This window comes from Rhodamnia argentea, chromosome 2 (assembly GCF_020921035.1).
Source record: "Rhodamnia argentea isolate NSW1041297 chromosome 2, ASM2092103v1, whole genome shotgun sequence".
Taxonomy (NCBI): Eukaryota; Viridiplantae; Streptophyta; class Magnoliopsida; order Myrtales; family Myrtaceae; genus Rhodamnia; species Rhodamnia argentea.
In genome coordinates, this window is record NC_063151.1 from 4,547,028 (window position 1) to 4,669,441 (window position 122,414).

General features: G+C 40.7%; 11 protein-coding genes, 1 long non-coding RNA gene and 2 pseudogenes across 21 annotated transcripts; 4 read left to right on the plus strand and 10 right to left on the minus strand.

The window, feature by feature from the left end:
* Positions 1 to 12,571: 12,571 nt before the first annotated feature.
* LOC115750025 (V-type proton ATPase subunit e1) lies at positions 12,572 to 15,577 on the plus strand. Its single transcript, XM_030687153.2, has 4 exons — positions 12,572 to 12,721; positions 12,844 to 12,994; positions 14,585 to 14,632; positions 15,335 to 15,577. The coding sequence occupies exons 2-4, from the start codon at positions 12,897 to 12,899 to the stop codon at positions 15,399 to 15,401; spliced, it is 213 nt and encodes a 70-aa protein (XP_030543013.1). The 5' UTR covers positions 12,572 to 12,721; positions 12,844 to 12,896; the 3' UTR covers positions 15,402 to 15,577.
* A 1,548-nt stretch (positions 15,578 to 17,125) lies between these two features.
* On the minus strand, positions 17,126 to 22,567 carry LOC115749974 (transcription initiation factor TFIID subunit 6-like). 4 transcript variants are annotated; one of them, XM_048274324.1, is made up of 13 exons: positions 22,120 to 22,565; positions 21,572 to 21,658; positions 21,105 to 21,206; positions 20,919 to 21,027; positions 20,674 to 20,726; positions 20,623 to 20,637; positions 20,383 to 20,520; positions 20,191 to 20,286; positions 19,629 to 19,753; positions 19,112 to 19,244; positions 18,711 to 18,836; positions 18,522 to 18,633; positions 17,126 to 17,580 (listed from the first exon to the last, which is right to left on the minus strand). In XM_048274324.1, exons 1-13 carry the CDS (start codon positions 22,243 to 22,245, stop codon positions 17,234 to 17,236), a joined length of 1,569 nt encoding a protein of 522 aa, XP_048130281.1. In that variant the 5' UTR covers positions 22,246 to 22,565; the 3' UTR covers positions 17,126 to 17,233. The 4 variants fall into 4 exon arrangements, with proteins under 4 accessions (XP_048130281.1, XP_048130280.1, XP_030542892.1 ...); XM_048274323.1 differs by having other exon boundaries at positions 20,623 to 20,708; positions 22,120 to 22,566; XM_030687032.2 differs by having other exon boundaries at positions 20,623 to 20,726.
* Positions 22,568 to 24,068: 1,501 nt separating this feature from the next.
* On the minus strand, positions 24,069 to 28,868 carry LOC115749978 (syntaxin-51-like). Its single transcript, XM_030687040.2, has 6 exons — positions 28,575 to 28,868; positions 27,082 to 27,300; positions 26,075 to 26,280; positions 25,821 to 25,921; positions 25,653 to 25,697; positions 24,069 to 24,422 (listed from the first exon to the last, which is right to left on the minus strand). The coding sequence occupies exons 2-6, from the start codon at positions 27,294 to 27,296 to the stop codon at positions 24,291 to 24,293; spliced, it is 699 nt and encodes a 232-aa protein (XP_030542900.1). The 5' UTR covers positions 27,297 to 27,300; positions 28,575 to 28,868; the 3' UTR covers positions 24,069 to 24,290.
* A 901-nt stretch (positions 28,869 to 29,769) lies between these two features.
* On the plus strand, positions 29,770 to 34,136 carry LOC115749975 (putative BPI/LBP family protein At1g04970). Its single transcript, XM_030687035.2, has 6 exons — positions 29,770 to 30,708; positions 31,414 to 31,553; positions 32,075 to 32,426; positions 32,586 to 32,834; positions 33,245 to 33,370; positions 33,813 to 34,136. The coding sequence occupies exons 1-6, from the start codon at positions 30,277 to 30,279 to the stop codon at positions 33,990 to 33,992; spliced, it is 1,479 nt and encodes a 492-aa protein (XP_030542895.1). The 5' UTR covers positions 29,770 to 30,276; the 3' UTR covers positions 33,993 to 34,136.
* Positions 34,137 to 36,006: 1,870 nt separating this feature from the next.
* Positions 36,007 to 52,146, minus strand: LOC125313826. Its single transcript, XR_007197489.1, has 3 exons — positions 51,732 to 52,146; positions 43,804 to 43,807; positions 36,007 to 36,017 (listed from the first exon to the last, which is right to left on the minus strand). It is a non-coding gene; the product is annotated as an uncharacterized LOC125313826 (long non-coding RNA).
* LOC115749976 (indole-3-acetate O-methyltransferase 1) lies at positions 41,906 to 45,328 on the plus strand. The gene is made up of 4 exons (XM_030687036.2): positions 41,906 to 42,101; positions 42,507 to 42,920; positions 43,832 to 44,107; positions 44,736 to 45,328. The coding sequence occupies exons 1-4, from the start codon at positions 41,991 to 41,993 to the stop codon at positions 45,087 to 45,089; spliced, it is 1,155 nt and encodes a 384-aa protein (XP_030542896.1). The 5' UTR covers positions 41,906 to 41,990; the 3' UTR covers positions 45,090 to 45,328.
* On the minus strand, positions 47,071 to 52,322 carry LOC115749973 (65-kDa microtubule-associated protein 1-like). The gene is made up of 10 exons (XM_048274314.1): positions 52,153 to 52,322; positions 51,451 to 51,544; positions 51,139 to 51,342; positions 50,732 to 50,983; positions 50,408 to 50,623; positions 49,787 to 49,942; positions 49,384 to 49,695; positions 48,842 to 48,929; positions 47,887 to 48,035; positions 47,071 to 47,667 (listed from the first exon to the last, which is right to left on the minus strand). Exons 2-10 carry the CDS (start codon positions 51,520 to 51,522, stop codon positions 47,371 to 47,373), a joined length of 1,746 nt encoding a protein of 581 aa, XP_048130271.1. The 5' UTR covers positions 51,523 to 51,544; positions 52,153 to 52,322; the 3' UTR covers positions 47,071 to 47,370.
* Positions 52,323 to 57,449: 5,127 nt separating this feature from the next.
* On the plus strand, positions 57,450 to 59,855 carry LOC115749979. The gene is made up of 3 exons (XM_030687041.2): positions 57,450 to 57,840; positions 58,677 to 58,832; positions 59,477 to 59,855. The coding sequence occupies exons 1-3, from the start codon at positions 57,544 to 57,546 to the stop codon at positions 59,603 to 59,605; spliced, it is 582 nt and encodes a 193-aa protein (XP_030542901.1). The 5' UTR covers positions 57,450 to 57,543; the 3' UTR covers positions 59,606 to 59,855.
* A 641-nt stretch (positions 59,856 to 60,496) lies between these two features.
* Positions 60,497 to 66,877, minus strand: LOC115749977 (grpE protein homolog 2, mitochondrial-like). Of its 2 annotated transcripts, none has more exons than XM_048274348.1 (5): positions 66,631 to 66,877; positions 65,522 to 65,974; positions 65,266 to 65,430; positions 62,012 to 62,140; positions 60,497 to 60,886 (listed from the first exon to the last, which is right to left on the minus strand). In XM_048274348.1, the coding sequence occupies exons 1-5, from the start codon at positions 66,769 to 66,771 to the stop codon at positions 60,779 to 60,781; spliced, it is 996 nt and encodes a 331-aa protein (XP_048130305.1). In that variant the 5' UTR covers positions 66,772 to 66,877; the 3' UTR covers positions 60,497 to 60,778. The 2 variants fall into 2 exon arrangements, with proteins under 2 accessions (XP_048130305.1, XP_030542898.1); XM_030687038.2 differs by having other exon boundaries at positions 65,522 to 65,992.
* Positions 60,497 to 98,197, minus strand: LOC115749948 (annotated as a pseudogene).
* LOC115749982 lies at positions 67,889 to 70,583 on the minus strand (annotated as a pseudogene).
* On the minus strand, positions 91,814 to 101,399 carry LOC115749981 (upstream activation factor subunit UAF30). Of its 6 annotated transcripts, none has more exons than XM_048274394.1 (3): positions 101,098 to 101,399; positions 100,341 to 100,478; positions 91,814 to 91,827 (listed from the first exon to the last, which is right to left on the minus strand). In XM_048274394.1, exons 1-2 carry the CDS (start codon positions 101,269 to 101,271, stop codon positions 100,350 to 100,352), a joined length of 303 nt encoding a protein of 100 aa, XP_048130351.1. In that variant the 5' UTR covers positions 101,272 to 101,399; the 3' UTR covers positions 91,814 to 91,827; positions 100,341 to 100,349. The 6 variants fall into 6 exon arrangements, with proteins under 6 accessions (XP_048130351.1, XP_048130350.1, XP_048130349.1 ...); XM_048274393.1 differs by lacking the exon at positions 91,814 to 91,827 and adding an exon at positions 99,298 to 99,512; XM_048274392.1 differs by lacking the exon at positions 91,814 to 91,827 and adding an exon at positions 99,298 to 99,517.
* A 1,787-nt stretch (positions 101,400 to 103,186) lies between these two features.
* Positions 103,187 to 107,175, minus strand: LOC115750004. Its single transcript, XM_030687087.2, has 4 exons — positions 106,547 to 107,175; positions 104,553 to 105,002; positions 104,016 to 104,325; positions 103,187 to 103,585 (listed from the first exon to the last, which is right to left on the minus strand). Exons 1-4 carry the CDS (start codon positions 107,090 to 107,092, stop codon positions 103,449 to 103,451), a joined length of 1,443 nt encoding a protein of 480 aa, XP_030542947.1. The 5' UTR covers positions 107,093 to 107,175; the 3' UTR covers positions 103,187 to 103,448.
* A 4,859-nt stretch (positions 107,176 to 112,034) lies between these two features.
* LOC115750011 (ethylene-responsive transcription factor 7-like) lies at positions 112,035 to 113,159 on the minus strand. The gene has a single exon (XM_030687098.2). The coding sequence runs from the start codon at positions 112,955 to 112,957 to the stop codon at positions 112,268 to 112,270; it is 690 nt and encodes a 229-aa protein (XP_030542958.1). The 5' UTR covers positions 112,958 to 113,159; the 3' UTR covers positions 112,035 to 112,267.
* Positions 113,160 to 122,414: the final 9,255 nt, after the last annotated feature.

A 122,414-nucleotide genomic window follows, 5' to 3' on the forward strand; every position in this document is an offset into this window, starting at 1 on the left:
AAAGGGGAGGAGATTCGAGAGAAAAAAAAAAGGAAAAAAGGAGAACACAAGAGAGAAAGAGGGAGAGGGAGAGAACGAGAAAGGAGGATCTTCAACAAACGAGCAGGGGGGGCTCGCTAGAAGTGCTCGTCCGCCATTGAAGCCCGGGCAGCCGAAAAGCTTCAAGCTCGGTTCCCCGATCAGCGCAGCGACGCCACGCCGCAGACACCAGCGTCGTTGGCCTCGTCTCACTCCTACGAACGCGTCGGATACTCTCGCAATCGTCGACGCTCCCGAAACAGGTGAGTATCGTCGCCGCACCCTATCCCGGGTTTCAATGGCAACTCTTCAATCCGATCATTTTTCTTCAATTTTTCTGGTTGATTCGAGTCTTTAGCAAGCCCTAAGCTCGCATCCATGTCTTTTTTGCATGGAATCTACTCGAAACCTCACGATTGAACCACGAGAATCCGTGACCTCTCATGAACTCGTAAGCTTGACGAATGCGAAACCGATCCTCGATGATGAACAGGTAAGCTTCTTCGACTTATATTGATGTTATTTGATCAACCGTTTTGAGGTTTAAACGTTGAATATGCGAGATTGAGCTTGCCGCCGGAAATGTGACTGTGGAGGTCTGTTTAGTTTAGTTCTAAGTGGGTTAGGCCTCCGAATCTCATGTATGTTGATCGGGATTTGCGAGGATTCGATTCGTGCAAAAATGGTGAGAAAACAGAAGTGTTTTCACGTCGGAATAAAGCTTCCGACGAGGCGCCGGCGAGATCGCCGGCGCCGATCGTCTTCCCCGATCGGACGTTGACCGGTCAACTCGAGTTGACTCGGTCAAGTCTACGTGGCGATGACGTGGCAGCCACGTGGCGGCCACGTCGGCGCGGTTTGTTATAACCGAATAACGGAAAAAAAAAAAACAACCTTGATCCGACGGCCCAAAATAGGCCACGTGTCGAGATCTCGGATTTTTTGAAAATAAAAATCATTTTTTAAAAATATTCCATTTTTGAAAAATAAAAAAAAAATGTTTTGTGATCGGGTGGCCCGGGTTTGGCCACGCGTCACGTTTCCGATCGTAGGATCAAAAAATCTTTTTTTTTTAAAAAATAAATAAATAAATCAATTTTCGAATAAAAAATAATACTCTTGATCGACGGTCGTGGACTAGCCACGTTGTCAAATCCCCACCGCAGATCCGATCGAAGGATCAAACGGCCGTGGATTAGCCACGTGTCTTTATCCCGACCGTAGATTCGATCTCCGATCAAAGAGCCATAATTTCGCCACGTGGCGAACCCCGAGCCATCGATCTTAATGTCCGATCTGAGCGTCCGGAGAGCGCCACGTGGCGTAATCTGAGACACATATTTTTTTAGGCGGGAATTTCCAAAATTTCGAGCGCGAACGTTAGACGACGCCGTTTTTGGAGGGGTCCCGGTCCGGGCGTGTGTTCGGACCGGGCTGATCGGTCCGTGGACCGGGCTGACCCGGTCCGTTGACCGGGTTGACTCGGTCCGATAAATAATAAAAAATAATAAAAAATCGAAAAAAATGATTTTTAAAATCCAAAAAAATTGGAAAAATCATAGAAAATCCAAAAAAAATTAGGAAAATTTGTAGAAAATTCCCAAAAATTCCAAAAATTCTCAAAAATTGAGGAATGGCCACAATCAACTGGCCAATCCTATTTTTGAGATTTCTTTCCCCATCTTTCCAAAAATGACAATTTTACCCTTTAGGGGTAATTTGTCTCCAAAAATTCCTGCGGACTTCCAAAAAATGTTGGAAATTAGGAAATGGGTCGGTTTAGGTGGCCAATCCTATTTTCAACATTTCTCATTCCGAATCTCTTCCGAAATGACGATTTTGCCCTTTTTGGCAAATCGTCCCCAAATTTTCTCAAAATTACGATTTTGCCCCTCATGGGCGAATCGCTTCCAAATCACTCCCGATCCCCTCCTATGCTTTGGATGTCCCTTCTCTAAGCCAATAGGGCTATACTAGGAATGCCACGCTGATTTGATGCGATTTATCCGCATGTTATGGATTCCTTGATTTGCGCATTTACTTTAACTGGTTGTGATTGCTAGGATAGTTACTCTCATCCGCATGAACTCCTAGATTAGGATTCGTACCCCCACTCGTCTGCATGAAATCCAAGATTAGAAAATTCAATCAACTTAGGTACCGAAAGGGCGTCAACTCTGATAGTTGGCGTAACTAAGTCCCCGAACCCACTTCTCTGGTTCTCGCAGAATCGAATAGAAACTCCCGACTATTCGATAGGGTTTCCAATCGTACCTTCCACGAAACGATTGGTGGCGACTCCTTGGCATGCACACGTAGCACATGCCACTAGACCGCACCGAAGGTCGATCACGTTATCCTCCGTTGCGATTTGGGTAATGGGCCTTGGGAGGGGCCCGCGTCCGAAGGTCCACACGCAACCGGGCCGGAAGGGCGACCCATTAACCCTCTTCCTCGCTTCTCCGATCGAGGAGGGTCGCGACAATGGTGTGTAAATCTATAGTTGAGATTATATTGTTCCCGACACTACTATCAAAGAAGCATTTCCCTATAAAAAAAAAAAAAAAAAAACTCCCAATGGTGTAAGATTGAGAGAGAACGGTACTCTAAAGCTCATTACTTAAAAATTTCAATGTTCTTTTTTTGAAGTAATTTTTCCCTCAAGTTTTTTTTTTTTTTTTTTTTGTGGTCGGAATTTTTTCCCTCAAGTTCACAATGAACGTTTATGTGTATAAACTTATGATGTAGTATTTTGAGAACCAAGATCGAAAATTAGGATTTCTTTTTTATCATCATTCAAAGGTAGATATTTCGATGCATTGAGAAGGGGAACGGTCCTACCATCACATCGTAGATAAATTATCAGAAAAATCATAAACCTATTGTAATTTATGCTAATTTAGTTATTTTTTTTTTTTTGCCAATTGAGTCCTGACCCTTTTTTTATTTGTGTCAATTCAATTATTCTAACCAAAATTGATTGAAAATTGATGACATGGTCGTCAATCGTCTATCAACCATCTCACGTGACATGATGGCGCCGACATGAAACTTTTCTTATCTATAAAAATACAAAAATTTTATGTTAGAGTCAATAGTATCACGTAGGAAGGCTGATAGACGGATATCCATGTCAATAATTTTTAATCAAATTTGGTCGAAGTGATTGAATTGGTATAAATGCAAAAATATTTATGATTGAATTCATACAATTGTAATAGATTTATTTTTTATTTTTTTGGTAATTTCTCCATCACATCACACACACCTGTTGATTTTGAATGTATAAGGGCCCCTATCATGTCTACGTGCACTTCCGGTTTGAATATAGCCAAAATTATCACTTCCATTTGGTCTTACTGTTAGCTCAATCATGGATTTAGATATCGTTCGCAATCAGTGCAATCCATTTATTTCACGAGTCCCATCGATAACAATTCCCATGGAAAGTTATATCAAAATTTACTTACTATTCAAAGCAATGATAATAGGCGTTGATTTTACTGTAAGCAAAATTATCAAAAAAGTCCCAAATATATTGTAATCGTGTCAATTTAATGCTAAACTTTTTTTAATCGATTCAGTCCTAAATCTTTTATAATTATGTCAATTCATTCCATCCGTCGAATTTTGACCGGTCTGTATCGATGTGTATATCGGCCATCGGACCGGCAATCGAATATTTTAGTATCCATTCAGTAGTTACACATCTTTTGGGATAACTTAAACCCCATTCGCCTTTACTTTTGAGTCAGGTTGGTCGTAGATCAGGATGCTCTAAATCGCGTACTATTTCTTTTGAATGTTTTGAATTTTTTTTTTATTTTCTTGTCTCTTTTTTATTTTCTTTTTTTCTCCCCCTTCCCTCTTCTTCCACTTTTGCAATTTAGGTGTTCTTATTACCATAATTGCAAAGGGAGTCACTTGTAGTGTCCTTATTACTAAAAAAGTCATAAACCTATTACAATTGTCGTATCTTCCGTACTACGCTCACATGATTGTCATGACTGTTTTTTTAAATCATTTGAGCGCAACATTCATTAAAAATCATTCGCTTAAGCGTTGTCGGCAACACTTCTTGCTGAAAAATTTGATATGGGAACAATTTATTATATATTGCCTGATGTGTCTTGCCGGCAAAATGAATCAGCACACGAGTGGGCAAAACAACTTCGTATTGCCATATGTTTGCCCCAAATTAACAAATTCGAGCAAAATTACTATTTCTTAAAAAGGAAACCCTAACCCAAATCCTCAAATTGGGACAAAGTCATCTCCTGAAGCTTGCACGAGTCATAATTTCCGGATCAGCTTCAAACTCTCGTGCTTGTTTGTTCAGTTGTTCGTCCAAACTCTTCATGGGGGTGAGAAGTGTTGAAGTTTGTTTGTAAAATAAATTAAAAGTTACATTTTCTAATCCCACAAAGGATAGAAAGAAGAGTGTAAGTCTCTTTATTAGTTAGAATGCTACTATGATATTTCAAAATAAAGAAATGGACAAATGGACTAGATTTCATTATACATGCATGTGGATGCGCGATTTTAATGCTATTATTAGACGCACTTACCACTTATATTTGGCACTATTCAGTAATTATTTTTTTTTCGAAATCATAATAATAATCAACTGTTAAACCGTACCGAAATAGTACAATTGTTTATGTAGGAGTTAAATTTAATTTTTATTTTATTTTTAGTATTATTTAATTTCGAATTTTATACATTGAAGAGTTACAATTTTTCACATGCGATAGTTTTCATACAATGAAAGGTTGCGTTCGTCCGAATTAGCAATTTTGAACATGAATAGGTGTGTCCGAATGGTGGTTTTCACACACGAATAGTCATGTCCTAATTATGATTTTTCGAACATGAATAGTTGTCTCCGCTTGACGATTTTCACACACAAATAGTCATGTTTGAATTGCGATTTTTCGGACATGAATGGGTGTGTTCGTATGGGCAGTTCGGCACAAAGAGGTGTGTTGTATTAGTATTATATAATAGACAGTTCTGTTCATTTTCGGTAGTTACTTTTCATTTTTTTATTTTCCTTCAAAAGAGAAACATCAATCTTTCCATTGTTTCACTGAGAGTTTTAGGAGATTTACTAGAATTACTATCCAGTATTTTTACCTTGACTTTATTGTATCATGAAGGGAATTTGCCAGAAACCTATAGCAACTCCGTAGGGCAAATTGATCTTAAAAGAAAGTGATTACACGCCTCAAAGTCCGATTACATTATTACTCCAGTATCTTCGATTATTTTTCAACAATAAGTTCATCGGCGGCGGTTACAGACAGTCAATTCTTCATACTACTTTTAGAATCTATGTCTCAACCTTAGAAAAATTGCCAAAAAAAAAGGTCATAAATCTATTTCAATTGTGCTAATTCAATCCTAATTTTTTTAATCTATTTAGTCGTAAACCTTTTGCAATTGTGTTAATTCATCCATTTGTCCAAAATTGGTTGGCACTAACCAATCGACACCGACCATCCGACGACCTAATATTTTTTTAAATTCTTCCTTTCTTTTTTTTCGCTTTCCTCTTCTTCTACCTTTGGCTAGTCGCTGGCCAGAGGCAATGCCAGTGATCAGGCAAAGCTCATGGCAAGCCTCAGTGGCCTAGATCTGGTGAGGTCTTGACCGGTCTTGCTTGGCGACGGTGAGGTCGAGACTCGGCCTAGCACAGCCACAGCGAGGCCGGCCTTGGCCAGCAACGACGAGGTTCCCCCACAGACCTGAAGTCCGATGAAGTCCTCCGCCAACCACCGCGGCTTCAAAGATCTGTTCGCCACTACTATTGGTTTCTCAACTCAGTGTTCTTCTATAAGTTGATGCAGATCCGTGATGGCCTTTTTGAACCAGTACCGCTATGATTGGTCATAAGGCACTGGTTTCTCAATTTAGTGTTCTTCTATTCACATCGGTTGAACACCGGGTGCCATTGGGTTGCCCAGCGACAGAGAAAGGAGGAAAAGGTAACAAAAAGAAAAGAGAGAAAAAAAAATAAATCATAAAAATTAAAATATTATGTTGCCGAAATTTTGGTTGGATGGATGGAAATGACACAATTGCAAAAGATCTATGACTAAATAGACAAAAAAAAATTAAGACTAAATTGATATAATTGAAATATGTTGTTTTGGTAATTTCCCCTTCTAATCTCTGAATCTTGTTTTCTAATTCGTGCGTATTTCCAATGTTTAATTTGGGTTAGGTTTTCTTTTATATTCCAACATTTGAATCTGGTTCATCAAAATTGCTTTCTGAGTCGGACTTAATATTTAATTTAAAAAGCAATAGGGGATGAATGGTTGGAACTTGGAATAAACACTCAAATGAATTATTTTTTTCGACACTCAACTTATAAAAAAAAAAAAGTAATGACACTAGCGCCGTACGAAAATTATGACATTTACTGTGTCCTTATCCCTTTGACTTTGTTTAGGTCTTCAAAATCCATCGCCTTCATGAGTTTCAGATTGGTTTTCTATTTTCAAGTCCATTTTCTTAGCAGTTTAAGCATGGATTTTTTGTTTTGCACTTGAAATTTCGCGACGGTTAGCTCAGGACTTTCTTGGGTTTTTAAGATTTTTTTTTTTTTGGGGGTCGAATGGTTTTTGAGATATTTGTTCGTCATGCTTAAGGAGGGAATACTGTTATTACAGAAGAAATAAAATATGATTAGAGACTTTATTTAATTTTAAGCTTGCGTTCATGAGGGCGCGTGCTTCGAGCGTGTTGCGTGCGAATGATTCGAGTCGTGATATGATCTCCGCTATGCCACTAACTTACAGGAAACTTAGCTGTGACGGGAACTTCATACATGGATTGGAGGCTAGATTCTCTAGAGCTGTTCCCAAAAGGTGGAGTCCCCATTTATTTAACGATAGGCAAGAGCTTTAAGCTTGTTAGGATTTGCAGGATGCATTACATTCCAACATAAAGTAGCGTAACATAGGGGAGGATCAACGAGAATCCATGCACCATCTAATTCTTGACATCTTCAGTTTCTTCCGGAGGGTGACCGCCACGGCCACCACCGCCGCGACGGCCACCACCGCCACGGCCACGGCCGCCACCTCCACCGCCGCCGCCGCCTCCGCCGCCTCCACCTCCGCCGCCGCCGCCACCACCACCACCACGGCCTCCACCACCGCCGCCGCCACCGCCGCCGCCGCCACCGCCACGGCCTCCACCACCGCCACGGCCTCCGCCACCGCCGCGGCCGCCACCACCACCACCAGAGCTGCCATGACCTCCTCCGTGGCCAAAGCCACCTCCATATCCGTGACGGTAGTTCGCCTCCTCCACGCTCTCCTCTACAATTAAATGGAAAACCATTAGCATGCTAATACATCTTGGTTTTCATCGGATGAAATAAAAAAGGATCGCCATTTCTTCCGTAGCTCGCCAAAAAAAAAAGAAAAAAGAACACAATTGGTCCTTCGCGCGTTGCTCTGCACATGCATATTGGAATCTTGAAGTTTTGTCACTTTTGGACACATTTAACTACTTAGGAAGTTGATGCCAGCCCTAAGGAATGCAGTTTTTAGATTGACCTAGATTAGTTCGCCGAAACCTAAACTTTACACGATCAAAATTCGAACGAAATAATGTTCGAATAATGTAATTCCGGCGTTTAATTAGTAAGAATCGGACACTCACGAGACAGAGCCTTCTGGGTGAGCTCTCGTGCCGAGACCTCGGAGGAGATGAGGAGAACAATGGCCAAGAGGAGGCCTAAGAGCAGAATAGTCTTCGAGGACGCCATTTCGATTCAACGCAGTGAATTTTGCAAGTGATGATTGTGTAGTGACCTCGCCGTGGTGCGCGTCCATATTTATAGGAGGAGAAGCAAGAAGAAGGTGACTCTTGGGCCGGGACCAGATGGTCTTTGGACGGTTGTGGTGGTGGATGGATAAGTGTCCAAGTGTTCAACCCCTAATAGTCCAATCATAAGTACTATTTTAGTATTTTTTTGGATATTTATTTTTATTTATTTTTTTATCTTTTCCATTCTTTATCTTTTTTATTTTTCTTCTTCCTCCTGGCCTCCAAGTCTAGCAATCGGCCAAAGGTGAGGGCCGGCGAAGTTTGCCCCCTCAGGCCCATAGCAAGGCGCAACCTTGCCCAGCGACGGCGAGGTCGAGCCTCGCATAGCCATGGCGAGGTCGAGCCTCGCATAGCCATGGCAAGGTCGCGCCAAGGTCGGCCCTCACCTCTAGCCGGTCACTCGATTGGAAGAAGAAGAAGTTAAAAAATAAAAATAAAATAATTAAAAAATATTAAAATATTATTAAAAATCGGCCATATCGGGACTAGCCGTGCCACACTAGCAATTTTTGATCAAAGTTGGCCGAAAGGATTGAATTGGCACTAATGCAAAAGAATTATGACTGAATTAATAAAAAAAAGTTTCAGGCCCTCACCTCTAGCTGGTCACCCAACTAGAGAGAGAGAGAGAGAGAGTAAATAAAAATAAATAAATCGAGAAATATTAAAATATTAGTAAAATTTGACCACGTCAAAGTTGGCTATGCCACACTAGTAATTTTCAGTCAAAGTTGGTCATAATGACTGAATTGGCACGAATGCAAACGATTTAGGACTAAATTGGTAATAAAAGAAATTGGATTTTTCCTATACATCCATTTGAGAAAGCGGGTAACTGCCGTGTAAATTTTTTTTTGTGGGTAGTAAAAATATATGTTCTATTTTCCCTCTATTTGTTCATGTCTTCGGCCATAGTTCTTGGAGATTGATTTCTATAAACCTACATGTCATGTGGTCATTGGAATAATTTATTCTGGTGTTAAGTTCTGTGAACTTCCTTAATTTAACAGGATAAATGTTGTGATAAGATGATGTTAAATTGCTAGTTATTGATTGATAAAGTCGACGGTAACGGGATAATCCAAAATCCCCGAATTATTTTTCCCTATTGGTTGCCGACATCCATATACAACCATTAGATGATAGTCAGAGTGGATAACTCAAGGATGCGACGAATCGGTTTGTCATTTGCCGTGGACCATCAAGTGATGCAGCTTTTTCCTTAGAATGAAAATCTGATTGTAAAATCATGAAACTCTCCAATCTCTACATAGAGCGATTATGAAAGCGGAAATAATTAGACAAATATGTGAGGACAATAAATAAATGTACAAGTAATAGAGATTATGAACGCAGGCTTTAAGCTCGAGCTACAACTTAAAGTTGGGTATTATTGACATGACATGCGATTTATATTTGGCACCTAATATTTAGACCATCAACTTCCAATCCCATACGGAACTTGAGAATGATAATCATTCATACCACAATAGGACCGTATTCGTTTGACTTGTTCAATCCAAAGAAATATAGGACGCGGCGTGTGCCTGAAATGTGCACGCATTGGGGGCAAGCCGATGTTGCACTCGGCCAAATTTCATTCTCGCGACCATTGATCCTTCGACCCTCCGCTCAAGAAGTCAGCTCTGTTTGCGATGACATTGGATCTCTTCTTAGGCCTAGATGCGTACTCGATGATGGATTTATCAGAAGTTCGATTCACTCTTCTTCTCCAAACTCTGCCATGGACCGCAAGCACTCTTGGCGGCCTCTCGGTATGCCATTCACGGGAAAAGTAACTATGCTTCCAAACAATAATTGGTCGAAGTACGGAGGTCCCCTCTTCGGGTTGAATCTGGGTGCAAGCTGTGCCCTCCATTAATGGTGGTACCGACTTTTAGTCAGCAACCTAAGAAATGCCAAAGTCACACGTCCCTCCTTACGTCACATGTTCGACAAGAGCCTGTCCTCAAGGAGATGATAATGCGTGCCCCCACACGACTAACTTTCGACGCCGTCTGCTCCTGGCAGAGGCAACCGGTAACCTGCAAGATCCTGTCTGAGAGTGAGAGTCCCACACGATTGACTTTCGACGCAATCTGCTCTTGGCGGAGGCAACCTGTAACCTGCAAGATCCTGTCTGAGTCTCTCTCTCTCTCTCTTATCAGTTGTGTCGTTTTCTTAGAATGGTTACGTTCCGTCTGGCGTCACTTCCATGTCCTCGTCCCCGTGCGTCTCTGTCCCCAACGGTGCGTCGCACCCCGAGCCATGCGAACTAGGGTTCACAAGGATGTGAGAACGCGGTCCACATCGTGAACTAAATGCATGGGAGAGCTCTTGAGGGATCTGAAGAGCGCACAAAGAGTCCCACTTGATCCGAAACTCTAGATGCATAGATCTATCCCGAATTCAACGCATGGGATACTTTTGACGTGCTCCTTTGGCCGGTGTCCGCATTAAATATGGGATAGGAAGGGAATAATTAAATAAATTATATCTTATCAATAAGTATTGAGACGAGGTTCATATTTTTCATCAATAAGAAAATACGGAAATCCTATTGAGTGAGCACGAGTCCAGGAGAGCCACCTTGGTGGGGGGTCACAAGGGGCAATGCTTTAGAGACGCGAGAGGATTTTTATAATTTTAGCGTGTAATTTATTAGTCACGGGGGGCAGCGCTCCTATGTCTAGCTACTAAGTGGATATATATTCTCATTCTCTTATAATTAAGAGTTGCAACAAAGAGATGAAATGTGCTAATTGTAGTGAAATCCTCTATTGGATGTCACCCTAGTTTAAGGATGAATTAGGATAAATCTTGTATCTCGATTTTTTTTTTCTCGTTTTTACTCTCCATTTCGTTGTGTTCCTAATCCTTACCATAAGTATTTCTTTTTTGATCTTTTATAAGAATTGAATAAGTGTTGATACGTAGGTGGTAGCCATACTTTGTAATTCATCAATGGTGGACATTATGGGGAAAGCCAATTTCTCTCTTTGCCCACGAAACTTTCTTGGTAAGTCACAGCTATTCACTTATATGGTCAGTGAGGAATAAGAAGCGTCAGAGTACTCGTTTAATTTTTAGATATACATACCGCCTTTAGACACGGTGTTCACGAAACATGTATGAGATTGTATTCTTGTCGATATGTCAAGGCTAAAGTTCCAGAATTATGTCATGGCAATTGTAAAGTAATTTAGTATAACGACTTGGTCCGATAAGGGCGGGGAGTGATCGTCGAAATAAGACGGGTGGAAGCACTCTTAGGATAGGTGACCTTTTGGAAAAGTGCCCACTTGTACGTCAAAGGGAAAAACCGTGAGGTTTGATATGAGATGGGCCAATGCATACAATATCTCAATGAGTTAATCTATAATGTCACGATTAGGCTATAAAACTTATTATCGCGGTACTTTTTTTATACTCTTTTTTGTAGGTTTCATACTGATAATATAAAATTGCGAAGTAAAGTTTCTGCAATATCCCAAAAAAATAAACAAAAGCTTTAGATAAACCGCGTCTACAAAGGGATGAGCTGCATTATTGCAAGTTCCGAGACCCCAATTTGAAAAAGAGCAGGAATGGATTGGGAGTATGGGAAACAAGACGGGATATTCCAAACAATTATTCCGATCCATCCATGAAGGGTTTTTTTGGTGAATTCACTCAGTTTTTTTATGACCACTAAAGTCATTGATCTTAATTTAATTAGTGGGTCCATTGCATGTGCTATACCTCCACTAGTCCACAAAGGCGGGATAATTAAAAAAAAATCATAAACATATTATAATTGTGTCAATTCAGTTCTAAATTTTATGCATTTATGTCAATTATTTCCATCCGAACAATTTTAATCGGCCGGTAGTGATGTGACTTTTAATAATTTTTTTAAAATTTTTATAAATCTTTTTTCTTTTCTTTTGTTCTTTCCCCCAACATTTGGGGCCAGCAAGGGCATCACGGCCATCGCTCAATTTAGGCAAGCAAGGCCATCATCCAAACTAGGCGAGGGCCACTACGCCCTCGTTTAGAGCTTGCAAGGGCCGGGACACCCTTGCCCCGTGCCGGCGAGGGTGTCGTAGCCCTCGCAAACCCTCGCATCCATAATTTTTTTTTTTAAATATTCAAATTAGTGCTGGTAGTGCCATGTAATGCCAGTCGGGTTTTGACTAAAAATAAAAATCCAACTAGGCAAAATTGGCCGGACATATTGAATTGATACAATTGAAATATGTTTAGGATTTTTTTTTGTAATTATCCTTACAAAAGACTCTACAAAAGAATTTGGTTTGTCTTTATTTTTTTTTTAAGATTAAAGCTCCATTTGCTTCACAAAAAATGAATGATTTGAAAAATATTTTTTTGAAAAATGATCGCTTATATCGTTTGAAATAATTAATCAATGACAATTTTTTTCATCACCGATGAGAATTTAGCTCTAACCATTTCGTCAACAGTGAAAATATTTTGCATTCTTTAATTTTCGTAAACGATACAAGCAATCGTTTTGTATCATTGTTTGAAAAAATATTTTTGAAATGATCCACTATTCATGGGCCTGTAGAGATTTGAACAGAGAAGTGGCCCTCAGTTTTACACTTCGACAGCTCAAAACGGGAGCCCAAGTAAAGCACTTCTCGTTCAGCTGTCGTGGGCTTCCATAATGAACCCGAATCGGGCCTAAATCGGTTTGACCCGACTCGTCCGGTTAAATCGAACGAGGCAGGTCCACGATCACCAGTCACGACTCACAAGCCACGACAACCGATTTTAAGTTCGCTACGGGAGCTTCACGAGCGATCGATCCTCTCCTTCGTGAGCACCGAGCGGGAGCGATCGGAAGATCCCGAAGGTGTGACTTCGGTTTCATTTCGTTGTTGTAGTTGTTGATCGTGATTTTGGCTAGCTGGAACATGCGTGTTGATCCGCGATTTGGTGTCTTGGCATGATCTGAAACCCTAGTTGTGGCTTCAGATTCCGAATTCGATCGCCGGACTGTGCGTTCTTGGCTGTAGATACGGTGATCGATGGGGTTTATGGTGACGACCCTAATCTTCATCGTGATTGGGATCATTGCGTCTCTCTGCACCAGAATCTGCTGCAACCGAGGGCCTTCGACAAACTTGTATGCTCTCTGCTCTGACGTTTTTGTCCTTTCCTTCTTCCTGCACTGGTTCGATAGTGTGGTTTCAGATAGAACAATACCAAATTGCAAGTAATCGGTTGTTTTCCGTTTAAGGAATTATGACATTTTAAGTGTTTCTGTTGATTTCTCTGTCTGTAATATCATCTGTATGCCGCAATGCAAGCCTTGTGAAGTGTGCTGGTCATTAGCTAAGTTTGCTTTTGCTTGTACTTGGTCGCTATCTAAGTAGATTCTCAATTTTAGTGCAGTTTGGGGCTTCTGTTATATTGTTTTAGGAATGTCGATGGTTAATTCATTTCCAAATGGCCCATTAGATTAGATGTTTTCCGCCAAATCTCTTCTGTGAATGTCGATGGCATAGTAGGAGACTTGATGGTGGAAGTAGGATTGGCCTTACGGTTTGCATCTGTGAAGAAGGAAACTGTCGCTAACTGGTTGTGGTGGCCTATATTTAATAAGCTGTCGCCTTAGTTTATTTGATGAAAAATTGTAGTCTGTTTGTAGACACGAACAGGTCTGAAGGTAGGAAAAGATATGAGGAAACTAAAATGAAGAAAAGAATCCTGACAATGTGGTCAAATAATGAATCTGTTAACATTTGATAAAAGTCTTTTGTCTCATCCCATTTTATTATGCTTGTTTTGTTGCAAATGAAAGAGCTATGGTATCTTAAAAGTCGAATTCCATTGTTCGTGGATTGTCTGTTTCCTGCTAGCCAGCAACCATGAATTTGTCCAAGTGGCTCTGAATGTGAATGATGCATAACATATCTGATTCATTTGAACAAAGAAAAGAATCCTGACAACATGATCAAATAATGAATCTGTTAAAATTTGATAAAAATTTTTTCTCTCATCCAATTTTGTTGTGCTTGTTCCGTTGCAAATGAAAGAGCTATGATATCTTAAAAGTTCAATCCGATTGTTTTCGGGGATTGTGTCTGTTTCCTGCTGGCTGGCAACCATGAATTTGTCTAAGTGGCTCTGAATGTGAATGATGCATAATGTATCTGATTCATTTGAACTTCAAAATGCCAAGTCCGACTGTTATATCTGGATTGTGCATAAGTTTCTATTTAAGGACTGCTGTTTGAAATATATATATTCATTTGTACATTCTTTGATTTTGCATGTTCAAATATCATCTGCTGATACTTTGATGGTTTGATCTCTTGAACTGGCTGCATTTGTTTGGGCAGCTCATCTATTGTTGGATATTTCTCGGTTTATGCCTTGTAATGCTTAATAGTCATTCCTATTTATAAAATCTCTTTGTGTTCCCATGAAAAGAGTTAAATTTTACTTTTGAGTTGCTGATGTTAAATGTTTATATAGAGTGTCTGCTCATTGTAAGACATATATCAGAACTCTGCAGCAACTCTCTCTTAGCGGAAATGAATAACATCTAACCATGGTGGTTCCTGTAGAACATTTTGGTTGTTTCTCTCTTATCACATGCTTAAGAATATTTGTGCCTTCCTGACATTTGTTTCTTGTTCATTTTTTCTTAAATTTAAAAGTACCGTGTAGATTTCTTGCCATGCTGAATGAACATGTTCTTGCAATGCAGGTTCTATCTAACGTTGATCATTACTGCAACAGTATGTTGTTGGATGATGTGAGTACTTTTATCATAATTTATCTGCTTAAGTTTTTGTGAGCATTTAGTTCTGTGTGACTGCTTTCTTGCTACTCAAGCTATTTCAGTATCTCATTTTTTTTTTTTATGGTATTTTGAATTGTGAGGATGTCATATTAGTTTAGCGACAATAACTGTTGCATGAATATTTTCTAAATCTGACTCTCATAAAAATGGATGTATTGAGATGTACTAATTGTTGGTCACATGAATTGAAGCTACAATATTGTCCTTTTAAGCTTGTCAGGGTGGTGAATATTAGAAAAACAGATCAATAAGGTTTTTAATAGTTACATGGATTACAAATCCTTCCAATAAGAGTGGAATCTTATAGGCATGCTTACGATTGCATAAGAGATAAGATCGAGAAGGGCTTTCTTTTTACTTTAAAGGAAGATGAGTGAACTTATAATTTACTTGTTCGATGATCATATATGCTATTCACTTTTGGCTCTGCAGTATGTGGATTCTGTCACTGCCAATTGTATGATTAATAATATGGAAATCAATATAGATTAAGGCATGCAGTGGATAACGCTTGGACTGTTGTTATAATGAGGTCTGATTGTACTTTTAGAAATTGGAACTTTGTTACAATGAGCTCTGATTGTTCTTTTAGAAATTGAAACTTGACTGCGAATTGCTCCTGGAGATGAGTTTAGTTCATTTCGTTCTCTTCAGGTGGGCAATTGTCTATCTTGCTCAAATGAAACCACTGATTGTCCCCATTCTGAGTGAGGGAGAATAAAGCTCTTCAAGTATATATGCCATCGTTGGTGGACCCAGGATTTGATGAGAAGTATCGGATTCCTGGTCGACAGGACCATTTGATTATTTTTTGCAGTATTTGTGTGTGAGCGAGTCTTTTCCTCCTTTCTTAGTCCCCATTGATGTATCAGCTTCTTAATTAATCTTTGCCAGTCTGTCTCTGTCGTCTTAAAAATATTTTGCTTTAAACGGGACCCCAGATGGGTTCAATTAAAATCCAAAATTAAAATCACACGTGCTTTAGTGGCCTTCATTAGGGCACTAATGGTCCAATTAAGACCACGAATGAAGGCCATAAAGTCCACTGGAAATGGGCCTCATTATACACGACATAAGCGTCAAAAGGAGGCCTGTTGCCGGTAATGGGCGAAACAATGGGACTACATGGCCCTTTTGAGAGCCCAAAGGGCCCAACATCGGGACACGCGGTCCACTTGAGGCGTCAAAGTGGGCCTTAGTTAATGGGCCCCTCCAATTCAAAAAGGCCAAGCATTGGGCCACTTGGCCCAATTTAGGTCCCAAAGGGAGCGGCCCTTATGGTGGGCATCGCTACAGTTAGAAAGATGGATGCAATATGGGCCTTGTTAATGGGCAGGTCCACCTAAAGAGGACCTACGTTGGGCCAAGTGAGGCAGCCCAACAATGGACATTTAGCCCGTTTGAAGTGCTACAGTGGGCCATGTTAATGGGCCCATCACAACTCGAAGGGGCCCAACATTGGGCCAGCTGGCCCATTTTAGGCGCTATGGGAGTGGCCCTTACGAAAATATTAGACGGAAACATGGGCCTACTTAATGGGCCGTTCCACCAAAAAAGAACCCACGGGCTACGTGACGTATTTGAGGCCCATAATTGGGGTTCGAAGTGGGGTTTCACGTGTTGTTCTACGGTGTAGCCGTATACAGCAAGTGGGCCACACATGTAAACATGGGCTGTATTCATGGGCCGGTCCACAGATAAAGGACATTTGGGCGGCGTCACGCGGCCCAACATTGGATACTGGCCCATTTTAGGCTCCAAAAGTGGGCCTTCCTAATGGGCCCGAGAATGCAAATGGGCCCAACTTTGGGCCAATCGGCCCTCTTTAGTGTCTATAGGGAGCGGCCCTTATGATGCGTATCGGTAAACTAAGACCATAAGAAAACATGGGCCTAGTTAATCGGCCGGTCCACCGAAAAATGATCCAAGTTGGCCCACGTGACGACTACGAGACCCAAAGTTGGGCATCATAGTGGGCCTGCAAGTGGGCAGCTATAATATGGCGGTTTACTGCAATTGGGCCCATCATTAGACCATGTAGCCCACTTAAGGTCAAAAGAAGACCTCGAGAATGGGCATTAAATGTTCGTCCGTACAGTAAAATGTCACCGAATGGGCATTCGACTTCTAAAGGCCCAGAAAAAAGTTTCACCTATTAGGCCTACGTGGGGGCATCAATTGGGCGTGAATGACCCTTTATGGCCCTTTGCTTAAAGGCCCACTTTGGGGCTTGAGGCCAGTTAAGGCTTAAGGAACCCACTCGCGAATTTCACCCACAAACTATAGCTCATGGGCCAGCTCCGGCCTAATCACGGCCCCGCCACAGTGATGGGGAAAATGAACGATCGTAATTCCCTTCAGTCCAATTTGGCAGAACAGCATAGCACATCTTCCGGCTTCAAAGGGACGGGCCAGCGCAATGGCTCTTACATTACCCTTTCCACAGATTACTAGAAGAATAATTAAAACGGTTCAATTATACAGGTGCAACTTAAATTTTCCACAAAACATGGCCCTGGATAAGATAAAACAAGGTACACACAGCTTAAATAATCACAAAAAGATGGACAACTCGGGCTTCGGAGTGAAACAGAACATGCTTTCGCCGAAATATTCGAACAGCGACGCGAGCAAGTGTCCAGCATTCACATCCTCTTTCCAAGCCTGGGCTAAGGTGTTTGATGTCTTTAAAGCTGAACTACCACCGGCACCAATTCCTGAGGTGCCTTCATTGGGCAAGTGACGCAATACAGCAACACCAGGACCCCCCACTGCCCCTGAGAATCCGCTCGCTACTCCTTGCATGGGATTGGCAGGCATGCCACCAATCATTCCCTCTGTGGCTACCCTTTTCAGTGGAGGTTGCTGCATTAAGTTGTCTGAACTCGCTCTTCGTTTATCTGAGTGCCCATGTGAAAGTACATCACATATAAGAATGTCTAAGTTAACAACAAATTGATTTTAAGGAAAGTAACTGATTGAAAAGAATTGCAGCAAGATTATCATAGGCTTTACTAAGATTGGAGGGAAGGAAAACTGAACATGACGAGAGCAAAATCCAAAAGTCCTCACATATAAAAACAGAACTAACAACATAACCGGACAACATGAGTTGAATTTGGTTCTTTCACAAAGCTTTATATCAGCCATCATCACTTTAGCTTAGTGGGAACCATCAGCATGACAAGATCTCCATTAACAAGCAAGTTTTAGTACCGCTATAGTAAGACCACGTACACCATGAGCCCATCTAGTGAGAGAAAATAACGCTGCCATGAACTATCTGGAAGAAAACACCACACAGGAACAAAAAACCATTCCATTCTCAGCAGGCACTGCTGGGACTAGACATGGCCAAATGGAACCGTGGGCCAGGAACCGGCCCGTTGACCGGGCCCACGGTTCCAACCCCTTTTTTTATTAAAAAAAAAAAGGGGGAGGCCCAGGAGGAAAGAGCCGTTGGGCTCGGGAACTGGTGGTTCCGAATTGGAACCGGCCCGGAACCGCCGGTTCCTGAACCGGAACCGGCCGTTCGGCCAAACCGGCCATGTCTAGCTGGGACCATTAGCAGTTGAATCCTACGGTACTATCAAGTAAAATTATAAAATAAGACAGGCAAATAGTCACATCATTCCTATAAAAGGACATTTAATTTGCAGAGGCCTCTAGGGCTCACAACAAGCAGATGGCCAACGATGCAAAGCACATTTAACATTCCAATCATGTGCAGAACTTCTCTACACGCAATTATTACAAGTACAAAATCAGCGCTAATTATCAAACAATGCTAGTGGGACAATCAATTGATAATATGCAACTGCTATAGGGTTTGAGCTCATACTTGGCATCACCATCACGACCTTCCTGTTGGTCTTCCAAACAGCACGAGTTGGGGGTGAGAGCAAATTAGGGAGCATCTTTAGCCGGTTGTACATACAAAGGCCAGCAGCATTCTGGAAGCAACAAATTTCACACAATTAGACTAATCTGTATACCCATATTCTCGAGAGAGGCAAGACAACAAACTAACCAGCAGTGCTCCATAAACACGCCATGCTTCAAGCCTCTTTATCTCATTTCTTTGATTCTCAGGCAACAATTCTGACGAAAGAAGTTGCAGATAAGGCTCAAGATTTGGTATTATCAGCAGCCGAACCTATGTTGACAAAGATTGCAAATTGTTAAAAACCGACAGTAACAAATTATTGCAAATGAACAAGACCAAAAGGAAACATAAACATCTCAAACAAGAGCATAAAGTAAAATTCAATGCAGTTCATATTTTTCAAATGGAAATCACAAATAATGAAATTACAAGGATTAGAGAAGTTCTAAAGTGAGTGAACTTCGGTTGCTTAAAAGTTTTAGCCGAAGCTATTCTTATATTTTAAAGCATATGGGCACTACAATCTTTACCAGTGCTGAACATACCACACTAGGTCCAAGCGCTGCTAATCCTTTAATTGCACCATAATGCTGAGGCAATGACTTCTTTGGATCTAGGAAAGCATGAACAAGAGTCCGTATGACACGCGGCTGCAGATTATGATAAACATGCCCGTATCTGCAACAAATACCTCAGGTAATGTGATTCGCTGATTCTCATAAAACAGAAAAGCAGCTATAGCACATGCACATGCCTGCATGCAGGTCTGAGCCATGAGTGGACTTTATTCCTCTTCCAACTGAGCAGCTAAAATCTTAAATGAAGAGTGCATAAAGTATTATCACCACAGGTGAGGTAGATTATCTAAATAGCCAGAACTTACTGAAGAATATTCCTCCTCTCATCCTTGATGCTTGCACAAGGACAAATGCCAAGGTACAAGATTGGAGGCAGCATGAAAGCTCTCAGCATCATGAAATGCGCGTAAAGTAAAAATATCTCCAGTTTCTCAACATCTTTAAAACTCACTCAAAAACAAAAAAGAAGGAAGAACATGACTACCTTTTACATATTGATGCAACCAGACTCGCTGACATGTTTCTGAGCTCCCAGTGATTGTCAGTTAACCGATTACCCAATCTTTTGGTAACAAGACAAGTAACAACAGATGGCATCAATTGGTGCAGCTGGAGAAAGGAGATTTAGAAAGTAGAAGATCAATCAATGACAATGTAAAACTTTACTTCAAACAACTGAACAGTGAATGATTATAGGGTGCAAGTAAACTGAAACTGCCTCCCACAAACTCAATAAATTATTGTAAATAAGGCCTCTAGTTAGTCCAGGGGTAAAAGGCAAACATATAGAGGAAAGCAAAATAGAGATATGCATATAATATTCATGCTGTTATTTGATCCTGCAAGCTCATGACTACATGGTATAGCTGTCCACTTTACAGGATTACATGTGTAGTTCGATACACAAACGGATCAAGGAAAAAGTACATAGATTTTGGCATGGATCATTGGGTACTCATTTCTTTTGTCCATTTAACATCATAATAACACTTGAATGTAAGTCTAATCAAAATTAAATTTGAAAAACAGCTGATGTTGCAACTTACATAGGGTTCAATATGAACATGTGGATTTCGAAGAAGGCTTCCCACAATGCGCACTAGGGCAAAAAGCAAAGAGATCTTGCTCAAATTTCGTGTAACCTAGATAATCAGACAAAAGGAACTAAACTAAGAGTAGGCAGTACATGTTAATTGTAGTGAAAAGACGACATATAATACAAGAAGAATAAGTAGTACCTCATCTGTGATAAACTGCGTAAAATGGGGAATCAAAGGATGAAGACCCGAGTCAGTGGCCAAGCTTACAAGTGCTTGGTTAAAGAGGACAGAGTCCGACTTGCTAACAGTAAGTTCTCTAATTTTGTCAAAGTATAGCTGCACAGCAGAATGAAAGGAAAGTATTAGCAGATGATCTTTCTGTTAGGGTCAGGGAAACTAGGAAAAGAATAACTGCATCAAAAAATCACGATACTTTACCTGAAGCTCCCTAGATAATACACACTTAATGGGTAATTTGATGTCAATAGAAATTCCGTCTTCCCTGTTTTCGAACCTTTTGCCATCCGATGCCAGTGTAAGCGCTACAAATGAAAAAGTAGAATCACAATAGTTAACAGACAATCTAGAGTTATTCATCCAACATATTCCACATAATAAGGATCTACAGAGGAACAAATCCCTTAAAAATCAGAAAGCAAACACCTATTTTTGTTTTATTATGAGGTTAATTAAGAAAGTATAGCTCCAGCATATGCCAAATTTCACCAGGATACCTTCAAAAGGAGGGTTTTCTGGAATTGCAGGCTGAACCCCTTCAATCGCTAACCAATGAGCAGAAACTGTTGTATCAAGCGGAGCTCTCGGCAAAGGGGCATCAATGATCTTCAAGCTAGAGCTCATTAGAAAATCCACACAAACTTAAGATGGAAGAATCTATAGAAAAATCAAATATGTCTTACATCTTTGAATTCCACGTCCTTTTCATCTACGTAAAACAGGTCATTATGTCCAGCAGCTCTTTTGAATCGCAGTGCATCACTGGAGGCGAATCCATATATTGGCTACAACAAGGAAATGGCACACAAGAATGAAGAGAACTACATTGCAGAGAGAATGCCCGTATAAAACGTGACCGCTGTCACTTGGCAGGTACATGAAGGGGAAAGTTATAAAGAAAGGTTTCACATGAGAGTCATTCCATTGTCCATCCAAAAGAACAGTAACAAAAAGAAATTAGAAAGGGACGTTGGAGGTCTTATAAGTGCCATATTTAGATGGAATTATCAATGATGGTTGTATTCACCTATATTTGCAATAATTCCTTGTTCCACAGCAGGATTAACCGCAAATGGAAATCTCCTAACCTGCTATGTTCTCATCCAAACAGACAATACTTCAAGTAATAGCAGTAGCATATGACAATCACCTCCACATTTCTCAATTTAAGAGCGCTGTCCACATGATCAACAGTCAGTGTCGTTCGCTTCGAGTGGCGCATGCATTTGATTGCCTCCTGCAACACCCAAACAGAAAAACCCCTAATTAACAAAACATCAAGACTGCAACTGGTATTCCAACAACAACACTTCTACAGCAATGATTCGTGGACGGGAAAAATAGCTTCACCCTACAACACCATAACAAAAGCCCCTCATAACCTAGGTAATTGCATCCCCGTCTCCGAAGCAAAGTTCTTCTTTCTACTAGCGCACCAGAAACACCAGCCTAGCAACATGTCATCGTCATTTCTCACAGCAATCGACCACCATCAACACTAGGTTTAGCTCCAATTAGGGAAACCAATTCACTCAAGCGGGAAATAGGAGAGCGGCATTTCGTGCGTACGAGTGAAAATTGGGGATCTACCCAAAAGCGAAGGCAGCTCAACAGTCACCGACTCATGCCGTGTCATACAGAAGACATCGCAGTACGATAATAGACTCGAAGAACAGGCAATCGATTCGGCGACCGTACCTGCATGACTTCTCGAAGGTGGTACTCGACATCAGGAGCGAGAGCGCCGGCAACATCGGGGGACAAATTTGAAACGCCAATGGTCTGCGCGAGAACCTCGATAGACTCCTTCGGCACAATGCTCATCTCTCTCTCTCTCTCTCTCTCTCTCGCTCTCTCTCTCTCTCTATTTGAGCGGCTAACAAAACTGCATCATTCGAGGCCGCCTACGAGCTTTCTCTCCACGCCGCGATCACCGAAGCCACGGAGGACACAAAGCTTGATTCGGAACAAGGAAGAAACCACGAACAACACATCAAATTGAAGAAAAGCTACGCAAATCGATTGAGCTGTGCCTTCAATTTCTCGAATTCAGGGGTTGAAAAAAAATCTTCGACTCTAGGGTTTATACTGCGAGACGAATCGACAGTTAACTCCGACCCAGGAAGGGAAGAAGGTTTTATTAAAGAAAATGGAAAATAACATAAATGATGCCTCAACTTTGATCAACTTTTCATTTATTTAACGTTTTGACCCGCAAAAGAAGAAGTTGCGCTTACTATGCAATATGTTGCATAAACTATTAATTTATTCAATATAATCTTAGACTTTTGACATATTTATTTAAATTCGTGAATTATACTTAATATTGTTCCCGAACTTGAACTAATGATAGAACAATATTGAACATTTTCATATAATTCGGAGACTAAATTAAACATGTACAAAAAATTCATATGCCACATTAAATAAATTAAAATTCTATGGATCACATTACACAGTGAGTTGAAAGTCACGAATCACATTGAATAAATTCAAATCCCATGAACTTTTAGTTTGTTTAATTTGACCTCTAGATTTTTGGCACATGTTAATTTTAGTCGATGAACTAAAATACTCAATATTATCCCCGAACTTAAACTAATGGAGAGACAATATTGAACATTTTCATTTAATATAGAAACCAAGTTAAACATGTATAAAAAAAATTCATAAATTACATTGAACAAATTAAAAGTTAATGAACCACATTACATATTGAATTAAAATTCAAGAATTATATTGAATAAATTAAATTTTAAAAGTCGTATGCACATTGAGTCAAATTTCAAAGACTTTCTCATTATCCCTGAACAAAACTTGCGTTGGCAATGCACAATCTTCGATTCGTCATGTGGGCCCAAACCGGAAATGGAATTACTCCTTACGGGCTGAACCAGAAGGTGACCAACCTATCGCTTAGGCCTCCAAATGAAGAGCCCAAGAAAGGAGCATGACCATGCGTCCATCAACTAGATCGAATTCTTATTGCTTCGGAGCTACGAGCGCCTTGAGTCAAGCAACGTACACCGTATTAAGACTTTCGGTAGCTGCATCCAATTCATTCGGCCACATTATTTACTCGATTACGCATGTTAGTACTGCTCAAAGAGTTATCCTCTCTGCCAAGGAAAGGTTTCGAGATCATCCCATTTTCTCCGGTGTCCTCAACCATGTATCTATTTTAATCAAAACTTGAAAGCAGGCAATCGAAAGAGGCGAAAGGGGGGTTTCCAACAGGCGGCGCGACATCCGGCTTCGCCACCTTTAATTCCCTCGTCTTCGCATGCTAAAAGGCATCAAAGGTCAACGATCAAATACGAAAAAACCAAAAACCTATCAAGCATGACAAAACCATGCATTCCTGCAGTGTGCCGGGGTTTGTAAACGAAAATCTTCCCCTTCACATATTGACAGCTTCCTTTGTGTGAGAACGAAGAGCTACTCCCATAGGAGTATTTTCTCGCCTGGGCCTAGGATCAAAAAGGACACGCGACCTAGGCGTCATCCTCTGGGCATGAAATCCACAACGCACATTGGTCAATGAACGGTATAGCTCGACCTTCAAGTATACTTTGAGCATCGAGCAATTTCAATGCCATAAACGGGGCTCTCTGTGGTTGAAAAAAAAAAAAGACATTCATCCGAAGTGAAAAAGGTTCAGAACTCTGAACTGCCTCGTTTGCTGAACAGAGAAGGTTGGATTCACAATCAGCCATATGGAGCCGCCCACACTTTACACAACAGATTCAATTCGCAGGACAAAGACAACAAACAGTGGAACACACCCAGACAGAAGAAAAAAAGAATGTCCACCATGGCCAGATTCAAACCACGCTCAGGCGAAATTAGTCGCTTCTCAGTTGTTCAATTTACAGGTATTTGATCAACAAATATATAGCCACGACCAAAATCACGATCCCGATAACAGACAAAATCATGCACATGCAGGTGCAGCCTCCCTTGGTGCGCTTGTTCAAAATTGCCAGGTTCTTCTGCACTCTCTGTTCTCGTAATAGATCAATCAACAAAACCAATATCCTTCAATTTTTTTTTTTTAACGAATGAAATGTGCAACACATAAACAGACATTCCTAAAAGAGACAGCATGCTCTCTGAGTTCCGTCGGACCAAAAAAAATCTCAACTAGCGTGCATAAAGCATACTTAAAGTATTGAGTATTAATATTATAACATCCATGGTACTGTGTTTGACAACATTTTGTCAAAGCCCTTTGTGGCTTTAAAAGCCCTTGGGGAAATGCAAGGACTGTTTGACAATTTTCGTTAAGAAAGATGCAATTGCATTTCCAAAGCCATCTAAAGGCCTTTAGCCCAAGGCCCAAGGCTCCCATTTGGGCTTTGAACATTTCCAAAATGCTAATACATTTTCTCCCCCAAATCTGCTCTCAGTAAAATTTCGAAATTCCGAAAATTCCGTCATCATGCCGACGAGGCCACTATGACCGCCAGCAAGCTAGATCTGGCACCAACGAGGCCAGATCTCAGGCTAGGTCGCACGACCTCAAGCTAGGATCATCGATGCCAGATCTAGCTCATTGATGAAGGATTGGGGTTTTTTCTTTACTTTTATTTTAAAAATAGCAAAAGTGTATTTTTCTCCAAACGGCATTTGAAGCAAAGTTGCTTCCCAATGCACTTTAAAATTACACTTTACTAAACACTATTTGCATTTAGAAAGAAAAAAAAAAAAAAGCCTCTTTCACCCAATTACTTTGCATTTTCCCAAAACTTTCCCCAAAAACCTCACGAAATGCAGCCTAAGTATGTTCAAAATAGTTATCTAAATATCTTTAGTATTTTTTAATCATGAACTATATCCTTTAAAGCATATAGAAAAGGACCTCATGTAACCTTGAAAATCTACCTCATTACAATTTGGATAAGAAATATAGGGAAATATAGGGAAATATATTAGTGCAAGCTCTCCAAGGCCAGAACAACCTAGAAAGTATAGAACCTCTGGTCTCATCGTTCAACCATGTTTCAGAACCCATATAAGACCTTTTTATTTTTTATTTATTTATTTTTTTTGTGAAAGTTCCACATGAATATGACAAATTCTAAGTTTATTGAGATTCAACCCGCTTCATTCAAAATTCTTGCACACAGTATACTAGAGCTCGGAGAAAGGCCACTTATCCCGAGTACTAACCAACTAACTTCACTGAAATTCAAGCTTGTAAAAGTAATATGTATTTGCAAGGAAAATACCCGAAGACGAGAATCCGTAACATCCACATGTTGATCCAAGTTATCCTGCAGATCATAAGAGGCAACTGAATAAACTTCCAACTGGAAAATTCAGTCCCGACAATCTATAGATGAGATAGTAAAGGGTAAAAAAAATGCAGCATACAATAGACAACACACGTCACATACAATTAGTCTAGTATGCAAGTCGAGTTCCTCGTTCACTGCCAATGCAATATGTTTTGTGCTTACTACTGTCTCCTCCAGTTTCTCAAGACCTTCGTCTTGTTCTGTCAAAGGCACACACAGACAAAGACTTAATTTTCTCACCAGTGCATAAATGATAGATCACCAAGAGGAGAAAACTCTATATCCAGGCCTTCCCATACGCCAAATTCCAATGGTAGGATGGCAAGTGAAAGAGTCCTAGATAAGAAACTTGCCTCTCATAATTTGTCGCTGAAGAACCACGATTCCTTGATTGTCCAACCCCACAGTCCTGCTCATGGCGTCCGCCGGCTTTATCTCTGGCCCAAGCAAGCTATCCCTGTTAGCAGCCTGTGACATTTTCAAGGTGGAATCCATCTGGTTCACTCTTGTTCTCAAATTTGAAAGCAAGTCCTTGCGACGATTAATCTCTTTCTCTGATCTGTGAAAGAAAAGAGGAAGCATTGCCAGAAAATCAGAAAATAACTGAACTCACAAAAGTAGCAGAAACTACTCTGACTAACACAAGCATTTTGTTATCTCCAGCAGTTTTATTGACCAGAACAACAATTCATGAGTTTAATTACGTTTCAATAGTTCAAAAGGCTCGCAGCTCTCCGCTTCTTTGTCAAACCACACAAAGAAGACTTGACTGTTGTTAGAATGTACTCCACTTTCACACATTGTGACAAAAATTCAATCACCATGCTGGGTCCAAAAACTCCATCCAAGTTAATAAGAAACTTATCTAAAAAAAGTTAGAATACTTAAAAGGAACATAATAACAATAGAAGAAGCTTAGACATTATTGTAAAGATCTAGTGTGAAATGAAAAGGAGATCTTATGAGAAACATTAAGACTGCACGCAGATCGATCAAAGTAAAGTTCCATACATATACTTGTACAAATTTATGCTGAAAATTGGCTCCTTGTAACTCTACACGTAAATCTATGAAAAAACAATTATATGCTGAAGCTCATTTTAGCCAGTAGCACTTCCAGAAAAATATTAGTCCATTTGCTGCTTGGTTATCATGCCAGAAAGAAAGATCAACATACAGGAAGATCACCAGAGCAATAGCATCAACAAACAACTTTTCAATCGGCAAATTCAGCAAACAATTCATGGAAGGATAGAATCATCAATATACACCATACAATCGCCAGAAGATTCTTTGATAGAGGCCCAAGAGTTCATAATTTCCGCAGAACCATCAAAGCAATGGCCTGAAATGGACTTACATGGGCCTGCTGAATGGCTTCGTCAAAATGTTCTGTAAGCTGTCGAGTCTAGTGTTCAATATGGTAATTTTTCTCCGTACAGCAGATGCATGACGCATGCTTTCAGGTCCTGATGTGGGCAATGTATTGCGTTCAGCAACCATGCTACTGATCTCATCAACCAGTTTTACTGCATCATTATATTCTTTCATCCACGAATCTCCGGAAGAGGCCATCCTCCTAAAGGAAAAACGAATGGTAAGTTGCAGTTGAGTACAGCAACAAATAATAACCTTCTACGACACCATACAAGGGAGTACAACTTCTGTGAAGTCCCCACCACTATAAATGAATAATGAAAATGATAGAAGGCACATGAAAGACACGGACATGACAGTAAAGTAAAGATGGGAGGCAAATCTATAACAGTGCTTATGAAAATTTACTAGTAAACATTGTCAATCCATAGTTTTTGTTAAAATCCAGTCTTCACACCATCAATTGTTGCTAAAACTGTAAAAAAAAGAGTATAGGCATTAGCACAACAGATCCCCAGAGAACCAACTTAGATGCTCTTTCAAGCTAACGGCTGAATGGTGGGGAAAACCCAGATACTCTTTCAACCATACCGAAGAACACACATCATTTCACCTGAAAGCCAACAAATCAGCACACTAAGCAGCATAGCTCACAAAGCTGGTCGCTTGTTATGCCTCCTTTTCAATGGGCACAAGAGTCAAAATTAAAATAGAACATCTAAAAGACAACTGCTATTATTGAATAGTAGAACCGACCAAACGTGATTGCCTACCATGAATCAGACCAGAGGATGACTCACAAATTGCTACCGGAAAAAATAACTACACAATAATCAACAGATATGAATGGAAAATGATCAAGTGGGCAAGCAACAGAGCATAAGGTATGATGTCCCCGAATCATATCAAAGTTAGTATGTATTCTGGCATTGAAGCATGACAATCCACATTCTTGCTTCAAGCATGAAAATCCACCAGTAGGTCTCAAGAACAAGCTCAAATCTATAGAATGAACGCCCTCAGCACATATATGTACGTCACAGACGTTACATGCATGCGCAAGAACAGTCGTGAGGTCTTGGATCATCTACTGATCCACTACAATGTGGCCACATTCATATGTTCCCCGATATTTGAAAAGGCTACCGTACCCTGGAGAATGCCACTAGACATAAAGTACCGCCTTAATATTCACACTATGACACGAGTCTCAACTTGCGCATTCAGTTCTTTACCCTAGCGATGCACCATGACCTTTAGCATAAATCGATCCTTGTCCCCGCTCAAATATCAGACTAACAACTCCCAACAATGTACTATCGTCCAACAAAAACTTCTATTTCACGGGACGACCGACAAGAAGAGGTATAATTGAGCCACAGTATCTTCCATTCGAACAAAAAGAGGGAAAAAGAAAAAAAGAGTCAAAGAATGCCTTCCAGTACCAGAATCGAATCGAAGAAGTGAAAAAAATACCTTTTGAAGTCTCTCGATCTCGCCGGCGACGGAGAAGGTGAGGAATCGGAGGACGCGACTTGAAGACGCGATTCCTGGTGATCCTAATGGAGGCACCAACTGCAGCGATGGCGATCGTTGCCCTAGTTGAGTGGACAGAGGGAGAATGATTATCGTGGAACTGGAGAAGGGGAAGATGATGGAGAAGATGAAGAATTCCTTTCTATGGAGAAATCGAAGGGCGACCCAGGCTCGGAGAGAGAGAGAGAGAGAGGGATTCCGACGTTTATCCTTCTTCTTTTTCTTTAAACCGTGCCTCATCATAGATTAAACAAATTCACTTTATTAGAAATATTTGATGGGAATGAATCATTACATGATAAAAAGAAGTTATATGCACATCGAATCGGAAAAACATTTTTAGATTTGATAATTTTTTTAAAAATTGTCTCAAAATTACAAAAATGAAACATGTGAGCCATAAAAAAAAAAAAAAAGAGTACTAATTTACACATTTCAACAAGATTTAGATCGTCTAATATTAAGATTTCCGTGACATGCGTGATATTATTTAAATCAATCCGCTCAAAATGAAAATGAACGGCGTGATTTGAACCACGTCATGTATTGAAAAGGAGGGAAAAAATATGAGTAGGAATTTTTTTGGGATTTGAAAAATTTTGAATCTCAAACGTGGCTCAAATCGGGTCGTCCATTTTTATTTGGACGGCTTGATTTGAGTAACGTCACGCATGTCACGAAAATTTCAATGTTAGACGATTCGGATCCCATTTAAGCATGGGTACAATACATACAAAATAAGTAGTTGAGCGATACTTGGAAAAGAAAAAAAAATGATGAGATTTTTTTTAAAAATAATATAGAATTGAAAAAATCACGACAATAACATTAAATTATGATTCTTAATAATAACAGAAAAGGTAGGAATGCAATAATTTATCGGTATGATGTCACGGATCACCGACAACATTTGATCGGCCACGTCGTCCGAATAACGACGATATGGAAATTAATAAATGATTGGGTCGATTCGATTTTTTTTTTTTTTTGTCAAAATATTAAGAAGATATCTAAAAATTTTCTGGTCAGAATTAAGAAGGTATATTTTTTTTGTCGGATAATTGAGGAGGTATTTAGTAGGTGAAAAAGAGACCCTTTTTAAGGAGTAGAAGCATCAAGAGATATTCCAAATTCCACTAGAGTTAGGTATGTTCTCGCAGGTAAGAATTCCTTCATTCTCCGAGCCCGCCATAAAACCTGGAAAACGGAAGAAGAACGTGGGGAGATTCGATCCCGGTAGATGCGAATCTCGAGCTTCCGTCTCATCTTATCGCTCTCCACATTTGCCATCTTCATTTCCACGCCCTGTACACGCAGCCTCATCTCGCGTTCGCTGTCAATCCTTATAATATCTGAGAGACTCATCCCGATTGTTGTTCACTTTAATGAACAAGCTTCCAAGAAACTTCAACCCTTCTCTTGCAACTTGTATGGATGCGAATTACGTTTCTCTGAATCGACAAGCACAAATTGCTTTCTTGCTCTCTCTCTTTCTTGTTGCTAGTTTCGATAGACAGACCCATCAGTTGCTTTGAAGCTTCTTTGCCCATGTCCCAGATGAACACGATATCAATTACCCAAGTGCTAAAAACTCCTCTTTCTCAATCCATGGCATCTCTTCGAGCTTGATTTTATCACAAACATGTGTTGTTCATCACAGCTCAAGGTCACAACCTTCTTCTTCTTCGTTGTTCTTCCACTTCTTTTGAGTCCTGCGAGTGCCCAGGTCCGTGCTAACGAAGAAGGCTTCATTTCTATACTCGTGTCCGACAAGGGTCTTGATTTTGCTAAAGACTTGCTCGTGCACAGAGCGGTGTACTCGATCATCCCGCTTCAGCTGCCACAAATTGAGAAATATCTGAAAATCCCAGTTGTGGGCAGCGTTCATGTTGTTCTTTCGAACATCAGTGTCGATGGGGTTGAGGTAGATTATTCATATGTCAAGACTGGTGAGGAGGGTATTGTGCTAATAGCTTCTGGGGCTACTGCGAATTTGAGCATGAATTGGCAGTATTCTTATAGTACGTGGCTGGTCCCTTTACCGATATCTGATGAAGGTAGTGCTTCTGTGCAGGTACCGTGAAGATCTCTTATTGAATATGTTCTCACGATTTTCTTGTTGAATTAGTGAAGTATGAGCTTGAAGTTTATTGGTTCTAGTATGTCTTCTTAGAGAAGTAGCTGGTTAAATAGTAACAGTTTTGACAGTCTAACGCGAGTATTTGCTTATTGAGAAGAAAGTTTTCACTTTGAACTTAATCTGATTCCAAAGCATGGGTTGATCTAGGTGCGGTTGCTTTTCCAACATAGTTGTCAAAAGGAAACCTGGCATTGTGAATATATGCGATTGAGTCGGTGATAGCTGCTTGGATGATGGGTGAGCTAAGCTTTTATATGGCAGGAAGTGCTGATGTTCATCTGGAACTTTGATGATTCTATGTGGTTAGGACTAACTGATGCTTACTGAGTTTCTTCAGTTCTCCTTCAATTTTCCTGCTCTCTCTTTCCTAATCTCTTTGAAAGCTTGTCGAAAAGATGTCATTACACTTCTGTGTCTTTTATCTCATAAAAGTTTAAAAGATTTGTCAATCTTGTGAAAGGAGATGATATTGCTACTCCTATGAGCGTGATGCTTCATTCTCATTAGTACACTCAGTCATTTGCAGCACAACTTTTAAAGTTTCATGTTATTGTTTCTCTGATTCTTAGGCATTTTTTTTATCACGCATATGCTGTAAACAGTGTAAAGAATAGTGTTGAGAAGTGCTGCAAATGACAGATTGAAGATATGGAAGTGGGACTTACCTTGGACTTGAAGGATCTAGGTGGTTTTCTTAAGCTATCTGTCCCTGAATGTGGATGCTATGTGAAAGCCATCTCGATCAAAATTGATGGTGGCTCATCTTGGCTATATCAAGGGTACGCAATCGTGTTGAATTAGTGTTTTTTCTCTGAATTTTCAATATCTTATAATCTATCCACTATTACTGGGGTCACTAACTGATCTTTTTGAGTTTCTCATGGAAAAGTTTTAGTGTGTGTCTCCCATTGATTTCTCTCCCGGTAGAACAAGTACATAGTTGACATATCATGAATACTTAAGCGTGGTGGTAAATGAACTGAAAGTTGTCAAAAGCATCGGTTAATGACTATAGAGACACCCACACGTACTTATATTTTGCTGAAAAGGTTGGGTTTCTCCAAGTCAGTCCTGTTTTGCAGTAATTTGGCAGATGATTGAACAGTTATTTGCCTTTGCCAACACTCTGAATTTTTTGATTACATATCTAGAGATATACTACTGCTTCTGTAAATTACCTGTAAAAGCTTTGCTTTGGCATTGCTTTGATGCCTCTCATAAGGGCCATGGACCTGCCCTTTTTCTGGTTGCTGCACGAAACCTGCTACTTACAGTGTTTGCTTCGCTTCTCTAATCTCAGGGTAGTGGGTGCTTTCCAAGGGAAAATAGTGTCGGCAGTCGAGGAAGCTATTCCCAGGAAGATTAGAGAAGAAATACTGAAGCTAGATGCCTTACTGCAAGATCTTCCAAACAAAATTCCAGTTGGCAATGTTGCTTCTCTGAATGTTACTGTCGTGAGCGATCCACTGTTGAGTAATTCTTCCATTGACTTCGAGATCAATGGGCTATTCACAGCAGAAGACAAGATCATTGCATCCAACTATCCTCACAGACAACAAACCACTTCAGTTACCTGCACTGGTGCCAATGAAATGATTGAGATTTCCTTACATGAAAATGTACTTAAATCAGCATCTTTTGTCTACTTCAATGTAAGTTCTTGTTCTGTTTCCTGTTTTTCCAGTAATGAAACTGATTAAAAGCTTTGATGTGGTTGTCTTTGTATGTTTAGGCTTTTATGAAAGGCTGATCGGTGCCGTCGGCTTACCGGATATTGTTTTCTTTATTTTATTTTATTTTGTTTTGGTCAGGTAGATTATATGCACTGGCTTGTGGACAAGACACCAGATCAAGCCCTACTGAACACGGCTGGATGGAAATACATTGTGCCTCAATTGTACAAGCAGTATCCAGATGACGACATGGACCTCAACATATCCGTATCTTCTCCACCTCTTATAAAAGTTACTAAACAGGGAATTGGTGCTACCATCTACACAGATGTTATAGTTGATGTTCTGGATGCCGGTGAAGTCATACCAGTTGCCTGCATTTCACTGGTGTGTTTGTTCTACAACTCTTGAGATCTGTAACAATCTTGCGTCGATTTGTCCCGGTGGTTGTGCTTATATGGACTTTGCTATTATTTAGCTAAAGTCCATCTCCCTTTTTCTAAGTTATGAAACACCTAAAGTAAACTGGTGCTAGAGATTAAGCTTGTATAGGGTATGAAAGAAGAAGAGCTTGTAAGATGCTAACAGCCGTCATCCCACTGACCTGAATTAGACGCTGGCTATAATTCAAAATCCTGGTTATTATAAAACCCAGAAATTGATAAGCTTCTGATTTATTTTGGAGGAATTGACCTTTTCTGTCACTCTTTCTCTCCCTTTCTTTTTGGCTCAAGTGGTTTGTTGGAAATGATAGACATTTTGTAATAATGATGATAGAAACGTTCCTGTTGCATCAGGTGATAGATTCTTCAGGTTCGGCGCATATACTGCAGAATAATTTGGCTGGAAGCATTAGAGTGGAGCACCTAACTGCCTCTTTGAAGTGGAGCAATATTGGTAATCTGCACATGCTAATGGTTCAGGTATATTATCTAAAACTCCTAGATTACAAACTGAACTGACAGAGGGATATTACTGTGCGCCTGTTAACAATTACAGAAGCCTAAAGCCTAATTAGCACGAGGGTGAAAGTCATGGTGCTTGTGCAGCAATCAAGATTCTCCTCTTTGTAATTTGTTCTGTGGTTTGAATCGCTTAGCTGCTATTGGGGTCCGATACTTCAAGTTGCCGTGTAGGCTTGTCTGGTCTCACCTTAGGACTGACATGGCATCCTGCATAGAAACTGAGACTTTCTTTTCGAATTTGCCCATTTTAATGCCGCGGTAAGTACGTCATGACAGGATCTAGGAGTGCCACAATGAATACCGATGTTTTCTGATGTTTCCCTTTATCTGTTGTTCATTTCTTCAACTGGTCCAGTGGAGAACTCGTCCTTGAAATCACCTGCTACTATATTCTGTGCAGACGGTTTTGTCAACAGTCATCAAGACCGTGGTTGTTCCTTACGTGAACCTACACCTTATGAGGGGATTCCCACTGCCACTCCCTCACGGATTTGCACTTGAGAATGCAAGAGTCTGGTACGCTGATTCGGGCATCCTGGTCTGCAGCAACGTGAGCTACAAGACATCTGTTTCGATTTAGTTGTGGTGGTTCTTTCACTACTTGAAGTGTGCAATTTGTCATGTACAGTTTGGAAAAATGTATGTAGGAGATTGGTAAAGCCTTGCACAGTAGAAAAAGCCCAAAATTTCTTGCACAATAAGTCACTTGGTACTTATATTTCCTGAATCTCTTGTCCTTGTATCATGATACATTTTTTGTCTGGAATTCCTCAGATGCTGTAACTTTAAGTTGCTTATATTATGGGATGTGAATCAAAATACACAAAATCTCTCTCTCTCTCTCTCTCTCTCTCTCGCGTTGTCACCAGTCGGCACAGTTGAACTTGTTTATCCGAGAACTTCGAGCAAGCCAGACAGAGAGACCCATACATTGCGCAAAATTAATACGCTCGACAAATAATTAAAGAGAATACTTGAACAAAAATTGACAAATTATATGGATTATAGTTCAGAAAGTTCAGTAACTTGGATTCTTTATTCTCTTAAACAAACCATACTCCTAGATGGAACATTATGTTAAAACAACTACAAAATCAGATAGAATGCATGTCTCAACAACAATTTTCTTATTAATAGCTTTCATTGAACCTCGAAGACGGTTGATAAAAACAAAAGAGTTGAAAAAGAAAAATTTTAAAAAGAAGAAGAAGAAGAAGAAGAAAAATATCAATAAATGCGAACTTAAATTAAATTAAACCACGAAGAGAAATCCATTGAAATTTGCATTATTGCTTAAACGCGGGGAAAATACCTATAGATTTGAAAAAATATATAGTGGAGTATATCATAAAAGGCAAATAAAAAGATAATACCAATTAAATTTAATTCGAAAATGTGGATTGTGGATATAATGGGAGAATGGAAAGTAAAATTAATACTAAACGTCGCAGTTAAGCAAATTATTAATTCTGCTGAGATGGTTTCTAGGTGACGGCGACTTTCATGTAAACGCATAACGATCTTTTTCCTTTTTATTTTTATTTTTATTTTCAACAACCAAAGGGTCATTTTAACAATATACAATCTATGGTGGCTTACTTAGAGAAAACACTTAAAAGGAGACTCTATTGTAATTGTAATTATAGAGTATATAGCTTCCACTCATAGAGTCTCCTTTAAGCGAGCCAGGTCTTTATAACTAATTACAATTTTAGGTGCCACACTTAACAAAAATAAAAACTTCTTCGAGTACCAAAAAAAAAAAAAATCCAACATCTTCGGTGATACTAAACAATCTTAAGTGAATCAGTCATCCTACTTTCGCCAAATACCAAGCTTGTCGCGGACTAGAGCACTCTTAGGAGCTATTTTGAGCTGAGAAAGTTGTCCAAAAAGTCTTAAACTTATTGTACAACGGCTAATTTAGTCTTAAAATTTTCAATTATGCTTGATTAGTTGTAAACCTTTTGATTGCTAATTTAGTCATAAACCTTTTAGTCTTAAATCTTTTGATGATTTGCCAATTTAGTCCCAAATCTTTTACCGAATTGCCAATGGAGTCTTTTTGAACAATTATCCAAATAATAGGTTTATGATTAAATCAACACGATTGAAATGTTTGGGACTAAATTGGCATAATGGAATAATTACCAAAAAAAGTCATAAACTTATTGTACTTGTGCCAATTCGGTCCTAAACATTTCAACTGTATCAATTTAATCATAAATATTTTGATGATTCACCAATTTAGAGTCCTAAACCTTCTAATCGTGTTATTTTAGTCCTAAATCTTTTGAAATTTTGTCAATTTAGTCTTATATCTTTTGAAGTTTTGCTATTTTAGTCCTAAACCTATTATTTGAGTAATTGGCCGAAAGAACTAAATTGATAATTCGTTAAAAGGTTTAAGACTAGTTTGGCAATTTGTTAAAAGGTTTAGAACTAAATTGGTATTATTGAGAGGTTTAGAACTGAATTAGCAAATTGTTAAAAGGTTTAGGATTGAATTGACATAATTAAAAGGTTTATGACTAAATTGGCACAAGTGTAATAGGTTTAAGACTTTTTCGACAATTTTCGCTAGGGATAATTGAAAGATGTATGACTAAATTGGTCACCGTAAAATAGATTTAGAACTTTTTGAACAATTATTTCATTTTGAGCTCTATACGACAATATTCAACATCAAACATCGCCTCATATTCAAGCATAGTATTGAGGGTGACAACGTTTGGCAACGCAATTCAACAGATGGGGGCCTGGTCATCGCGGCTTCAATGAGTTCTTGCACAAGTCCCACGCTTCTCTTGGTATTAGAAACATAACATGAATAACGATATACGCCAAGAGGCTAATTAGGCTATAATCCTGGCAATCAAAACCTAACTTTTAGTTTTCCCTAGTTTCTTTAGCTATAACCTAGAGATTAAAGTTGTCTTTGCCTTCAACCGCAGGAGCGATCTCTTTGCTCGATCTTGCCCACGAATCTAGAACCAAACATTATTGAATTGTAAGTGGAAAAGCTGCTCAATGTGCGCTTGGAATGAGGTAATGTCTAGGGCAATAAATACGATGTACCTATAAGTATGGACAACCTCAAGAAGTTATGGATCTACTGTAGTGAATCCACCGAGCAAGGGCACACCGGACGATCCCCGTGTCATTCAAAAGCCTTCCAGTATTTCTGGGCTTCACTTAGATGCTTCTCTTCTCGTTTTTGGTTCCCCAATAATTGAGAAGCTAATGTATATTCAAGCAAGGAGTTACATGAAGGTCAAAATGTCGTCTGCCAACTACATTTTACTAGGACGACCAAGTGGATTGCGATAGCTAAATCTATCCGAATTGTCGATTGTGCGAACATTGGCTCATTGCATCTTGCATAGGTCAATATGATTGATCATTGTCATATGTTCTTCATATAGGTCGGAACAAAGAGATTGATGTGATAAACGCATATCGAGCTTCTACACCAAAAACTCTCCCGTAAGAATCGGTATATATGCAATCTCATGAGTTATAGATATGTAGGGCTGCCACAATCTACTAAATCTTGATTTAGTCGTTTCTTGGTAAATAATTCTACCAAAAGTTTCATTAAATTTGGATTTCACGAAGTTTGATGTTGCTATCCTGCAGTATAGTTGCTTGGGGTGGTTATTCAGTTCTAAAAAAAAAAGCATGCAAGACTATATGTTCATACTCACTCAATACAACATGAAACATTCAACCTTAAGATTCACTTGTCGGCATGACTGCTCCTGAGGGTTTAGGCCAAGACAAGGGCTAAAAGTAAAACCGAACAACCTCGCCGTTGTTCCTCCAATGAAACAACAAGTTAGTGCCTTTTTCCCCCTTCTTGTTTCGGGGCAATTGACCCTCCCAAGTCCAAACATTTGGCCTTTTCCCAGTCGACAAAGGACGAGGATATGATTAGCACCTTCTTTGACCATTCCACCAGATTCTCTCTCTATCTCTCCCCTCTTTTTCTCTACCTTTCTTCCAACTCTCGGCAAATTCAAAGACGACCCTTCATCGGTCGAAATCAAACAGTTCCTCGCAATGTCAAGGGCCGTAATCATTTCAAAAGAAAAATAACACAACACGAAACACCACGATAACCGAAAGAGTCTGTACGTTCTGACTTGACTCGACTCGTAAAACTCTCTCTTCTTTAACCTTTCTGCATGGCTAGGGTTAGCAGTAACAAAGCAACATAACAAAACAAAAGCAAAAGCATGCTATGGTGGTCTTTATAGGGGTAGTTGGTCGTTAAAGGGGCGAAACAGTCCGCCCTAGATTCACGTGAACCGGCGACTATCACGGCGCTGTGAGGACTTTCATGGAGAAAAAAAAGGAGGTTTCTTCAAACGAAAGAACAGTAGAGAACATGATTCCGGGTCTTTCGAGCGAGTTAAAAGATGATTTCGAAATTTTTTTTTATCATCGTTCTCTCTCCGGTCTCTAGATTTTGTTCTTCCTCCGCTCCGCGTCCCTCCTCCTCGCATGTGATGCAATCACTTCCTTTTCAATCTAGTGGTAGGATAACATGATTATGTGTACGAAATCTCTTCTTCTTTCTTGTTCTTTTTCGGTATTTTGCGGGAAACGACATGTGAGGGCGAAGTAGATCTCGATTGACCCAAAGGCCGCGTCCACTCGATGCGTCATTCAAGATTAATCGAGCCAAAGTCTTCAGATATTTTGCGGTAAGAAGAAGAAGAAGAAGCAAAAGCAGAAACTCGGGATTGCTCGAGCAATCTAAGATAATACGCTTGTGCCAATTGATACCGATGCAATCCATAAATGGAATTTCTTTACAAGATACACTAGATAAGTTCGACACAAAAAGGCATTCAAATTAAAATGCTAGATTACTGTGATTAACACTAATGATGAATCTCAAAAGAAACTCATTTTTTTGGACATAGTAATGGTTGTCATGTGATTGGATAGTGGATACAAGTGTGCCACACGGGCTAAACTTGTTCGAGGGATAGGTGGCTTTTAACACAAATCATCAATCCAACAAAGACTAGGAGTCTAATCACTACTTAAAAGGGGGTTAGGTTTACAAACTTAACTTGATTTCTGGGATATGACTTGAATCAAGCAGTTTTATAATCATCCTCGTTCGTCTTGGATTATGGTCTCTTTCCCTTCCCATTATCTCATTATGTCCTCGCATAGGGACGATCGTTTTCTCCTTTAAAAAAGGAGTATAATGATGCTAGGAAAAGCTTGCTTCCTGTTTGGTTCAAAGCCGTAATAATCGAAACTTTTTAATCATTTCTTAAACGTAATTTAGGTTCAGGTTCAACTTGTGAACTCCATTATTAGTGACATAAAGTAGAGGTTAGAAGTTGAAGGAGCAGACACATTCTTGTGTGTCTTAAAAAGTCCATCTCCTCAATTTTCTTCTTTCTTCTCCATTGCACCGTGATTTACTTTGACAATGATACCATACTCATTCTTCTTTTGACCTCATTTTCCTAGCAAAGAAATGGGGTATGCTTATATCGCCTTTACCATTATCAAATTGAGTTGACTCAAGTATGGCTTTTTATTACATCTATCTCGAAATTGATATCCGATAATCCGACGGTTTATCTGGTAGGTAAAGGAAGTTGCATCATACATTGCACTCGATATTCAATAAGATACTTCTGGCACTTAGTCAATTAACTTAAGTTGATCGCATATGCTAAGAAACAAGGGATGAGGATCATCTGCCCTCGTTGATTTCCCCATCATCTTTCCCATTCACGAAGGGTGCATTTGTTTCACATAAAACTCCATGAAAAAGGAAAATAATTTCGGGGAAATCATTTTTTGATAATATATGACCAAAAATGTTTGCTCGTATTTGGTTCTCATTTGAAAAATGATTTCAATCTCATAACTTTATTTTAGGCTAAAAAATAAATTCAAAATTTTAAATTTTGTTATTTTAATTTTTTATTATTTTTTCTTTCTTATTCTTTTATTCTACCTTGTCGGTCCCCGAGAGAGCTCGAGGCCAAGATTCGTTAGGCCTCGAGCTATCCAGATCTAGCGAGGCTCGGCCTCGCTCCAGGTCGAGCCTCACCGGCCCATGCTTATGGCTGGTCATTAAGCGTAGCCGAGGCCAGGCGATCGGTCGAGGGAAAGAAAAAAAATATAATGAAATATTAAAATGTCAAAATAAAGTATTAAAAAATTCTAGAGGAGTAATTCTGAGAAAGTGTTTTCATCTTTTCAGATTGGGGAATTCACTTTCATGATCTTATGCATAAATATTTTCATTGACGGGCAAGTTTTTTCGGTTAACTTGTCATTTTCGGAGAACTAAACCGATAAAAGTTCGGAAAATGAATTCCCGAAAAACACTTTCACTCAAACAAACACACCCTAAATCCCAAAACATATCCATTTCAAGATGACAAAACAAGTTCGAGAATAAGTTGATTTCTCTCGTGCGGTTTTATCTCTGAATCCTCAGTTGTCCTCCTCGTCCCTGCTGTTGGCTGCGGTCTATTTAACATCGCTCCATCGTACAAAAGGAAAAGACCCAGCAACATTATGGGAAACTAATCATTTGGCGCTGGTTTTCATTGGTCTGGTTGCTGGTTGCTTGTTGGCTCGTCTCCGCTTCAGAAGACAGCTTGTGTACATGGATGACATATGTCCACAATGAAGCCAAGCCCTACTGTTATATGCTTCTGGTTTCTTTTTAAACTTAAAGGTCTTCTTTCGGGACAAAACTTTGAAACTTAAACGATAATCGGCCGGCAAAAGTTTTCATTCAAAACACCTCTTGATGAAATAATCGTAACCAGACAAAACAAAGGACATACATAGTCCCCTATGTGGTAGTGATTGTCCCTGTAGTAAGATACAAGAAAACCCAGCATACTTTATTGCTTACTAAGTGCCTCGCTCTGACAAAAAGACAAGAAAGAATGAAAAACATATAGGCGGCATATTGTTTGATTTAGACTGAACGATTCGTCCTGTAGGAATGACTGGTCATAGTACAGTAAATAGTGAATACTATTTGCAATTCTTCAAGATATTAAAAAGCTATTAATGTTCAAAATTTATGATATCCCGATACGCCGAATAATAATAACATTTAAGGATACTAAAATCGATATGTAAAATTGAAATACTGAGTGACATAGCTGCAGATTATAAATAGAATCATAGTAGACACTCGAATCCTTTATGTTATTGAATTTCTCTTAAAATTTTAGTCACGCCAAAATAATATTTTCAAGTTATTTGTGGCTTGTTGAGCACAGCCTCAAAGTCTTACTGAATTATAGATAACACCAAATAAAAGAGGAAAAGCCTCTTTGGTTTAATTTCCATACCCTTTCTTTTTCTTTTAGCGCTTTAAACTTGAGCTTGAATTTATAAAGAAAATTTTCCAAAATGCATGTGTTTTTCTTAATAGCCCTGCTTCTCTCTGTCTCTCTCTCTCTGTCTCTCTCTCTCTCTCTCTCTGCGGACAAACATCATTGCTAGAGTAGAGACAGTGTCTCGAGATGGATATCAGGCGTCAATCTTGGGCCAGCCTTGTCGCTGCATGTGATCGCCATGTCTGTGAGATTTCGCGTATACCATGACACTGCAACGAAAGGTACTTGCAAAAATAAAAAAAGCCCTGTAACGTAAAGTGTCGTCCATAATTGCAAGCCACTTTTTCTCTCGCCACTAGTTGCCTCATAGGTAAAAAGGAGAACATAGTTACCTCATCTTTTGGGTGCTAATTATTTTCTCTTGTGAGGATAGTCGCAATTGCAAAAATAAACGAAGAATAATATCCACTCATGTACATTTAACCGATGACATATTTATCACAAGAAAATACAATACGTAAAAGAAAATGCAAATGAACAAATCGGTTTTAATAAACAAAAAAAAAACAATTAATTTTTCATAATATTGTAACTGAGATCAACTTTAAAGTTGTCGTTGATCTTGTTATCCAGAGCTTATGATTGATAGTGCTGACCCTATTTTGCTTGAAGATATCATATGACTGTTCCGCTCTCACTTTGAGTTTAAAGTGCAACATAACTTGTGAGAAGGAAATTGCTCTACTAATTGGCTTGCTAATCTTGGAATGCATAATCGCTTGGATACTAGTTTCTTTTCATGACCTCTACTTGATGTTTTATTAGGTGATAAAATAGAGATAGTAGATCTACGACCTTAAATTTTTCGTATTCGGCTCTAGCCCTTTTTCATTCCAAAGGGAAAACCTAAATATGGTATAATATCCGAACGAGCCTATTCACTATGTAGACGAATTAAGCTAAATTTGGCGTACCAACGGATCTATGCTTCCGATTATATACACTAATTAGCATTTTTGTGTTGTAGTGGTCCAAATGCAACTATTTATGCTCCTGTCTAATTACTCGACAAGACTTCCTGCCCTATTGGCCTTACCCTAGGAGCTCACCTTCTTCATTCTCTATATATATATTCAACCTCACTAGCCTCTTCTTCCAACTCCTGTCTCTTCTCTTCTCACTCCAGCAAGCAATACGTTAACGAAGAGCCACCTTCTTCATCACGCTCTCTAGCCATGGATTTTAAGGGAGACAACGTTGTCATTTCGAACATCAAGCTCGAGAAGTTGCTCTGCATGAAAGGTGGCAAAGGAGAGAACAGCTATGCTAATAACTCCCAAGCTCAGGTTTGATTTGCTTCGCTCATCTCAGTTGTCTCCATCTCGTTCTCTCCCGATCATCTAAGCCATCGCGTAACTCCACCATGTGCGCGAACCGGATCTCTCTCTATGATTAGAGAAAGCAAGATTGATCTAGCTCTCTTCTCTCCATGAAAAAGTTGGAGCTTTTAGCATCCGAGTTTCATTTGGTCCGAGAGCTGGACCGGTTTCCTTGTATATAATGTTCGTCAGGCTTCATTTTTTTTTTTCTTGTAATTTTCTATGATCCATATGCCTGATATCTATTCATCAAATTCCGGCTAATGCTTAAAAGTACTCATTTAACCTTCAAAAGGAACCATTGTTTTTGATTTCCTGAAAGTTTTCGAGAGAAGAATGAACTCTGAACAAAGGTTTATTTTTTTCATGCAGGCCATACATGCTCGCTCCATGCTTCACCTCCTCGAAGAAAACCTAGACAGGGTCCAACTCATGACCTCCCCGGAAGTCCCCTTCGTGGTGGTCGACTTGGGTTGCTCCAGCGGCAACAATACCATCTACGTCATCGACGTCATCATCAAGCACATCACCAAGCGATTCGAAGCCCTCGGGATTGAGCTGCCTGAGTTCTCAGCGTTCTTCTCCGACCTCCCGAGCAACGACTTCAACACTCTCTTCCAGCTCCTCCCACCCTTAGCTGTGGGCAGCATGGAGGAGTGCCTCGCCGCCGACCACCACCGATCCTACTTCGCAGCCGGTGTGCCCGGGTCGTTCTACCGCCGGCTATTCCCGGCTAGATCGGTCGACGTGTTCCATTCAGCGTTTTCCTTGCATTGGCTCTCGCAGGTGAAGATCTTGTACATATTCCAACTAAATTCAATTCTGGGTGCGTATGTGCATTAATTGCTATCATTTGTGCTGCGTCAGTGTACATAACTAGACTAGCATGAAGAACAAGCTAGGACAATAAAATCACGATAGGATCCAACGAATTGTTAGTCTTAAGCACAAGATTGTTGGGAAATCGACATAGGAGTGGATGTTGTAAGCATTGTCATTAAAGGTTGGCTCTACTTGGGGACCAAAGTTAGTTTTTTTTTTTTTTTTTCCTTTACAGTAATGTGAAAAAGGACAAATTTGCAAAATTAATAACATATTCACATATCAACGCATTCAATGAGAATCACAATGTTTTGCTGCGACATGGAATGATACGAACTTAGACACATGAATGTAAATTTATGTACTCTTGGTTCTATGTAGCTGATCATCTCGTTTTCTAAATGGCAAGGCCAAATACACAAGAGTTGTGACTTTTTCTGGTTTAAAACTAGACTGGAATAATAAATTGGAAAATTGGATGGCCATCAAAATAATCAGTTTCATCGCGAAAGATGGTTGGGTGAATGATAAAGGGGCTGGAAGGGCCATGATGAGAGCTTGGAAGTCGTCGACTTTCGAAAAGGATTACCTCATGGGTTGGACCAAACTGCTACCGACAGGGGCGGGCCGACATTGGAAAGCTGTTTTGGACTTTCAGGCTCAAACTCTGAAGCTCAACAGTTGAAAATTTCGAACCGTTTCGGAGAATTATGTGATGTGTTGACCAAGTTTTATGGATGATGTTCCGGATGAAATGCGTTCTGTTTGTTTTCTGCAAGCAACAAAACAAGATAAACCCTTATTTCTCATTGCCATAAAGATTGTGAAGAAATGACTTGATCGTCACGAAACTTCGAAAATGTTTCGATGCACAGGTGCCAGAGGCGGTGGTGGACAAGAGATCGCCGGCGTACAACAAAGGGAGAGTGTTCATCCACGGTGCGAGTGAGATCACAGCAAATGCATACAAGAAGCGGTTCCAGGCCGATTTGGCGAGCTTCTTGAGATCAAGATCGCAAGAGATGAAGCGGACCGGATCGATGTTCCTTGTCTGTCTGGGCCGGACCTCCGTGGACCCCGCCGACCAGGGCGGGGCCGGCCTCCTCTTCGGGACCCACTTCCAAGACGCTTGGGACGATCTCGTCCAAGAGGTAAATTGAAAACATCGCGTCGATATCCAATCTCGTGCTTCGTCTTGGGCTTGCGTCTGAACTGTTACCATCTCTTTTTGGACCCCATTGCCATGCGGGAGTGCCAATGTGCATCAAGTACTTTGACTGCAAGAGGGCTATGGTTATTGATTAGTTGTTGCTATGGCGTCTTGAGACCGTATGATGAAATGGCAGCCACCATGATTTAGCCCCCGTGAATTGTAGGCCATCTGATCTTTTGATCCGATTGGGGCTCTGCTGATCAGATGGCCTGCAATATCTTATCCGAAATGCCAGTTAGGTGGGCCACACCACACCATTGACCACCTATTGGATACGATTTTTACGGAGCAAGGGAAAGGATAAACCTTCAGCCAAAGGACAATGCGATCATGTGCTGGAACTAGACAAGAAAGTTCCCTTTAGATAAAAATTGAGTGCAAGGAAGCATTGAGTATGATCCTTTTCCGGTCCCTCCCGAAAAAAAAAAAAAAACTTTTGTTGATAAAGCTACATTTTTTAAGCTCATAACTAGTGTTCATGTGATGAAAAGTTTGAAGCAAGTCTTGAGCATGTAATTGTTTTGCATATCTCTACTTTGAACTAACTAGCATGGATATGATTACAGGGCCTCATTAGCAGCGAGAAGCGCGACAGCTTCAACATTCCTGTGTACGCGCCGAGCCTCCAGGACTTCAAGGAAGTAGTCGAGGCCGACGGCTCCTTCGCGGTAGACAAGCTCGAGGTGTTCAAAGGGGGAAGCCCTCTAGTGGTGAGCAAGCCGGACGACGCGGCCGAGGTGGGCCGGGCACTAGCCACCAGCTGCCGGAGCGTGGCCGGGGTCTTAGTTGATGCTCACATTGGCGATCACCTCAGCGAGAAGCTGTTTCTACAAGTCGAGCGTCGAGCCGCAGGCCACGCCAAGGAGCTACTAGAGCAGCTACAGTTCTTTCACATCGTTGCTTCCCTATCCTTTGCTTAGAGGAACCAACAGGGCTTTTGAAAATAGGGGGAATTTGGGATTTCCTAGTACTCTTGTCTCTTTTTGCACTTTTCTGTGCCTCTCTTTTGGGTTAAGTTTCTTACATTTTGCATAGTTAAAGCAAAGAGAGAAGAAAGCACCTTCTTTCCTTCATCAAACTGTCTCTGCTTTTTGTCTGATATTGATTCATACTGTAGTTATCTTATCTTCAACAAATAATATGGGCGTGTTAGTGTCTCTGTCTTCCCTCTACTTCTAAGCCTAGTGAATAATTAGACACTCGTCTTATTTTGGCTTCTTATGTGAATAATTTGTCGGGCCTTTGGTTGTTACGAACATAGTCTTGGTCGAAAACGCACAGCACTGTTGTTTCATTCTCTTTGTGTTATCGCACAAGTCTACAGAAAGTGCTCATTGCAGAGTACTGCACATCTAGAGTGGGTGCCTCTTGAGGCAGTCATTACATGGACTGGAAAATTCAAATTCTGTGACCGAGTGATGTTGCAGCTTCAAGCACTTGCATCGTGTCCCTCCGCTTCTGGTGGAGAATAGATGATGATTTCCTCCTTCTCCGGCAATCTGAAGCTGACCCTCTTCTTCGTCTTCTTGCTTTGGCCCCGGCTTAAGGAAGAACGAGGAATCATTTGCGACCCGTCCGCTGATCCACCATCGAATTCCTTGAGTAACTTGTCCTCTGAGAAACTTGAACGCCAATTCGAAGACGATTTGGTATGGTCGAGCAATGCCGGGTGGACCCTGTTGGAGAAGTGCTTGAACGAGTGTGTTTCGCTATTTGCCGAGCTCTTCTCCGAGACCGGGGATGACAAGAGCCGTTCTTCAAGGGTAGTGTACCACCCATTGGCATTGTGATCACCTGTAATGATTTCTCGCTCATTTTGCTTCTTGTGTGGATGGAAGTTCCTGCTGCTCCTTTTCCTACTCAATAAGCACTTGTCCTTCATCCAAGTAACGACTGAAGTTGCTACAACCCCGTCTTTTTCTTCCTTAACATAATCACTTGCCTTGCGTAGTCTCTTAGGGCTTGATGGCATCCCCAAGCAAGATTGCCCAATTCCCATCTCTCGATCACAAAATAGAGAGCAATGTGAGTTTCAGAGCAAGTGATTATCATCTATTGGAGACATTATATAATGCGCTTAGACGGGTTCATCAAGAAAGGAGGATTGAGAAGCATTGGCCCAGTTCTCATCGGTGGGATTCGTGGGAAAACGTGACTTTAGAGTGAATCGCGACAAACAAAAAGCTTCCACCTTGGGTTTGTTTTATCTTTGATTTCATTAGTAAGCATCGATTCTGTGATCTCTTATGGAGTTTGTCAGGTACGGGCATTGTCAGCACTTCAGCTAAGTCATCCAAAGATACTTCAAATTGTTGGGGAAGAGGACAAAAGACACTTGGGCTCATCAACATTCTCGTCGGAGAAGATCTGCATCGCAGTTTATGGTGACAAACTCCAAGGTCGACTGAGCATACAAAGCTAATTCCATACAGTCCATTTTTGTTGACATTGAAGACGAAGGACCGAGCCTTGAGTTCCACTTACATGAGGACAAGTTGAAGATGAGGCCTGAGCTGTCTACTGTCCCAGTAGCGAACCAGCAATTTCGGCCTATTCGATATGACAACTACTACTATTTCAAAATCTCAAATTACTCCAGGACAGGATTCCAGAGAACGAATATCACGCTAAAAGATGGGAGTCCTACATCATGGAATGCTCTTGCTAAAACCACCACTGCACGGCCGGCAGTCAAAAATTTTGAAATAAAGTTAGAAGGCCCGTGTCCTAACAGAAAGAACTGATAGAATGCTGAATTCGAGCTGTAAAGGAAATGCTAATTTCTATCCTGGCTTACATTCTTGGAAATTCGGTGCATCAGAAAAATAAGATGACCAAGCATCAATAACAGTTAAAACATGCGCTCCAAAGAGAGTCGGGGACAAAGTATAAGCTCAGGCATAAGCAAATTGCTACTAGTACCTGCAACCACATATTGATGTTTACATGCGTAGATAAGCTCACAACAGCCCAATTTGTTGGCGGTGCCAACTGAAACGGGGTCTAGTGACCTGTTATGACTAGAATGTATCCTGCAAAATGTGACACAGACGAATAAATTTAAGATGCCATCATACCATTCGCAGCTCTACAACAGAGTCCTCTCAAAGTCACTCGCTAATATTACACATATCCTATGACTAGGGAGAAATTTGGCTCAACGATAGTAAAAATGGTGAACGAGTTTACGAATCTCTATGACTAGGGAGATGGTGGAACCGGTTCAGTGCCAGAAACATGTGAAGCAGCATCTTCCTTCGTCATGGCAACATAGTTAGCAGGGGCAGATAGCCTGGCATCCCTTTTCGCATCCTTCGAATTCGACTTGCTACCATTTTGCGGATTCAGAGATAATCGTCTGGAAGGAGTTCCGTTGGCACCTCCATTTGCACGAGGGCCTACAACCTTCTTCGTCCCGACTGGTCTTGCAGGGCTTGGTCTTGAACCAAAAATCGCCTCTTGTTCTGTGCTCTGCTGCTCATGGAACTTTTTGTGGTCCTATCAATGTGCAGATTAAGAGAAGAAGATTCAGAATGGAACCAAACATAGCAAACAAGAGCAGATGAGCAAATACAGAGCTTGTTTTTTATTGAATAGTGAAGCCACACGTAATGTTCTTTTTTTCCTTTTCTTTTTTTGGTCTGGAAGCCATGTGTAATGGTTAATCAGTTAGAAGTATGTGCATGATCAAGCCATCTTATTTAAGGTGTAACTTACTCTCATACGCCGCTTCTCCTCCTCTCTTTCATGCCTCAGCATGGTATATTCATCAAGCATGGCGAGGAGAGGAACCCCGTCATATGTAAATGACATGCCATGATCTTCCTCCCATGCTCTAGTTTTTGCCACCAAGGATTCAACCAATGCTGCACATGGACAATAATCTCAGTATCTGGTTTAAGGGCCTAAGTTTTTATTGTTCGTGGGCTGACAGGCATCACTCTTAGTTCCCCACTTATGACAAATTCAAGTCCAGAGGAACCATTCTATTAACTACATCTAGAAACCCCCCGGTGAAATTTGTCACGATCAACCGCATTGCTACTCAATTCACAATGATTAAGGAACAAGAGGAGCAACCCCCATCCTTAATGGGGCAGAGCCAGGGGATTCAGCAAATCGGTTCAGCGGAATAATTATATAGTGTATTCTCAATGAGTTGGAAGCTTCATAAATTTTGACTACATAATTTGTATGTAATAGTGCCATACAACAAGAAAGATGTTGTAAGCATGTAAATATTACCGGTAAAGTAACTGTATATCAAACATAATTAAGTATTATTGCATTGGTAGTGTTCTCTTGTATGAGTAAATCAGAAAGAATGGAGTTCTTTGTTACAGGAATCAGGGTTAAATGGGTCATCTCTTCAAAAACTTTGAGGTGATATCTTTTTCGCTTGGAGAAAAACTGAACAGAGTTAAAGAATCCATGAATTCAGTGGAGTCCATTCCCCACCAGATGAGCACGACCCACCAACCCAAACATCCTAGATCCTCCTTGATTTCGGTAAAAGAGAAAAAGCAGAGATCCAAGAATCAGCAAGAAAGTCTTGACTAGACTTAATCTAACATGCATACTTTAACATGTAGACATGCACATTAGAAGAAATCAGAATATCCCCGTGATTGTTGTCAAAACTAGTCACCATGCTGCTTTAAATAAATAGTACCGGGAATTTTGTTGACAAGGATCCGGGCTTTTTCAGCACGCTTGAGATTTAAGTGTGCACCTCTGCTAGCATTGTACCTGTTATCATCCTGCTCACAAGGGCAATTTTCATGAATGGAGGAATCAAGTAATGAAACCATGGTGCAAATATCTGGAATGGCGCTCTCAGCCAATATTCCCAATCTCAAGTGCTGCTCTTTGTTATAACTTATGACAGAAGGGAATATCAAATCCACCCAGGACACCAATGAAATACAATGAGATTCACTCTCAAAGAAATATAAACTCCTACACTACGGTGCATCCCACAGACAATACAGAGTTTTGAATAGCTAAGAGAAACATTACAAAGTTAGGCAATCAGATGTCATGACAGTCTAAATGATTCAGTTAAATAGCTTTTGTTAATGGCAACGCAAATAAATGACTTCTCATACAATGAGTTTGGCCACTGACTTATCCTAGCAACAACTGGAGATTCTAGAAGGGTATCTTATCACTGGAAAACTCAAGCAACATGCTCTGGATAGGTAGAGAGAGTACCCGGTTATAGTCTTCGAGCCAACTCTCCTCTTCACAGGCTGACATCCATTTCTCAACCTTGTCCAATATTTCTTTCCTGCTGAGAGCTTCGTCCCGTGCTTTTACAATTTGATTGTCCAAATCTGTTATTAATTCAGACGGCTCAACATTCCCAGACTCTATGAGCGCCATAATTTTTTCTCTAGCAGCCTCAGGATCTATTTCTATGTGTGCACGAGCAAATATTTCTTCAAGCTCAGCTTGTTTCTTAAATGCAATTTCCTTCATCCTGCTAGCTTTAAGCTGATCGAGCCTTTCGACTTCCACCTCAGCCTTAGTCACAGGAATGAGGAATATTAGTATGAGAAAGCTAAGACCCATCAATTACTCTAAAGTAGAGATTATAAATAGATATTCCGTATACCTGCTCAATCAGATCCATAGCAAGAGCACCAGGGGCGGTCACTTCATCAACAGAAGCTGAGATGTTGCAGGTCACATGGTCAAACAGTTGACGCTCTTCTTCAGAAGTATCCATCAGATTCCACAGATCTATTAGCTGGGTGGCCAATTCTTGAAGCTGCACAGAGCAAGGCACGTTACAAAATCATTAAGAAACATCCAACACGCATGCATTCATTCTATAGAAGATTGATGTAGCGACATCCTAGATGATAGAATGTGTCAAGAAATAATACTTGAGTTAGAGATGCTATAGACTTTTCATTGATAATGGGTACACATTAACATCTCAGGCGACCCATACAAATTTACTTTCTGCAAACAAATTTTAACTTCCTTTTGCAGCTTTTCCACAAGCATCAGAGGTATCAGAAGTCTACCTGTAAACTGACTCAATATGTCGTAAGTTTGTCCAGCACAACATGATATTGAGGCAAAGTTTCTTCTTTTAATTTTATCACCAAAAGTTCAATTTTCCTAACGGACTGGCTGCATACTGTCAAATGACAATGCTCGATAGTCCAACAATCAAACATGAAGAGAAGTTTAAAAATACTGCCTTGAAAGAAAGGTACATAGTTACCTTATGCAGCCTCTGCTTCTTATCTTCTTTAAGAGCTACTACTGTCTTAGCCAGCCTAGATAGTGTCTCGTTGCTAATGCTTTTGGATTGTGGACTGGTGGAGTCATTTAAGCTTGGGTGAACTTCTGTAATTGAACTGAAGAAATCCATCCCCAGGACCGAGCATAGATCATGCACAGTGCTCACAAATTCAAGTACTTTGTGCAACCTATCACTCTGCATCATTTAACAGATAAAACCCATCAACTTGATGCGACAAGGGGAAAGAGGAACTACGGTTAAGTGATATCTATATTGACTACCTCGCTGGAACAGAGCTTTTACCTTCTCCTTTTGAAGTTCTTGGAGTTGGGCTTGATACTCATTTAGCTTCTTCAGTGAGAGATCGGCCTCATCAACTTCAGGAGCTTGCTCGGTGAGGCTCAAGTTTCCAGCAATTTCACCACATATCCTCTGAATCTGAGACTGCACATCAGAGAATTCCTTAAGCCTTTCCTCTTTCTGTTTCCAAAGCTGTTCCAGTGCTGGTGCAATTGATGCAAGTTGTTCATTGATTGTTCCTGAAGCTTTATCAGGCTGCAATACCAAACAAACAACGTAAATGATTTCACAACTGCACGTAACACCACCAAATAATCACGTGAATCAACCAGAAATAACAGCATCTTAGAGCTTTAGTGTTACTGCTTTTCTTAACCAGCTTAAGAAAGATATTAAGCCATGCTACTCACAATTCCGACCACGCTTTTCTCTCCAAGAGCTGATAGAAGACTGGAGAGTTCAAGTTTGGCATCTGAAAGAGTCTGAAGAAGTTGGGCCCTCGACTTGTCAGCCTGGTCAACATTTCTCTTGTACACATCTAAACATTCCTGCTCTATTTGAAGAAGCAACTTATCCCGCTCCTCATCGCTTTCACCAACTTCATCCCATATTTCCTAAAGCAATTCATCATGTGAGTCTGAGCTTCTTCTTACTAAAAAACAGAAACTCGATGAGCAGTGAGGAATCAAAACCAAAAAGGCGCATCTGCGAAAGTAGAGTACCTGCAGTTTCTGCAACAATGAACCGCAAGTAATTTCCCCGAGAAGAGGGTCCCGACCACTCGCCACAGCCATTCCCGTCACTCCCACAATCTAGCTGTGCCACATAGATGGTTAACAAATCTCAGCTTTAAAGAAACACGGATTCCCCTTTCCAGGGAAAAATATTCATCAGAAAGACATAGGCAATCTCCACTAAAGACATGATATGAGAACCATAACAACCACTACTCGAGCAAGAGTCACATTCTTATTTCCTTTTAATCAAACCCATCTCCTTCTACTAAAACCCATCTCCTCCTCCAAATTTTATCAGCAAAACACAGACGATCTGCGCCGCACTTCATTCACTCACATTCACCTAGTAATCCGCGCGGCTATCAAACTATACCATCAAAATCAATCTCTCTCTCTCTCTCTCTCTCTCTCTCTCAACATCAACTTCTACTCCAATAGTAACTAAGCCCTCACTTACTTCGACCAGCTAGGAACGACCAAAGCAATCGGAAACCACTACCACCACATTTCAGTCGACAAAGCAAAGTGAACGACATCGAGTCACTTAGATCTCGACAGTCGATGAGAATCAGCACAAAACACAAACTAGACATGGTTATGAGCACGATGAGAGAGAGAGAGAGAGAGAGAGCTGCATTTGCAAAGTCTGCGTAGAAAAAGAGAGGATTTAGCAGAGGAAATGCCTACCCAGATCGTCCTCGGAGCTGCGAAATCTATGAGCTTCGCGGCTTCAGATCTAAAGCGCTTCCCCTCTCAGCGTCACTGTGAGAGTCCAGAGAGAGAGAGAGAGAGAAGGTCACTGTTGATGGAGAGAGAGTGAAGGAAGCAAACAAAGGACAGAGAAAGAGAATCAGAGAGAGAGAGAGAGAGAGTGTGTGTGTGTGTGTGTGGGGCCCTTGTATATAAATTGGTCTTGTTTTCTCTGTTTCTCATCGCTTTATCATCAACAGCTCTCTCTTTCGTCATGAATATAAATAAGGAAAAGCCACAAAAGTCCGACCCAAAAATAAAGCCACAAATTATTTTAAATTATATCGATTATGACATATTTATTTTAATTTTTTTCAAATCTATAGATATATTTACTTTCCGTCCAAATTACCTCGGTGTGTACGCTAAAAATTTACCTATATGGACGATGAAAGGTAAATGATGTGGACATAATGGCTCCCATGTGTCTTAAGTGAATTTAAAACCACATCATTTTCACTAGAAAATCATCCGACATAACATTATCGGTAGATAAACATATCATGCGATTACAAATACGAAAATATTTAGGTTAAATATGCTGCGGTAGGTAAAATTTTAAAAATTTTATTTTAAATGTGTAACAGAAGACATATTTTGATTTTTTTTTAGTGGCTTTTTTTTTCCATATTAATATAAACAAGGGCCAAACTGGTATTCTAATTAACAAGGCCGCGTTTCCCGGGTTTAATTACAGAGATTTGACACCGCCGAGCGGGGGTGGGGAGAGTGAATTGACCGACCGGTCTGGTCTGTCCATCCGCATTGACCGGGAGCGTCGATGGTTTGACTGGGCGGGTCCCCCCCGCTCCTCCTCTCAACAAGCAGCTTACCATTCCTTCGCTTTTCTCCCCCTCCTTTTCGTCGCCTCGTCTCATTTTTCCCCTTTTTTTTCTTTTTCATTTTCTTTTTCTTTTCCCATATAGTGAAACATTTATAAGTGGTCCGCATTCTTTGAAGCATGAACAACAACGATTCTTTAATAATCAGAAGAAGTGCAATTCTCTAATGGGACTGCATCAATGTCATGCCACGTCTTCCATCCATCCAACTTAGAGATTTAAGCGTGTCTATCGTCAAGGAAAAAAATCATCAAAAACCAAAAAAATATGCCCACAATAATATGCTACCCAAACTTCTTTTCGCAACACCGACATTCAAAAAAAAAATTATTTATGTGTCACATTTACCCTCTGTTAAAATCCCATGAACATGAACGTCATGTCCACGCGGCTTAAGTGAAATAAAAATTACGTCCTTTTTCTTTGGAAATTCTTATGCGGAAGCTTGACGCATGCAGGTACAAATTTGGGATTTTTTTATGTTATAAGAAAAAGTCTAGAGTAAGTGTGCCACTGATTTTTAATTTTCAATGTGATAAGAAAAAAATTTAAGATAAATATATCGTAGTAAGCATAATTTAGACATTTTTGTGGCTTTTTTCTTTGCCATTGTTGTGCTTAACATGGAAGGAAGCATTTGAATAGTACGTGTGATACCTAAATTCATTTGGTTTAGTGCTGAAATAGAAAATGCTGCATGAATACATGACGTTTGCCTTGGCTAACTCTTTAAAATTAGAATAGGCGAACGAGATGAATAATAAGTCGTGTCCGTAAAATCAGTAACAATGGAGCTATTGTCATTTCAATTAAATCGAGTTGTGTCATTCCAATTTCCAAGCTTCTAAAGAAATTCCTTAAAAATAGAAGCAATTACAAGTGTATTTAGTTTGATTTGTGACATTTTCTCGGAGACATTGTTTCAGTCCCGAAGAGCTTTTACAATCTGATGAATAATTACAGCTCGAAGAGCTGACAATCATCTAATAGGATATAAAGATGAATCCCATCCGTTTGTCACAAAACCTATCGCGTTTAACGCATTTACAAAGGAGTTGACGTGTTAATGTCACGAATAAAAACAATACCTAATTCCATTTTTTCGAAAGTTGACAACCCGACCAAAACAAAAAAAAAACAAAAAACAAGAAAGATTGATGGGACGGAGGGCAATTACGTACTTTTGGCTCGCGGAGGAGTTCACGTGCACGTCGACTTCGGAGTGTGCGGAACGAGGAATGGATCGTCTTTTCTTCCATGATGCTACTGGGAAAAGGTCGTGATCATTTCTAAGGGGGTTATCATGATCCACATGGGTCTCCCCATCTTTTAAATTCGTTCGAACGCTAAACTATGTTCTGAAATTCGAGACGATTCAAAATTCTCCTTTTGAAAAATCAAGAACCCACCATGGCCCACGTGGCCCCGCTGCAAATGATTGGCTACAATCCTTTGCGTTCTTAGCTTTTGTGATTCGAAATTCCTTGTCCCAGGGGTCGACACTGGCTCTAAGAAAACATGTAAATTCCAGGACAAAAAAAAAAAAAAGATGGAGGGTATTGATTTTAAGACACTGGTTGGTTGGTGGGTCATATGTTGTTGTCGCCTAAGCGCTGTTGAGACATGCTACGAAGCTACGCAATCATTTGATAAAACCTGTGCACGTATCTTAGTTACGTCAAGGGAGATATCTTGATGACTTGTTTAGTATATATTTGCATTATGAACCCTACCTTTCAAGAGTAGGCCATGCTTGGGTTGGAGTCGAGTCTCGAAATAAAGATCGAAAACGACAAGCGAGATGTGCGATAGAATAATCTGGTGAGATTTCTGATTCGGAATTTAACCGCGGTAATTCTCGATATTGGAACATCCGATGCTTGAGTCGAACACAAGGGAGGACAAAAGTCGAGTGAAGTGAGGAGTCGACCAAACAATGTTGACCATATCACGGTAGGATTGTTGAGGTATGGTTCATACTCCCATACGATAGGAAAACACGTGAGTCTCACTCCACGCTAAGCGTGCGAGGGTCTTAAGGGAGTAGCGCCCCCTGAATACCAAAAAGCTTTTACAATTTAAGCCGATAATTTTAATTAGTAATTTAAGCTTGGATTCATAAATAGTTACTAATATATACTCTTTTTGACTTGCAAAGTTTATAAAATGAATTATGTAACAAGAGGTGCGATGTGTTATTTATAGTGAAATGCTCTCTTGGACGTAATTCTAGTTTAAGAGTGAATCGGAATAAAATCTCGTATCTCTATTTTTTATTTCTCAATCGTTTTACTTATTTGTGATTGTGCACCGATTCTAACAAGAATTGTATAACTATTATCGTTCCATATTTACCGGCTCGGCAAAGGGAAATTTTGTTATTAAGTATGACCCATGGACACCCAATACTTATGAAATGAGGAACACCCAGCCATCACAACGAGTTTCAAATATCGGATGAAATCTATTAAGATGCGATTAATCGAACCGATCACGATGTAAACGTGTGGGTCTGATGCATGCCTCGTCATTTCTTAAGATGCTATTGGCTTCACCTAATTAATTTTCAAGTCTTGACAAACACTAATTAGCTCCTAATTGCGCGGTTGAATCGAATCTCGCTCCCAGTCCCAGCTGGTCGATTTGTTCTTGTTCCCTCGATATTGGGGAGATAACGAAGGGCCAAGCCCACAACGAATCAGAACCACGATGCCCATCTACTAAACCATGGGCCAAATTAGTGTTGTTCATTACATGTCTCGAACCCAAATCACACGAGTCAAAACCCAAACCATCACATTTCCCCTCTGTTTCGTCAGCAGTAGATTCCACAAAGAAATACATTTCAAATTTTCATGAGAGGAGAAAGGTCCTGTGGTGATTCTCAACAGAATAAGTCACTTGAGCATAAGGAAATCGACAGATGTACTTTAATGGAATTTAATCGACATCAAAGTAAATAACACTTTACCACAATTTAATTGACGACAAAGTAAGATGATAGAGAGATACGACATTGTAATCGAATCGACCACGACGATCTAAAAGCTACTACTAAGATGCACGTCGGAATTTAATGGATAACGAGATATTTGGAAACTATAGTTATAGTAGAGGAATTGAAAGATAACAGACGACAATAACAACAACAACAACAACAAAAATAATTTAAATTTTGTTTGTTTGTTCGAACCAGGATAAGTTGTGCTCCATTATTTTATCCGCTAACGGTTTCAAATTCGAATGCCACTATGCTTGAACCCCGCACTCCACTTTACTCACAAGATAGTTAGTTTTAAGATGATTTCTTATCTAATTGTCAATCATGCTTTTCAATTGATATCTTTGCCTTTTAACATTTGGTCAAATTTAATGCGATTGATCTTTAAACAGCCATTATAGAATATAAATAATCGATCATCATCGATAAATATGACATTCGATGAATACGCTTGTGATTAGTATAGCCATTGATAAGAGCTCCTATGGTCAATATCTCTTCGATAACCTCAGTTGGTGTCTGAGTCATATGGTTGCTTCAATAGTCGAAGATGGTCCCGCATCATCGTACAAGAATGAACAAAAACTTTATCAATTGCAGGCCATGGAATTCGCACCTGACAACTCTATGGCTCTGCTTCCTGTGGATTTCTACATAAATTCAACTAAAATCTTAAAGAAAAAAGTGCTGGAGTAAGTTTGTCAAGTATTATCATAAACATGGTCAATTGTAGTATTGCATACAAAAATAAATGGATAAAATATATTTTCATTGCCAACAAAAACTTATAGATATAAATCATTATCGGTAACGAAGATATTTTTTATTGATTAATTATCTAAAAGCGATATAGAAAATATCGCTTGAAATATTTCAAATTATTCATTTGTCACCAAATAAATGAATGATTTGAAAAATATTTTCTTAAAAATGAATGATGATGTCACTTGCAAGAATTAGTCAGTAAAAATGTTTACATATCGATAATCTTCGTAGACTAGCTCCATTTGTTTACAAAAAACAAATAATTAAAAAAATAAAATTAATCTAAACTCCGTTTGTTTTGCGAAAAAATGAGTAATCTGGAAAACATTAAAAAAAAACGATAGCTTATATCGCTTATAAAAATGAATGAACGAAAAATATTTTTATCATTTACGCAAATATTTTGACTTAAATTGTTATAGATAATAAAAAATATTTTTAAATTATTTATTTTTCACAAAATAAACGGATCCTAAAATATATTTAATAAGGATTTCGGAAGCACTGATTAATAAGAGACGCTAGTTATGATAGGGAGGCGGATTAATTACCCGTCATTAAACTAACTACGCTTTATAGTCATAACTTCTTTCACTGTTGAGAAGCTATCGATCGCTCGCTCGCTCGCTGCTGGTTATAGAGCGAGCAACGACAACCATCCCCGGCACAGCAGAGAAATTCTCTCTCTTATATCCGTTTCCGCATTCGGGGCGCCCGAAAATGGAAGGAGCCGGGTCGAGACTAAGCCGGGCCTCGTCCCGGTACGGCCCGACGGCCACCGTCTTCAACGGCCCCGTCCGGAAGTGGAAGAAGAGGTGGGTCCACGTGTCGCCGCCGCCGCCGTCGGCCACCCACACCAACCACCACAAGCCCCACTTCCGGCCCAACAACCCCTCGTCCGCTCTCTTCCTCTGCCGCTGGACCCCCGTCTCCTCCGGCGCCTCCGCCGCGTCCGACGGCGACGACGGCTCGGGCTCGGCGGAGGAGACCCCCAGGCGCAAGTATCGCTACACTCCGGTGCGTTTTTCCCCTCTCTCTCTCTCTCTGCGTCTTTCTTTTGTACATGTTTGTGTATGTATGGAGCTGGGGTTTTAGTGTTCTCACTTGCGGAAATTTGACCCTTTCTTCAGGAAAATGAAAGAAAGTGAGGTTTTGATTTTCCTTTTGATGGGTTGTGGTTGACTTCGTAGGGTTTATCTTGTTTGAGAACTAGGGTTTAAGTCGTGCTTCATGTGAGCTCAACTCCTGCTTTCGGTCATGGCTTCGTAGCAACCATAGCTTAAGTCATGCGTTATCCCAGCACCAGCTCTGTCGTCTTCAAATTACTCAGCAGCCATAATTTTGGACTCTGTTGAAAGCTTCGAGCTTGTTACTACTCGCCCTGCTTTCAGTTAGGGCTTTGTTAGATTTTAGTAAATTTCAGAGGGAAATTTGGAAGATAGTTTGAATTTGATTTGTGAAGATTTGGGTGTTAAATTGATTGAACACGAGCTCTGCTCTGACCCTGTTTTAGTTTATACTCGGGCTATGAATTTTTAGGTTTACATTTGTGTATTAAGGAGTGGTTTCACAGTCTTATCTGTGGAATGGAAGTTCAGTTTTCTTTCAAAAGGTCTCGTTGGCTTCTTGTTTATGATTTAAACTAGTCGCATTGTGGATATTTGATCTTATTGTGCTTGTATAGGCTTGGAGTTTTCTTATACAGATCAGTTGAGGTCAGAGTATAGAGGCGTCCATTTTGATAATGGGCATCACTTATTATGTCAATGTTTAGATTCACCCATTTACCCTTCTTAACGAAGGTGAGTTCTCATGCATGTCTGTAGTTTGCTTAATTTTTCTTTCCTGTATAGATTGCTGCGCTTGAAGATCATACTAAAACAGCTGCAAGAAAAGCAGATGAAGGCAAAATAAGTGAAAACTACCCAAGCACTGGTGGGCCAATGGTCGAGAACGACGATATATATGGGAAAATTGATCATAGCGATGACGAGGACAAAGAAGTTCAGGTGATGCCCATTAATGAATGTACAGTAAACTGTTGTTTTAGTTGGCCCTCTGTTCCCTTTGTTGCCATAATTTTCATTGCCTTGGGTTAAGAATTCGTGGCATTTTGAGTGTTGCTCTGTGGATGTTAAGTATGTTGAAACATTGAAGTGCTGTGAGGATATCCTCTTGTTTAGGGAGAAAAAAGTGGTGTGACAAGTGAATCATATCTCAATCACATTGAACTAGGCTCACGTGCCAACAATGATCAGTCACATAAGTTTGGGAGTTAAAATTATTTAAGCAACTCCATTCCCATTTTACCAAAAAAATGAATTGAAGTTATTTCCAGTGAATGAAGGGTAAGAAGGGAAGACTACCAGTAACTTGAAAAATGTAAAAATGATATACAAGTAACACATTGTGTTCCTGCTAACTCGTGCATGTTGAAGTTTTAGCTTTATATGTAGAACAATACTTCTTTAAAGAGTTGATGCCTTATTTAAAGTCGAAAATCCAGCTATATTTTCTTAACCAGAGCCAGGAACTGCTTGCCAACATCCACCATAGAAGATAGGATTAGCAGAACTTTGCTCTTGCCTCCAAACAGTGACATTCTTAAAGTTGCGAGGTTGTTAATATGAATATCAATGGATCTTCTCTGCAGAATTCGAGCAAGGGGGGTTTAGATTTGGGCGTGTCTCTGGATGAAACTGAGAATGGTCACGATGACGATGAAGACAAGAGCACAACCATGTTGAAAACAACCGCAAGCGGCTTCTGGTCAATGGGTTGAGGCCACTCGATGGGAGACGGAAAACAGCAACTGAGAATTTCTGCTGTGTTTTATTGGGGTAAGATTTGGCAACTGATTTCCTGTCTAGGTAATAACTCCAGTTTGACATTTAGGGCGTCATGTATCTAGTAGGTGTAGGTGTAGCATAGGCAGTCTGTATAAATCCACCGAGGCGATACTCAAGTTGCTCCTGTAAATATTTTGCTGTGCAAATATGTGGCGCTCTCTCTCGGTGCGCTCTCTCTCTCTCTCTCTCTCTCTCGATCTCGATCTCGATCTCGACCTCAATCTGTTGATCGAAGTGTGATATATGTCTTGAGTTGGTATCAATGACCTACATGTTATGCTTCTATGCTCTGATTATCTTCACCGGAAGAATTAATCTAGGCGACGTGTAGGCAGAATTGAGAACATGCTTTGGGTATGCGATGGGTATTTTGGTGCTAGCGAAGCTAGTGGCATAACGAGTACTATGCTGTCTGTTGGCCCAAACACTTAATTTTCTCTGTCCAACAGAAGTTGAAGCCAGATCAGTAAAGTATCTATGTGCCTTACCACTTACTACAGAACCCTTGAAGAACTAGTTTCGCAAAGTTTCCAGCAAGAATGACGCAGGTGAACTGTTCAAGCCAATTCAATGTTTGAGCTATGAGCAGATCGCCTAAAATTCTCATAGTAGATCTCTCTTTGATTCTGTTCAAGCCAATTCCGCACAAGCCTCTGATCCGATATAATATGAGGGGGGGACGAGTTATTGTTCGTTACCTACGGATGGATGAATAAATCATCCAGGACAAGCACAGCTGCAAATTTACGATCCCCTCCTTTTCCTTGGGTCCAAAGGCCATTCTTTTCGCATTAACGCACCGAGACAATTCACCACAAGCACACTTGAATAACAACATAATATGATTATTGACGGAACAAGGATCAAAACTGTTAAGGCATGAAAGTGCCATCATATATCCTCGTAATCCAAACTGAATTATGTACTGCCGCGAGTTAACAGGGAAAAGATGAATCGACGTCCTCTGATCCTCCTATAAGTTCGTTCTCCTCTAACGATCAGGAGAAAGCTCCAGACATGATGTAACCGAGTTAAGTGACTCCACGTTGATTGAGGCTCCCCGTTAAACTACAAACTCCATGCCTCCTGAAGCTTTTGCAGAAGCTTTAAGAGCCTTTCTCAGCTGTATTGGCCTCGGTTGCATCTTTTTCCACCGCTTGAGTGACACCAACCTCCGCAGGACGAAGAACTCGGTCATAGAGCATGTAACCAGCCTGCAGCACAGTGCAAGAGAATGTATCAAAATTAAAACAGCAACTTGACCGATCTGAGTCTCACTTCAGCTTTATCCCCATCTTCAAAATTAAAACCTTCCCAACATGTGAATCTGAATAACCACTTAGGCAACCTAACCAGATAATGATAGAATTAGAGCCATTATACAACTAATACTAGGTTCCAGGCAATGATGAGTGTCTCCTGCATAATCCTACGATAGAAAACAGATTACTACTGTGAAATATGAGAAAAATTGATTCAGCCCCAACCAAGAACAGGAGAGTCTATGCCTAGAACGGAGCTCCCTAGGTGTCATATATGAAAATGTTAAACATGATAAGCTAGGCCTGGCCACACCTATGCCCTCTTGAGACTGCTTGAGACTGTTGAAACAGAAACTGGGAGAAATTCGGACAATAATATATAGTCGGACATAGTTCTGCAGTTGCCATGATGATTACATGATCCTTGTCAAAACCACGGTTGTGCATCTTAGCTTACACAGGACCAAACTACATAGTTCACCAAAGATCCCAATGAGAAAATGCAGTAATTATTAGTTCAGCATTGACCAAATTAGGCTTGTAACTCAGTTTCTGAACACAGGCTTAACGTATTGCAAATTAAACTTGATGTAGTCAACCAGGTCTTCAGGTTGTGATGGACTTTCTAGGTCAAATCTGAAACTTTTCATAACAAATTTAAGATTTTTGCCCATCATTCCAGAATTACAGTGTGGAGTAGGTCATCTCATAAGATTAGGAAAGCTAAGAAACGGCATCTTATTTTCTGGTCCTTCAGGTGAAATAACTGAAACCAGTTATATAATGCATTAAAATTATAGTTCACGACACATCATACTTTTTCTTTCATTCGAAACAAACAGACAGGAAAAACATCATCTTTATTTGTCTTTTCACTCCCTTCTATGAACCTTCTACCTCTTTTTTCCCTGTTTCATCCAGTATGTCTGCGAGATGTAAATGCAATGGGCGGATTTGCAACAGGGGAAGGGGCACAGAGAAGAAAGAAATGCAAAATCCAGGGAAAATTTGCTGAAAATAGTTTTCCAATTAGAAGTAACACTACATAAAAAGAGTGAAATGAGGTTAAAAATATACCTTTAGCACAGCAGCAACAGTGCCTGGGGGCTTAGAACTGTCTGGCATCTGGAATACTGCATTATGCCTATGTGGATCAAACGGCTCATTTGTAGGATCATATTTTTCAACGCCGTATTTCTTAAATACCTGGAATAAAAAAATGCAAACCTCAGCTACACATATAAACCCGAGACTTCTGTGTAAGTAGCATATGTCATGTTGAGTGGTGAAGTAGCAGTTGCATTATGCAGAGATCGACTAAACCATAACAAGATCTTAGCATGAGCAAACATAAATGTGCGGGTTCCTCCCTCCTTTGCCGACAAAGATACTGCCATGTGGCACTTGCTTTGGATAGATCATATAGAAGCCTGGAAAATGTGCACTTTGTGTGACAACGTAGAACGTCACGCGCAACACATGTCCTTTCCATAATTATCTTCTAAATATTAATAGCATGTAAAAGCTCACAAAATTACCACAAAATCCCATACAAAAAATCGCACGAGGTTAATTAATATACTTATGCTTCTGTATTTATATTAAAGATCAGCTTACAACTTTACTACATCGTCCTAGCAAAATACAAAATACAGAAGTCCTGAAAGGTGGGTTGGGTCAACTAGCACCATGGCTTTTGACCAAAAAAAAAAAAATAGCACCACTACTACTCCCATACTATCCCAAAAGTAAGCCTATACATTAACAAAGCCACCATCCAACTCAGCGGTTGATGGCTACCAGCATCATCTCATCCCCTCCATCATCATTTCCAGGAGAAACCTTCTACAAATCTAAAATATAAAGGAGTGAGCCGAAGCCCAGCAAATGAAATCTCTAAGTCTAAGGTAGGAGATCACCACTCAACCAGGTACAAAACCATGTGAGTTCAAGCAATACAAAATCACCACATACGACGAGTGCAAGAATAGATATATTAGTACTCTTATCATGACATGCCAATTGAAACCAATAACAACATCACATAATATCCTTCACCAATGTAATATTATATCACAATACGTAGATACCACGTAGTAGCTCATTGATAAACGCATGTGAGTTCATATTTGTTGCTGGCCAGGACCATCTCGATTCATGAGGCATCATCACCACTAACACATGAGGGACAAAATCATTCATATCCTTTGTCACACCTTAGCCCATTCACCATGGATGTCCTCTAGATTAGCGAGAATAAATACACCACTATATATCCGTATGATGATAGTCATTCTTAATATTATACCATGGCTACACGCGTCATGTCATCATGAGATTCCATATCATCTCAACCTTGTAGAGAACCGTTATATGGTAGAACATCCGGCTAACTCCAAATCTCATCCATCTAGATCTCATCCATACACTCAAACAATGGAATTCGCTTGGTGGTGAATAGGCCATGGCAAAGGTCTTAATCACATGGCATCAAAGACATACACATCATTATATCACAACAATTCGCCATTTCTCATGCAATTAATGATAATAATATGCACTTCAATACATATATCTTCCTTCTCTTTTCATCATGCCTTTTATTACCCCGATGATAGCAATATGCACTTCAATACATATCTTCCTTTTCTTCTCATCATGCCATCATCGGGGTAATAAAAGGCCTCAGTCAACCAACCGGGTTAGAAACAATAAATGGTCATAATTGACAAGTGGATAAAACTGGCAAGTGGGTATGATTGGTATGTATTATACTCAGCAAGTAGATATAAGCAAAATGTGATCATACTCAACAAATGGATATAAGCAGCTTGCGGTTATACTCAGCTAATGGTTACACTCAAGCAAGTGGATATGATAAGCATGCGGTTATAAAGGGAACATGAGCAGCGACAGGTCAATATAAGCTGAATATGACCAGTGACGGATCAATATAAGCTGCGCATGACGAGCGGCAGGTGAGTCAAAATTATGAAAATAACACTTTCAAGCCCAAATTCATCATTTTCACATACAATACACTACCACCACTCAAGAAAATCAATCAAACACATCTTAATATGTAAGAACTCATCAATACAAGTTGAATTATCGCAATATCTTAACACACCACTACCAGAAATTGCTCACACTCACCATCAAATTATACTAGAAAGAAAATTAACAAGCAGCAAATAACCAAGTCAAGAGTACTAAGTAGATCAGCCTAACTTAACCCCTAGAGTTTTCACATACTCCGAACGAAACTTGAGCAACCCAAAGCTTTAACCACCTTGTAACTGTTGAAAGATGGAATCTTTGCTTTTCAAATCAAGAGTCGGAAAGTGACGGAAGACCTTCTTTTCATTTACAAGAACAAGTCAGAATTCTTTTGAGGTTTGAAGATATAAAAATGACTCTACAGCCAAAGTAAAGATGAACTTTTAGAATATTACTCAAGAGATTTTGTAAGAGAAGAACAACTAACCAAGGTTACGGCCAAGTGGAATGAGGAGTTACACGCTAGGTGAAAGGTTGCATGCAAATTAGAATTACTTGTGGCAAAGTTTCACCTAGTTTATGCCCAAGTGGAATGAGGAGTTGATCACTAATGCTAATAGTCATAATGGCTTACCTTATGTGTCAAGAGACATATAAGTGTTTTAGTCTTAACAAGACAAGTGGCCAAACATGCTAGGTGTCAAGAGACAGATTAGTGTTTTAATATTAATAAAGCAGGTGGCCAAACATGCTAATTTTAAAGAGACAAGTCGTTAACATGTGGATTGAGAATGGTAGTTTAAAGGTGATCATGGTGAGAAAGAAGTACTTCACCTTCGGCCAATTGACTAGATCACCATTAATTTAATGATTTAATTATTCGATTTAATTAACTAAGGTTAAAAATAAATAATATAACCCCCGATATCTTGAATTCACCAAAATTATTGGTAAACCATACTGAATGCTAGGAAAATCTCCATTTAGTAAATTTAAAATTCAAAAATTATGAAACATATGATTCGAAGAATGTCTGTCTCTATAGACAACTAAGATGGTGGTAAATTAATTAACGTACCTACATTATCAACAAATATGTAAACATCTGTCGATTTAATTCCAACTTATATGACTCCGGACGATTACGATCACGGAAAATTATCCTCTGCGCTTTCCGCACCTCGCAAAATTAAAGACCCAACTGAAATGTTTCTCCGTGTCATCTAAAATCCCAAGCTAAATAATACTTACCTAAATATTATTTCCGAACACAGAAAATTCCAGATGTCACACTTTGTGATGAAGCCCCTCGAAAAGAAAGAAAAGCCTACCTCAACAAGCTGCTTCTCCGTCATTTCAACACCTTCTAGAAGCGTTTTGAGGAGGGGCACTGCTCCGTCACCATCCTTTGCATCAATCTTAGAGAACCTTTCTTTGACAACTGAGGATGCTCTCCCCAAGTTGTCCGCAACATCCAATAAACTTTTAGCGAAACTCTGCAGAAAATTCCAAATGAAACTTGTTGAGCACTTTTTATGATAAAATAGTGAAACATAAAGTCAATAGCAATGGCCGCGTATACCATACCTGTACAGCGTATTTCTTGGAATTCTCAGCTTCCCGCCTGGTTCTGTCCATCACATTCTCCATCTCTGCATAACTTCGAAGGACTTTATCTTGCATTTTCTCAATCTCTGTGTGCTTCAACTTCAGAAGTTCTTCCTTCTCTACCACAAGTTTTGCCAAGTCATCCATAGATAGTTCCTTCTCACCCTCCGATTCTGAATCCGAAAAGGCCATCCTTTTCGTGGCTTTTCTCCTCATCTTATTAGGTTCAGGGGCCGCTTCTAATCTGGTATCTGATGTTTCTGTTTCGCTGGACACTTTCGACTCTCCAGCACTCCTATCTCCTGATTGATTCGAATTTTCAGCATTTTCACTTTCTTTTGTGGCCTCAGAGTTTGAAACCCTCTCTGTATGCTCAGCAGAAGCAGATGACGAGATTCCATACTGCCGAAATGTAGTAGCATGGAAGGTGAACTGATTTGAGGGTACTACCTGATGGAGCCAAGATTAGATGTGAAACAAACTAGAAAAAAAAATGTCAGGTAGCTGAAGATTGACGACACTACTATTTATGTGGAATCCTAGAAGATCCATTCATTCTTTTCTTTTTTCCTCTGACAGAGCAATATAGAGGACATCGAATGATTGCACAAGGGCGCAAAACAGTTGTTGAAACAGTTGGTGAGAATGCCATCCATCTAAAGGTACGAACTTCTCCAATTCATAGACACAAGGATGATAACAGAACCTTAGTCAAGACAACAATTACATCACTGGACCCCAACTAACGTGATAAATGCCCATTTCTCAACTCAACCACGACAGCCTTGAGCTCTGTTGATACGGCACTGCCTGAGCTCAACTACACACACCTTGACTAACATAAAGCACACAAGAAGTCGATCATTTGTTTGGCCTTTGCGAGCTGATGGTGTCCCGTATCACTATGCCCAAACCCAATAAGGCAATAGCCAACAGGTTTGTACTCTAGCCCCTTATAAACCGCAACTCCAAATCCATAAGAATCCAATCAATCAATCCAAGAGGGAGACTGAAATCCAAGAAGCCGCGCGTCGAACTAAAACTAGAAGACCATTAAAAACTGCAGACGCGGGTGAGTTTTCCAGTACCTTGCCCGGAGAACCGTACGCAAGCGCGCGACACCGATCGGAGACGAGCGGCGGGTGATGCGTTTGGGGAGGAGAAGACAGGAAGGAGGCGGTCCGGCTCGCGCTCCGGGAAGCGCGGGACAGAATCCTCGACAGCAGCATTTTGCTGGCTCCGACTGAAGGAGAAATTCAGGAAGCTGAGGACTTGCTGGATGAGACGGTGGGGGGTTTTGGAGAAGAGCGAACGTGCTTGGACGACAAGGAAAATGGAGGGTTTAAGGGAGGAAAAAACAGAAAAAGAAAAAACCAACGGGACATCAAACCGCTCTTCATGCGAAACGTCGTCGTTTTCTTTGCGCTGTCGAAGGACAAAGAAAAGTAGATCAAGATCAAAAGGCCACGTGGATAACCAAAGGCCTAACCCACGACTAGCTGAATCTCCGCTAGAAGTCTCCAGAACCTTTTTCTCTTCTATGGAACTGAAGAATCACTTTTCGCAATTTTGCATGCATTAATATAACAAAATGACTTTTTCCATCAAAATTCAAATTATTATTCACATTTTCAAGAAATTATGAAAAGACGATATTCGCATCATTGTGTTTCATACTTACATCTTCTGAAAATTTTTGAGGTTTCCACCTTAAAAAAAAAAATATTATCCGAGTAATAAAAAATACCACATGACCAGAATGTCCCTACTAATAAATGAGTCCTTTTTTTGAGACTGATAAGATCACTCTTATTTGAAACTGTGATATTCACCTCAAGTCTTTATTTGAAACAATGAGGATACTTAAAACCCTTATTTGAGACAAGGTCAACATTAGGCCTTTATTTGAAACAAATTCAACGTCATGTACTTATTTGATAGAATAAAAGTACTTCAAGCCTTTTTCAAAATTTTTATCTCTTTCAATAGAGTGAAAAAAAGGCAAGATTCGTTACAGATTTTCGTGAAGATCATATTAGACTTGTTAAATTAAATTAACAAGGAAAGATTGAATTTGCCACGACAACTTCTCTTCACGAAAAGTCAAAATATTGAAGATGACGATGGTCTTTACCTATTTATTTGGTTAACATGTGTTAAAGTAATACCTAACAAAAGTCAAAATTGATAGTTTCTTGTCTATCCATTAGCTGAACAAGAGCCAAGAGCATCCCGTTGGAATTAAGTATATGGACATGGGCAGTGACTGTTGAAGTTCATTAAAATGAGAAAAAAACTAAGCTCTGGATTTGGCTTGATTAGTGAAATTAATTATAAAAAAGAAAAAAAAAAAAAACAAATAAGGCACTCAATTGCACCCGCAAAGTGGGCCAAGCACTTGAAATTTGGCAACATAAATGTACTTGGTTCGCTTTCTATTTGGACCTGATAATGAACACAATTTCAAAATGGGAGACACCAAACTCATTCTGACACACCTTCACTCCTTACAAGTTTTGCGCCGCTCTCTCCAATCCATTTCTTGCGCGAATTCAATGCTAATTGCATGATCAAGGATCGAGTTGATGATCAATCATCCAAGTGAGGCACCGACCCATCCCCGTATAGCATGTAAACATGATCTCCTTATGAATGGCAAACGTCGGGAACAGTTTAGATTTGAAATTGTGATATCATGGACTTCACTCACAGATTAGTGAAACTTGAAAAGATTCTACATTATAACCATAACAGTCACAAAGATGGAAGAGAGCTTCATGTTAATATTGGTAGAGCATTATCGTAACACTTCAGGAGAAAAGCTAATCATGCTGGCTGAATGAGCCAAACACAGAATGTCACTAGAATGGCATGCGAGTAGATACAGACATAAACCTTCTTCGCTCAAAATCGACCATCCATGGAGGATTTCCCATCTTCATTTGTAGCAACTAAATTGGCAAAGATGCTGTTGATGGATGCAATATAAAAAAAGTAATGGATTGCTAAGAGATCCTCAATCTGTATCCCCAAAAAAGGCTAAGTCTAACGCTCCATCAAGACCATTTAACAAGAAAAAAAGAGCCTCCCAGTTGACTTCCTCCCATGGCCAACAATGCTCAATGACATCATCAAATCAACCCTTTTCATGTAAATATCTGCTTTAAAATCAACCCAGATTGTCACCACACATCATGGAAAGAAGATGGATTCACTATGCTTCACACACCAAGTGGGTCCATGTAGCTACTGCCAACATGCAATTTGCAGTAAGAGAGCCATCACGCAGAAGGTTGACTACACCAAAGTCATCGATTCCTCTAGATAAGTTGCTCAGATATATCAATGCATCGACATGCACATTTAAGGTTGAATGACATCACTATGATCTCATAACACATCCGGTGCATATGCAATTCATCATAGTGGTCGATCCTGGGCACACAATGTTCATAGGGAGACTCAGCTATGATTAAGCTTGGACATATTCAGAGTTGAATCTGTAATGCATTCCTGCTTTCACCTATTAAACTCAACGTCCATTTGCTTTGTCCCCCCTAAAGCCCAAGATGTACCCCCACAACTAGACTAGAGAAGTTTCTGACTAATTGCTTTGCTTTTAGTCATTGCTATTATTATTGACTAAATTGCAGGATCTAGCATAACAGAGATTTCGAATCCTATGCACAAAGCTGCTTCATATTGATCATTTCTCAAAAATCTCAAGTTACAGGTAGCAGAGACTTAACAAGGAGGTCCATAACAGATACACGGGAATCTTTGTAGAGACACAAAAATCACCTCTTCAAAGAGCATGTTTGTGATCTAGGCCATCATATTCAGTCAAGCTAAGCTATGAAAACAAAAGTTCCCCCCAATTGAGGGAATTTCAGTTTTCATATGCTCAAACTCAAGCCACATGAAAGAGATAGCCACTTCATCATGCATACATAAACAGAAGCGACAACACGAAATGGCAAATGCCCACAGAGGAGGCAATATAGGGGATTGATATCAATCTTTAGAATAAACCTCATGAACTCATTTGCGATCTTTCGGAAAGTGCAGTTTGATCAAGGCCGGAAGCTCAGCGAGTTCAACTTGTGGCTTGCCAAACAATATCCTTTTCAACTTCTAGTCACAGTTCACCACATTCCTGTTGTTAGGATCCTGCTCACAGAGACAAACGACACATATTTCAGATAAGCAATACAGAACAACCCGTGCAAGTGAAGAAATAATCAACCGTTCGCTCAATTGAAGCAGGACCCCAAAATCGGATAAGAAGACCACCTAACTCGATGAAATTTTACTCAGCAGCACAAAATAGCGGCAATTCCATCAGAACAATTAACACGTTATGAAGTTTCTCCGAACATTCAAGCAGTGCCAAGAAGAAGCACATCGGCAAATTGCTTGATCCCAGAAAACATTTGCTTGCCCGCAGTCGGTCATCAATGACCATTTGCTCACAAGCAATAGTTTCGCCCAGAAAGGGAGAACTATCAAGTATAGCTAAACTTTATTAAGATCAATTCATGGACGCTACTGCCCAAAGCGGATCACTCGTTTCCCAATACTTCAATGTTCATCAATCAGTTGCCCAAGATAATAAATTCACCACCCAATTCACTACTGCACAAAACCATAAACGAAGAGACCCAAATCCAATTCCGAGCTAACAATTCACTGCACGAATCCGCATATAAACCAGAGGGACTCGTTCCGAAAGCCGTCCATACGCCGAATTATCACTAGTATGTGCTTCGGCTAACAGAGATCGCTATCTACGGGACCGACTGACCTGGAGGTTGTTGGACTTGATGTAAGACCAGACGCGATGAATCAGCCGAGGCGGGAGATCTGGGACAGACCCACGAACTCGCGCACGGTCGAAAGCAGATTCACGAGGTCGATCAGGTTAGCGAGCTTCTTCGGGTTGTCGGCGACGGCCTTCTTCATCCTCTGCAGCAACATTTTCCCTCCTCTGCGATGGCCTTTCTTCGAAGCAGAGCCAGTTTCAGTCGGTCTCCCTGAAACTGTACTTTTTTTTTTTGGTCATAACCCTGAAACTGTACTTGAAGATCACACTTAAGACGTTTTCTTGCAATTCGTTTTTAAAAGCATGATTTTTGGGACATAAACGGTTTGTCTTGTCTTGTTTGATAATATACGATAGAAAAACGTTTTTTGGTATTTAATTTTTATTTGAAAAATGATTTCACTTTAATTACTTTATCTTAGGAAAAAAAATTAAATTGTTAATTTTATATTATATATTATATATTTCTTTTTTTCTTTTTCCTTTTTTCGTCTTCTCAAACATATGATAAAAAAACGTTTTTTGGTATTTAATTTTTATTTGAAAAATGATTTCACTTTAATTACTTTATCTTAGGAAAAAAATTAAATTGTTAATTTTTTATTATATATTATTTTTTTTCTTTTTTCTTTTTCCTTTTTTCGTCTTCTTCCTTCTTTTTCTCCTTCCTTTTACGACCCCTGCCTCTTTCCTTCAGCGATGCCGGCGACCTTGGGAGAGCTTGAGGCTCATTAGATTTGCCCGACGCAGCCGGTGAGCCTTGAAGTCACCAGATCCAACGGCATCGAGGCTCGCTAGTGGCTGCCGGTAGCCGGTTGCGACAAGGAAGGAGGAAAAAACAAAAAACAATATTAAAATATAATATTAAAACATTAAAATGCAATATTAATACATTAAAATATTAAAAATTAAAAAGGAGCAATTTTGGAAAGTGTTTTCGCCTTTTCATATTGGAGAATTTTTTGGGCAGATTGGAGAATTCATTTGTCTGATTTTGTACATAAACTTTTCATTGACTCGAAATTGTTTTCCGTTGATCGAATCATCTTTCAGTGAATCAAACAAATGAAAATCCAAAAAACTAATTCAGGAAAAATACTTTCCCTGAAACAAACACATCCTAAGTGAAAACTACCCAAGCATTGGTATTTTTGTACGTGAAACATTGAAGTGCTGAGAGGTTACCCTTTTGTTTATGGAGAAAAAGTGATGTGACAAGCAAATCATATTTCAATCACATGGAAGTAGGCTCTCTCTCTCTCTCTCTCTCTCTCTCTCTCTCTCTCTCTCTCTATATATATATATTCGGACGTACATTAACTTATCGGGAAAATATGTAACACTATTTGCATCTAATTAGAAAAATAATAACATAAAGAAGGCAATAACAATATTTTATAGGGATCAAGCCAATGTACAAATTTTACAAATAATGATTACAAAATAAATAAACTTGCCGAATACTGTTAACTCGAAAAAAGAATTAGACAAGATACGAGGTACGGCTAACTGAATCTCATTAAGATGATTAGTTTCTGTTAACGGTACTAAGCAACTTCACAAATTATGCCTCTCAAGATACAACACCTCAAGCATGTATGTATCAGCACTAGACAAGCATGATTCTATCAAACACTTCTCGAAGCCGGCATACTTAGAGGACGACTAGGAGAGAATTAAAGAAGTGTGCTTTAAGTTGTGATTCTGAACAATGGAAACACGTTTATTTATAGACTGGGAAAATAGTTGCAAATATAAGCTGATCCATTAATGCATGTCAGTTACGCTAACATTAATGCACGTCATTTACAATGACATATGTTGAGCCATTAATCTATGTTGATTACTCTGACATCATTACAACACATCATACCCTGTTGTTCCTGTCTCACCAAAGATAAAAATGAAGTGAAGTTATTTCCGGTGAATGAAAGGGGAGAAAGGAACTCGGATCAAAAGGCTACCAGTCACTTGAAAATTGCAAAAGCAATACACAATTAACACTTTTTTTTCCTGCTTACTCGTGCATGTTGAAGTTTTAGCTGTGTATGTAGAACAAGACTTCTTTTGTTGATGCCTTACCTAGAGTCGAAAAACCAGTTATACTTTCTTAACCACGAAACCATGAACTGCTTATCAGCATCCACCACAGAATGATAGGATTAGCACAACTCTCTCTGCTCCTGCCTCCAAATAGTGACATTCTTAAAGCTACGAGGTTGTTAATATGAATACCAATGGATCTTCTCTTCTCTGCAGAATTCAAGCAAGGGCGGTTTAGATTTGGGCGTGTCTCTGGATGAACCTGAGAATGGTCGCCATTTGAGGTGTCAAACAGGTGGGTTGGGTTTGAATCGGATTGAATATGGTCTGGTCCATATTGACTCATTTAAACCGTTTTGATCCATTTTCATACCGTACAAATTTAACGATCTATACCCAACCCAACTCATACCAAACTCCGACTTGAACCGTATTACTTAAATATTTCTATATTTAACCAAATCATGGAATATTTGTTTCTTATAATTTATTAAAAAGAATGATATTGCTAAAAAAAATTATGCAATTGAATTTTTTTTTAATTTTTCTAAAAAACTTGTAAAATTATTTTTATTTTTTTATAAAGAATAATTTTTTATTATTACCCGCCGTCTGCTGCTGCCTCCGCCTGCCGCCGCCTGCCGGCAGTAATAAGTATGGCTTTGCGTTGAAGGAGCTTCTGAATCCGATCCAGTTGTCGAATTAAAGACCAGCAGCAACCTTTCGCCTGATAACGTTTTGGACATGCTGCAACTTCTCTATAATTCTGCAAAATTTTCACTTTGTTCTCTACATCGACAACACAGAGAACGTGCTTTCCCCGGTGTTCGCATGTTAGCTCATGCATGCTTGTCCATTTTCTCACTGCTCTCTGGCAATGGAGGAATCAGAGAGGATACTCTGAATGGCCAATGGAGATGCACTCTACAAAATAAATGTCTATCCTTGTGCGAGTGTCGCCATCTGAGACATCCCAAAGGGCTTCAATCGAGCGTACTCACCGGTGCCTTCATCCAAATCAGAGGAACAGTCGAGCTCAAAGCTCAGGTCAGTTCCACGCAGATCGGTGGATTATCTTTGGTGAATGCGAGGTTGCAATGCAGAAGACGACAAGGTAAATGCCTGGACTCAGAAGTCGTGGATCTTATGAAGATTTAACGATTCTGGGCAGTGGCGGCGGAGGTGGCGAGCCGGCCGCGGCGAAGGGCGGGTGGCGGTGGCATTCCAAAATGGTTTTTGCGTTTTTTTAATTTTATGTCTAGATAATAACTTGAGTTTGACATAATGTATCTAGCAGGCGTAAGTGTAGCATAATCAGTACGTACAAATCCACCGAGGCAATACTCGAGTTGCTCCTGTAAATATTTTGATGCGCAAATAGGTCGTGCCCTCTCTGTCTCTTTCTCTCTTGAAGTGTGATACATATGCTTCCACCGAGGCAATACTCGACATACCCTCGGTACAGTGATCTCATAATGTAGTGTCCTCAATATGTCAATCTAGTGATGCAAGTTTTTCTCTCTTTTGACAAAATAATATTCCGGGATAGAGTTCTTCCAACCGTAGGTGATTGTCACATCGGTCTACTTCTTCTTAACCTATTGATACTGTGATATTACCAATTTTCTATAGTTTACCTATTACCGACTTTTATACTAATTTATTATCTTTTATTTGCATAATTTACCGAAATTTCATATTTATATGTAATTACTAACCTAAATTAGAATGACTTACTAACTTTTGTTAAATTACCAACTACTTTTAGTTTACCAACGATCAATTAATACGTTAAGCAACTTTTAATTATTATTTTTTCTATTGACTTACCAATGTTTATTTGCTTGGGTTAGCACCCCATTACAATTACAAACTCTTTTGGAAATTACCAATCTGGACTAGTGTCACTCCCCAACTTGTATCCTATTAAGTTACCACTCTCATTTGAATTATTAACCAAAATTGATTTGAATTTTTTTTTAAAACTTGCCGACTTTTCTTATAGTTTACAAGCATTTATTTACATTTCTTAGCAACACATTAAATTTAGCACCTTTTTTTTTTTAAAATTTACTAACCTTAATTAGCATGAAATACTGACTATTCTTTGATTAGATTACACGCTGGTTTGGGTTATCCAATAATTGACTTAGTGGCATGTAACGAGAGTTGTCAGGGTCTTGGAGTTTTTCGTTTCGTCATTAAATAATTAGAATTCGTCTGTATTTATAAACATTAGTTGTATTATTTTGGTTGTCGTTTTTCTCTCTAAAACGTTATCAAGGAATAAATGTATTTAGTTTCTATTAGTTCTGATTGTCTTGCTTAAATGTGAAAATAAACACGTGCTATTTTCGCGCTATCGATCAATTAAGAACTATCTAAGTAAACACAAACAAATTAAAAAGCGACGTGATTTTCATTGTTTCCAAATACAACAACATCAACATCACCTTTTATCTCAAACTAGTTGGGGTCGGCGGTCGATGAACTAAAAAATAAATAACATTTCTGCGAATCACACGCACACACAAAAAAAGAAGAAGAAGAAGGAATTCAAACTTAGGGAGATGGGAATAACATCAACAGATATAATCCGATGGCAGTCACGTCTCTGCTCACATTCCCTTTTCAAGAAGTAATGGACTCAACAGGTCCAGAGAGACTAATACCGACTCTAACAAATGGGATATGGCGGATGAGGGGCCAATAGCAGCCGGTCCCTTTGCTGCATCGCTCCTCCAGGATCGGACATCCATCGATCTCGAGTCTTTCTAGGGAGGGAAGGAGGCCATGGCCATCCTCATCCTTGGGCAACTCCCTCAGCTTCGGGCAATCGTGGATCTCCAAGCTCCGGAGAGAGGGAGGGAGACTGCTGGACAGTCTTTCCACCTCACCCGTATCATAGATCAGGAGATCGAGGAGAGAGGAAGGGAGCGGAAGCACAAGATCCTGCACCTCCACCTCCACCTCCTCCTCTCCCACTCCTACTCCAATGCCGCTGCCGTCGATCAACAGATATTGAAGGGAGGTGAGGGGGGTCAGCCACTCCCTCACCGGCTGCTTCATTTTCCCGCATTTATAGACCTCAAGCTTCTGTAGCTGGGGCGGTAATCCTCCGTCCGGGAATCGCGTGATACTCTCGCACTCTCCAATTTCCAGGTCACGGAGACATGTGAGTCGATGCAACTGATTAGGTAACGATCTTATCTTCGGACACCCCCAGAGACGGATTTCCGAGATGCTGGGAGGAAGAGGAGCTAGGCACTCCGACTCCAGAGCAGGACAGTTACACAATGTCAAGGAAGTGAGGTGGGGCAGCGTCTGCAGGCCCTGGGGTAAGCTCCTCAGATTCTCACAATCGCTAATGGAAATCCCTTGAAGCGACCGCAGACAGTCCACATTTATCTCCGCCAGCGACTCCACTCCCCTGCATCCCGCAATTGCAAGTGTCCTGAGGGTTGCAGCTAAAAATCTACCCTCGCTGAATGGAGAGGCTGGCAGAGAATCACAATCCTCGATTCTTATTTCTTGCAGACAAGATGTCATGTCAACCTGGGTACTGCTACCGCTGCTGCTTGGTTCACCCAGATCAATACTTAATCCTCTGGGTACAGATTGCAACATGTTGCACCTACCGAGACGTAATGATATCACAGATGTCGGTATACCTGTTTCGGGGAAGGCCACGAGTTTTGGACAGTTATTGACCCTCAAATCTCTAAGGGAGGAGAGGGTGTGCATCTTGCTCGGGAGCTTCTCCAAATTGATGCAATATTCCAATTCGATAGTCTCGAGGTTGCTGGGAAGCTCTGTATCTCCTTCTCCAGGCACAAAAGATATGAATCGAGGACAACGGTTGATGACTAAGCTCTTTAGACAAGTGAGATCTCGAATCACATCTCTGTCCTGCCACAAGTAAATTAACTCTTTACAACTTTTCATCGCCAACTTCTCCAACTTGATCAAGGAGCTTGTAAACCCATGACTTAACCCCGTTAGCCCAGCAACATCTTCTATGACAAGAGCGGTTACAGATGTCAGGTTTACCAACCTCTTCAGCACCCCCACGTTGCAGCCTCCAAAGCTTAATTCCTTGAGAGACGGAAGGCTAATGATAGAGGGCGAAGCATCCATGTGCGGACAGGAGTTGATTTCGAGCTTTATGAGGGAGTTTAGTTGACTAGGTAATCTTCCTATCAACTTGGGACAATCTTGAATGACGAGATGCTCAAGATGGGGAAACGCAACTCCTACTTCTTCAGTGCCGAAGGAATGAGACCAGTCCTCCCACAATGGCATGTCCTTGAATTCCAAAGTTATTAGGGATGGAAAAGGATACTTGGTTCCATAAAATTCTGGCCCTACCGAGCGTATAGCATTTAGACCTTCGATGACCAGTTCTTTGAGCGAAGATAGCTGCCCGAGTGATGGTAATGCTTTGGCCCTCCGACACTCATGCAACCGTAACTGCACTATGTTAACATGAGAGGGACATCCCAACCATGATGGGAATTCTAGGCCTCCATAACAGGATATCGCGAGATTTTTGAGGTTTCGGTGAGGGCAAAGAAAGTCGAGGACATTCGCTTCATGCTCTTCATCCCGGAAATCCCCAAAATCTTCACTCCATTGCATGGTCAACTTGCATAAACTCTCCTTTGTGCGTAAAGCAGCATCATTGGCATCTCCGGCTTCTCGAACCTTATGCAAATTAGAGATGCACAATTCCCCTCGAAGGTTCTGTAGGTTTTTCAACTCCTTCAACCTCGATCCATTTTCCGTTCCCACTACAAACTTGGATAACATCTCAAGACCCACCAAATTACCGATATGCAGCGGCATCGCTCTTAGCTTCGAAGTGCCAGTAATGTCAAGAAATCTTAGATTGATTAGCTTTTCCATACCTTCAGGTAATTCGATAAGATTGTGACAGTCCCGCAACATCAAAGCCTCTAAGTTGTGCAATGCGACAATTGACTTTGGAAGCGTTTCAATATAACTATACGACAAATTGAGGTACCTTAGGTGTCTCAATCTACCGATGCAATCCGGTACCTCGCTGATGTAATAGCGGCTTAAAGAAAGCACCCTCAAGTACTTCGATTCGGACAACAAGTCAGATAGCACTTTCTGGGACAAATAGGAGTCAAAACAATTCCTAGATTTCACCTCTAAGGATATGAAGCTCCTAAGTCCCTGCATTCGCTGATATATCTGGAGTCTTTTGGGCACAATGTAGCTGCTGGGAATGAATGAGGCGTGACGAGTTAAATATGCATTATTGTGATTACCCTCAAACTCCCCCGAGTCAAAATAGGTTGCACCTGTAACTAGCTTTGCTAGGTCATTCACAAGGTCATGCATTAAAAATCGTGACCCGTCGCTACTCAACTTTTCAAACAGTGATCTAGAAACTAGCTCGTTGAAATAATTCAAACCTGCATTCCAATGGCTCTTTCCGTCTTTTCCCTCCAACAAGCCCTCTGCGCTCCACCAATGAATCAACTCGTCCCTTTCGATTTCACAGTCCTTGGGAATTATGGCACAAGAGGCGAAACATCTCCTCAGATTGGGCGGAAGATGGAGATAGCTAAGTTTCAGAGCCGGAAGTATCTCATTTCTTTCTTCTGGTAGGTCCCAAAATTGCTGTTCAGTATAGCTTCCCATTCATGGGGACTGCTTTTGGTGCGCAGCAACCCGGCCAATGTCTTCACAGCTAATGGCAACCCTTTGCATTTTCCCACTATTTTTCGACCCAATTCTTCAAGATGGGGATGACGATCAAAATTTCCGACTCCGAGAGCATGAAATGCGAACAAAGTCAAGCAAGCATCTTGTGACAGTTCTTTGAGATAATACGGTGAAGCACCGGCTAATGAAGCAACGCCTTCGTTACGAGTGGTGAGGATGATCTTACTTCCCTTTGCTCCCGATTGAAAGGGCTTCAATAGGGTAGTCCAGTTTCCATACTTCTTGTGCCAAACATCATCAAGAACGACAAGAAACTTCTTCCCCGAAAGGTTTTCCTTGAGTTTATCTTGAAGCCAATTCAGGTCCTTCCATTCACATGACAAATGGCCGTTAATTGTTCCTAGGATACTCTTTGTGATAGCAAGCATGTCGAAATCATTGGAAACACAAGTCCATGCTTTCACATCGAAATAGCCAGTGACTCTAACATCATTATAGACTTATTGAGCCAGAGCCATCTTCCCAACACCCCCCATCCCTACGATGGGGATCACTTTTGGATCCGCACATGTTATACCGTCTTGTTCTCCGGTCAGTAATTCAAGGATCTTGCTTTTTTCATCCTCCCTACTGACAAAACAAGGCTCGGGCAAATGTGTGGTGGGAAGCTGCTTATCCAATCGGTTGTGTGCTGATCGTTGCCCATTATTCTCTCTGAGGTTGAGACTATCTTTGTGAGTTATGATCTCCTGTAATCTGTTGTCCATATCTTCTATCTTGGATCTCATTTTGCGATTGAGCATAATAGCTCTCGGGCTCAATCTGAAGCAACAACTTGGAAGAAAGGAACGGGCCTTGCTAGTGCTGGGTTCTGCCTTGGAATTGTTTTCAGCGGATTCTGTGGCGAACTCATCAAGCAAGTCTTCGATGTCATAGGCCAAGTCCCTGAGATCTTCAAGCCACGACTTCACCCCGCGATCGCCAGTCAGTTGCCTATCCTCTGCATCAACCAGCACCTGGTTGATACTGGTCAGCAACTTATCCCACTTCTTCAGCAGCTTGTCGATCCTCGCGCTGCGCAAAGTTGAGCAGCTGGGGAGAGGCCAACCTATCAAACAGCACCTGAAGGAAGGCGCCAAGAAAGAGCTCTGCGATGGGCATGGCTGAGCGGCAGAGGATCAAACGAGAGTGCTTGGATGGTTTGAAACAATGTACTGGTTGGAGAGGAAACAGAAGTCCTTACGTCCAGGATAACAGCATCAAATGATGGTGTGAATAAAAGTCCTTTTCAAGCGTTTAGGTACTCCAGTTAGATTCGAGATGGCTTTTGTCTTAGTGGGCATCTCTTTAATCCGGCTACACTGAAAAATGGACGACGAAGCAACAATCTGTGTAATGCGACATTCGTTGATTCTACCCGAGGTAGATAGAACCTTTAGCTTTTTTACCTGGTGGCCTGCTTTTGACGTGCAGGTGGAAAGATCCCTTGCGCAATTCTAACGCAAAGTCTGTGTCAGAGAAGCCCCGGTGAAAGGGCGAAATTCCAAAAAAGGCTTGAACTTTGCTGTCCCCACTGGTGCTGCTAAAGTTAGAGCCCCTGGCTGAAATTGCCATTGACGAGCTCGAACTCCGTGAAAAGCCAGTCGATGGGGGAGGAAGCAGCAGCTTGAGAAAATCCAATGAAACCCCATGGAGAGAGGAGAAGAGAGATCTTTCCTTTTTCCAAATCCTTGTCACTTGCAACCTCGCGCGAACCTCGACCTGGAGCCCCCGAACATCAACATCAATGAAAGCGAGTGCAAGTTAGGCATTGATGCTCTGCTCTAGTCCAACATAGGCCAAGATTTAGCGTAACCTGGTCCTCCCGTTTCTCTGACAAATTATGTCTTCCCGTACGGCGGCTCTTCGATGATCAGCGAATGACATTACTTTCTAGGAAAAAAAAAATTAAAAGCATAGTGAAATTGATTTATTAAGTTGAGTAATTATGCGGTGCGTCAAACTTCTCCTTAATGTTGAATATGACCATTGGTTTAAAGGTCCGTTTGCAATCTATTATATGACTCGGTATATCGCTCTAGTTGACTGTTGTTAACATTACCCGGCTTAGTAACCTGTATAAGGGGAGAGCGCCGGCTACCATCACAGGTAATAGTCCAACAAATCAACTCAGCTATCGATTGACTTGATACTCGGCTCCTCCGTTTCTTCCATGCTTAAGTAGTTTAGACACGAACATATTCATCATGGTGCATGGCAAGATCAATCATCCTTCAAACATGAAATTGAGTGTGAGAAATCTGATAAGGTTTTCACTTCAATAAAAAAATGTTATTCCATGGAGCATTAGCTTATTAAGATGGACCAAACACAACCATAGAAGTTAGGTAGTTTAATTAGTGAATCCGGAAAGGTGGCTTGGTAATAGGGCCACCATTAAAACGTCACCGTTCTTCAAAGTTCCGATATTAAATGTTATATCTTCAAAGTCTTTATCGTTTCTTAAAACTGTCATACTCAAATGGGGTATGATCGAATGTGATTCACCATGGTGATCTGGACCTCCCCATTTTTTTTTGAGTTCTTTTTTATTTTTTACCAGAATTCTTATTCTTAACTCGAACTCAATAATACTGGTAATTTCATAAATTCAATTCTCTGCACGAAAACACTAATCGAGTTCGTGATTAGATAGTATCTATGAATCCTGCGCGACATTTGTCCATGTCAAATTGCAAGTGTGCCACGTAGGACGGTGTCAATGATTTGATCATCATGTCAGCAATTTCAATCGAAAATTGATCGAGGACTACATGAATAACTAACGCAAAGGTTTATGACCGCAATGGCAAAATTGAAAACTTTTGCTATCGTTGTGTTTATTCGGACGTGAATAAGGTCCTCACTCCACTACAGGTCCTTAAGAGGACAATTATGTTTTGCTTTTCCTTTTGCTGTTTTTCCAAAGTAACACTATTGTCACGAATCCTTTACAGCTAATAAAGTGGCAACGTTTCACTATTCGGGCCATCGGAAGAGGGGTATTTTAGTAAAGAAACTCTAATATATATATATATATAGACACACACACATTGCATTTTTTATTTTAAATTTATTTTGTTCTTTTTTCTTTTTCCCCTTCTCTCATTGGCCATAGAAGGCAAACGTTGGCCATCGACGTTGCTGGACGAGGGCCGCCCTCGCCGTATTCGGCAAGGACGGCTTTTGCATCGGCGAGGGTTGTGGAGAGCTGCCCTCGCCCGAGTCCAGCGGCCTCGGCCGACTCAATGATGGGCGACAGAGGGAAGAGGAAAAAAAACAAGAAAAAGAAAAGGAAAATAAAAAAAATTGAAATAGGAAAAAATTCAAAAATATAAAAGGACAAAAATGCCCTTTGGTTGACGAGGTCAAGCCCATCTTTTAGACTAATATGGTCACTTCGGACCCTTATTAAGATGATTTGGTTTCTTTATGTTATTATTTAAAATAATATCCACTTCGGGTTCTTATTTGAAACTTTTTCGGATATTTTTAATCAAAATGACCTCCACTAAATACGTGTAAGGTGCTTATTAATAAAATATAAAATTTTATTTGCATAAGGACACCTGAAGTACCATAATTTGTGTACGACACTCACTTTAGTACTATTTTTTTTTTTGGATCACTTAAATGCCAATTTTTTGAAAAATGATTATTTGCACTCTGGTGAGCTTTGTCGGAAATCTTATGTGGCTTTTTTCTTTATTAATAACCTAATCCTACGTGGCTCACCGGAGGATCCCAATCAACAATAAAAAAATATATTAAAAAAATAAAAAATAAGCTAAAAAATAAAAAAAATTCAAAAGAAAAAAAAAACAAAAGGGTAGACTGCAGCGGTGATGGTCGCCGAGCCCTGGCTAGTGGCAAAATTTCCATAGTTGATTGCTAATCATAGCTTTAGTTTTTTTTTAGCAGATTAGCACTAATCTCTTATTTCATAATATTGGATGATCAGATTTCGATCCTCGTGTGGCATGATTTTTAAGTTGACTGATTGACTGCATATCGTGTGATTTGCTCACCTCATGATTATTTACATCATCACATGATATATTTGTTAGAGCTTCGCCACAAGAAAGATCCTCCTCCATTGAAACAAAAACTCACAGGATTAGACAAAACTAATGATTAGGACAGCAACTATTAGTTTCCTCTCTTTACGATGGTGTAAATGCATTAGGTGACATGCAATTAAGAGTATGACAGTTCGATGAACTTGACTTTTTATCAGCTGGTGTGATTTTCTACACGAGGTAAGAGTATAGGGTATGTTTCGCCAAGAGGTGCAGGATCGGTTCTTGCCTCATCTCTGATGAAAGGCAGATAGAACCATTAGCTTTTTATCAGGTGGGCCGTGCCTTTGGTGTATAGGCAGAAAGATTCCTTCCGCAATTCTAATGCAAAACTAGGTCTCCATGTCATATAGCTCAAAGGCAGGGTCAAGGAAAGAATGACAACTTAGTATGTGGGAAGATAAAACTCCTTTCCTGTGAAATTGGTAGAGCCGTCGATCGGGTGATCAGATCAGGTCGAAAATGGGTCCAACCCATATCTTAGACTATCGATCCGTTTCTCATCTTACTCTTGAAGCCTCCTTTGTTACTGAGTAAGTGCACTTTCCATCATCCTTGACTAATACCTTAGACTATTGTCTGTGTAAAGTCTCTTGGTCTTCGAAAGATCTAGGCGCCGTCTAGGCAGAATTGAGAACATGCTTTGTGCGTGCAATGGCCATTTTGGCGATAGGGAAACTAGTGAGCGGACAGAACAAGTACTAATACTGTCCGTTGGCCCAGACACTAGAATTTTCTATTTCCAACGAAAGTTGAAGCCAGATCAGGAGGACCGTATCGAAGAAATGACAGAAATTACGTGCCCGACCACATACTATAGAACCCATGAAGAACTAGTTTCACGTGTAAGGTGCGATTTGTGTGATACACCAGAACACAACCTAATGTGATCATTGACGGAACCAAGATCAGAACTTCAAGGTATGAAAGTGCCATCATATCTTTGTACATATCCAAACTGAATTATTTAATGCCGCAACTTAACAGGAAAAGATGACAGCATTATAAGTTTGTTCTCGCGAAACGATCAGGAGAAAGCTCCAGACAAGATGTAACCGAGTTAAGTGTCTCCGCTTTGATTGAGGCTCTCTGTCAAACTACAAACCCCAGGACTCATAAAGCTTTTGCAGAAGCTTAAGAACCTTTCTCAGCTGTATTTGCCTCAGTTGCATCATTTTCCACCACTTGAGTCGCACCGACCTCCCCAGGACGAGGAACCCGCTCATAGATCACGAAACCACCCTGCAGCACAGTGCAAGAAAAGAAAATATATCAAAATCAAAACAGCAACTTGACCGAGCTGAGTCTCACCTCAGCTTTATCCCCATCTTCAAAATTAAACCTTCCCGCCCTGTGAATCTGAATAACCACTTAGGCAACCCAACCAAATAATGATAGAATAGAGCCATTACACAACCAACACTAGGTTCCAGGCAATGATGAGCGGTCTCCTGCATAATCCTACGCTAGAAAACAGATTATTACTGCGAAACATGAGGAAATACTGATTCAGCCCCACCCAAGAACAGGAGAGACTATGCCTAGAATGTTCCGGAGCAAGAACATTCAGCAGATATGCATATGCCTCTCCAACCTGCATTTAAATGGCACACCAAGTTCGAGCTTGAAGTAGTCCATATAAAACGCCAGATAGTCTATTGGAGTTGCAAGCAAATGCGGATAACTTCTGTGGGAGATAAGTCATGCTATGTAGTAGTTCCCTATAGGGGGGGAAAGAAAAGGCAGCATGAATTAGTCTCTGAACTAAAATCCGGGGACTGAAACTGTTAACATCTTTATATCTCCAGTAAATTCCTTCCACCTTGCAAAAGGGATTAAACATGTGCAACATTCTCGAGAGGCTTAGTCATACTAATTACTTCTAGAGAAAGACTTCTTGGGTTTGCACTAAACTAGCAAACAGTCCATTCTGTCATTCAACCAACTCATTAAAGTGGGTATCTCCCTAACTCCACCACACAAAACCAAGTAAAACTATAATCCTTCTTGAGATTACCTTCAAATCACGAGTTTTTTCCTTATAGCCTTCTTTCTTGACAAAAGAGTCAAACCATCGATAAAAGTCCTTCTTAGAGTCCTCATCATCCTGCAGCACAGGGAAAAACCGGAAAAAAAAAAAAAAAATTGGATGATGTGCAAAAGCTACCTAGGTGTCATACATGGACATGTTAAAGACGATAAGCTAGGTCCAGCCACACCTATGCCTCTTGAGACTGCTCAAGACTGTTGAAACAGAAACTGGGAGGAATTCAAATAATAGCACAAAATATGTAGTCGGACATAATTCTGCATTCGCTAGGATGATTGAATGATCCTTGCCAAATTAGGCTGGTAACTCACAGTTTCTGTTTCGCCGGACACTTTCGACTCTCCAGCACTCCTATCTCCTGATTGATTCGAATTTTCAGCATTTCCACTTGCTTTTGTGGCCTCAGAGTTTGAAACCCTCTCTGTATGCTCAGGAGAAGCGGATGACGAGATTCCATAGTGCTGAAATGGAGTAGCATGGAAGGTGAACTGATTTGAGGGCACCACCTGATGGAGCAAAGATTAGATGTTGAAAAAACTTGAAAAAATGTCAGGTAGCTGAAAATTGATGTCACTGAAGGAGAACGACTCAAACTATTTCTGGGGAATCCTAGAAGATCCATTCTTTCTTTTCTGTTTTATCTCTGACAGAGCAATGTAGAGGACATTGAATGATTGCACAAGGGCACAATACCAGTTCATGAAACAGATGCTGAGAATGCCATCCATCTAAAGGTACGATCCTCACCAATTAATAGACAGACACAAGGACGATAACCGAACCTGAGCTGAGACAACTATTACATCACTCGGCCACAACAAACAAAATAAATAACCATATCTCAACTCAACCTCGACAGCCTTGAGCTCTGTCGATAAGGCACTGCTTGAGCTCAACTAAACACGTCATGACTAACATAAAGCACACGAGAAGTCGATCATCTGTTTGGCCTTTGCGAGCTGATGGAGTCTCGTATCATTATGCTCAAACCCAGTAAGGAAATAACCAATACGTCTGTAGTATAGCCACTTATAAACCGCAACTCCAAATCAATAAGAGTCCAACCAGTCAGTCCAAGAGGGAGACTAAACCCTAAACCCTAAAAAGAAACTGAAGAAGCCACACAAAGAGCTAAAACTAGAAGACCATTAAAAACTGCAGACGCGGATGAGTTATGGAGTACCTTGCCCGGTGAACCGTACGCAAGCGCGCGACACTGATCGGAGACGAGCGGCGGGTGAAGCGCTTGGAGAGGAGAAGACAGGAGGGAGGCGGTCCGGCTTGCGCACCGGGAAGCGCGGGACAGAATCCTCGACAGCAGCATTTTGCAGGCTCCGATTGAAGGAGAAATTCGGGAAGCTGAGAACTTGCTAGAGAACACGACCGATGGAGGATGAGAAGGTGGTGGGGGGTTTTTGGAGAGGAGCGAATACGCTTGGACGACAAGAAAATGGAGGGTTTAAGGAAGAAAAACCCGCTGGACAGCAAACTATTGTTCGAGCGAAACGTCGTCGTTTTCTATGCGTCGTGGAAGGACAAAGAAAAGTAGATCAAGATCAAACGGCCACTTGGATACCCAAAGGCCTAACCAAAGAACCTTTTACTCTAGAAAAGTAAAAAATAATGAAGATGATGATTTTTAGACTCTTAACCTATTTATTTGGTTAATCAAAATTGACAGTTTTTTTTTTTTTTTGGGGTCTATTCATCGTCTTAACAAGGGCCAATAGCATCCCCGTTGGAATTAAATATACGGACAGTGACTGTTGAAGTTCAATAAAATGAGAAAAAACTGAATTCTGTATTTGGCTTGGCTAGTGACATCAAATAAGAAAAAAAAAAACAAATAGGTGATTCAATTGCACCCCAAAAAGTGGCGTAAACACTTGAAATTTGCGAACATATGCGTACAATCAAGGACGAGTTGATGATCAATCATCCTGGCGAGGCATTGATCCATACCATATTGTAAGTCAACGTGATCTCGTCATGAATGGTGAACGTTATGAACTGCTTATGTTTGCGATTCCGATACATGGCCTTCGTTGAAAGATTAGCGAACCTTGAAAAGATTGTGAATTATAACCATAACAGTCACAATAATAAAATAAAATGGCAGAGCTTCATGTTAATATTGGTCGACCTTTACCGTGATGCTTCAGGAGAAAAGCTAATCATACTACCAAACACTAAATGTCACCAGGATGGCATGCGTTTAGTAGATACTGACATAATCCTTCTTTGCTCAAACAAATCAGCAAAGATGCTTCGGATGGAAACAGTATTCAAAAATGTAAAAGATTGATAGGAGATCCTCAATCTGTATCGCAAAAAAGGCCGAGTCTAAAGCTCCATCAAGACCGTTTGACAAAAAATTGTAAAAGATCGATTGAGGCTCCCTTGTTAAACTACAAACCCCATGCCTCCTAAAGCTTTTGCAGAAGCTTAAGAGCCTTTCTCAGCCGTATTTGCCTCAGTTGCATCATTTTCCACTGCTTGAGTCGCACCAACCTCCCCAGGACGAGGAACTAGCTCATAGATCACGTAACCACCCTGCAGCACAGTGCAAGAAAAGAAAATATATCAAAATCAAAACAGCAACTTGACCGACCTGAGTCTCACCTCAGCTTTATCCCCATCTTCAAAATTAAACCTTCCCACCATGTGAATCTGAATAAACCACTTAGGCAACCCAACCAAATAATGATAAAATAGAGCCATTACACAACCAACACTAGGTTCCAGGCAATGATGAGCGCTCTCCTGCACAATCCTACGCTAGAAAACAGATTATTACTGCGAAACATGAGGAAATACTGATTCAGCCCCACCCAAGAACAGGAGAGACTATGCCTAGAATGTTCTGGAGCAAGAACGTTCAGCAGATATATATGCTTATGCCTCTCCATCCTGCATTTAAATGGCACACCAAGTTCAAGCTTGAAGTAGTCCATATAAAACGCCAGAAAGTATATTGGAGTTGCAAGCAAATGTGAATAACTTCTGTGGGAGATAATTCATGCTATGCAGTAGTTCCCTATAGGGGGGAAAGAAAAGGCAGCATGAATTAGTCTCTGAACTAAAATCCGGGGGGACTGAAACTGTTAACATCTTTATATCTCCCGTAAATTCCTTCCACCTTGCAAAAGGGATTAAACATGTGCAACATTCTTGAGAGGCTTAGTCATAGTAAATACTTCCAGAGAAAAACTTCTTGGGTTTGCACTAAATTAGCAACCAGTCCATTCTGTCATTCCACCAACTCATTAAAGTGGATATCTCCCTAACTCCACCACACGAAATCAATTAAAAGTATAATCCTTCGGGAGATTACCTTTACATCACGAGTTTTTTCCTTATAGCCTTCTTTCTTGACAAAAGAGTCAAACCATCGATAAAAGTCCTTCTTAGAGTCCTCATCATCCTGCAGCACCAGGAAAAAAAAAACGGATGATGGGTAAAAGCTACCTAGGTGTCATACATGGACATGTTAAAGACAATAAGCTAGGTCTGGCCAAACCTATGCCTCTTGAGATTGCTCAAGACTGTTGAAACAGAAACTGGGAGGAATTCAAATAACAGCACAATATATGTAGTCGGACATAATTCTGCATTCGCTAAGATGATTGAATTATCCTTGCCAAATTAGGCTTGTAACTCACAGTTTCTGTTTTGCTGGACACTTCCAACTCTCCAGCACTCCTATCTCCCGATTGATTCGAATTTTCAGCATTTCCACTTGCTTTTGTGGCCTCAGAGTTTGCAACCGTCTCTGTATGCTCAGGAGAACTGGATGACGAGATTCCATATTGCCGAAATGGAGTAGCATGGAAGGTGAACTGATTTGGGGGCACCACCTGATGCAGCCAAGATTAGAAGTTGAAAAAACTTGGAAAAAATGTCAGGTAGCTTAAAATTGATGTCACTGAAGGAGAAGAATTCAAACTATTTCTGGGGAATCCTAGAAGATCCATTCATTCTTTTCTTTCTTATCTCTGACAGAGCAATGTAGAGGACATTGAATGATTGCCCAAGGGCACAATACCAGTTCATGAAACAGATGCTGAGAATGCCATCCATCTAATGGTACGATCTTCACCAATTAACAGACAGACACAAGGACGATAACCGAACCTTAGTCGAGACAGCCATTACATCACTCGGCCCCAACAAACAAAATAAATAACCATTTCTCAACTCAACCTCGACAGCCTTGAGCTCTGTTGATAAGGCACTGCTTGAGCTCAACTAAACACATCTTGACTAACATAAAGCACACGAGAAGTCGATCATTTGTTTGGCCTTTGCGAGCTGATGGAGTCTCATATCATTATGCTCAAACCCAGTAAGGAAATAACCAATAGGTTTGTACTGTAGCCACTTATAAACCGCAACTCCAAATCAATAAGAATCCAACCAGTAAGTCCAAGAGGGAGGCTAAACCCTAAACCCTAAAAAGAAACCGAAGAAGCCACACGAAGAACTAAAACTAGAAGACCATTAAAAACTGCAGACGCGGATGAGTTATGGAGTACCTTGCCCGGAGAACCGTACGCAAGCGCGCGACACTGACAGGAGACGAGCGGCGGGTGATGCGCTTGGGGAGGAGAAGGCAGGAGGGAGGCGGTGCGGCTCGCGCTCCGGGAAGAGCGGGACAGAATCCTCGACAGCAGCATTTTGCTGGCTCCGATTGAAGGAGAAATTCGGGAAGCTGAGAACTTGCTAGAGAACACGACCAATGGAGGTTGAGAGGGTGGGGGGTTTTGGAGAGGAGCGAACATGCTTGGGCAACAAGAAAATGGAGGGTTTAAGGAAGATAAACCTACTGGACAGCAAACTGTTATAGTAGTGTTATTCAAGCGAAACGTCGTCGTTTTCTTTGCGTCGTGGAAGGACAAAGAAAAGTAGATCAAGATCAAACGGCCACTTGGATAAACCAAGGCCTAACCCGAACCTTTTTCTCTTCTATAATATAACAAACTGACTTTTTCCACCAAAACTCAAATTACGCAATAGTCGCACCATTGTGTCTAATATCTTATATCTTCTGAAACTGTTTTAGGTTTCCCACCCTTACAAAAAAAAAAAAAAAAATTAAATCAACCCGAATTATGAAACTTTTCGAAAAAGTGAAAGAAAGGAAAAGGCACGATTTGTAACAGATTTTCGGGGAGATCGCGTTAGACCTGTTAAATTAAATTAGTAAGGCAAGATTGAATTTGCCACAACAACTTCAGTTCACATATTGTCCAGAAAAGTCAAATTATTGAAGATGATGGTCTTTATACTCTTTACCTATTTATTTTGTTAATCAAAATTGATAGTTTTTTTTTTTTGTCTACTCATTGTCTAAACAAGGGCCAGGAGCGTCCCGTTGGAACTAAATATATGGACAGTGACGGTTGAAGGTCATTAAAATGAGAAAACACTAAACTATGGATTTGGCTTGGCTAGTGAAATTATTTATAACAAAGAAGAACAACTAAGGGATTCAATTGGAGATCAATCATAAAGGAGAGGCACTGATTCGTCCCATATTGAATGTAAACAAGATCTCGATGGTAAACGTCCTGCTTAGATTTGGGATTGTCATATCACGGACTTGGCTCACAAATTAGTGAACCTGTGAATTATAACCACAATATTCACAAACATGTTAATATCGGTCGAGCTTTATCATAGCACTTTAGGAGAAAAGCTAATTATACTGGCTGAATGAGCCAAACACGAAATGCCACTAGAATGCATGTGCCAAGCAGGTACAAACATAAACCTTCTTCGCTCAAAATCGACCATTCGTACAAGATGCATTTACATGCACATTTAAGGTTGGATGACGTCACTATGTTCCTATAACCCATCTGGTGCATATGCAGTCCATCATAGTGGCCTATTCTGGGCACACAGGACAGGAGACAGAAGCTATGGATTAAGCTTGGGAGAACATTCAGTGTTGAATCTGCAATGCATTCCTGCTTTCACCCATTAAACACAACGTTTGTATGCTTTCTCTTTTTCTTCTTTCCTCATGAATTGTACGATTTCCAGTTTCCCATCAAACCCCAGCTTTTATGACTTGCATGGATCGATGATAATACCCTCTTTTGACCAATTCGACGCAGAGAGTTTCGACGAGATCTTGAAAAAAGTCTTGACTGAATGCCATTGGCTCTCTATCGTTTGGGGGCTTGACGATTGCTAGAGGAAGAGGATACGGAGAGATGTCTGTTTGTTTGCAGAGGGAGAAGGGTGATCAGAAGGGTACGATTTCGTGTTCTTCTGCAGAAAGGATTTTCCTGCACAAGGTGTGAATTTGATCCTCCGAGAAGAAGAAGAAGAAGACAAGGTGAGCTTGACGCGAGAGCGAGACGAAGGAGAAAGCTGAAAACTTGGTCACTGCGGCACGCAAACGATACTCCCTCTCGGGGTTTTGAAGTGTGATCTCCCAAAAAAAACATTTCCTATTCTTCATAAACAGAAAGTAGAAGATGTTGCCAGGTGGTGTTTTAAATAAACCATTCAGAGATGGACACGTGGCATCCGGCCCCACCGGTCAGGATCAACTCATCACTTCAACACTGCCACGTCAATCACGCAGTTATGTGTTGTACGGGTGAGTTAATGCCCCAGATAATCACATTTTTCACATTTTCCATCTCAACATGTACCCGCCCTGCCGTTGATTTAATCGCAGAATGCCAGAACCATTACCTTTGGGTTTTTTTTTTTTTTTTTTTAAAGAAGTTAGTTCATATTTTGTTAATGTAGGAACGGATCCATTAAGAAGTTAACCCAGAGCATAATCTTCAAGTTGACATGTTGAATTAAATTAACAAAGAAAGATTGAATATGCCACAACAGCTTCAGTTCGCATATTGTCTAGAAAAGTCAAAATGCTGAAGATGATGTTCTTTAGACTCTTTACCTATTTATTTGGTAAATCTGAGCTCTGTATTTGGCTTGGCTAGTGAAATTATTTATAACAGAAAAAAAAAAAGAACAAATACGGGATTCAATTGCACCCGCAAGGTGGACCTATCACTTGGAATTTCGGAACATAAATCTACCTTGGTTCTATTTCGCTTTCTATTTGGACCCGATAATGAACCCAAACGTAAAATGGGAGGATCCACCCCAATCCATTTCGTGCATGAATTCATATGCTAATTGCACGATCAAGGATCAAGTTGATGATCAAACATCCGGGTGAGCCACAGACTTGTCCCATATTACATGTCGACATGATCTCTTCGTAAGCGGTAAACTTCATGAACCGTTTAGAATTGAAATTGTAATACCACGACTTGGCTAAAAAATTGGCGAACCTTGAAAAGATTCTGAATTGCAACCACAACACTCAGAAAGATGGCCGAGCTTCATGTGAAGATGGGAAATCTTCCGCGAATTGGTCGAGCATTATCGTAACAATTCAGGGGAAAAGATAATCATACTGGTTGAATAAGCCAGACGCAAAATGCCACCAGAATGGCACGAGTTGAGCAGATACAGACATACACCTTCTTCGCTCAAAATCGACCATCCGTAGAAGATTTCCCATCTTCACTTGGAGCAGTCAAATCGGCAAAGATGCTTCTGATGGACGCAATATCGAAAAAGTAACGGATTGATAAGAGATCCTCAATCTGTATAGCCAACAAAGAAAAAGTTAAGTCTAAAGCTCCACCGAGACCATTTAACAAGAAAAAAAAAACAACCTACAAGTTGACTTCCTCCCATGGCCAACAATGCTCAGTGACACCATCCAATCAATCCTTCTCACGTGAATGTCTGCTTTAAAATCAGCCTATATTGTCACCACACATCATTGAACAAAGATGGATTCGCTATGATTCACACACGAACTGGGTCCATGTCACTGTCACGAACATGCAATTTGCAGTAAGAGAGCCATCACAAGGAAGGTTGATTACACTAAAGTCGTCGATTCCTCTAGACAAGTTGCTCAGATATGTCGATGCATCTGCATGCACAATTTAAAGTTGAATGACATCGCTATGTTCCGAGAACCCATCTGGTGCATATGCGATACATCATGCTGATCGATTCTGGGCACACAATGTTCATCAGGAGAAATAGCTATGATTAAAGCTTGGAAAATATTCGTAGTTGAATCCGTAATGCATTTCCGCTTTCGCCTATTAAACTCAAAAATCTCATTTGTTTTGTCCTCTCTAAAGCCCAAGATGTTCCCCAACAACTAGACCAGAGAAGTTTCTGACTAGCACAGACTTAACAAGAAGGCCCGTAGCAAATACATGGGATGATGGGAATCACTGCAGAGACACAAAAGCCACCTCTTCAAAGGCCACGTTTCTGAACTGAACTGGGCCATCATATTCAGTAAAGCTAAGCTATAAGAACAAAAGTTGCCCCCAATTGTGAGGGAACTTCAGTTTCCAGATGATCAAACTCAAGCCACATGGAAAAGATAGCCACTTCATCATGCATACATAAATTGCAGCGACAGAATGAAATGGCAAATGCCCACAGAGGAGCCGATTGACTGCACACGGGATCGATATGGATCTTCAGAATAAACCTCATGGACTCATTTGGGCTCTTTCGGAAAGTGCAGTTTTGATCAAACCCGGAAGCTCGGCGAGTTCGACTTGTGGCTTTGCCTAACAATATCCTTTTAAACGAACAGAGCCAAACCCAATTCCAAACTGACAATTCACCGCACGAATCCGCATATAAGCCTGAGGAACTCGTTCCGAAAGCCGTCCACATGCCGAATTATCCCTACTATGTGCTTCGGCTAACGTAGACCGCTATCTACGGGAGCGTCTGACCTGGATGTTGTTGGACATGATGCAAGACCAGACGCGCACGAAGCGGCCGAGGCGGGAGATCTGGGACTGACCCACAAACTCGCGCACGGTCGACGGCAGATTCGCGAGGTCGATCAGGTTAGCGAGCTTCTTCGGGTTGTCGGCGATGGCCTTCTTCATCCTCTGCGGCAACATTTTCCCTGCTCTGTGATGGCCTTTCTTCGAACCAGAAACAGTTTCCCGCTCAAAGAGAGGCGGCGCGAGCAGTTAGCCCTCGCGAGACTAGAGAGGTAATTGAGTCGGCTCGCGGGACGGGTCTGTTTTTCACATTTAAAATTCTCAAAATTCTACTTTTAATTCACAAAAAATACCTTAAACATAGTTTTTTCCTCAGAATCCTAAAGTTAGGATTAAAATCTTCTCATTTTCAATATTGAAAGAGAAAATAATCAGTAGAAGTAAGAAATATATATATTTTTAAAAAGTTCTAAACATACTGTTGTGTCAATTCGGGGTAAACCTAGCGTGAAGGTGAAGCCATTAGATATGAGCGACACCAAGTGTGCATACACCGGCAACGAAACTATCTAACGACACATCTATTTTAAGGGAGGAAATATGAGCGGCTTCGGGGTAAACCGGTTTAACTTACCTTGTATATTTTGGAACTTGAAACATGTCCTATCACAGGTTATAAGATCAATTTCAAAGTCTACCCAAGTTTCACATGTACTCTTAATTAAATGAAGTGAATCATCATTTCTAATGAATATCATTTACCGCTATAATGAATTGAAAAAAATCTCATATTTAGATGAAGAATATGAAACATTAATAAAGTGGAAGTCTCATTCGTGAATATTGTCGAAAATGGAAGCTTAGACTAGTGATTTCAAATTACGTACTCATCAACGAGCGCATGAAATATCACAAGATCGCACGAACACATAAAACATGAAAAGGATAAAGAATTATTCTAATTCCAGGATCCATGTGCCAAGTACCTAGAACTTAAAATATACTCGTCGGAATGGGTTTCCTTTTAAAATTTGAAATCTACTCTGTATATATTGAAACTTGGAACCGAACTAGTTATTCGATTTTCGATTCTACCTTAAAACTATCATCATCCCTAGAAATTTGGGGCTTTATGTATGACCCTCGAAGGTTCGGTAGACAAATTTTTTTTCCAAGAGAAAGAAGTTGGGGGACTTGGGGAAAAACCGCAAAATATCACTACCAAAACAAAAAGGACTTGTCGAATACAAAGGGCTTACAATTTGAAGAAAAAAATAGTAAAGAGAAGGAAGGAACAAGGGTAGTAAATAAGGTAGCAAAATGAGTAGAGAGTACAAGAGAAACCCTCTTTGTAAGAAAAATGACCAATTCTTTGCAAATTAGAGGTTTTTTGTGTCAATCAGTAGGAAGGAAGACATTGCTGTAGCGATACATACAATATAGCGATAGCCGATACTAATCCCTTGAATCAGGGATAATTGATTCCAAAGTAGGTCGATTTCCACCCTAAGGGTTCCCCGTTTGTGAAACTAAGAATCAACCAACCTGGTCCTAGATCCACCCTAGAATTGATCCTCAACTGGCCTAGGAACCTATACATTTCAATGAGACCTCCCTCAGTTCCTTTCGCTGCCAACAAACACAACCCACGAAAGACATCTCAATGACTTTTGGAACATGCGACATTTCTGATGGCAGATTTTCATATATATATATATCAGATACTACATATCTTCATATGATTAAAAGACTAACAAAAGCCGGTCAAAATCAAAGGGAACATATGTACAAGCAATTTAACATGAATCAAGTAAGGTCGGCCGTGGATTATAGTGTCACAAGTCAGATGTTCAAATGAGATAACTAAGCGTCTATAGTGAACAACAATCCATCCAGGCACTACGGCGAAACACGAGGAAAAACTGATTCAGCCTCATCCAAGAACAGGAGAGTCTATGCTTAGAACGAAGCTACCTAGGTGTGAAATATGGACACGTTAAAGCAGTCTGACAACGACCCTTCTCGAGTCACAGGGACCTCTGCAGGACGAAGAACTCGGTCGTAGAGCATGTAACCAGCCTGCAGCACAGTGCAAGAAGATATATCAAAATTAAAACAGCAAGTTGGCCGAGCTGAGTCTCACTTCAGCTTCATCCCCATATTTAAGACCAAACCTTCCCAACATGAAAATCTGAATAACTGCTTGGCCAACCTAACCAGATAATGATGGAACAGAGCCATATTACACAACCAATTCTAGGCTCAAGGCAATGATTAGTGTCTCCTGCATAATCCCTACACTACAATACAGTTTACTACTACGAAACATGAGGAAAAACTGATTCAGCCCCAACCAAGAACAGGAGAGTCTAGGCCTAGAAAGAAGCTACCTCAGTGTGAAATATGGACACTTTAAAGATGATAAGCTAAGTCTGGCCACACCTGTGCCCTCTGGAGACTGCTTGAGACTGTTGAAACTGAAACTGGGAGGAATTCAAATATATTCGGACATAATTATGCATTTGCAATGATGATTGCATAATCATTGCCAAAACCACGGTTGAGCTTTGTATTCTAAATTCAGATAGAATCCAGGCATCTTAGGATATGGAAGCCCAGACTACACAGTCCACCAAAGATGCTAATGACAAAATGCGGTGATTACTACTGCAGCATTGACCAAATTAAGCTTGCAACTCAGTTTCTGAACACAGGCTTAATTTATTGCAAATTAAACTTGACGTAGTCAACTGGGTTTTGAGGTTGTCAGGGTCTTTCTACGTCAACTCCGAAACCTTTCATAACAAATTCCAGGTTTTTGCTCATTATTCCAGAATCTGGAGTAGGTCATCACATAAGATTAGGAAAGCTAAGAAATGACGTCTCATTTGCTTCTCCTTTCAGCGAAATAACTGAAACCAGTTATATAATGCCATAAAATTATAGTTCACAAGACATCATACTTTTTCTTTCATTCGAAACAAACAGACGGGAAAAATAATCATCTTTTACTTGTCTTTTCGTTCCCTTCTACGAACCTTCTACCTTTTCTTCCCCCTGTTTCAGCCTGTATGTCTGCGAGATGCACATGCAATGGGTGGATTTGGGGCAGGGGAAGGGGCACAGAGCAGAAAGAAATGCAAAATCCAGGAAAAAATTGCTGAAAGTAGTATTCTGGTTAGAAGTAACACTACATGAAAAGAGAGAAATGCAGTTAAAAGTGTACCTTTAGCACTGCCTCAACAGTGCCTGGGCTGTTAAAACTGTCTGGCACCTGGAATACTGCGATATGCCTATGTGGATCAAACGGCTCATTTGTAGTTTGATGCCGTGTTTGTTAAATACCTGGAAGAAAAAATATGTGAACCTCAGCGACACATATAAACCTGAAACTGCTGTGGAAGTAGCATGCATCATGTTAGGTAGTGAAGTAGCAATTGCATTACGTAGAGATCAATTAAACTGCTCCATAACAAGATCTTAGCATGAAGGAAAGATAAACAATTATAGATGAAAGGGTTCTCTCCTCCTTGGTGGACAAAGATACTGACATGTGGCACTCTTTTTGGATAAATCACATAGAAGCCTGGAATATGTGCAAGTTGGATGCTTTGGGTTGAAGAACCTCGAAAAGAAAGAAAAGCCTACCTCAACAAGCTGCTTCTCCGTCATTTCAACACCTTCCAGAAGAGTTTTTAGGAGAGGCACCGCTCCGTCACCCTCCTCTGTGTCAATCTTAGAGAAGCTTTTCTTGACAACTGAGGATGCTCTCTCCAAGTTGTCTGCAACATCCACTAAACTTTCAGTGAAATCCTGGAAAAAATTCCAAATGAAACTTGTTGAGTACCTTTTATGATAAAAGTAGCGAAACATGAAGTAAAGAGCAATGACCATGTGTACCATACTTGTACGGCGTATTTCTTGGAATTCTCAGCTTCCCGCCTGGTTCCGTCCAATATCATGCATTTTCATAATCTCTTTGTGCTTCGACTTCAGAAGTTCTTCCTGCTCTGCCACGAGTTTTGCCAAGTCGTCCATAGATAGTTCCTTCTCACCCTCCGATTCCGAATCCGAAAAGGCCGTCTGTTTTGCAGCTTCTCTCCTCGTCTTATTAGGTTCAGAAGCCGCCTCTAATCTGGTACCTGATGCTTCTGTTTCGCCGGACACCCTCGACTCTCCAGCACTCCTATCTCCTGATGGATTCGAATTTTCAGCATTTCCACTTGCTTTCCTGACCTCACAGTTTGAAACCCTCTCTGTATGCTCAGGAGAAGCGGATGACGAGATTCCATACTGCCGAAATGGAGTAGCATGGATGGTGAACTGATTTGAGGGCACCACCTGATGGAGCCAAGATTACATGTTAAACAAACTCGAAAAAATGACCCTTACCAAAAAAAAAAAAAAATGACAGGTAGCTGAAAATTGATGTCACTAAAGGAGAAATCAAACTATTTCCGGGGAATCCTATAAGACCCATCGTTTCTTTTTCTTTTTTTCTCTGGCAGAGCAATATAGAGGACATTGAATGATTGCACAAGGGCACAATACCAGTTCTTGAAACAGACGCTGAGAATGCCACCCATCTAAAGGTACGATCTTCACCAATTAATAGACACAAGGACGATCGAGACAATTATTACATCACTCGACCAAACTGGCAATATAAATGCCCAATGCTCAACTCAACCACGACAGCCTTGAACTCTGTTGGTAATGCACTGCTTGAGCTCAACCAAACCCACCTCGATTGACATAAAGCACACAAAGAAGTCGATCATTTGTTTAGCCTTGCGAGCTGATGGAGTCCCATATCATAGTGCTCAAAAACCCAACAAGGCAATAACCACAATAGGTGCAGACGCGGATGAGTTCTCCAGTACCTTGTTCGGAGAACCGTACGCCAGCGCGCCACACTGACCGGAGATGAGCGGCGTGTGATGCGCTTTGGGGGGAGAAGACAGGAGGCAGGCCGTCCGGCTCGCGCTCCGCGAAGTGCGTGATAGAATCCTCGACAGCAGCATTGCAAGGACCAAATTCAGGAACCTGAGAGCTTCCTAGGGAACGAGCGGTGGGGTTTTGAGAGGAGCGAACGTGCTTGGACAACATGCAATGGAGTGTTTAAGGAAAAAAACTACTGAAAATCAAAATGTTCTTCATGCGAAACGCTGTCGTCCTCTTTGCGTTGTGGAAGGCCAAAGAAAAATAGATCAAATGACCACTTCTTGGACGTTCGAGAAACTATGAAAATACGATACTCGCATCATTGTGTCTAATACTTGTATCTTCTGAAAATTCTTGAGGTTTCCCACCTTAAAAAAGAAATTAAACCACCCCAGTAATAAATTTTTTCAAAAAACTGAAAAATGAAAAAGGCACGGTTAATGTCAGATTTTCGTGGAGGTCGTGTTAGGCCTGTTAAATTGAATTAGCAGAGAAAGATTAAATTTTCACTTCACATCTGGTCTAGAAAAGTCAAAATATTGAAGATGATTGTCTTTACCTACTTATTTGGGTAACACGTGTTGAACTAATACTTAACAAAATTCAAAATTGATAGCTTTTTGTCTATTCATTGGCTGAACAAGGGCCAGGAGGATCCCGTTGGAATTAAATAGATGGATCTAGATTTGGCTTCGCTAGTGAAATTAATTATACAAAAGAAAACAAAAAAAAAACAAACAAATAAGGGATTCAATTGCACCCGCAAGTTGGATCAAACCCTTGGAATTTCGGAACATAAATCCACTTCGTTCGATTTCGCTTTCTATTGGAACCTGATAATGAACCCAAATGTAGAATGTGAGACCCCAAACTCATTCTGACACAAACTTCATTCCTTACAAGTTTTCCCCAGTTCTTGCATGTATTCCATGCTAATTGCACGATCAAGGATCGAGTTGATGATCAAATATCCAGGTCCGACATTGCATGCCAACATGATCCCCTCATGAATGGTAAACGTCATGAACTGTTTAGATTTGGAATTGTGATGTCATGGACTTGGCTCAAAGATTCTGAAATATAATCACAACAGTCGCAAAGATGGCAGAGCTTCGTAACACATCAAGAGGAAAGGTAATCATACTGGCTGAATGAGTCAAAACACAAAATTTCACCAGATTGGCGTAGATACAGAGATAAACCTTAGAAGATTCCCATTCCACTTGTACCAACCAAATTGATGCTTTTGATGGACGCAATACCCAAAAATTAACGGATTGATAAGAGATACTCAATCTGTATTTCCAAAAAAGGCCGACTCTAAAGCTCCATCAAGACCATTTAACAAGAAAAAAACAGCCTGCCAGTTGACTTCCTCCCATGGCCAACGATGCTCAGCGACATCATCAAATCAATCCTTCTCACGTAAATGTCTGCTTTAAAATCAGCCCAGATTGTCACCACACATCATGGAAAGAAGATGGATTCACTATGCTTCACACACCGAGTGGGTCCATGTCGCTACCGCAAACATGCAATTTGCAGTAAGAGAGCCATCACAAGGAAGGTTGATTACACCAAAGTCATCGATTCCTCTAGATAAGTTGCTCAGATATATCAATGCATCTACATGCTCATTTAAGGTTGAATGACATCACTATGTTCCTAGAACCCATCCAGTGCATATGCAATTCATCATACTGGTTGATTCTAGGCACACAATGTTCATCAGGAGACATAGCTATGATTAAGCTTGGAAAATATTCAGAGTTGAATCTGTAATGCATTCCTGCTTTCACCTATTAAACTCAACTTCTATTTGTTTTGTCCCCCCTAAAGCCCAAGATGTTCCCTCACAAATAGACTAGAGAAGTTTCTCGCTAATTGCTTTCCTTTTAGTCATTGCTACTATAATTGACTAAATTGCAGGATCTAGCATAACAAAGATTTCGAACCCTGTGCACATTGCAGCTTTATACTTATCTTTTTTTGTAAATCCCAAGTAATAGGTAGTAGAGACTTAACGAGGAGGTTCATAACAAATATATGAGAATCTTTGCAGAGACACAAAAACCACCTCTTCAAAGAGCACATTTCTGCACTGGGCCATTATATTCAGTAAAGCTAAGCTATAAAAACAAAAGTTCCACCCAATTGTGAGGGAACTTCAGTTTCCAGATGCTCAAACTCAAGCCACATGAAAGAGATAGCCACTTCATCATGCATGCATAAATAGCAGTGACAAAATGAAATGGAAAATGCCCACAGAGGAGCCGATTGATTATACACGGCATCAATATGGATCTTTAGAATAAACCTCGAGGACTCATTTGGGCTCTTTCGGAAAGTGCAATTTGATCAAGGCTGGAAGCTCAGTGAGTTCAACTTGTGGCTTGCCTAACAATATCCTTTTCAACTTCTCGTCACAGTTCACCACATTCTTGTTGTTAGGATCCTGCCCCGAGAAACAAACGACGCCTATTTCAGATAAGCAATGCAGAACAACTCGTGAAAGTGAAGCAATAATCAACTGTTTGCTCAATTGAAGCAGGACCCCAAAAACAGATAAGACGACCACCTCACTCAATGACATTTCACTCAGCAGCACAAACTAGCGGCAATTTCATCAGAACAATTGACACGTAGTTTCTCTGAACGTTCAAGCAGTGCGAAGAAGCTGCACATGCGCAAATTGCATGATCCCAGAAAACATTTTCTTGCCCGTAGTCGGTCACCAATGACCATTTGCTCACAAGCAATAGTTTCGCCCAAAAAAAGGAGAACTATCAAGTATAGCTAAACTTCATTAAGATCAATTCACGGACGCTACTGCCATAACCAAAACTACTCACAAAGCCGATCATTCGTTTCCCAATACTTCAATGTTCATCAATCAGTTCCCCAAGATAGCAAATTCACCACCCAATTCACTACTGCACAAAACCCTAAAACGAACAGACCCAAATCCAATTCCGAACTGACAATTCACTGCACGAATCCGCATATAAACCAGAGAGACTCGTTCCGAAAGCCGTCCACCCTCCGAATTAACACTAGTATGTGCTCCGGCTAACCTGGAGGTTGTTGGACTTGATGTAAGACCAGACGCGCATGAAGCAGCCGAGACGGGAGATTTGGGACTGACCCACGAACTCGCGCACGGTCGAAGGCAGATTCACGAGGTCGATCAGGTTAGCGACCTTCTTCGGGTTGTCGGCGATGGCCTTCTTCATCCTCTGCGGCAGCATTTTCCCTGCTCTGCGATGGCCTCTGTTCGAAGCAGAGCCAGTTTCACTCAAAGCCTCCCTCGCTCCCAGTCCCGCTCAAAGAGAGGCGGCGCGAGCAGTCAGCCCTCGCGAGACTAGAGGGATAATTGAGTCGGCTGGCGGACGGTTCTGTTTTTCACATTTAAAATTCCCAAATTCTACTTTCAATTCACCAAAAATACCTATATATATATATATATATATATATATATATATATATATATATATATATATTCCCTCGGAATCCTAATCTTAGGATTAAAATCTTCTCATTTTCAAATGTTAAGGAGAAAATAATTAGTAGAAATAAGAAATAGGTTTTCTTTTAAGGCTTTCATATAGGATCATCGTGTCATGGATGGAGGGACGGACGACTTTTTGATGAAAAGAAGAAAATAGTAAATGTCGATCCACGTTCCATTTGAAATCGATTTTTTAATTTTTGAAACTTGAAACATATCATGCATATTCTGAAATCCGGAACATCTCATCTCGGGTTTCAAGATCGGTTCTACACTCCTCGAGGAAGACATTGTCGTTTCAATTCGTACAAATCGAGTGATAGCCGATACTACATTCTTTGAATTATGGGGTAATCGGTTTCAAAGTGAATAGATTCTCACCCTTGAATCGCTTGTGGAATTGAGAATCCACCGACTTGATCCTAGACCCACCTTAGAACTAGACCAACCAATCTGATCGTCGAGTGGGCTCAGGAGCCAACGACATTTCAATAAGACCTCTCTTAATTCCATCCACGGCCAGCAAGCACAACCCACGAAAGACATCTAAATGACTTACTGGAACACGCCACATTTCTTAGAGCAGATTTTCATATGCTTTTTATATCAGATAATATACATATTCATATGAATGAAAGACTAACAAAAGCTAGCCAGAATCAAACTCAACATGTACACAAGCAATTTAACATGAATCAAGTAAGGTCTCGGCTGTGGATTGGAGTGTCACAAGTCGAAAGTTCCAATGAGATAACTAAACGTTTATGCTGAACGACAATCAATCCAGACACCAAGTACAAGAGTACTTCTCAGATTTGTTCACACAGTGATCAGTTCGGAGAAGAGATCTGAACGCAACATCAAAGCAATTAATACGACCCAAGAGAGGAGATCATTAACAAATCGTAAATTGAAGAGTATTTCACATAAATCTCGACTGTAATTTTTAGCCTATACTTTGTACGAAGAACGGCCAAAAACTAGAGCATCATGTATTTACTTTAATAAGGTGCGATTGCGGTCACGATTGATTGTTGAACTGGTGAGAAGAGGCAAGAGCAAGAGAGGGAAGCGAGAGTCGAGTCTCAAGATGAGACCCCGAGAGGGAGGCGACGAGCAAGAGACCCAAATCAAGGGAGAGCCGAGGGAGGTGTGACCGAGAGGCGTCGAGCCGCGAGGGACACGTGGGCTTGCGTGAGTGAGAGAAGCGAGAGTGAGAGGCGTGACCGAGTCTCGAGAAAAACAATGAGAATTTGGGTTTTGGAATAACAAGAATTAGAATACACCTCTGCCTTGAACTTTTCCACGACACAGCAGCAATAGCATGTTTGTTGCGATGATATTGAATATCTCCACCAACGATCATGATTGATAGTTACTAGTTAAGCCTAAAAATGAAATCACTGGGGAAAAGGTCCTTGGCGGCCCAACACTGTCGTTTCGTCGATCAATTTTTTTTTCACAGCTAACTTGAGTCCAAAGCAAGTACAAGAGCATCAATCGAATACCCATTCGACATGAGGCTTGCCTGAATGGGTCCATGGATCACGAATAACAAACGCCCAGAAACCCAAAGTGGGAATTTCAGAAATTTAACGTCGTACAGTCTCCGGTGGGATGGAATTTGAGGTACCATTGGAAAATCACCACCCAACTGAGCTCAACTCGCGTAACCAGAAGCCCAATATGAATTTCGGAAAGAATGTAATCAGATGATCATACTCTACGTAGGTGGATATTACAGGTCGGAAATAAGTAGGAAGAAAATGAACAGAACGCCTTTACATGCAAGCCTCTCTCTCTCTCTCTCTCCCGCTCCCGCAAAACCCGAATGCTCATCTTCTTATGCCAATGGTCTCGCTCTGTGCTGTAACTGGCGCGGCATAAGTTACTCTTAAACCCCGAATGCTCAATTTCTCAGGATATGCCGATGGTCTTTCCAAGCAACCAAAGCACTAGGGAGAGCTCAATGCCAAATATGGTGTGCAGAGTACTCCTGTCTAATGTGAATCCATACACTGTTATCCCTGCCCGGTTGTTCTCGAAGTATGTCACTGCCATTAAGAAAGGAACTTGGTCAGCAAAACAAATATCCTGCGTATCTATCAAAAGCATGAATTCTAAAGTGAGATGAGTAGCAATGGGGACATAATGGTCCCCCGATACCATCACTTCTGTAGCTGCTGACTATGTACATGTGCAAAACCAGACAGTTATCGTGAATGTCGAAGATTTCTGCACTGCACATCTACATTCATTCGACAATCAAGCTCATCCTCAACATGAATGGAAGGTGAATTCTAGCTCCTCCTATCAGGATGCCAAGGACTACCAAGCAATCAGCTACTAGAAAAGGTTGGGCAACTCATAGTTATTAGAGTCGTTTTGGTACTATTCGCCAAAACATTACTAGAACACACTTCCATTCTTGTTAAGGTTAAGCAAATCATTGATTGAATTAAGGAAAAGGGTTAAAGGACTTACCAAGGGCTTGTCTTTTCTGGTATGTTATAGTACTATAAGCATATGCTGGGATCAACTTGTTATTGTCCAAGTCATCTTCCTCATCACCAGCATCGTCACTATCTGATCCTGTACTGCTTACAGGAAACACTAGGACAGGGGCAGCCTGAGCCATGGGTGTCTCCCCGTCATTCGTCTCAAAAGAATCATCGAGTGTTGCGCACACATGCCACTTTGCCGCAAGGCATGTCACGGACTGTGCTTTATGTGTAATCTTGGTCGCACTGCGCAACAAGATGAAGAGCCCAGCAACCAGAGTCATAGAGCAAAGCTGGACAATTACAAATGTTACCCCCACTTAGTACGCTGTTACTGCTGGAAAGTACTGAAAGAGAGGTGCTCGTGCACAAACGTATTTCATTACATCACAAATTAATAATTTCTGAATTGGCATGAAAATCTACAAATTTGTTTCGGAATTAGAGTTCCTCATGGGCAAGAAAAATGCAAATAAGTTTGTGAAGCCCCATTTCTCAATGTTTAGAGAGAGGAACTTACAGCCAATTCTCCTGCTAGGAAAATGTTAACATCTGCAGTGGACTTGGTAGTGACAAGCAGGGAGGCAAACTGGCTTCCAGTGACCAAAACTAGAGCCCATACTATGAACGCACGGTACCTATGGCTTATGATCCGAAGGTGTCTCCTGATCCTAAGATGCTCAGATAGGACCGAGGCCACATCTGAGTCCACATGAAACATCTGTGCAAAGTCTTGCAGTCGCAAGATCTGGAGAGAGCATATCAGACGGAAGAGTACACACACCAAGAAAATGACCATTGTGCGGTAGAGCCATGAGAAGAGCTCCATGATGCAAGCGACGGTGTCGCTCAGGTAAACATTCCCCAAGAAGGGTATTTGAGAGGCTCCTGAGGCATACCACCATATTTTATAAGCACTCTCAGCTGCAAAGCAGGGGATGACGAATATGGAGAGGATTTTCAATGATCTCTGCATAAATGATGACATGTTTGTACAACATGTAAGGTAAGACTCTATAGCTAACAAAAATCTAGCATGTCATAACAGTATAGCTAACAAAAACCTACCATACGACAAATATCAATCTTTCTGAGACCCCTTTCCTTGTATTTGTTCGAGAGAAAAGGCCTAAAAGTATGATCTTAACTCCAACAGTCATGACAATTCATGTGAAGCAAGTGATGGTCCAAGTTTCCATAATGATGTGAGGTCAACCTTACGCTCATACTCATGACACAATCATCGGATTGTAAATCACCAATGGATGAGCTTACAAATCACTGAAAATAGACATTCAATCAAGTGCAGCCAATTGTACTTGTAAATTTCACAATCCTGCAAGCCATCATTTATCATATTCTCTCTTCTGTCGCATTTTATGGGATCCAACCCCATTTCACTGTCTTATGTTCATATTTTTCAGGTCCATGCAGAAGACTGCAATTTTTGTGCGTTGTACCTAACACAAGTTATACTCTTTATTCATCCCAAGCTTGATCAGATGACTTGACATAAATGAATTTCCTATTGAAGAATCAAAAAAGATCAATTATAGCAATTTAATTGGTGGCACCACATGCTTCTGATATGAATCTGAGATATATAAAATGGTGGTGTTGTAAGCGCTTGCTCCACTGATTGCCAGAGACGGGAAGAGTTTCAACCTTCTTAGTGGAGAGCTGCCACGGATTTTGTTTGTCTTCGATCATGTACAAGAATTACAAGATCCCGGTATTATACGTTTACTTATTTGGTTAACCATTCATCCAAGAATCTGGACTGTTGGACTGTGCGGGCTGCGTGCGGATTCTCTAGTCTAGTGATAAAGGTGCAGCTCAATTGAGCCATCAGGCTCGTGCAAGAACCAGATCAGATGACACCAGACCCGACAGTCCCTATGCTTTAACATGTTTTCAAGCTGCTTTCTTGATATGTGATCAGCTTGATCTAATAGAAAGAATCTTTCGGTAACTTCTCGATTGCCGGGAGATGACAGGATCCCCTTGCCTATCATCGCTTGTAACATCTATTCCTCTCTCGGCGATGGATCTCTGTCCCCACCAATCCTGTTGTGGAGCTACACTAATCCAAGTTCATACTAATCAACTTTACAGTCACACATCGAAGCCCATCGATTAGAATAGTAAAAAGCAGGAACGCTGAATACATAACTTTTACGTCAGGACTTGGACCCCATCGCAATGGCCCAGAATCTCCTGATGGTCGTTACCTATTCATTAGCTAGCAACACGTTCCAGAAGGTACGAGCGTTGGAAGAGCGGTGAAAATTCATCACTACTCTCGTTCGAAAATTAGAGCGAATCCTCTGGTCAATCACGAATTAACGTTTGCAATGGTAAATCAAGGGCAATTGAATCAGAAGATTAATCGCATGTCACAAAAGCAGTACGCAGCTAAGGGAGGCAAAATTCGCAATCTAATGCAACACAAACCAGAAGATCGTCATCGTCGCAGACGCAGAAATCATGAGGGAAGAGATAGAGAGAACGTACATTGAGCTGCTCAGTGTAGCCCTTCCTCACCGTCTCGCTCTCGTCCCAAAGCTTGTCGAAGAAGAGAAACCTCCTCAGGCCGTACTTCTTCACGAACCGCGACAGGCAGACGAAGGAGAGCGTCGCGACGCTGCTGAGCGACAGCTGGACGACGCCGTCGAAGGGCCTCTTGTGCTTGCTGTCGCAGCTGGAGCAGGCGAGCAGGAAGTGGGAGACGATCGGGACGACGATCCCGAAGACGAAGAACATGGACCAGGAGAGGCAGGCGGTCCAGGCGTTCGACTGGTCCACGCACATCCACCGGAGGTAGGACCGGAAGCTCTGCAGCTCGTCCTGCGCATGCGAGGAGCACCGCGCGAATGTGACGCTCCTGTGGCGGCTGTTGCTGCTAATCAGGGCCTCTCCGCCGTCTGCCATGGCGGATGGTGACGGGGAAGAGGGAGACTGTCCGAGGAAATGGGGGCGACAGACGAAAGTGTAAATCCGGAGTTTCTGTTTTTGAACAATGTTCAGGTTGATATATGCGGTGGGCCAAAAGTGTCGCATCACGGATTTTTTTTTTTTCTATTTATTGGGGATTGGATTATTGTCAAGTTTGGTATAAATGTTACGAGTGGGAGTGAACCTATTTTAAGACTTTGGACCAAATAGACCAACTTGAGAGACACGACTCCGATTCGTTCGATACGATTTTTGAGTTTATGTGAATCGAGCGGCATTTATCTGATCGGGCATTTCACAATTCAAATGAAAATCTTATCATATTGGCCACAATTTGATTTCATTACACATTTGATGAATATCAAATGTCGTCAATCATGCAAGATATGATTGTCGTTTATGTCATGTATAGGCATTACAAAATATTGACGAACTAGGCCAATGAAAGGAGGGAACGTATTCAGTAGGGATGAGCATGGTTTCAAGAAAAAATTGTGGGAATCGATAAAGTTTCATATTCTTGTAAGACCCGATCCAATTTTTTATTCCATATTTAGGGATGAGCATGGTTTTAAGAAAAATTTAGGGAATAGGAAAGTTTTCAAGTTTTGGTAAGACCCGATCTGATTTTCGGTTCCATATTTCTAAGAACATGTACCATGCGATTTGATTCCCTTAGTTCTTAGTGAAAACCAAGCCAGGACCCGACAAGTAATGTTTTATTTATTTTTATGTCGTAATTCCTTTTTATATCCAATGAGCGAATGTTTTATTTAATTTCTCATCATTTTTTAGATATGAATTGTCTGAATGAAGATATTATTGGTAAAACGAGTTTACGAATTGAAGTGGAATGAATACATGTGGTGAGGCTTTCTAATAATTATTTAGCTTAATTCATAGTATATTTTAATCTAAAACTATTATTAAATGATTAAGTGTGTTTGTTGTTTCTTTTGATTTCATGTGATTAGAATTTGGATCCATTTTTCATGAATGATTGAAGACTGGAGTTCTTTTTATGTTTAGGATTTTAGCAACAGTTTTTTTTTTTACTCGTTCGTTTTTCACAAATTGTCGCTATCGACAAGCGATAGATTTTCTTGTTTGTTATTGCATTAGTTCTCATTTTACTTAACTAAAAATGATACAAAAGAAATGGTCGATTTCTGGATAAATCTTCAAACCCGAGACATGGTAGGTTTCGAAATATACATGGCATATTTCAGATTTCAGAAAAATGAATAACTAATAACGATGTATAAATTCTAGATCTCAAATAAAACGGGGATGAAACATACATCACGTCCTTGGTATTCAGCATGCTTCTCTACCTCCGTTTCACAAGGCTTCGAATCCGTCGGGATGCTCTTTTTAACTTTCCGTTTTCAATTAACCATCTATCTCTTTTTAACTTTCCGTTTTCAATTAACAATCTATCTTTACGAGAAAAAGAAAACGGAAAAAGAAAAAAAGACACATTTCGGATGATTCCACCTCGCGTTGCACTCAAAGTGTGAGAGTGAATTGGAATCCAAATCGTCGTCATGAACACAACGACATGCTAATCCAGCTGGAGGTGGGCCCGGACATGCAACGTGTGCGCTCCACCCGCCAATCACGGCAGCGGCCAACAGCGAGACCGCCACGCGTGGCGCCCCCCACGTTGCTCCGCTGGTGGCTCGAACGAAACATAGAAAGACACGACACCAAAAAAAAAAAAAAAATCGAGACCAAAGCGAAGACAAAAGAAGACACCGCAGCAGCAGATTGTTTAACCAGGACAAAAAGAAGAGAGAGTGAAGGGCAGAGATAAGAAGAAGATCCATTAAATGGGTCAGCGGGTATTGGGTGATCGACGGAGGTGGCCGCTTGTGAATCGTGGGATGGGAGGTCGGGATTAGGTGAGTTGCATATGCAAGATAGAGATTGGATTCCCGCTTGGCTCCGATCCGACACATGTGACTCGTCCACGAGAAAGATTTCTCTCTCTGTTTTTCTTTATTAGGGAAAAAGACAAAACGGGGGAAACCTATCGTTCAACATTAACCAAATCGTCTCCCTTAAGTTTACCTGCTAATCAGTAGTTTGTCCCACTAGAATAGATCGCCCTCTGATCAAACACCCATTTCCTGGCAGGATTTAGTGCGGTAGAGACATTTTAAACACCTTTTATAGATATTTATGGTTTTTTCCTCTAATTTTGTATATCTATCTTGATTATTCATATCTGATTTGCTTTGCTTTAATACTTCTCCAATAAAGCAGGGCTCTTCATGCTCTACGCATCGAAATATATTGAAATTCTCCTCAGATATGTCATCAGCAATTTTTCCTCGAGTAAAGAGATTATATGAATGAGAAGTTGGCGAATAAGTGTGGCATCGGTGCTGCAAATTGCTCAATCCTGGCAGATTTGCACTCAATGCGAAAGGCGAAACGTGAGCATGGAGCGCGTGGAGACATGATATCTGAGATGCTTTTGATAGTTTAGAAGGAGGAGTAGCGCGCTCGAACTATAAAAAGTTGAGGCTAACGTGCAGCGTTGTGAAACCGAAGCTTCAGCATAAAGAGCGACGTGATGTGTGACGAAAGGGGAGTGTTGACTAGAAGAACCGTGGCTGCATATTGGGCAAACAGAAAGAACCAACCTACGAAGTACGAAATACGATGGGCCGAAAGCCCTCGTCGATGGCCCGAACGATTCTGCGTCGTTGCCGTGGACCAAGCTTACCCAGGAGAAAATAATATTCTGTGCGTCATACGTGGCATCACCGAAACTTATCATTTTTGCCCTCGAACTGTGCAAAAGATTACAAAAAAAAAAAAAAAAAACAAAGGAAAATTTTGGAAACCTTTAAAAAACGTGCACACATTCGGATATAAATTCCGTTCTACGGTAGTTGGATATATTTGGAGTTTTAGCAAGACATACAAAATAGAGGATAGTTTTGCCTTTTTACTAACCAAACCAAATGCACCCATAATTGCCAATGTTGGCTAAACTTTTTCAGCCGATAATAAGTGATACTCATTTAATAAGCGTGTTCGTTCATCTCGATCAAGACTTGACTTTGAATTACTGCACGTATACATCCTCGCCCTCCCAAGTCTCGAACACCCCGTTGACACATCAAAATAACAATCGAATTCGAGAAACAGTACCTAAAACCAATACCATTGACGTGGGCAACAACTTTACACATTTTGGTCGGCTAATGAATGACTTTGAGCATAAGGGTCCTCTCTTTTACTACCGTATCCATAGTCGGATGGAATTATTATTCTTAGTTTCTTTAATAGCTATTCGGATTGATATCACAGGGCGAGCGCCCGCCCAAACCCGCCCAGTCTAGCTCTAGCTCGGTCAGGCCTGACCCGATCCCGCTAGACGACGAGAAGCTGTAATTGACATCGCAATGACCTAATACGTAATACACATTTCTAAAGTCTTGCGGGGTCTCAAAAAGTGGATGGTCAAACGTGCCACCACCCACCCATCCCCACCCTATGCCGGATGACCTTTCACTCTCCAAAGAGATGCCGCATCATATCACCATTCAACCCCCACTAAGCCAAAGCACCCGATCAACTCGAAGCTCGAAAACCTAACTCAAGCCACCCCCCCAAAACTCGAATCGTCCACTTTAGCCAAAGAGAAGAAGGCCTTGTCCCCACTCGAACAAAAGCGGAAGCAACGAATACAATAATACACGAAGAAAGAGAATACGCGGACACGCCCCCCACCCGAAAGTACGACCCGTTCAGCCGGTTTCCGAGCGACTTCCCCTCGTCCACAATTCAAAGATGGCAACCGAGTGTCTAAAAAAATTGATATGACCCATGAGCCGGCACTATCTCTACTTCCCACCACCATTTATTCCCTCTTTGCTCTTCCTACCTTCTCCATTCTTCTATCTAACCGGCATGTGAACCGATACACATTAACGAATCTTCTCGGCACAACCCGATTTGGCGATCATAAAACTTTCTACGAGCGCGAGTCGCGAAAAAAGGAATGAAAAAAAGAAGATTTTAGAGGGACATTTTGGAACGACAATAGCGAAATGGGCATTTATGAAGTCGATGTGCTACGTCTTCGGAGGCATCCGTGGTGAAGAAATTTGCATGCTAAGATTCGTAAGGGCCATAGATTGCTAATTCCCAAATCAGCAACTTCACCTCTTTCTGCCAAGTAATTTCGTGCACACACTATTTCGCCTGAAACAACAATTGCATCCAGGTGGTCAACCATTGATGTATTGAGGGATCTTTTTCTTGTTTGGATTGGAAACTGCCGTTACGGTGTTTAGGTTACGTTGAGCGCATTCCGTGTCCAAATTTTTGCGTGTCGGCAATAGCATCTACTCCCCAATCAAAATAGAAATCCCGTTGAGAATAGCCCAGCGACAACCTCCCCAGAAACCTACTCCAGCTCATGATGAACTTCCCAATGGCCAATCCACGTGTTCCGGAATGACTTGTCTAAACCAACTGCACAATGCAACCGCGTTTCGTGAACTTAACCGACCGTCAAACATGTTCTATCTGAATTCCCTAACTCGCTTTTTGATCGAATCTCATCTCAATTCCTGAATTCGTGTCCCGAGAACGAAATCACGCATCAAGTCCCGCCTCATCTTTCAGGTGCATCGGCAGAGTCTATCAGGCACATCAGCATTCAGCAGAGACAGTAACTCGTGCAAGGCGAGGCAGTGCAGGCAAATACAGCACTTCCAAAACTCCAGAAAGCATCGCCATTTCTTGTTTTTGGGTGCAAGGAACTGTTAAAAATCGATCCCATGTGGTCATCAGACCACCATCTATGACAAGCAACAAGAACCCATGCGGCATCAAACGCCCAACAGCAAGAAACCCGGATCTATTTCACCAAGCAATCGAAATTTCGCAGTAAAAAAGGTTGGGACATTTGCTAATTTCCAGGACCGACCACAGTGACATCTCCTCTGCAGATCTATGAACAGATAACCTTCAGGCATCATCAAAGACTCATCAGCTCAGATACACCGAAGAAAGCCAGAAGATCTAACGAGAAATCACCATATTCATAGGAACCAGTCGATGTTCAAGCACAAATCGCCCAGGAATACGGACTTAACTCTTTTCATTTCATCTTAATCGTAAACCCACCTCATGTTTTTCGTTCCATCTCTCTTTCCCATTTCGGCAATGAGAATACAACCAGAATATCGAAAGGAAATAAAAAATAAAAAATAATTCAAGGCAAGGCTTTTGATGTTCTTGACGGCCGCCAACGACTCACAGGCATAACCGCAGATCTTCGCCGTTGAGGTCGACCCCACCCGACGGCGGCAGATTCAGATCGAAAGGCAGAGGCGTCCTCCTCCTAAACCACGACGTCGAGGACGACCCCTCCTCGACACCCCCTCCGCAATCGTCCACCACCGACGACGACGAATCGCAGTCGCTCTGGCAGTCCTCCGGCTCCACGGGCGGCGACCTCCGGTACCTCTTCTCGGCCGGAGGCGCCGCCGCGGCGGAGGGCGGGGGCCGAGGCCCGCTGAACGACTCCACGGTGCTGCTCAGGCTGCTGCAGGTCGGCCTCTGCTGGAAGGCCCGACTGCTCTGCTGCTGGGGGTCCTCCCGGAGCCCGGCGTGGCGGCGGATCCGGGCCGGGGCCGGGGGTTGGGCATCGTCGCAGTCGTAGAGGGAGATGGGGAAGTTGGTCTTGGCCTTGGCGCCGCGGAACCGGACGGCGGCGAGGTCGTAGGCGCGGGCGGCCTCCTCGGCGGAGGCGAAGGTGCCAAGCCAGACGCGGGCCTTCTTGACCGGGTCGCTGATCTCGGCGGTGTACTTGCCCCACCGCCGCCTCCGCACGCCCCTGTACTTGGGCTCGCTGGCTCCGAGGTGCTGGTGGTGGGTCTTCGGGGCCGATCCGGCGAGTTCCGGGACTTCGTCGGGGGGGGCAGCGGCTCGGCTCGGAACCATGCTGAGAGAAGAAAAGAGGGGGCGGGCGGGACGGATGGATAGGAGAGGGAAAGAGGAAGACGGGGGCGGAGCTTCTTGCTCTGGTTGAAGCTCCCGTTATCTTCTCCCCTGTGTGAAGAGATGGGGGGATGGATTTTATGTGAATTTTTTGCTTTCCGGGGCGGGGGGGTTTACGTGTTTTGCTGTTTCTTTTGGCCTTTTCTCTGGTTTCGTGGGTGGGTGGTGCGAGAGAAAGAGCGAGAGAAGGAGAGAGAAGATGGCCTCCATTTATTTTCTTCGGGTGGATTGGAGAGTTCTCCTTTTTTTTAAATAATACTAATAATAATAATAATAATAATAGTAAAAAAAAGAAATTTGGTCGGAATTGTTTTGGGGGCTTCTGTGGTTGAGAAATGGCCGGTTTTGTTGTAATGCAACCGGGGTGGGGGTATCTCCTTCTCTTACCGTGCTTAGCTTCTCTTGTCTTGTCCCCACCAACCTACTCCTCCGACCACCTTTCTTTCCTTCCTTTATTTTCTTCTTCTTCTTCTTCTTTTTTAATTTCTTGAGGTCTTTTTTTTTTTTTTTGGTTTTTCGTTGCTTTCGCTCCTTTTCTTTTCGTGAAAAATCTTTTAAAAAATTTCCTAATCTCTTCGCCTCCCCCACCCCCCCCCGCCTCTCTCTTTCCCAAACAAAGCATAACGATGGTGATTTATTAAATGCGCGTCTCAAAAAACCAATAGGTACTGTTTGTAGAATTACGCCCTTATAATTTGTTCAAAGGGATTTTTATCCATCGCATTCCACTTTCTTTTTTGGGAAAAATCCAAAAAAGGGCCTGGAGTCTTCATATTTTCTCAAATAAGGGCCCCAAATGAACATTTGTTTTAAAAAGGGCATGAAGTCCCCATGTTTTCTCAAATAAAGGCCCCAAGTGAATACCGTTTCAAATAAGGGCCTAGAATGACTATAAATTCTCAAAAAAGGGCATGATTTAAGGGCATTTTAGTCTTTTTACTTATTTAATTTTTTTCTTTTTTATTATAGTTTTTGTAATCTGTTTCCTCAAAAAAAAAAAAAAAAACCGGGAAGTGAACATTCACGGCGCGGGGGTGGCACAGGCTGGCGAGGTCGCCGGCGCCTCGACGAGGGCCGACGACCCAGGTGACCAGAGGCGAGGGCCTCTGGCCCTTGCCAAAACCGGGAGAGGGTCGAGCCCTTTCCCGGATCTAGGCGAGGCCGGCGGTCCCCGCCCAAATCGGGGGTCGTAGGCCATCGCCTAGGACCGAACCGGGGTTGCCTTGACCAGGCAACCCCCCACCAACGACGGAGCGACAACCGACGACCCTCGATCCGGGCGGGGACCGCTGGCCTCGCCCGGATCCAGGAGAGGGCCCGACCCTCTTCCTGTTTTGGCGAGGGCCTCTAGCCCTCGCCTTTGACCGCCGGGGTTGCCGGCGACCACGGCCCCCCCCGCCTGTGCAATGCCTTTTTTTTTTTTAAATCGGGAAAAGGAAAAAAAATTAAAATGTGAAATGACGAAAACGACCTTCGGGCCGGACCCTTTTTTGAAATATTATAACCACTTCGGGCCCTCAATTGAAACGTATCATGTCACTTCGGGCCCTTTTTTGAAAATGTATTCACCTGGGCCCTTATTTGAGAAAATATGAAGACTTCAGGCCTTTTTTTGGATTTTTCCCTTCTTTTCTTTTTTTTGAAATCTTGGGAGGGAGAGAGCGTGGTGATTTGATTTTCATTTAACTGCGGAACAACCGAAGGCTTTTAAAGCGTGCGATATTTATATGCAGGTGCATGTATAGTCTTCTCGTGATTTTTGAAATTTCATGTTGAAGTTTTAGAAAGAATTATTTTTTGCTTAGAAATAATAAAATATAAATGTACTAAATAATTGTGAAAGAACTTGGAGTGACTTCCAATGTTCTACTTTATATATGCTAACAAATATTATGGACACTTCTTGCCAAACATGCAATGAACCTTTTTTTTTTCGTATAAGTAACGTTCACGTACAATAAAAAGACTAGAATAATGTTTGTTACGACCCTTCCTTTTGCCATTAAACATACATCAATATATCAAGAATCTTTCGCAAATCTGCTAAAAATAGATAAGTGGATACTACCCCTATGAATGGGATACCATGGCAAACAAATGCGAACCCCTCTTTTACGTTATGCAAATTAACTAATCCTAACATTCTTAATTTGATTGTGGCATTAACATCTCGAAACAAAAAAAAAAAAAAAATCATAAAAGCGTGATAAGCTTATGACTTTCCCCCTTTTTCAAATTTATTGTAACCCAAGCATATCAACATTCTTGATAACGTGATATCTCTTTTATTTTGTGTGCTCGGCCAATCCTTTGGTGGCCAAGTCTCCATTAGTAAAATGACGATGTGTTTGGTATGATTTCTTTGAAGAGAAATCTTTACCAATTCCGCTTCTTTCTTTCGTTATGGTTTTATTTTTTTTCGTGTACTTAATTAGCTTTGATTGATTGTATTAGCTTTGACTGACTGAATTTCCAACCCTTTTGCTCAGCTACGGACTTAATCTTTATAGTTCAAACAAATTAATGAATTAAACATCAAAGCTTCACTTTTGTTCTCGATTTGGATAAGATGGTCGCAATTTGTAAACCACCATGCTACTTTAATGCAAAGAAAAAAGAGAAGGAAAAAGAAAAAGAAAATCCTCAATCACGCTAAAAGTGGGCCCCCATGGATATCTGACTTGCCAACCCACAGGCCCCACATGGGCCCACCACACATACCCCCAATTACTTTGATGAACACGATGCGTGCCCCAAATTTCATATTGACCGAAATGTACAGTGGATCTCGTCAAAGCCGACGGTGTAGATGTATCTTATTTTTGTGTACCGCGATCAGACAATACTTGCTCTTCTAGCGGAAGACTAGCTCCAAACTTGCAAGTCCTATTGAGGTTTGAAAGACTGGTTAAATAGCTCTCCCGTACTTGCCCCGCTGCAATCCCTTTCTACAAATTGAGTAGGTCGTTTTGGTGACTCGAATATAACAGCGTAGGATACGCCTATTAGGGCTATCCGTAATCTAGAAAATAAAATAGAAAAATCGAACCAAATCAGTAGAAGAGAAGCTCGATGACCACGTCGCTTATTCTGCCTTCCTCTTTCTATCTATGATCCGGTGCCGCTCACGCCACCGATGTTGGTTGTATGATCCCCTTACCTTGATTGTGTGATGTTGCACCATCGTTGCTCAACCGTGTTGAGACCGGCCATGCGATCTCAATGACACCCAATCAGCCCGAGATCCGAGATTTAGTCATTGAGGCTACCCCGCATCCGTTTCTTGTGTTCAATCGCTTCAACTATGACATCTAGTCCGGAAATCAACAGTGGCAGCCACATAGGTGTCGCACGAACGGAGGTGGTCATAGCGGGCTTGGGTAGTAACCCATCCCTTAGTTTTTCTCCTCTTCTTCTTCTTCTTTTTTGAAATTTTCACAAATGAAAACTATATTCTACATTCTAGTTTCGGTAATGTATATGCACATCCGTGCATATACGAACATTTCCAAAATGGGACACTAAAAATCCTATCTTATTCATTTTATATTCCGTAAAAATGTCTAGATGATCAAATGTAGCCTTAATGCTTTCCTTAGAATCATGCTTCTCTAGATCAAGGCAGCGATGACGGAGGGATGCGTCGGTTACTTCGCCCATGTGGGCACACGAGGAGGAAGAGAGAGACGGATAGAGATTTTTTATTTTTTTTTATCTAATTTCACGTCAATATATATGTGTCATTTGCTAATAGGCTAGGAGTGAAAAAAAAAAAATGCGCATCACGTTAGCTAATGACGCGTCCCTCGCAAATCGCAGAATATTTTATCAAGCAAGGTGTGCACACATTTTTACAAATAGAACCGGGTCACCCGCAATACCCCGGAGAATCAGGTCATGCTTTACCGGTTAACCCGGGAATAAAGCGCTGGATCTCTGGGCCGTCTCTCTGACTCGAATGACTCATTACTCGAGAATCGTATTCTTTCCGAACAAAAGAACCCCCCTTAATTCGCACCGACACGTGTCCGCCTCCCCTTCCCGAAGCTGCCGGTTCTGTGGTTTTTTTGACCGGGGAAAGGCTGGTCGGCAGACGAATTCGTCTTTTCTCTTCGTTATATTGTGACAGAATCCTACTTACACTAGCTCCATAACACCTCTCAAAACGAATTAGGGTTTTGACCCCCTCCCCCCCCAAAAAAAAAAAAAAAAGAATTAGAAAAAAAAGGAATATTTTTCGATATTTATTCCAGTATGCGAAATTAATTTTCAAATAATAAAAAAATGCAATTCACTTACTTAATAACAACCTTAGGAATTTTTTTTTTTATAAAAGAGGTCGTATTATATAACGAAAAATAAGATAATTTACTCTTGATATGGTAATGGGCCATAATCAGGATGGATAGCTGGTTGACGAGTAAAGCCAGCAATCCGATGCCAACCGATTTTAAAACACGCGTGTCCGAATTCTGGCATCGTTCGGGGTCATGTATTGGACTTTCGCTTCGCGGGTTACTTGTTTGGTTCATTTCATGTCCTTTTTTTTTTCTTCTAATGAACTCATAATTTATCGGCTCCTAGTTAAAATACGAATGGTACAAGAAAGTGATAAAAGACGTATATTTGGTCCCCATCCTTTTAATTAGCTAAGTTAGGCTCATATATGTTTTAATTGGGGACGTACATTAGTTAAGGTATTAAGGGTGCACATGATAACACTTCTGAAGTATAAATTTGTTTGATAACGCGGCTTTTGGAATAGAAATCAGTTTAGTTACGTTACTTCATTTCTCTACTTTTGAAACATTTTTAGCTCTAGAAATAGTTTTGGAATTACTTGAAGAAGTAAAAAACAAAATACTTATCTTCATAAGTTAAAATCAAGAAAAGACAATCAACGCCCGGTCTCTCGATGTTAATCTCTTTCCCTCAAGCCCTCTCTCACTCAATCTCGCTCTAGACTGTCGACCTCTCTCGATCTCGCTCTGGACTCTCGATTTGCGACTCAGCCACACTCTCTCACTTGCTCGAGCCTCTTTCTCATTCTCACTTGAGCCTCGCCTCGCATGTGTTTGCCTCTCTGCCCTCTTTCAATCTTGCTTGAGCCTCATAGCAACCCCCATCAAAGGCCTCCCTCTCGAATCAACGCTCATCGATTGTTTGATTTGTGGTAGTGGTAAGGAATAATCTCGCTTGATGCTCTTCCCTCAAGTAAAAATTCAGGACTCAGATTACTTCTGAAGCAGAAATTATGTCCTGTTATTAAACGCCTTTTTTTTTCGATCAGAAATCTATTTATGAAACAGTAGTAGAAAAAATCAACTTCCAGTCAAACGTAGATTTCTAGAGCAAAAGTGCTTCCATGCATGCCCTAATATTACTATACTTACATATGATGAGGTCTTAGAGGGTGTTGGGGCACTAAATCGAACGTTTAGTCTATGATTATGCAATCACACAATCTGGCATAATACTTCACGTACGTCGTAGAAAGGCGCCGGAACAATGGATCGACTGAAAATACGGCCAAGTTGATGGAGATGTTTCATAGGTATTGAATATACGTGAAGTGGGATATCTTGTTTTTGTTTTTTTGTTTTTAAGTGGGATATCTTTTTTTCAAAGTAATTTTTTTTTGTTGTCTTTGTTGTCAGTCATGATTTTGGCGATTTTATGATATTTTGCGACCCTTTATTGAGTTGGGATTAGGCGTGATCCTTAATCATTTTAAAGGGTTGGAGACACGATGATTGCTCGTGAGTTTTATCCATGACAGGGACTGGATGATTAAGCATTTGCGTTCGATGGTTTTTTGCTTTGACGATGCTTTTGGACCAAGAAATAATCCTTCTCCGTGATGCTAGTTTGACTTCAATAGGGGAAATATGCCGAGTACTGCTCTATTTTTCACGCTAAAAGAAGAGGTTGCCCACAATCATCGTCTTAGTGTGCAAAGTTCTCACAAGTATTTGATTTAAGTGGTGCCAATATGTCCATTACAACTGGCAAGCTCATGGTCTATAGGTGCGATATGTGCTCAATTCAAATGTGTGTAGATCTCTTAAGTTACTGTGGTAATCGGGATAAAATTCAGGATGCAATAAAGTGTTTGGCGACTGCTCAAGACCGGATAAAATTGAATCTAAAAAGGATATCCTATAGGAGAGATGGGATAAAAGCGAATAGGAATTTATCATATTCATAATATAAAAATTATGTTTCTCAGATAAAAAAAATTCTTAAAAATGATATTTTGAATTATAATACTAACGTGTAAAAAAAATGAGAATTTCCTTTTTATTTTTTCATATTTTATTTTTATATTTGAATTTCTTTCATTTTTACAATAATTAACTATATATCGAAATATGTATATGTATATGGTACATTATTTATTACATACGTTAGGTATTTCAGTATCTTAGGTAAATTAGTATATTCACTATTTAGTAAAATTTTATTAGAGAATGATGGAGGGGGGAAAAATTGGAAATAAAAGAAGTACAAAAGGGAGGAAAACTAACAAAAAAAAAAAAAACAAGCAAATGAAAAAGAAGTAGGAAAGAGTATCACCAAAGATTCTTACCATCTCTTGTGCAATTTTTAGATTTACTTTCACTAATATGCCCTTTATACAAAACAATGGACATGATAGGGTCTGAAAATATCCGGGTTTATTCCTGCGATTCACCAAACAGTAAATATAATATAACAAAATTTTTGATTTCATATCATATCCTATCCGATCATATCCTAATTAGAAATCCAGACAATTGAGCATAATCTTACATATTTACTTTACATGCATTAAAGTGGGTTGAGAAAAGCGCTAATAGAATGGGCAAGTCACATTTGGTCCTTCTATTACTTTGCCCAGTGCTATCAATCATCTTACTTGGATCCGGTGATGGAATTTATCGACTTATCATTAACCTGGTTGACTATTTCTTGGCATGGATTTTGGTTTCCTTTAATTTGTTGCCAACAAGTCGGTTCTGTATCTTGTGTAGAGCACAGGTTGATGATGCACGAGCCGAAACTCTGATGATTCACCTCGGGCGCAGGATGCTACTATATAACCCCACTCGGCAGTAATCATCCGAAGATGGCGTAGAATCTATATTCTCTACCATCACCTTCCTAATTGCCAATCACATGTTTTTCTTTTTTGAAGGCAGATAATACTCTTTAAATGTTTTACATTTGAGGGATTCTGAAACCCGAATGAGATCTCGGACGAAACTTTTTAAGGACTTACTTAAGTCCGATCCCATTAGCTATTTGCTGGCATGGATTTTGGTTGTCTTTTATTTGCCGATGTAGTTTTCTTTTTTGTTTTTTCGATGTTGACTCTCTCTCCCTGTCTCTCCCTTGCGGATTATTCTTCTTCTTCCTTAAATCCTATTAAATCAAAAAACTCACAAAGTTTGACAACCACGAAATGCAAAAACTATGATATGTACCCTCTCACAGCCACCAATTAAGTGACCATAGCCTCGGATTTCGTGGCTCAAAAAATCTTGCTGCCATGACTTCATGGAGCTCGGAGTTCAAGTCGCCATGGCTGTCGCAAGCTCAAATAGCCACGGCGTCCACAAGCTTAAGCATGGATGGTCACGGTGGAAGCGAAATTGGAGGTTGAGTTGGTAGCTATAGCTACTGCAACGGACTTCTTTCTTTATCTCTATATGGATGTGATGCCAATTCGGTGCCATATAAATTGAGTAAGTCACAACACGACACTGTGTATAATTATATCCATGTCAATAATCGGATGGCATATGTTGACAATAATTTGACCATAAAAAAAAAAAAGGAGCATAACCTAAGGAGTGCTCGACGTTATTTACAGTGTGGAGGAACGTTTTTTGAAAAGAAAAACAGTAGAAGATTGAGTTCGATTCTCGAATAAACCATAAGCGCCAATCGTGACATTACCCATTACTTTATTACTATGTTTTTTTGGCAATTGGTAGCTTTTGCTGGCCGGCCCCACCCTCAAGCCTACCTCCCTCGTCCAAATGGGACGGACGGTAGCTAATTAGGCCAAGCATTAAGTCGGCCTGTATGAACTTTTCTCAGGTCCACTTCTGCAACGGGGAAATTATTCTCATAAATCTCATTACCCAAAGTAAAATATTTATTAAAGTAAAAGCTACAAATCTTGACATACTCCAAAGAAAATTGAGCATTTTCATATAATTCGGAAACTACATCGAACATAAGCAAAAAATTTACGGATCACGTTGAATAAATTAAAAGTTAGAAAATTACATTGTACACGAATTAACGTTTCGAATCGAAAAAAGAGCATGATATCCTCGTCCTCGTCCTCGTCCCCGCCTCCCAAAAATTGCCAAAAACTACCCTACAATTTCACCAAATCAAAACACGAATGGAAAGCTATTAGGGACCTTAACAAATGGCGAGGGGGTGGTGGTAGGTCGAATTACCAGTTGCTTGATCAGTTTCTTGAGCATCGCGGGGAGACGATGCATCTAGAGAGGAAAAGAAAAAAACCCTAACAAATCCCACGAATTTGCGAACCTCCCACGCCATCTTCGGGAATCGCAGCCGGCCGCACAAATCCTTTTTCTTTTTTCCTTCCTTTTTCTCGGCTTTTGATGGAGAACCGCGGGGGACGAGCGCAGCGCAAGCGGTGGAGCCGGAGGGTTTGGGTCGGCCGGTCAGATCTTTCTAATTTCTTTTGTCTTTTTCATTTATTTATTTGTTTATTAGGTTTTCCAAAAAAAAACAAACATTCAAAAAAAAGTGGGAAAACATGATTTGTCGCATCGAGTGGGTGGGTTTTTCTTCTTTGCTTTAAAGGGCGCAGCTGTTCCTGTTCCTCCCCCATTGGGCCCCGGCACCACCCCTCCCATCATTGTCTCCCACCCCAACAAAAACCGGGCTTCGTTTTCCATTTATTCAGCAAAATTGTATTGTATTAACAATTTTCAAAATCACTAATGCACTTTTGATGCTCATTATAAAAATTAACCTCCCCTTTCTAACCGTTACAGTGTTTTCGAATCAGCCTTCGCGTCGAAAGTTTCTGGGCGGGAGTAATCAATTGCTGTTAATTATTATGATTTCTGTTGTCTTGATCGACTAAAGTTTTCGCGTGTCAAAATTATTAAGTGAACATTCGAACCTAAATAAAATAAGCTAGGCGGACCAAAAATCTCTCCCTCCAATCGGACGCTTGCGTCAAGGCCACGAGCTCGAAAATAAATTTGCACGAGAAATTCCTACACTGCTTATGTACTATAATTGTAACACAAAAGACGTGAGAGAAATAAGAGACTTCTCTTGCCCCCCTCCCCCTCCAAAAAAAAAAAAAAGATGGTCTCAACATTTAAACATAACAAAAAATGAAAAATTGGGGGCAAAGGAA

Excerpts from the sequence above, each read along its gene's own strand:
- LOC115749978 (XM_030687040.2), bottom strand. The coding sequence starts at position 27,296 with ATGGCCTCTTCCGGAGATTCGTGGATGAAAGAATATAATGATGCAGTA. Across the intron at positions 25,922-26,074 it reads TCAGCGACAAATTATGAGAG|AACAAGACGAAGGTCTTGAG; the intron begins GCAAGTTTCTTA and ends TGCCTTTGACAG. Across the intron at positions 24,423-25,652 it reads TTACGGATTCTCGTCTTCGG|AGAGTGCAGAAGAACCTGGC; the intron begins GTATTTTCCTTG and ends TTACGAGAACAG.
- LOC115750025 (XM_030687153.2), top strand. The coding sequence starts at position 12,897 with ATGGGGTTTATGGTGACGACCCTAATCTTCATCGTGATTGGGATCATT. Across the intron at positions 12,995-14,584 it reads CGAGGGCCTTCGACAAACTT|GTTCTATCTAACGTTGATCA; the intron begins GTATGCTCTCTG and ends CTTGCAATGCAG. Across the intron at positions 14,633-15,334 it reads ACAGTATGTTGTTGGATGAT|GTGGGCAATTGTCTATCTTG; the intron begins GTGAGTACTTTT and ends CGTTCTCTTCAG.
- LOC115749975 (XM_030687035.2), top strand. The coding sequence starts at position 30,277 with ATGTGTTGTTCATCACAGCTCAAGGTCACAACCTTCTTCTTCTTCGTT. Across the intron at positions 31,554-32,074 it reads TCATCTTGGCTATATCAAGG|GGTAGTGGGTGCTTTCCAAG; the intron begins GTACGCAATCGT and ends CTCTAATCTCAG. Across the intron at positions 32,427-32,585 it reads CATCTTTTGTCTACTTCAAT|GTAGATTATATGCACTGGCT; the intron begins GTAAGTTCTTGT and ends TGTTTTGGTCAG.
- LOC115750011 (XM_030687098.2), bottom strand. The coding sequence starts at position 112,957 with ATGGTTCCGAGCCGAGCCGCTGCCCCCCCCGACGAAGTCCCGGAACTC.
- LOC115749977 (XM_030687038.2), bottom strand. The coding sequence starts at position 66,771 with ATGCTGCTGTCGAGGATTCTGTCCCGCGCTTCCCGGAGCGCGAGCCGG. Across the intron at positions 65,993-66,630 it reads CGTACGGTTCTCCGGGCAAG|GTAGTACCCTCAAATCAGTT; the intron begins GTACTGGAAAAC and ends TGGCTCCATCAG. Across the intron at positions 62,141-65,265 it reads CGGAGAAGCAGCTTGTTGAG|GTATTTAAGAAATACGGCGT; the intron begins GTAGGCTTTTCT and ends TTTTTATTCCAG.
- LOC115750004 (XM_030687087.2), bottom strand. The coding sequence starts at position 107,092 with ATGCGACACTTTTGGCCCACCGCATATATCAACCTGAACATTGTTCAA. Across the intron at positions 105,003-106,546 it reads GCTACACTGAGCAGCTCAAT|AGATCATTGAAAATCCTCTC; the intron begins GTACGTTCTCTC and ends TCATTTATGCAG. Across the intron at positions 103,586-104,015 it reads CCAGAAAAGACAAGCCCTTG|TGACATACTTCGAGAACAAC; the intron begins GTAAGTCCTTTA and ends TCTTAATGGCAG.
- LOC115749981 (XM_048274394.1), bottom strand. The coding sequence starts at position 101,271 with ATGCTGCCGCAGAGGATGAAGAAGGCCATCGCCGACAACCCGAAGAAG. Across the intron at positions 100,479-101,097 it reads TCAAGTCCAACAACCTCCAG|GATCCTAACAACAAGAATGT; the intron begins GTTAGCCGGAGC and ends TTCTCGGGGCAG.
- LOC115749974 (XM_030687032.2), bottom strand. The coding sequence starts at position 22,245 with ATGAGCATTGTGCCGAAGGAGTCTATCGAGGTTCTCGCGCAGACCATT. Across the intron at positions 20,287-20,382 it reads CGCAGTTTATCACAGATGAG|GTTACACGAAATTTGAGCAA; the intron begins GTACTACTTATT and ends CTGATTATCTAG. Across the intron at positions 19,245-19,628 it reads GTTGCATCAATATGTAAAAG|ATACGGGCATGTTTATCATA; the intron begins GTAGTCATGTTC and ends TATTTGTTGCAG.
- LOC115749973 (XM_048274314.1), bottom strand. The coding sequence starts at position 51,522 with ATGGCTGTGGCGAGTGGTCGGGACCCTCTTCTCGGGGAAATTACTTGC. Across the intron at positions 49,696-49,786 it reads CTATGGATCTGATTGAGCAG|GCTGAGGTGGAAGTCGAAAG; the intron begins GTATACGGAATA and ends CCTGTGACTAAG. Across the intron at positions 47,668-47,886 it reads AGGAGAAGCGGCGTATGAGA|GACCACAAAAAGTTCCATGA; the intron begins GTAAGTTACACC and ends GCACATTGATAG.
- LOC115749979 (XM_030687041.2), top strand. The coding sequence starts at position 57,544 with ATGGAAGGAGCCGGGTCGAGACTAAGCCGGGCCTCGTCCCGGTACGGC. Across the intron at positions 57,841-58,676 it reads GCAAGTATCGCTACACTCCG|ATTGCTGCGCTTGAAGATCA; the intron begins GTGCGTTTTTCC and ends TTTCCTGTATAG. Across the intron at positions 58,833-59,476 it reads ACGAGGACAAAGAAGTTCAG|AATTCGAGCAAGGGGGGTTT; the intron begins GTGATGCCCATT and ends TCTTCTCTGCAG.
- LOC115749976 (XM_030687036.2), top strand. The coding sequence starts at position 41,991 with ATGGATTTTAAGGGAGACAACGTTGTCATTTCGAACATCAAGCTCGAG. Across the intron at positions 42,102-42,506 it reads CTAATAACTCCCAAGCTCAG|GCCATACATGCTCGCTCCAT; the intron begins GTTTGATTTGCT and ends TTTTTCATGCAG. Across the intron at positions 44,108-44,735 it reads GGGACGATCTCGTCCAAGAG|GGCCTCATTAGCAGCGAGAA; the intron begins GTAAATTGAAAA and ends ATATGATTACAG.